Here is a 144,179-nt window from a genome sequence, read left to right on the forward strand (position 1 = left end):
GCAGCTGCTCTGGGGCCCCCCCAGGAGCAACTGGGCCCGGGGCAGCTGCCCCGTTTGCCCCGCGCTAAAGACGGCCCTGAGGCCAGGTACTAGTGAAAGTATTTAGAAAATTGGGCAGACTAGATGGGCCGAATGGTTTTTATCTGCTGTCACATTCTTTGTTTCTATGTTCCACAATGTGATACAAATCGCAAAGCAGTAATAGAGCAAAGCAGTCAAATATGTTAGATATATTGGAGGGGTAAAAGACAGCCAGCAAAATGTATTTGATAGACAATATAGCTAAAGTTAATTCTCTTAAACCACCCCCTATATATAGATCACACTGCTTGTCAGTCCCCCTAAATCTAGCCTCAAAATATTATCACAATCAGCATTCCATTGGTCTCAAAAGTAAAGGGTTCCTCCTAACAATATTAAAAATAAGCATCAGTTCAACGCACCTTTCAGCACAATATCACACCTTTATCAAGAGCAGCAAGTACCTCAGCTCATATTTTCAAATAGATCTAATTTACTAAACTTCTTATTGTGATAAGGACAGAAAGCAAAACTTTCCATCCTTTCAAGGAGCGATAAAGGAGCATGCAAGATACACTAAAAACAAGCTTGAAATGACAATCTCCCGACATCTGAAGGAATGCCACAATGGAAATTAAAAGGAACTAAGGGTTTGTGGTCTGGAACTGGTAAAACGGGACCCAAGACGGGGTGCCTACGATAGATTTTTAAGACAAAGGGAGTGCATGGGGATCTATAAACTTAAGACCCTGCACCCAAAAGGCTAAATGAGGGGTTTTCTTTCCCCCCCTTTATTTAATCTTGAGCGACAAATTATAGCTATGTTCCTGGTCAGTTTCACTTGATCTATATGGCAACGAATGACAATCACTTCATTCATCATAATCTTCATTTATGAGCACTCTGTGGAATAAGAACTTTTAATCAAGCAGGCATATTTTTCTATCAATAGATTTATTTTTCCTATAAATACTGGGAAGTATGCTACCTAGAAGATATGGTTTGAACTATATGAGTTCATTCTCCATGGAATATATGGAATGTCTTCTTTTCTTATAGCAAATGGTGAACCTATCACTAATTGCTTTCTGTCCTTATCACAATAAGAAGTTTAGTGAATAAGCCCCATTTGTAAAATATATGAAATATGGCAGATTGCATTTTGTTCCAGTTGTTTCCTCCCTGTTTCAAAGACTTTAATATCTTGAAGTATAATCACTAAGGGTTTACTTACATCAAATTATTGGATAATGTTCTCCATTTTATTTTAGCCTATTCAATTCATGGGTGACACTAGATAGCATTTAAGTAATAGCTTTGGTGCTGCATAATAGGATAAATAAATCCACATGGTGTAAGAATTGATTGTGTGACTGTATTGAAGGGCTTACCTTACAATATATATATATTGGTAAGACAAGACTTTATTGATTCATAACCTTGGCTCAAATGTCCTACTAAAGAAGGGAAGGGGGTAAAATTTAGTAACCCTGAAAGGGCTTCTCCTCTCTCCTGTTGGAGAGGAGGGGTTTTAAAACTATAGGTATAAATTATGTGTTTGCTGATTTGATTGAACCTGGTAAGACACGCCTTTGTCCTCCTTCCTTTATTTGGATGCAGTGTAAATTATCTAATTTGCTGCAGTGTTCAAGGAGGGAGGAGTCATAATCCAGCCAATCTTATGACAGTGCCTTTCCCGGATTGGCCAGTTACAGGAAGGCGGAGTTGAAATGATAGCTTCTTGCCCCTTCATAAAAAGCTGGACCTGAGCTGAGGTGCTCTTGATAAAGTTGTGATATTGTCTTGAAAGGTGCGTTGAACTGTTAATGATTTTTAATATTGTTAGGAGGAACTCTTTACTTTTGAGATCAATGAAATGCTGATTGTGATAATCTTTTGAGGCTAGATGTAGGGGGACTACCTTGAAGCAGTGTGTGATCTACATATAGGGGATGTTGAAGAGGATTAGCTTTAGCTATGTTGTCTATCAAATACATGTTGCTGGCTATCTTGAACCCCTCCAATATATCTAATATATTTGACTGCTTTTCTCTATTATGGTTGTTGATTTGTATCACATTGTGTAAGTGTGACTTGTTACTAGTGGCGAGGAATGAACTTTTTGCTCTAATTGAGATCTCATTAATAGCATAGAAATCTAAACGCTAATTAGAAACAATTGAACTATTTTATGGTATAGATAGCTTGAGCTGTTAGGTTTCCAATGAAGTAAAGTTGAATTGGTACTATAACCACTTTATTTTTCTTGTCAATATACCACAACTGAGGACCCCAGGTGCTGTTTAATCTTTTGCTTACTCATGAGACCCCCCTAGGGTGCTAATATAACTACAAACTTCTAAACCCAGAGAGCTCAATCTCTGTGTCTCCATATAAGGAGTTTCTTACCCTTAAAGGGACACTATAGTCACCTGAACAACTTTAGCTTAATGAAGCAGTTCTGGTGTATAGAACATGCCACTGGAGCCTCACTGCTCAATCCTCTGCCATTTAGGAGTTAAATTCCTTTGTTTATGAACCCTAGTCACACCTCCCTGCATGTGACTTGCACAGCCTTCCATAAACACTTCCTGTAAAGAGAGCCCTATTTAGGCTTTCTTTATTGCAAGTTCTGTTTAATTAAGATTTTCTTATCCCCTGCTATGTTAATAGCTTGCTAGACCCTGCAAGAGCCTCCTGTATGTGATTAAAGTTCAATTTAGAGATTGAGATACAAATATTTAAGGTAAATTACATCTGTTTTAAAGTGAAACCAGTTTTGTTTTTCATGCAGGCTCTGTCAATCATAGCCAGGGGAGGTGTGGCTAGGGCTGCATAAACAGAAACAAAGTGATTTAACTCCTAAATGACAGTGAATTGAGCAGTGAAATTGCAGGGGCATGATCTATACACCAAAACTGCTTTATTTAGCTCAAGTAATTTAGGTGACTATAGTGTTCCTTTAAAGACATATCCTCTGTTAAATTGTGATATACATTTATATACAGAGTAACTTGTCATATGTATGTTATGAAGCTTGGTACTCTGTATAGGGATTTCCTCCTATTTTAATTAACTTATTACATTTTTTTTTGTTTTATATATATATATATATATATATATATATATATATATATATATATTTTCCCTCATGATAGTGTATGTAGTAGTGGTGTCCAGTTATTAATAATCGCCTATAATCAAATTGAATTGTTAAAATAAGTGTTTATACTAGTGGTAATAGTGGTAATTTGACTCCATATCTTTGGGAGTTGGATCTCTATTTGGTTTGTTGAAATTTATCAGGGGTTATGCCCCTTAATTACCCACACAGTCCCCTATTCTTGCAATAGGGTTGTGTTTTTGTACCGAACACCTATAGCAATTTTGTAAAGGCATTGTGTTCGACATGTCTCGTCACAACGTTACCAGGATGCCACTCTAACTTCACAGGTTTCACTGTCTTTTCTGCAAACTCGGAGAACTCTTGCGGTTCGGTTGCTGTTTGTTGGTTATAGTTAGAGCGAGTTTCAGTCCTTTTCAGACACAGCAGGGAGGTTGTTTCCTCATTCTTGAACAAATTCGGGCAAGTCTCTGTTCGTTTCATATTCGGATTATTGTCTCTACAATTAATACTACAACATCGTAAGTAGCTTAACCCATGGTAAGACTCCCTCGGTTATAAAAAATGTGGATGCATTTTAATTTGTCATTCACTTAGTCACACATATTAAGACTAGACAATCTTAGTAATTTGTAGCATTATTGTTGCATTTTTAGGGTCAGGTATGATGTTTTCTATACAGGGCCAGTGCAAAACTAATTTGTACCACCCTAGCTAAGACCAACTAACTGCACCTCCCCACCTTTGACTGTCTTTCTCTCAACAACTCCTGTGTCTTTTTTCCCTTACCCAGACCCTGGTTTATGTGTGTCCTTTTTCCCTTACCCAGACGCTGGTTTGTGTGTGTCTTTTTTCCCTTACCCAGACGCTGGTTTGTGTGTGTCTTTTTTCCCTTACCCAGACGCTGGTTTGTGTGTGTCTTTTTTCCCTTACCCAGACGCTGGTTTGTGTGTGTCTTTTTTCCCTTACCCAGACGCTGGTTTGTGTGTGTCTTTTTTCCCTTACCCAGACGCTGGTTTGTGTGTGTCTTTTTTCCCTTACCCAGACGCTGGTTTGTGTGTGTCTTTTTTCCCCTTACCCAGACGCTGGTTTGTGTGTGTCTTTTTTCCCCTTACCCAGACGCTGGTTTGTGTGTGTCTTTTTTCCCCTTACCCAGACGCTGGTTTGTGTGTGTCTTTTTTCCCTTACCCAGACGCTGGTTTGTGTGTGTCTTTTTTCCCTTACCCAGACGCTGGTTTGTGTGTGTCTTTTTTCCCTTACCCAGACGCTGGTTTGTGTGTGTCTTTTTTCCCTTACCCAGACGCTGGTTTGTGTGTGTCTTTTTTCCCTTACCCAGACGCTGGTTTGTGTGTGTCTTTTTTCCCTTACCCAGACGCTGGTTTGTGTGTGTCTTTTTTCCCTTACCCAGACGCTGGTTTGTGTGTGTCTTTTTTCCCTTACCCAGACGCTGGTTTGTGTGTGTCTTTTTTCCCTTACCCAGACGCTGGTTTGTGTGTGTCTTTTTTCCCTTACCCAGACGCTGGTTTGTGTGTCTTTTTTCCCTTACCCAGACGCTGGTTTGTGTGTGTCTTTTTTCCCTTACCCAGACGCTGGTTTGTGTGTGTCTTTTTTCCCTTCCCTTTTTTTCCCATTGCGTTCATTTCGACTAAAACTGGTGCCTGGTTAATGGTGAATCTGTTAACCATTTAATGTAATCGACATGGGATCAAGTGGAGAGACGAGTTGTGTGGGTGTTTTTTTTTTTTTTTTTTTTAATATTATAGATTCCCTTTTGGCTTTTTGACATTTTCGCTGAAACACTGGACTGGTTCTTACTCAACTCATGTCAAACAGTCATCCATTTTTTGGATGATTACCTGACAATTGAAAATATAATTATGATGCCAACACAGCATTCAGAAAACCATTAATGTATTCACTGAACTTGGTCTCCCACTTTCAGATAAAACAGAAGGTCCCAGTACTAGAGTTAATTTTGTAGGTATCCACCTAGACACTGTGGCAGTGGAAACCAGCCTTCCTGAGCAAAAAAATAATTTGCAACCTGTTGTGTATTAATGTTTGTCTGTAGCAGGGTTTGCAGCAGCATTAAATTGCTATGAAGATTGTTCTTTCATTTTTAGACTGCTTAGTTTTATTTATTTATTTTTATTTTTTTAACAGATAATCACTTAGAGACTTACAGAAATGCATGTGGCAAAGGTTTCTAATTCGGTGGAATGGGAAGTCCATGTTTTTCCATCTGTCGGTTTTTTTTCCTCCTAATCTAGAATAGCTCTGCAGCCACAACAGATTGTGCAGTGGTGTATCCTGGTTTTGTGCTGCCCTAGGCAGGACAAAACTCAGGCGCCCCCCTCACCCAACCCTCCCCCCCCCCACCCGCGCCACCCCCACCGAACCCTTCCCCCGTCCCGCCTTCTAAATACACACACACACACATTCACTGACAAATACGCATACACTAGGTAACAGAAACACACTCACTAACAGACACACACACAGTCTAACAGACACACACACAGTCTAACAGACACACACACAGTCTAACAGACACACACACAGTCTAACAGACACACACACAGTCTAACAGACACACACACAGTCTAACAGACACACACACAGTCTAACAGACACACACACAGTCTAACAGACACACACACAGTCTAACAGACACACACACAGTCTAACAGACACACACACAGTCTAACAGACACACACACAGTCTAACAGACACACACACAGTCTAACAGACACACACACAGTCTAACAGACACACACACAGTCTAACAGACACACACACAGTCTAACAGACACACACACAGTCTAACAGACACACACACAGTCTAACAGACACACACACTTACAGACACACACACTTACAGACACACACACTTACAGACACACACACTTACAGACACACACACTGACATACACACACACTGACATACACACACACTGACATACACACACACAGACCCACACACATACAGACATACACACACACACATACAGACATACACACACACACATACAGACATACACACACACACACTAACAGACACACACACAGACACACTAACAGACATACACACACTAACAGACATACACACACTAACAGACATACACACACTAACAGACATACACACACTAACAGACATACACACACTAACAGACATACACACACTAACAGACATACACACACTAACAGACATACACACACTAACAGACATACACACACACAAACTAACAGACACACACAGACCCACTAACAGACATACACACACTTACAGACATACACACACACACACACACACACTAACAGACATACACACACACACTAACAGACATACACAGACATACAAACACACTCAATCACTCACATATTTAATACATTTTTTTTTTTTTTAATTTAACCCCCCCAGCCTCCTTACCTTTGGGAAAGCTGGGGGGGGGATATCTGTCTCCCTGGTGGTCCAGTGGCTGCTGGGAAGTGCGGGTAGGTGGGCGGCCGGCGAGGGAGCACTTCCTCTGAGCGGTCTGCTCAGCTCCCTCGCGCGCCGCAGAGTGATGCTGGGAGGCGGAGCCGGAATATGACGTCATATTCCGGCTCCCAGCCTCACTCTGCGGCGCGCGAGGGAGCTGAGCAGACCGCTCAGAGGAAGTGCTCCCTCGCCGGCCGCCCACCTACCCGCACTTCCCAGCAGCCCGCCGGCCGCCCAGCATGCCTTGTTAGCCGCAAGGCTAACAAGGCATTTGCCCTGGGCATTTGGGGGCGGCTTTTTTTGCCGCCCCCTGAAAAATGCCGCCCAAGGCAAATGCCTTGTTTGCCTCGCGGCAAATACACCCCTGAGATTGTGCTGCAATTTTTGGAGATAATTGGCTATGAACCCAATGGCCTCCAGAAATTGAGTGTCTAGTAGTTTTTCATTATTTGAGGTCTAAACTATTGTAGTTGCAGGTCAAGCCTGGGGCCATTTGTGGTCCGGTCCAATGGTTACATGTTTTTCTGACAATCTGGCTGATTCATAAAAAATAAAGGACATTCCCCTTCCTTGGCCATTATGAGGTTTATTAAAAGGTTGACCTGGTTAGCCACAACCTGCCAGTTTGCTTTTCTAGTGTATGGCTCAGGAGTCCAAAATGTAGAAGCTTAATTTACAGGATTTCTTAAAGGCACATCCAACTGCCTCCTGGAAAGCAACAAACTGTTTTCAAGATCTAATCATGGACTAAATAGCATCATGCCACACAGTAGGAAACTGGCACACTTGACACTTGAACTGCCTCTAGTGGCTATCAGGTAGACATCCACTAAAGGTGGAATTAAACTGCAATAATTACCTTGCAGAGTTATCTTACTGCAATAATTGCAGTTACAGGCTTAATGGGGACTGGGTGGCCTGAGTCCCTATTGCATCCCTTTAAGATGGTATCTACCTAGCCTTCAATGGTTTTATTAGAGAGTTAAATTACATCAGTGTTTAAAGACCTAAAGAAGCATCTAGACTACTACTCTCCTTTAGGGATGTGCATGGGAAAAATATTTGGTTCGGAACTTCATGTTAGGTGTAGGGTTTAGGTTAGGTTAGGGCTTGGAGCAGTGTTAGGAGCAGGGTAAGGGTAAGTAAAGAGGTCGGGTTGAGTTAGGTGTAGGGTTAGGGGTCAGGTTGAGTTAGGAGCAGGGTATGGGTAGGGTTAGGGGTCGGGTTGAGTTAGGAGCAGGGTATGGGTAGGGTTAGGGGTCGGGTTGAGTTAGGAGCAGGGTATGGGTAGGGTTAGGGGTCGGGTTGAGTTAGGAGCAGGGTATGGGTAGGGTTAGGGGTCGGGTTGAGTTAGGAGCAGGGTATGGGTAGGGTTAGGGGTCGGGTTGAGTTAGGAGCAGGGTATGGGTAGGGTTAGGGGTCGGGTTGAGTTAGGAGCAGGGTAAGGGTAGGGTTAGGGGTCGGGTTGAGTTAGGAGCAGGGTAAGGGTTATGGTAGGGGTAGGATTAGGGTTACCCTACCACTAACCCCAACCCCAATCCTCTCCTGTTTTGCCACTTTTCAGAAATCTGAAGCACTTCCGAAATTCTGCACTTCCGAAATTCTGCACTTCCGAAATTCTGCACTTCCGACATTCGGAAGCGTCCGAATTTCTGAAATTCGTCCTAATTTGCATTCGGAACAAATCGAATTGCACATGTTTACTCTCCCAGTCTCATACCAAAACCAGCCAAACTGGTAAATTGGCCAAAATAAGTTTTATTCCCTATGTCAAATAAGTGGTGCCCTGTCAGGGTATTGGAAAACTATACTAGATTAGTCATCACTCTCTCACCCTTTATTGACTCTACATGGTTCCCTTCTCACTACTGCTAAATTTATGTTCTATGTAAGGTTTCTACTTTTAGATTGGCCTGAATAAAGTATTTGATTAAGGTCACTCATTTAGGACAGGAGCAACGTTGGCTCCGTTCAGGAGGATTGAAGTCCATATGATCAAAAAAACAAGGTTGCTTGAAATCTGCAGCATATTTCTGGTACATTACCCAGGAAAATAACTTAAGCAGGCTTTTCAAGATGTATACGTTATGTAATGTATTTTGTGTTTGTAATAAACCAGTATTTGCATTGAAATTTTTCTGCCCTCTATTATTTCAGGCAAGTCGTTTTCAGCACACCACAAACGACTTGCATACTATTTCTAGGTTATGACTATTATCCCCAGACACAATTGTAAAGGGAGAAGCTTGGAGTTGTGGGAGGGAATTATATAAAGGACCCCTTCTCTCTAGCTGCTGTGTTGATAGATATATATATAATGATTTGTCTTTAACTTTTTTAGATGGCTGCTGAATTGTTCAAAAACAAGGAATTTTCAGAAGTATATAACAAACATATGATCCCCATGTCCTCAAAGGTGGTAGATTTGATTTTAACATATGTGGAAGATAAGGTAAGTGAATGAAGGTCTTAAATCTACCCAAGATGTAACGGATTGTTTAGTAACACTCATATCACAGAAGGTAGATCAACTGCTGTGAGTAAATGGTGTCAGTGCTGGATAATGGGTAAATTTCAGCTGTTTTGTTTGTAACTTTTTTTTTTCTTTTTTAAATGGGCCTTGAATCTAGAGAGAAAATGCACTCGTGTTGCAAACAAATGTATTTTTATTAATATTTAACATTAACGTACTACTTAAAAAAAAAAAAAAAAAATACCTATAGTTTCAGGTCTATATATATATATATATATATATATATATATATATATATATATATATATATATATATATATATATATATAGACCTGAAACTATAGGTACAATTCCCTACTCCCTTCCGGCCTCCCCACCTCCATGGTGCTGGAAGAGTTAAAACCCCTTCTGTCACCTGACTACTGCGCAGATGTCCCTACGTGCTGGGTGACACTCTGCCTCCGCTCCTCATTTACTGATACCAGCCAGAAGGGGCGCTGAGCACCACGCTCACAGTAAGATTACCCTGTAGGAAAGCATTGTTCAATGCATTCCTCTGAGGTTTTAGATGACGTTGGATGTCCTCATACAGAGCGTGAGGATGTCCAGCATCAGTTAGGTGACCAAAAGTCACCTAACCACCAGATGTTCCTCTAGTTGCTGTCTAAAAGACAGCCACTAGAGGTGGAGTTAACCCTGCATAGTAATTACTGCAGTTTATCAATAACTGCTATAACTAGAAAAGCTACAATTTCTAGGGAAATTGTGTGAAGTGTTCTTGCCTCCACCAGTAGTCTACAACTGGAGTGGGCGGAGTAACGGTTATTAGTTATTTATATAGCACATTTAATTGCAACGTTGTTGCCCAAAGTTCTTCAGTTACATTAAAACATAAATTTATAAAAACATTAGCAGGTGTACAAAAGGCCCTGTCTATGACATCAGGTCAGAGTATTTTGGCGGTTGCCATTTTCAAATGGTCGTATTTTAAAAACTATAAGTCCTACAGCGAAGAGCTTTATATTGTGAGAATCACAAGACCCAGACCTACATTCTGATGCATGTCTCTGAAGTATTAAAAATGAAGGCACAGTTGCAGTTTAGAAATTGCCCTTCAAGTTTGAGCTGGCTAGAGTGCAGTTTCAATGAATGTCAATAGACAGGGTGAGTTGCAAACAAATGGTCATAGTGTGAAAACTATCAGGACTATGGCTTAGCCGTGGACATTTGTAGTGGCAGCAGGGATAGCTGAACAATTTGATATAAGATTTGTGTAGGTGGGCCTGAAAATGAGGGAGTAGTGGCAGTTTAGAAATCATGTCCTGATTTTTCAGCTTTTGCCAGTTCCCACTCTAGCTTTGCCATTCATTCCTACGGGACAAATTTCGCCACAAGAACGACTATATTCCGAGAACCATTCGGCGAAACGTTCCACAAAGTAATAGCAATCCAATCGGAACAATCCGCACGTTTCGGTAAAAACTGTGGGAGGAGTTAGGGTGGTAAATTTGGCTATAATAAGAATATATATGTGAGATAACATTAAGTGGTCTTGCTATGCAAGAACACTTAATTACAATCGCAGGGTAAAGGGGACTGGAACAGTGCGCCCAGACCAGTTTAATAAGCTGAAGTGGCCTGGGTGCCATTAGTATCCCTTTTAACTAGTTATTTTCAATCGCTCAGAACAATCTGTATAATCCTTTAATATTGGCAGCAATGTCCAAACATTGTAATTATAATCCTCATAACAAACCATAACCCAGGTTTATATTGTAGAAGAGCAATTGGTGCCAATGAACTCAGAAATATCTCATTCAGTTTAACCCCTTAAGGACCAAACTTCTGGAAAAAAAGGGAATCATGACATGTCACACATGTCATGTGTCCTTAAGGGGTTAACCGCATTTTTAAATCCATATTTGTATATGCATATATGTATCTTGAATTGTTACCTGTAACGGAACTCCCCGTACTCCAACCGAGTACCCTCCGTTGATGGACGCTTCCTAGCTTGCGCCGAGGACCACGAGCACCGGACACCACAACCGCTGCAGACTCCGCAACCGCCATAGCTTGACTGGAGTCTCGCAGTCTTCCTTCCACCCTGGATCAGCTTCTGTCCTCCAGAACTGTGTGGGAAAGGCCTTTTCCTTCTTCCCTGTATGAACGTCCAGGACTGTGTGGGGAAGACCTCTCCTCCAAGGAGGCTGGCAATCAGTCTTCTCCAATGCCCAGTGGCGAGGCTGGTTCTGCCACATTTCTCCCCTTTCCCAAAAAGACTAACAAGGTATCTGGCCTCCTGTCGGTCAGTGCCTTGGTTAGTCCAGCAACCCACCCACAATGAAAAGTTACTGCACCTGGGGAAACGTGCAGCCAGTCTTTGTGCAGGGGCTCCATCACGGCTTTGTGTGGCACGGGTACTCTGGATCTGTGGGTTGCTGAGTGGACAGAGACCAGTGGTACTATGCCCTGATGCCAGCGCTTCAGCTGGAGTAGTCTGGTTGGAGCCTAGCTGTGAAGAGTGGGTAGTAGGCTCCTCTCCCTGGACCCGGTGCTGCTGCTGGAGGCGGAGACAGACTGTCTCCCCTTTTGATAAACAGTCCTGCTGCTGGGGATCTGGACCGACTACCCCGCACCCCTATAGACCGGGTGCAGAGACTGCGGTCCCATCTGCCCCATCTGGGAGAATAAGGTCTCCCCTTTGGGAAATAGGCTGCTGCTGGGGAGAGGTGGTAACCGGCTCCTCTCCCTGATACTCTCTCCAATGTTGGAGAGGGGGACCAACTGTCTCTCCTTCCTGTAATACACTCTGCCACTGGGGAGAGAGGGTGCTGTGCTCCTCTCCCTGAAACACAGGCTGCCGCTGGAGAGGGAGACCAACTGTCTCTGCTCCCTGTAGGACATGCTGCTGGGGGGGGAGGATGACACCTTCGGCCCCCTGGAACTCACACTGCCGCTGGGGAGGAAGGAAAGCACCTTCGGCTCTCTGGAACTCACACTGCCGCTGGGGAGGAAGGACGGCACCTTCGGCTCCCTGGAACTCACACTGCCGCTGGGGAGGAAGGACGGCACCTTCGGTTCCCTGGAACTCACACTGCCGCTGGGGAGGAAGGATGGCACCTTCGGCTCCCTGGAACTCACACTGCCGCTGGGGAGTAAATCCGGTTACCTTCACTCCCTGTAGGGAACACTGCCGCTGGGGAGAGAGGCCAGCTGCCTCCTCTCCCTGCAGGACACACTGCTGCTGGGGAGAGACTGTGGTCTCTTCTCCCTGGGGCTCACTCTGCTGCTGGGGAGTGAGGCCGGTTACCTCCACTCCCTGTAGGGGACACTGCCACTGGGGAGAGAGGCCGGCTGCCTCCTCTCCCTGCAGAACACACTGCTGCTGGGGAAAGACCGGTTGTCTCCTCTCCCTGAAGGATACGCTGTTGTTGGGGCGCAGGGACAGAATATTTTGCCATCTCTGCACGCCATTCTGCTTCTTTCTGCATCTCCTCAGCCACAACTCTCCTCAGTTTCTGTATACGTTGCTCTGTTGGGTTGGGTCCATAGAGAGCCAACCGCCCCTTCAGTAAAGGGTCAAACCATACGTGACTGTACCAATACTCCCAAGCTTGCTTGGTGTTCCCAGGATGCTGCTCCTCACACTAGGGAAGTCATCCCACCGCTGCCACCACTGTAACGGAACTCCATGTACTCCGACCGAGTACCCTCCATTGATGGACTCTTCTACCGAGGACCACAAGCACCGGACACCACAACCATTGCAGACTCCGCAATGACTGGAGTCTCGCCGTCTTCCTTTCACCCTGGATCAGCTTCTGTCCTCCAGGACCTTGTGGGAAAGACCTCTTCCTTCCACCCTGTATGAACCTCCAGCATCCAGGACTGTGTGGGGAAGACCTCTCCTCCAAGGAGAACTTAACAGGAACAAGCTCTTAAAAGAGCTAAGTGATTAAAACTCAAGGGAGTATGCAGAGCATAGCAATCCCCAGTGTGATTATAGCAGTTCCCTCCAATAACAAGATGAGGCTAAGTTTTGAAGGGTAAAGAAGAACTGTCTAAAACTTTATTTTACTTGGGACTAGCCCATATGGTCATTACATTAACATTGCTGTGAAAACTCAATAAAATTACAAACCGTCAAATCATAGCCGGCAACATACAGTGACTTATAACACAATGGCATATTTTTAAAGAGGTGGGGGAGACAATAATTAACAGAAAATATCCTGCGTGCCTGCAGAATTAGCAATATGCAAATCTACCCGATTATGCAAATGAACCAGTCTTGCTATTCAGGTAGTGTATATTGCTGTTGCTACCAACAGAGGGTACTAGACAAGCTCCATAGCCAAATCCACCTAGTTGGTAGCAAACCTCAGCAGTACAGGAGAGCAGGCAATATATCCCAGGGGCAATAGTCACATGGCAGGAGGCTGGCAATCAGTCTTCTCCAATGCCCAGTGGCGAGGCTGGTTCCGCCACATTACCTAATTACATCTGCAAGGAAAATACTTCGGTGAGAACCTGTATGTTTTACAATCCACTCTGGAGATAGCAGATAGACAATAGTTATCTCCCTAGGGGACGATTTTGTTTATTCACAAAAGAAATTGAAGTTGAGTGACATAAAAAACGAATTGCAAAATTCAGGTAATTATATCAAGCTCAAGTCTGGGCTGGAAAGTTGTTTTGTTTGTTTTTTTCTAAAATTTTAAGTTTACCACAGCTACTAATAACAAACTAAAGATGCTCTGACATAAAGGCATAAGACCACTAGTATAAAAAGTAACTTTAAATTCTTCATTTAAAATTGATATCATAATCTCCAGATATATTGATGTGATTGTGTGTGTGTGTGTGTGTGTGTGTGTGTGTGTGTGTGTGTGTGTGTGTATGTATATATATATATATATATATATATATATATATATATTTTCAAAAGCGAAAAATAGTGTACCTACACAGTCTGAAATAGAAATCAAAAATTCCTGACTGTCTGTCAAATCTCAGAGATAACGTACTAATTGCTACCAGAGCTAGTACTAAGTTAATTAAAATTGAAAAATAAATAAATTTTATTGAAATAACTTTAACAAAACTTAATGTGTGGTGAATGTGCTTGTGTGCAAACAGTGAACATATAAAAGGTATTAGAAATCTATACCCTGTTTAAAAATACCTACTAGTGTTACGAATTCATATCGCAATGTAGGCAATTATTCAGGACTGATTAGGACTGCACAGGAAGATTGGCAAGTGTGGAGTCCTAAAGTGAAATCAATCAGTAATAAGATAAGCTGCTGAATGGAAATAATAGCAAGATGGTACTTGATAATATCTAATCTGCCCAAAGATTCGATACCAATTCAGCAGGACTGATTAGGACCGCATAAGAAAATTAGCAAGTATGAAGTCCTAACCGTGAAATGAAACTAAATAACAGTCGGTGATTAGATAAGCTGCTGAATGGAGATAATAACGAGATAATGCTTAATGGTAATCAAAAGAGCTTGTATTTCAAAGGAGAGGTTATCTTTCAGTCGGAACCTAGATATAGTTTATAGAAGTCCTGTGGTAAAAATTGTCTATTAGTCACTAAATATATATATATATATCTATTAGTGTTCTCCTGATCACTTGCAGAATTCTTTATAAATATCACTCTTTAGCAGACAGAGAAGGCATCTAGATAGTTTGGCAGACAGAGAAGGCAGGAAGATAATAAAAACAGCAATATAAGCTGACACTTTAAAGATAAATGTCGGTATTATTCCAGATTGGTATAAAATATATACATGTGATTTAGCATGCATCATACTCCAACAGTGAAGAAAATCTCTCTTCTTACAGCTAAAATCACTGCTTAGGGAATGCTATACCAAAGTTGCCATAGATGGAACTTAAATTCAAAAAAGTGCAGATACACACAACCACCCGTGAACAAAGTGATCTGTGTAAACAACGTATCAAAAAAACTTAACTTATAGGTACACAGCTTCCCAAGGTTATTTCCCAGCTGATAACCATATAACAAAACTGTATAGATGATAGGAAATTTAGGGATTCTGCTAGTGTACCTGCAATAGAGGATAAAACAGTGCAAATATTGTTTTATACTTTAAAATAATATAATGATGTATATGCACTCACAAATTCCAAATTGGTAAAGCATTTTATGGGTGCCTCCCCACGATGTGGATGTTTTTTGTTTTTTTTTTAGGTATCCCTCCTCAAGTGATAGCCGATGGGGTATCAGGGTCAGCAAGATGATCCAACAGACTCCAACCAGATGAATACTTCAAAGGCAATTTATTCACTCATAAAATCAGGAGGTGTACAAATGGAACAATAAAAACAAATATAAGAAGGCCACATGTTTCATCCTTATACAAAAGGACTTCCTCAGGGACCTCTTTCAATAATACAACAATTAAATGTACAATAACTAACAAGGCATCCTCATCCTCAGATGGAACTTAGTCGGTCTATAGACTCATAAGGGGGGATTTTGAATGCTAATGGGTCCAATAGTTTGGATCCCTAAGTACTAAATCCCGAGAGTATAGGGTATCTGTTAGTGCTACTCCTTCAGATGGTCTGGATATAAACGGAGACCTTATCAAGATGATGACAGCTGCATAGTCAACTGGCTATACTTCAAATCCTAAAGCTAGCAATCCTCCTGTGTCTTCGAGGGCACCTGCCGCTATTCCCACTAAGCTAGTGCCGCTAAGGTGGTGGCGAAAATAAGAAAAAAAAGGTTAAATAATGAAGATAAGCAAATCAATTAAGTAGCTCGGTCGCAAGTTCAAGTGCTAGTTACTGGGTCATGAAAACAGCACGCTAGGAACCCCTGACGCCCGCGTTTCACCCGACCTGGCTCCTCAGAAGTCCCTTCATTTTTCGATTTTAATTAACCTAGTACTATCTCTGGTAGCAATTAGTCCGTTATTTCTGAGATTTGACAGTCAGTCAGGAATTTTTTATTTCTATTTCAGACTGTGTAGGTACACTATTTTTCGCTTTTGAAATTTTCTACTTGGGGGTCCCCCCCCCCCCACCGTTATATATATATATATTCAGTCAGGCCTCAGCAATAGAAGAATAAAATGTATATCAAAGTAAATGAGAAACTTGGATTAAGGGTTATATGTTAAAAAAAAAAAAGCCTATAGGTGAGAGAAGTTAGGATCTGGTGGTAAAATGGGGTAAAGGTTCTACTGAAATTGGAAATCATATTAGATCTATCACTAGTAATAGTATTCTGTGTTTGATAAAAATGGAGCAGCGTGCGGACAAAGTATCTTTCCTTAAAGGACAAAGGGGAATGTTCACTAAACATATAACCCCCAAATAATCAAGGGCTTTTAAATTTTACAGAAAGAGAGCAAAACAGGATAGCGAGAAACAAACTAAAGCACTGAATCCCAAAGGAAAAGTGCCTGTCTGTACTCACAGTCCTGTGTACCACCCTGGAGACTCCAGTGGTCTCCTGGGGCTTAACCCTAAATAGATAAAATACAAGAAAGAAAAAGATGCTGTAAAGGTTTTAACTTAGAGCAAAGCATGAGACCCTCTGCATCCCCTGGATATAAATGTAGCAATGTAGGAATAAACAGGAAAGTGTATATATATGTGTGTGCTACCTACACCCCAATAAAGTGTAAGGTCATGGGGACCAAAAAAAATATATACAAAAAGATAAAGTATATACAAAAGACTAATACCACTCACTCTCCAGATTGAGGATAGAAGAGGGAAAATAACTGCTAAATCATTAAAGGGAGGGATACTCTTAAAATAAAGCTTTATTAAGGTTAGGCTAAGCAGTGAGTATCAGTCCCAGCAGTGACCCCTAATATATCAACACAGGCTATGTCCAAAACACTAATAGGGATCATAGGGAGTAGGAACTCCAAATACAAATATACGAACTAAAGACACCCACTCTATATCCCTCAAAGTTTGTAATATATGTGAAGTGGGTTCCCTAGGTACAGAAAAATGCCATAGATCCCAATAGTAAATACCGGACATACAACAGATAAAAAGGGAGGGGGGGGGGGGGGAATTGGAGGAAAGATCAGTTCAAAATGAACTGATAATGTAGATTATCAAGCCTCTCTCCCTGTAAAACTAACTAGACAGATATAGTGGTGAAAGAAATAGAAAGTATAGGGTTATCAAATCATAATCAGGCTGCACAGTTCATGGAACAAAGTGTCCGAAAGCCATAATTTGAAACCAGAAACAAGAACGCCCGACGCGCGTTTCAGTTGCTTGGTATGTTGCGCCTTCGTCAGGGGCCAACTTAATGGTAATCAGACCTCACTTAAATATGTGTAGCGCCAAAAAGGGACTACCTCCCCTTCACCAATCGTATCCATGGATCGATTCGGCTCCAGGTGATGCTGCAATGTGGAGTCACGTGATCCAATGATGACGGACCCGTGTCCAGTAGCCCACATGGTCGCAACCACACAGAACCTGATTGGTTGCTAATACGAAATGGGCTATATGCAGATTTCCCTTAGAGGAGGGATAAATTGTCCTCAATGGATTCTATTGCAATGTCCCACCTCTAAGGGTGGAGTTATCCAACTAGTGTCTAGCGAGCTCCTAAAACGTAGAAACTCCTATCACATTCAGGCATCAACTCTGGAATGCCTAAACAGGATCCCTGTGGCATACAGATACTGGGGCCCTGAAGACTTTACACCTCAGGGTGATACCTAGAAAAAGGGGCGCTGATGAGTAGGATACAGATACATTCTCAGAGGGGGTTCTAAAGTGAACTCTATATAACAACTAGCCATATGTGACATATCCAATATAGTGAAAGATGGATGTTATATGTACAGCCACCAGGTGTCTTAAATGATATAAGGGTCAATGCCCAGATATTGATAAGCCAGCTAAACAACCTCCTACATGTATCACAGTCCTATTTTGAAAAAGGAAAATACAGAAAATAATTATAGATATAATTATAAATCATCAATCATATAGACAAATATATACAAATCATGAATCATATAGACAAATATATACAAATCATGAAACATATAACTACAGGCACTAAATAACAATATTCGGTGTACCAGGCATATATACATATTTACAAATTAACAAATTATTGAATGGTTCTTAGTCCAACTTCTATATGGATTAGGTCAAGTCAATCCTATATAAAGGACGTATATGAGAAACCCTCATTGAGACCAAGGGGTGATAGTGTTTTCAGTTTATAGATCCAGAAGCTCTCTCTTTTAAATTTTACTCTAACTATATAGCATGCTCTTCCAGCTGTTTGGAACCACAGCCAATTACCTCCTCATTCCCATCACATGCTATCAGCTGCTGCAGTTATTCTACTAACTCTCTCTGCCATCACATACAAGTCCCTTTGCTACCTCTTGTCTCATCTCCCCAGATTAACCTTTAGATTGGAAGCTCACGGGCAGGGCCCTCTACCTGTTCCGGTCTGTTCCTATTGTGTTGTCTTTCCCAATTGTACTGTGCTGCAGAATATGTTGGCGCTTTATAATTGCCAGTAATGAAAATAGAAAATAAATATAACCAAAAGTTAATTAAAATAGAATAGTAGAACATTCAAGGGCTCCCCACTAATACCTCACACCCACTATACAAAAGCGGTATGCTGAATAATAATTAAACCATAGTACACCATAGTCAAAAAGAGTAGCAAATTTAAAAGAAAAACAAACAGTCATTGTGTGCAATAGGTCAATTAATGACTCTTGGTAAATGCACATTACATCATCCCTCATTTCCACCTAAAACACTAAAAGTCCTGATGCGTGTTTCGACACAAAAACATTTGGCGTATCTCAGGGGGCCCTTGAAAGCGTGTCCAATTTATGCAAACAAGCCTTTCTGTGCCAGGCACAGGTGGAAATGTGTGAAAATAGGTGGAAATGTGCGAGAGCACAGAATGAGAGCGACTCAAATCAGGTCTAGTGAGGAGGCTGGGTTTGAGTCTTATAGTGACTTGGAGAATGATAATGGGGACTTGGGTCTTTACCTCTGCCGCTGCAAGGATGATGAGAGGCGACCCTGGGGGTGATTCTCCCGCGACCCGGATGACATCATTGGCGGTCGGCTGAATGGCTCCCTGTGGACCATTTGGCCTGCTACCTAGAGACCTGGGTGTGGCATCCCCTTAGCAAGGCAACACCTAATGAGTTCAGAACTGAGTGCCATTTTTTATTGAAGTTGGGTTGGAACCACTTAAGGACTTGGATTCGGCACTCAGGTCATGCCAGGACAAGCATCTAGATATTTTTGGACCCCTGGCCAAGCTTTGTGATCTGGCAGAGGATGCCAGGACCGATAACAGGCAGGTCGACCCGGAGGAACTCAGCGGTTGGGTCCAATGGGCCATATGTATTGCTGGCAGCGTCAATGCTTCACTCTATGGAACGAAGAAAGGCCATCCTTTATAAGATAGAACCGAAACTGGCTAACCTTGCCCTCACTGAGGCTGGCTAAGATGCCCAAGGCCTCCTCTTTGGTGACTACTTTATTAAGGACCTTGACCGTTTTTGTTGGGTCATTTATGGCCCTAGATAAAGCCCAGTCCTCCATGAGGAGGGTGTTTCAGGGGCGGGAGAACGAGGGGCCATCTGGCCGGCCACAGCTACTCCTATTCCCATGGTCCGGGAAGAGGCTCCTTCAATCAGCTCAATGCCCAACTGCCCAGTTTCTTCAGCTGGTGGCCAGATCCAGCTGCAGAGGCGGTGGATGCTTTTCTACAAGACTGGTACGGACCTCTGCTCTACGCTTTCACGCCGTTTGCCATGCTTCCCAGGGTGCTGCTGCAGGTTTGCCGCCAAGTTCATGACTTTTCGTCATGTAATAGCAAAATCAAGTAATTAGTAGTCCTTATCTCGGGCGTAAAATTATAAGAGTTGGTTCTGGAGAAAAGCCTACGCAATTAGCAAATGGCTTAAAGCTAGAGCCAATGGCGCAACTTGAAGCTGCTGAGTGTAGTGTGTATTTAGAATGGCAGAGCCATGCCTGTCAATACTCCTTCATGTGAAAGTCCATGTCAGTCTCCTCTGAATATCACCATGGGAAAATACCTCCCAGAAGTTGCAAGGAAATTGAGCTGTGAGCTCTGGTGGGACAAAAGATGGTAGGAAGAAGGAGGGTGTGAGGGGGGCAGGGTTATCCCACTAATGTCAGAACGAGCATACCATTTTAAAGCAGTCAATGAAAACGTAAAAAAATAACCGTAGAAATTAAACCTGGCCCTGGTCTTCTCTAGAAGTACACACATACCCACATTAACTTAACCCCTTACTGACCGCGGACGTATCAGGTACATCTGACAAAGGTCCTTGAGGACTGCGGATGTACCTGATACGTCGGCAGCTAATTAGAGCACTGGAAGCGATGCTGATCACTTCCAGCTGCTCTAGCGGTATTGCAGCGATGCCTCAATGTCGAGGCATAGTGCAATACCCCTCTGACTGCCGGGCTCCCGGGTTGCTCCACGTGGAGCCTGGCACTCAGTAAAATACATTTATAAAAATATATAATTTCACTCCCTCTCCCATGTAATTACCCAATCACAGCCGTTCCCCTGCCAGCAATCGGTCTTCACTGGGAGGACTGTTTGACAGCCCAGACAGTTCCCCCCCCCTCTGCAAAAAAGGACCCCCAGGGGCCATGTTAAACACTCTAAAAGAGCGGTCACGTGGCCGCAATAGGTGTTCATAGTGCTGCCAGCAGGGGGACTGCCTGAACTGATATATACATATATATATATATATATATATATATATATATATATATATATATATATATATATATATATATATATATATATATATATATATATATATATATATTCAAAAAAAGTTTGAGGGAGCCACTAGGTGTGAATACAGTGACAAAGGCTATTTATTGTATAATTCAAAAATACATGGGCTGTGTAGATGAAACAAAAATCAATGTTTTGACCCTCCTGGCACTTCAAAATAGTGACAATATATAAGAAAAGTAATAATTACCTTACCAATAGAGTGATCAGACACACTCAGACTGAAGAACCCGGAAGTGAGAAACCACATGTACGTGGTGTGAAGGTGAGTGGCATGGTTGCTAGGCAACCTGCCGACAAGGCAGTCTATGGTAGCTTGGCAACCAAAGTGTACAGCCATAAACATTACGGGTACTGAGCTAGGAGGAAGCCAGAAAGAGTGTAGTTAGACCGAGGGGGAAGCAAAAGTGAGGGGAACAACCAACAAAGTGATAGTGTGTACAAAAGTACTGTCAAAAGTGAGATAACAAACAGCAATGTGTTTCAAGTGAGCATGCCATGATGGAATTGCAACTCCCACTACTCGGTCTGTAACAACATGATATACAGTTAAAGTCGTATCCACCCAATACGGCTATCACCACTTCACAAGACAGAATAGACAGCTCAGGTGAGGACAGAAGGGTTACAAGAAATACTGTGACTACCGCAAAACCTCCCAGACAACAGATAACTTCAGTGTTTAACCTTTCCAATAAAATCCTTAATCATAACCACCTTTCTATTCTACAAAAAGGACTTTCTTTCATACCGGTTGCCAAACCATACAAATTCCAAACAGATATAGTTCTATAAACTACAAAACTCTAAATAGCCATGAAGCGAGAAAGGTACAGATTTCTTTTTTTTTTCTTTTTTTTTTTTTCTTCTTTATTTTTGTTGCGCAGGTGAGTACAAATATATCGATAAACGCCACAACAGCGTACATGTGGGTATAAACAAGGTCAACTGTGGCATAGACAATTGCGCATTATACATTTTGTGAGTAAAGGCTTAACAGAATAACGTTAGCAACATGAGAAATATATGGTACAGCTGAAGGTCGATGATCATACAATCTGTGTGATGTTTAGGTATTAGATACTAAAATTAAGATAAATGGAACCCGGCTTCTCGTGTTGAGCGGGCCTCTTTAGCCAAGATTCTCGTTGCTTCAGTAAAATATAGCATGTGATACGGATAATAAGTAGACTGACCTTGTGTGTCTAGCGTTTACACGTATATAAACAAGCTAAACAGGGGCAGTTTAGTGCTTGAGTCCTGGCCTAACAATATTATGTCTGCTACAGCAAACATGCAGTATGGTGCAGCTAGAGGTCGCTCATAAATTCTGGTTGTGTTGTGTGCATCATATAGTAAAATTAAAATAAAAGAGAAGTGGAGCCAGCATTCCCGTCATGCGTTTAGCGGTCTCCCTAAACAAATGCTTTCATTGCTTCAGAAAAGTAATACACACAGTAACAACGATAAAAGGCTAAAAACAGTATTAAAAGTAATATGTCAATCATTATCAGCACACTTTTAAAATAAGAGAAGTCAGGCTAGGCAGGACAAACAAAAGATAAGGACACCACAAGCACAATTCTGTCTTGTCGGGTATGTGGCACATTTTGCAATGGGGTGACGAGTTCCAGTGCACAATATTACATTTAAGTGTTTTTGCACTTTGTTTTGTTTATGTAGTTAGCATGCAAGAGTAACATGAGAAGTTCATACAATAGACTGTTAGTTCAGAACATCATACGTTTGAAAAAATTATAGTTATTCAAACAAATAACATAAGATGAACATTTTCCCCGATCGGGGTGATAACTCCTAGCCTAAGTTTCATACAGGCAATGTTTGAGGGTTAATGCCTGTACTGTGAGTAATACTTAGCTAGGTTGTTCCGACAGGTGTGATCCAGGCACTGTGAGTCCTGGGTGGTAGTAGGTAGTGGGACCTTGCAGGGGGATATCAAAGCTAGGGTAAATTCTGGTTAGTGTTTAATGGTATGGGATCATTGGACTCCGGGGCACCCCCCCAGTTTGTCAACAGACATCCCTTTACTTGTTTGGCAGGATAGAAAAAAAAATATGTGGGGAGAGTCAGGCTAATAATCGGGTTCCGTCTGCAATATTGAATGAATGAAGTCACCACTCTCGGGCTGTATCCAGGGACCGAGGGGTAGTAACTGTCGCGTAGGGTGCCGCTAGAGGGCAAAGTGTCACGAACTCTGGGGCTCCGGCTGCATCTCTGCTAAAGGAATGCCCGTGTCCGGACGTTGTCCCCGTTGCTGTAAGTGCGTTCACCGGGAGGTTGAGTTTGTCCAGGGCCTCCGCGGCCTCGTGTAGGTCACGAATAACGTGTGAAGTTTGCCCGGCGGTGACTTGTAAAGTGCGGCCTGGTCCCCACCGGTATTTAATTTGGTGTTGCCGCAGTACGGTGGTAAATTGACGTAGGGACCTTCTCCATGCTAGCGTCCCACTGGAAAGATCCGTGTAGAAGGACAGGGTCATGTCTTCGAAAGAGTAGGCGGTGTGGCCCCTGGTGGCTTCCAGCACCGCAGCTTTGTCTTTGAGTGTTTGAAAGCGGATTACCACATCTCTGGTGGTGTTAGGCGGTGCATTGACTGGCCGCGGTACCCGAAAGGTCCCATCTATCAGAATGGTTCTGGCTGTCTTCGGGTTCAACAGTGCAGTGAACAGTCTCCTGAGGAGGTGTGGGAGCTCCGCTTCTGGTACTGTGTCTGCCACACCTCTGATTTTCAGGTGAGTTTGGCGACGTCTGTCTTCCAGCGTGGATAGTTGGTGTTCATGGTGCAGGTTTTGTTGTTGCAGGTTATGCACGGCTGTCTGGAGCTCTGTGATCTGGCGGGTGTGTTTGGTGGATGTCTTCTCCACTGCTCCCAGCCGCGTTGCTATAGTTTTGAGATCTCCCCGGATCAGGGACACAACCGCGGCTATCTTACCGTGGTGTTCCGCCATGAGCGTACTCAAGGCGTCTATGGTCACCAGAGTAGGATTTGTTTCTACCGGCTGGGTCTGCGCCCGCATCGGCGGTGGTAGCGCCGGAGCCGGTATCAAGACATCGTCAGCGTCGTCGGAGTTCTCATCCGAGAAATCCGTGCAGCCTCCGTGTAGGGACGCCATCTTGGCGTCTGCTGCATCGTGGGCCTGCCGCCAGAGCTCCCCTATGTTCATGCCCAGCCGGGGCTTATCCGCTCTTTTTTTTTATTTTTTTGACCCATTGTGCCCTTGGGTGTGTAGGGATTACCCTGGGTTGAGGCTGGCTCTTGTGTGAGCGCGGGTAGTGGTCGTTTAGGGCGGCAAATGTCGGGAGCTCTGCGGCCATGCGACCTTCTTCTTCAGTAGCTTAGCTCCGCCCCATCGGGACAGATTTCTGAGAACACAAAATATTTCCCCACTCACGACAAAAAGGATATACATACATCGAATCCTTGGATAAAATCATTTATGCAAATTATACGCCACAAAACTGATCCTATTGCTCTAAAACCACCTTACCACAGGAATAACTTATCCAAAGAAGAACATGCAGCCCTTCGAGACCGTATACAGGATCCTACTATTGTAATTCGTCCGGCAGACAAGGGTGACGCTGTTGTCATACAATCATATGATAAATACAAGAATGAAATTCTAAGACAACTACAAGATAAGTCCACTTACCTTAAGCTTACTTTCGATCCAGTCCTGAAGTTCCCAAAAAGAATTAAAACTAATTGAAGAAGGGCTATCCTGTCGATATTTGGATGACACCGCAATTTTTTTTTTGTCAAATTTCCTAAACATCCTGTAATGTATTTTTAATATATATATATTAGAAATAAATAAAATGTAAAATATTGTTAAAAAAATTATATGTAATTTTATTCTATTTTGGTATTAACCCCTTCACGACCGATGACGGTTCAGGACAGTCATCGGAAAAATCCCCTTGAGGACCGGTGACTGTCCTGAACCGTCATAATGGTAAGATTACAGGCTGCTCACTGTTTAGTGGACATGCCCCTACTCGCGGTATAGCGAGTAGGGGCATTGGGGAGATTTTAATCTCCCTTATGCTATTATGGGGGTCATATTGACCCCCATAGAGTGAGGGGGGGACCTGGGGGGCTTATGAAGTGGTGGGGAGCACAGCTCCCTGCCGCTTCTGTCTTTACATATTACAAGGAGGGAGCTGCACGCCGGTAGCTCCCTCCTTGTAATAAACCGAACAAACAAACGAACACTGATATTCGGTGTTTGTTTGTTCGTTTGATTTTTTTCTATTCATTCATTCGTCTGTCTGATGAATGAATAGGTGAAATTCCCGTTTGCATGTCCAGGTGTTTCACTGGGCATGTGCGGGAATCTCAGTCTGTGTAGTGTGGGTAGATGACGTGTCCCACAGGGACTTCACCTACCCACACAAAGATGGCGGCGCCCTGAATAAAGATCGGGGCAGAAGATAAAGAATACAAAATAGGTCATGTGGGGGGCTTAGGGGCATTTGGGGGTGACTAGGGGGTCGACTGGATGTAGTGGAGGCGGGAGGGGGGTTAAAAAAAAAACGGGATTCGGCATGACAGTGCCGCTTTAAATGCAATTTGAGTGACCTGCCTGACAATCCAGGACGAAAGTCCAGAGAATTTAATTTGCTAGCACTGTATTTAACCGTGTAACTTTCTATGACACCCTAAAACCTGTACAGGGGGGTATTGTTTTACTCAGGAGCCTTCACTGAACACAAATATTAGTGATTCAAAACAGTAAAACATATCACAGCAATGATATTGTCAGTGAAAGTGACTTTTTTGCATTTTTCACACACAAACACCACTTTCACTGATGATATCATTGTTGTGATAAGTTTCACTGTTTTGAAACACTAATATTTGTGTTCAGCAAAGTCTCCCGAGTATAACAGTACCCCCCCCCCATGTACAGGTTTCATAGCATTTTTGAAAGTTACAGGGTCAAATATTTTGACATTGAAAACTGCCAGGTTGGTTATGTTGCCTTTGAGAGAGTATGGTAACCCAGGAATGAGAATTTCCCCCATGGTGGCATAACATTTGCAAAAGACAACCCAAGGTATTGCAAATGGGGTATGTCCAGTCTTTTTTAGTAGCCACTTAGTCACAAACACTGGCCAAAATTAGCGTTCAATTTAGTTTTTTACTTTTTTCACACACAAACAAATATGAACGCTAACTTTGGACAGTGGTTGTGACCAAGTTGCTACTAAAAAAGACTGGACATACCCCATATTGAATACCCTGGGTTGTCTACTTTAAAAAAAATGTGTACATGTGGGGTGTGATTCAGAGATTTATGACAGATACTACTGTTACAATGTCACTATTGATACATTTAAAAAAATATATATTTAAAACAGCAATTTCCTATTTGTACTTGTAGCCCAATAACTTGCAAAAAAAAGCACGTAAACACTGGGTGTTTTTAAACGCAGGACAACATTTTTGTTCTATTTAGCAGTTTTTGGCCAAAACAGGCCGGTCCTGAAGGGGTTAATATATTTATATCAAAACACACTTAAAATGAAAAAAAATATATATTACCATATACATAATTACATTAAATATTTCATAAATATGTATGTATATATATTTCAATTTTATATGCATATTTGTCATTTTTACATAATTAAGTAATTTTGATTGCAATTTAAGGTACCTGCCTGACAACCCAGGCTGAAAGTCCAGAGAATTTAATTTGCTAGCACTGTATTTAACCCTGTAACTTGCCATGACACCCTAAAACCTGTACATGGGGGGTACTGTTTTACTCGGTAGACTTCGCTGAACACAAATGAGTTTTTCAAAACCGTAAAAAACATCACAGCAATATTGTCAGTGAAAGTTAAGGTTTTTGCATTTTTCCCACACAAACGGCACCTTCACTAAGGATATCATTGTTGTGATACATTTTACTGTTTTGAAACATTAATATTTGTGTTCTGCAAAGTCTCTCGAGTATAACAGTACCCCCCATGTACAGATTTTATAGTGTTTTTGAAAGTTACAGGGTCACATATAAGGCCTTATTTTCCACATTGAAATTTGCCAGATTGTTTATGTTGCCTTTGAGAGCGTATGGTAGCCCAGGAATGAGAATTACCCTCACGATTGCATACCATTTGCAATAGTAGACAACCCAAGGTATTGCAAATGGGGTATGTTCAGTCTTTTTTAGTAGCCACTCACAAACACTGGCCAAAGTTGGCGTTCATAATTGTTTTTTGCATTTTAGCACACAAATATAAATGCTAACTTTATGACTGTGGCTACTAAAAAAAGACTGGGCACATGCCATATTGAATACCCTGGGTTGTCTACTTTTCAAAAATATATGGTTTGATGGGGGTAAATTACATTGGCCGGCTTTAATAATGTCCCAAATAGGACATGGGTATTGATGACAAGCTGTGAAAATTATTTTAGCCCCCAGAGAACCCGACACATGTACAGTTGCAAGAAAAAGTATGTGAACCCTTTGGAGTGATATGGATTTCTGCACAAATTGGTCATAAAATGTGATCTGATCATCTTCAAAGACACAACAATAGACAATCACAGTCTGCTTAAACTAATAACACACAAATAATGGAATGTTGCCATGTTTGTATTGAACACACCATGTAAACATTCACAGTGCAGATGGAAAAAGTATGTGAACCCCTAGACTAATGACATCTCCAAGAGCTAATTGGAGTGAGATGTCAGCCAACTGGAGTCCAAATCCAATCAATGAGATGAGATTGGAGGTGTTGGTTACAGCTGCCCTGCCCTATAAAAAACACACACCAGTTCTGGGTTTGCTTTTCACAAGAAGCATTGCCTGATGTGAATGATGCCTCACACAAAAGAGCTCTCAGAAGACCTACGATTAAGAGTTGTTGACTTGCATAAAGCTGGAAAGGGTTATAAAAGTATCTCCAAAAGCATTGCTGTGCATCAGTCCACAGTAAGACAAATTGTCTATAAATGGAGAAAGTTCAGCACTGCTGCTACTCTCCCTAGGAGTTTCCGTCCTGTAAAGATGACTGCAAGAGCACAGCACAGACTGCTCAATGAGGCGAAGAAGAATCCTAGAGTGTCAGCTAAAGACTTACAAAAGTCACTGGCAAATGCTAACATCCCTGTTAGCGAATCTACAATACGTAAAACACTAAACAAGAATGGATTTCATGGGAGGATACCACAGAGGAAGCCAGTGCTGTCCAAACAAAACATTGCTGCACGTTTACAGTTTGCACAAGAGCACCTGGATGTTCCACAGCAGTACTGGCAAAATGACAGATGAAACCAAAGTTGAGTTGTTTGGAAGAAACACACAACACTATGTGAGGCGAAAAAGAGGCACAGCACACCAACATCAAAACCTCATCCCAACTGTGAAGTATGGTGGTGTGGGCATCATGGTTTGGGGCTGCTTTGCTACGTCAGGGCATGGATGGATTGCTATCATCAAAGGAAAAATTAATTCCCAAGTTTATCAACTTTATCAACTCAGACATTTTGCAGGAGAACTTAAGGCCATCTGTCTACCAGCTGAAGCTCAACAGAAGATGGGTGTTGCAACAGGACAATGACCCAAAGCATAGAAGTAAATCAACAATTGAATGGCTTAAACAAAAGAAAATACGCCTTCTGAAGTGGCCCAGTCAGAGTCCTGACCTCAATCCGATTGAGATGCATGACCTCAAGAAAGTGATTCACACCAGATATCCCAAGAATATTGCTGAACTGAAACAGTTCTGTAAAGAGCAAAAAATGGGTCGCAAGAGAATACTGAGAATGGGCAGCAGCTGAAATAGCCTGCCCTTCGGTGGGTCCCCGCTCAGTTCTCAAGCTGGTTTTTGCTCATCTTGTGCCATTACAGAGAGAACATCTCTGAAACATATCAGACTGGTCCCACCCACACGGGCAGTCCAGATCCGAAATGCCAGCAAATTCCCTCTGCACGAGAGACACAGCAACCCCAGATGATCGTTTCAGCCTTGTTAGGCATCATCAGTGAGGCATAGCTGATATCTCCCTAGGCACCGTGAGCAAGGGGTCCACGTCTGGATTATCCCTTTAAACTTGTGGAGATGGTTTGGGGATGCTTTGCTGTGTCAGGGCCTGGACGGATTGCGATCATCGAAGGAAAAATGAATTCCCAAGTTTATCAAGACATTTTGCAGGAGAACTTAAGGCCATCTGTCTACCAGCTGAAGCTAAACAGAAGATGGGTGTTGCAACAGAACAATGACCCACAGCATAGAAGTAAATCAACAACTGAATGGCTTTAACAGAAGAAAATACGCCTTCTGAAGTGGCCCAGTCAGAGTCCTGACCTCAACCCGATTGAGATGCATGACCTCAAGAAAGCGATTCACACCAGATATCCCAAGAATATTGCTGAACTGAAACAGTTCTGTAAAGAGGAATGGTCAAGAATTACTCCTGACCATTGTGCACGTCTGATCTGCAACTACAGGAAACGTTTGGTTGAAGTTATTGCTGCCAAAGGAGACTTCATCCCCCCCTCCCCATAGACTTCATCCCCCCTCCCCATAGACTTCATCTCCCCCCCTCCCCATAGACTTCATCTCCCCCCCTCCCCATAGACTTCATCTCCCCCCTCCCCATAGACTTCATCTCCCCCCCTCCCCATAGACTTCATCTCCCCCCCTCCCCATAGACTTCATCTCCCCCCCTCCCCATAGACTTCATCTCCCCCCCTCCCCATAGACTTCATCTCCCCCCCTCCCCATAGACTTCATCTCCCCCCCTCCCCATAGACTTCATCTCCCCCCCTCCCCATAGACTTCATCTCCCCCCCTCCCCATAGACTTCATCTCCCCCCCTCCCCATAGACTTCATCTCCCCCCCTCCCCATAGACTTCATCTCCCCCCTCCCCATAGACTTCATCTCCCCCCCTCCCCATAGACTTCATCTCCCCCCCTCCCCATAGACTTCATCTCCCCCCCTCCCCATAGACTTCATCTCCCCCCCTCCCCATAGACTTCATCTCCCCCCCTCCCCATAGACTTCATCTCCCCCCCTCCCCATAGACTTCATCTCCCCCCCTCCCCATAGACTTCATCTCCCCCCCTCCCCATAGACTTCATCTCCCCCCCTCCCCATAGACTTCATCTCCCCCCCTCCCCATAGACTTCATCTCCCCCCCTCCCCATAGACTTCATCTCCCCCCCTCCCCATAGACTTCATCTCCCCCCCTCCCCATAGACTTCATCTCCCCCCTCCCCATAGACTTCATCTCCCCCCTCCCCATAGACTTCATCTCCCCCCCTCCCCATAGACTTCATCTCCCCCCCTCCCCATAGACTTCATCTCCCCCCCTCCCCATAGACTTCATCTCCCCCCCTCCCCATAGACTTCATCTCCCCCCCTCCCCATAGACTTCATCTCCCCCCTCCCCATAGACTTCATCTCCCCCCCTCCCCATAGACTTCATCTCCCCCCCTCCCCATAGACTTCATCTCCCCCCCTCCCCATAGACTTCATCTCCCCCCCTCCCCATAGACTTCATCTCCCCCCCTCCCCATAGACTTCATCTCCCCCCTCCCCATAGACTTCATCTCCCCCCTCCCCATAGACTTCATCTCCCCCCCTCCCCATAGACTTCATCTCCCCCCCTCCCCATAGACTTCATCTCCCCCCCTCCCCATAGACTTCATCTCCCCCCCTCCCCATAGACTTCATCTCCCCCCCTCCCCATAGACTTCATCTCCCCCCCTCCCCATAGACTTCATCTCCCCCCCTCCCCATAGACTTCATCTCCCCCCCTCCCCATAGACTTCATCTCCCCCCCTCCCCATAGACTTCATCTCCCCCCCTCCCCATAGACTTCATCTCCCCCCCATAGACTTCATCTCCCCCCCATAGACTTCATCTCCCCCCCCATAGACTTCATCTCCCCCCCCAAAGACTTCATCTCCCCCCCATAGACTTCATCTCCCCCCATAGACTTCATCTCCCCCCCATAGACTTCATCTCCCCCCCATAGACTTCATCTCCCCCCCATAGACTTCATCTCCCCCCCATAGACTTCATCTCCCCCCCATAGACTTCATCTCCCCCCCATAGACTTCATCTCCCCCCCATAGACTTCATCTCCCCCCCATAGACTTCATCTCCCCCCCATAGACTTCATCTCCCCCCCATAGACTTCATCTCCCCCCCATAGACTTCATCTCCCCCCCATAGACTTCATCTCCCCCCCATAGACTTCATCTCCCCCCCATAGACTTCATCTCCCCCCCATAGACTTCATCTCCCCCCCATAGACTTCATCTCCCCCCCATAGACTTCATCTCCCCCCCATAGACTTCATCTCCCCCCCATAGACTTCATCTCCCCCCCATAGACTTCATCTCCCCCCCATAGACTTCATCTCCCCCCCATAGACTTCATCTCCCCCCCATAGACTTCATCTCCCCCCCCTCCCCATAGACTTCATCTCCCCCCCCTCCCCATAGACTTCATCCTCCCCCCCCTCCCCATAGACTTCATCCTCCCCCCCCCCTCCCCATAGACTTCATCCTCCCCCCCCCTCCCCATAGACTTCATCCTCCCCCCCCCCCTCCCCATAGACTTCATCCTCCCCCCCCCCCTCCCCATAGACTTCATCCTCCCCCCCCCCCTCCCCATAGACTTCATCCTCCCCCCCCCTCCCCATAGACTTCATCCTCCCCCCCCCCCTCCCCATAGACTTCATCCTCCCCCCCCCCTCCCCATAGACTTCATCCTCCCCCCCCCCTCCCCATAGACTTCATCCCCCTCCCCATATTCTTCTCTCCCATACTGTCCCCCTCCCCTTGTCCCATAATTACTTTCCTGTCTTGCAGCGTTGGCCGGCAGCACAGGGCGCACCGCGGTAGTGGAACTTGAATTTCATGTTCCGGTTTCCGGCGGGACTGAAAGGAAGTGCGCACTCAGCTTGTGCACACTTCCTTTCAGTCCCGCCGGAAACCGGAACATGAAATTCAAGTTCCACTACCGCGGTGCGCCCTGTGCTGCCGGCCAACACTGCAAGACAGGTAAGTAAACTTCATATTCGCTCCATAAGACGCACAGACATTTCCCCTCACTTTTGAGGGGAAAAAAGTGCGTCTTATGGAGCGAAAAATACGGTAAATCCAAGGGTTCACATACTTTTTCCACCTGCACTGTGAATGTTTACATGGTGTGTTCAATAAAAACATGGCAACATTTCTTTCTTTGTGTGTTATTAGTTTAAGCAGACTGTGATTGTCTATTGTTGTGACTTAGAAGATGATCAGATCACATTTTATGACCAATTTGTGCAGAAATCCATATCATTCCAAAGGGTTCACATACCTTTTCTTGCAACTGTATATGGGTAGTATCACTCTACTCGGGAGATGTTGCTGAATACATATTGGGGTGTTCTTTGGGGTGTAACCCTTAAATGTATTAGTACATATATGCATAAATTGCGATGTGTGTAAAAAAAAAACGTCAATTATTTTTTATTTTTTTTAAATTTGGCACAGATTGGTGGTAAAATGGTTGCATGAAAAGGGTCAACATACCCCCAGTTTAATACCTTAGGTTGTCGTCTTAACAAAATATATTCATGTGAAGGGTTATTCAGGGATTCCTGACAGATATCAGTGTTACACTGTAACTTATGTGTTAATTTTGAAAAAAAAAAATGGTTTGGAAATAGCAAAGTGCTACTTATACTTGTAGCCCTATAACTTGCAAACAAAAGCTATTTCTAAACTCAGGCCAAAATTTAGAAACTATTTAGCACATGTGTTTTTTGTAGATCGTAAAAGATTTTGTGGGTCAAAGTTGGAAAATTCTGAAAATGTCCTCATACTTACCGTAATTTTATTTTCCTGCATATATCCATGGCAGCATCACGATAGGGTTAGCTGATCCCCCTTGGTTGTTTAGGACAGGGAACACTTTAGAAATAGACCCTCTTTACCTGGTATCATCAGTCTTGTAACATGCTCGAAGGATCTAAAAAAAAGAGGGAACAATTTTAGATGCTGCCATGGAAAATTCCAGGAAAAGAACATCACGGTAAGTTTGAGGAAATTTTTCATAATTCCTGGCTTAATCCATGGCAGCATCATGATAGGGTAATACCCACGATTCACTCAGGGGAGGGAAATCAAAACAAAGACAAAATTATAATGCACTAGAAAGATTCTCTATTGTCCGTAATCAAGAGGTTCACGAAACTGAAGAAAGTACATTCCTTCCAAACTCCGTGGCTTTTTGAGACCTTGCATCCAAGGCATAATGCTTAATAAAGGTGTAGGCTGTGGCCCATGTAGCTGCTCTACAAATGCTCTCTATAGGAGTGTTAGTTGCAGCTGCCCACAATGTAAAGATAACTTCATAGAGTGACCCCTCAAGCCCGAAGGGACCTGTCTCCTGAGCCTGATATGCAGAAGAGATAACCGCAATAAATGGCTTAAAGTAGGTTTTGATGCAGCAAAGCCTCTACGATGCCCAGAAAAGTTTAGAAAGAGTCTAGATGACCTTCTCCAACTATCTGTCTTATCCAGATAGACACCTGGAGACATCTAAGGTATGCCATCTCTCTTCCTCTGGATTCAAGAGGTACTGAAAAAAGGATAGAAGAACGCAAAACTAGTTGTTGGAATATCTTGGGATTCAACTGCCGTTCCTTGAGATTTAGATAATGCCTGCTGAGGAAGTCTGCTGTTATGGGCAAATGCAAATATTAAGTTTTAGAATGAAATGTTGTATTTCTTAAACTGTGTACTTTGCCTATAAGAGATTGCAAACTGACAAGGTGTTAGAATGGAACATATTGTTTTTCATACAATGTTTCCTTTATAAATGACCTCTTACCCATATTCAGTGAATAAGATGTTCAGACTTAAACCCCTTAAGGCCACATGACATGTGACTTGTCATGATTCCCTTTTATTCCAGAAGTTTGGTCCTTAAGGGGTTAAGACACCATCTTGTCCCAAATCTGGGAATTTCCCATGACGTGTGCACTTACGTTTTAGTTATGGCCTTGTATCTTTGCCAAGTTAAGGGAGGTCCTAAAATGAACATCCTAGATATAAATATGTGTACCTTTTTAATGTTAAGACAGAGGAGAGATTTGGAGACACAGTCGCTCCATATAATGACTGAGAGATGTTGACATGTTCAGGAGGGTATGTTGTTCTATTTAAAATGATATTTGCATGCATCTAGTTTCATTTTATAAACTCTGCTATAAATTATTGTAATGGATTTTATGTCTATATTTGCATTTTTATATAATAAATATCTAAAGACAAAACTTTATGGCTTCCAAGACAATCCTTATTTTATATTGTGTAACGGATCGCCTGGCACCACATCTGGGTACCTCCGTTGACGGATGCTCCTAGCGCTTCCCGAGTCCTCCAAGCACTCCACTAGACACCATAACCACCGCAGACTCCACAAACCACCGCAGCTTGGTTGGGGTCTCGCCGTCTTCCACCCACTCTAGACCCAAGACCAGGATCTAGCTTCCAGTGGCTATATCTCTTATAATCCAGAGAACAGGAACAGCTCTTACAAGAGCTTAGTGATTATACTCTGGGGAGTATAGTGATTATAGAAATCCCCAAAGTGTAGGTCTTCAATCCCCCAAACATGAGCCAAGACTTCATGAAGGGAAGAACAGGTCTAAGGCTTTATTGGTACAGGTTTCCTTATATACAATTCCTCAGGCCAGAGGCACACCCCTTTGACCTGATGGAACACAGGCACACACAAGACACAAACCAATCAGAACAATACAACACTGTCAGACACTCCCACGTACAGCACACAATCCCTCCACGCTGCCTGTGATATAATTAAAATGGCTAATACAATAACCTAATTATCCACAGGCAGAAAAACACATTTTCCCCAAAGTCCAGAAAACACCCCAAAACATAACATATCCACGGATAGTCCTGATCTGGTTGAGCAACATATCCCAAAATCACCCAGATCAGAGCAGGGGTTCAGGGAATTCCTGGAAGTCTCTGTTGACCAACTGCACACACATTTTCATGCCCAAAACAGTTACAGAGAATTAAGCTGTGCGGCTGGTCTATTTTCAATGTTAAAAGTGCACTATAGTACAAGGGAGGGTGGGGTCAGACAATAGCAAGGGCTGATAGGAGATTGAGGAGGGACAAAGCAGCAAGTTTAAACTAGTCTGGCAGTGCCCCTGGTACAATGCCCTGCTGGAGAGACAATAGGACAGGAAAAAGGGGGAGGGGAAGAGGCACATTTTCCCATGGAAGTCACTTTTTAACATGTCTTTTTGCTGGGCCCATAGTCTTTGGGCAAAAGTCTGGCCTTTAGTCCTCTCTAAAAACCAGTGGCGAAATTGCTTTTGTCACATATTGTATTCTCAATTATGTATATGTTTTAAATAGAGGATCTCTTACTAACTATATAATATTATGGCTATATCTGTATGGTTAGCCCTGCTAAGTTCTATATTTTAAGATGTTATGGAGGTAAATAGGGGAACCAGCTGCGGTTACAATTTAAAGGAGCTTTAAAGATCTCTTACTAATTATATCCTCTCCATTAAACTGTGGGCATTGTAGCACATTTCTTCTTTAAATTAGTAAACCAAAGTTCTCCAACAGTCTTTAAGTTTTTATGCTCCCAGTGTGTTTGATCATTGTTGTAATGGTAAAACATCATTAGCGTGATCTTTGTATGTAAAAGATGGTTGGTTAAAAATGAGCAAAGCTTTTGTCAGGGAAAGAATTAAAAAGAACATCAGGTTCTAGAGGAAGATATTCTTGTATGGATCCTGATAGGAATTGTAATCCAAAGTTCAAAGTAGTAATTGTATATGTAATCTAAAGTCTTTAAAGGCCTGTAGAAGTTTACATTCCATAGATACGTTGCTGGAGGTTGTGTGTGTGTAGAATACCTGGGTATTTGTTGTATAGTATTGGTTGTATAGTATTGGTTGTGGAGTCCAGCTATCCAAGTATTTGGCTAGAATTGGTTGCAGATATTCTATTAGCATCATTTGTTATCACCATGGCGATGGTGTTGGTATTTGTCTTTGTCTTTGATCTTTGCTTTTTTGTGTTTTTTTTCCATGAAACATTTTTACACAGTTTTATGTGTATAGATTGGATACTCTCCGATATTCTTTTACGGAATAATTTATTTGATAGCATTTCCAAAACATTGTCTTAAGTGAATTGGATCTCATTATAATACATGTAATGTTGATACAGTAATCGAAGTGATATCTCAAGAACGCCTCTTTTTGCTGTATTGGAATCTTGGTAACATATCTACATCTCAATGACATATAACAACATCAAGTGCTGTTGTGCTAATAATGTTAACAGGTAAAATCTGTGGAAAAATCTTTACATTTGTTATACTTGGTATAATAATGATAGATGCATTAGCAACATAGCTAATCTTTCTAGTTTTTATATAAGGATAATTTGAAGCAGCAAAGTATTTACCGCGTTTGTTTATAATGGTATGTAAGATTACATTCTCTTTAAATGTTAGAAATACCTTTTTTTTTATATATATATATTCAAAATCTCTCAATCTATTTAGAATATTTTATAATTGGAAACATAACATTATTCATATTTCTTTGTCCTGTTAGGGAGAAGACACCTTATTCCCCAAGTTATAATTGGTAAATATAATAACTACAGTTATAAGTGGCTTGAAATACCAGAAACACCCAAAATTGTCTTAAACATTTTTACCAAGATCTGACAGCCATTGTGGAAAGTCACGTTCGTGAGATTGGATGCTTAACAATGTGAATTTTATTTGTTTAAGTATATTTTCCAGTGGCTGTTGGGTGGCGCTTAAAGTGATTTGAATTTTTTATTATTAAAAGTAAGCTATGAAAGTACTCAGATACAATATTGAAGATATTTATATTTTAACTCTACCTTTGTATATGTGGTTTTAACACATTTTTGTTTTAATAATAGATATCAGAATCTGTAGTAACTAAAACTGGTTGAAGTGGGTGTATGTTACATTCAGAATATGAATTAATAATCATATGTATGATATATTGATTAAACAGATAAAGAAACAGATAAACAGATAAAGAAATGAAGGATATGATCACCCGATGGAGAAAACGGGCTGATCACAGTCAAGCCACCCCCAACAGCATCTCAAACAAAAAAATAAACAATTTTATTAGAAAAAAACTTAGTAAAACCAAAGAACAAACAAGGTTCTTAAAGTAAATGAATAGATAGGACCTGGTATTTCCAGAAATATAGAAATGCACACATGTATCAATCTCTAAACAAAGTAACAAACTCACTCATAACAAAGTGATAGGTAAGATATATGTGGCAATATCAAACACCAGAACCCACAGGGTTTTCACTCTAATATAGAAATCGAAAGGATAGAGGAGGTCATAATGGGAGAAGTGAAAATAAAGTGGAGATAGCTTATCAAAAGTAAATTAGAAGGCTAACTCCAACCACTAGTAGCTCGCTAAACCCAACCACCCTCATAAGTATCCAAGGCAGGAAAAATGCCCAAAGATTAGTGTAACACCCTGTAGCTAAGATAAATAGGATGGATCTAGATCAGCATACACAGCCCAACGCGCATTTCGGCGGTCTAACCGCCTTTGTCAAGGGCAAAAAAGTAAAGTAAACCACATACACTTCCCCCCAAAACCATTTAAATAGCTCCCCGTACCTCCCATCCAGTGTGATTGGTTGTAGCTTGCCCATACGCAAGTCCGTATAAATAGGGAGGGGTAGAGAGGAATGCGCATGTCAAAGAGCTTTGCGCATGCACGTACGGTGAGCCCCGAGCTCGTATAAGTGCGCATGTCAGAAGAATGGTTAGTTATTGCGCATGTCCGTACTTCGGCGGCCGCGCATGCGCGAGGACTTACTGCATATCTAAAAAGGAAGTGTCACTGCGCATGTCGGAAGGCGCTTTTGTAGTGCACATGTCCGCCGCTTAGTAGCCGCGCATGCGCAAGAACTTATAACTACGGTGGATATACAGTAGAGTGGATTAAATAGAATAAACATATCCCACCATTAGTTCTCAAAGACAAAAATGTTCCTCTTTACAGTTAATAAGCACTTAGGCAGTTAAGCACCATTTAATTGGCAAAAGGTCCTATTGGGGGAAGTAATGAATGGAGAAATTATAATAAAAGGGAAAATAAAAGAGTAAAGGAATAAATCCACATTGAAGGTAAGACTAAAGTCATTCTCTAACCAGACACACATGTATTTATTGATAAAGAGACTAAAAAAAGAGTGGTATAACAAAAAACATTCCAAAGGAAGGCTGGATAAATAAAACAAATAGAAAACATAAAGGTGAAGGTGACAGTATAGAAGGAATAGTACAAACAGAGATACAGTGATCAATATACCCCTATATATGGATCTATATGTACATATATAGTCATTATTTACACGTTAAATTGCAGAGAGCGAACATGAGAGCGATAGAGAAGTGGATCCCTATATGTGTAAAGCCAACAAAAGTCATGTTTATAAATCTCTATGTATTGGATACATTTATAGATTTCTTTACAAATTAATATATATATATATATATATATATATGTGTATGAGAGACCCATATGCATACGCAGACATATATAAGAATAGTTATAGAGGGGCGAAATCCAGAAAACGGCTATATGAACGGGGCAAAAGAGAACCCCTCATTCTAACCTAAGGGTTTCTGATTGGTGCAACAGGTATTAGCAGCTACTAGCACACATTTAAAAGGAGACCTGAGGTCAGTCTCCCTCCAGCCCCTGACGAAGGTGCATTACAGAAAGCACCGAAACACGCGTCGGGTTTCTCTTTCCTTTCACTTACTTTTTCACTAGGGCACTGTCACTGTGTAGGCAACCAACAATCTAAGTATGGTTCTACACATTAGATCACTCTAATTTTCACTTTCTTTATTTTTCACCTCATTACACTGGATATGTTGCCTGGGAGCAGCTAACTATATACTCTTAGACTTAGTACTACAGTCCTGCAAGCTGTTCCAATTCCCCCCCGTTTTTTTTCACATAATATGGGTAAGATATACTGAGAGCCTTAAATATTACAAGTAGGTCTCATTACAGTTATCTAGCCCTCATATGTGTGGGTATGTTTGCAGTGTGGTCCTGTTGATTATTTGCAAGACTACCTTCTAAATCCTGTTTGCTCCATTTAGATAACTCCACAGACGTTAGCTGTGGCTTATAGAGCTTTACAACTAAGTCTGCTCCCAGCCTAAAGACCAGTGTTTCTAGTCAATACTTTACTTAGCAACTTGGAGCTAAGCTTATCTGCTGTCTGTAGCTATCAGAGTTGACCTACCATGATTAAAGTCTAATATCTGTAGCTTTCTTAAGACAAATCTATAAAGTACCCCATTGATATTTTGAGGTGAGCCACTGTGGCTAGATTTTTTTACCCAATTCGGGTATTTGACCACCTATTTTGTTATTTTTGCTAAAAGACTCTTTACTGTCATATCCTCAATTAACTTGGTAATCCCATATTTCCTACTCCAGTACTTACTATAGACCTCTGGACTTGGTATCCAGATGGTCTAAGTAAATTCCTTTCCTTTTGCTTGCATCTTTGCATTTCTTTCTTACCGTATAAGATTTGTTATGGGACCTGGTGTTCTTTTCAATTCTTTCCCAGACAAAAGCTTTGCTCATTTTAATCAACCACCTTTACAGGCAAAGATCACACTACATATGTTTTACTGTTACAACAATGATCAAAGATGCTGGGAGCATAAAAACCTATAGACTGTTGGAGAACTTTTGTTTACTAATTTAAGGAAGAAATGCTCTACAATGCTCACAGTTTAATGGAGAGGGTGTTATGTGCAAATGCAAATATTACAAGTTTTAGAATGAAATGTTGTATTTCTTAAACTGTGTACTTTGTCTTTTAGAGATATTGCAAACTGACAAGGTGTTAGAAATGGAACATATTGTTTTTCATAACTGTTTCTTTAAGCAATAACCTCGTCTGGGACAAAATGGCGTAAACATATTATGCACTGAAGGTAGCTTCAGTGCATAATATGTTTACGCCATTTTGTCCCAGACGAACTACAATAACAATGCATAAACAAGCTTCAAGGCTATGCTACGACTCTTTCAGTAGACAATATACTGTGGTAACCCTAAGTAGATAAAGATGTTCAGACTGTAAGATGCCATCTTGAACTGTCAGGAAAATTTCCATAACTTAAACACCCTTTAGTTATGAACTTGTATTTTTTTTTGTAGTTAAGGGAGGTCCTAAAATGAATAAAGTAAAAAAAAAGTTACTTTTTCATATATGAACTAAGGTGACCCTAAAATGACGACACCTAAGGTATAAATAGGTGTACTTTTAAATGTTAAGGAACAGAGGAGAGACTTGCTTCATCTTAAAATGACAGAGAGGCTGACATTATGACATGTACAGAAGGTTATGTTAACATATTAATGATATTTGCAAGCATTTAGTTTTATCTTATAAACTCTGCTGTATTGGATTTTATATGTTTATATTTTTATATAATATCTAAAAGACAAAACTTTATTGCTTCCAAGATAATCCTTATTTTATATTGTATTATTATATGTTAGAGGATCTCTTACACTAACTATATAAAATTATGGCTAAGATATCTGTATGGTTAGCCCTACTAAGTTCTATGCTTTAAGACGTTATAGTGGTAAATAAGGGAACCAGCCGCAGTTACAAATTCAGGTACAGTCTGTTTTCTCCAGAGTCTTTCTGATAATGATGTTGATGATTTTTCATATATTCCATGTTTACGGTAAATGTATCACGCTAGTCTGTTCATCCTTCTCCTTCACATTTGCAGGTTCAGGTGTCAGATCATGATTCAGTCTGTTACATGGCTATGATTCTGGTGGCATTTCTGTCGTCCTCTGTTTTATCTTGCCTTCTTTAACAGCATCCATTGTGTCCATCAGTGGTTCTGTGAATGTTTTGGAAGTATTTAGCAGGTTTTAAAATATCAAAACCTACTTTTCTCTGCTGGCTCTGATTGTTCTCTGTAATAAAAGTTCTTGGAGTCACCCTCTCCAGGACAAACTGGACAACAGTAGGAAGTAGGTGGTGGTGCATGGTGTGGTGGGCTGAGAAAGAAAACAGTTTTCCTAAGTTTCTCTAATAGAACCATTGGTTCTAAGTTCTTCCAGGTGCAGAAATGAAATAGTCAGTGAAAAATGTTACAAGGTACATCATATAATGTTTCCTACGGTGTTTCACTATTTGTATTGTCAGGTATGTTGTTAACGCTCATCAGTACCATAGAAATAAGTGGATACCACTGTGTGGGGGCAAGCAACTAGTAACTTGGTTAATTGTCATTTAACCTCAGAATTTTTCCCATACCCGAACCCCACTACTTTGGGGGTGGTTTGGCGCACTGAAATCCCAAAGTAACGCAAATGTGGTTGCCCAGTTTGGGATTTTGTTTGCAGTAACTGCAGGACCACCATCAGAGTGGATGGTCCTGGGATTACCAAATGCATACTAAGGAAGTGAGACTAGCAATTGTGGTATTAGAGGTTGCACTTTACACAGGGTATAACCAAGTAAACCTGGTACATGCATCAACACATATTTATAATCATGAGATGGTGGCAAACTTCCAATATATAGTAATTCAACAAGTACGTTAGGTATTACTACTTCAATAAACAGCACATTAGTAGTGTGGCCTAGTTGTCAATAAGCAAATGCTTACAATTATTAATCACATGAATTACAGTATTTTCCGTATTGGCCCACCACTATTCCTTTTCAGGAGTTAGAAGTACATTACCTCCATCTATATGAGCTTGTCCTAGCCATGAATAGGCTTTTAGGGCAAAGTCTCTCCTTCCTTTACAGGAAGAACCAACTTATTATCTTCAATGGATATTATATAATTAACCCCTCTAAACAATAGGAGTATTAATTTGGATAACCAGGTGGATTAGGTCTGGTTATTCTTGCAAGCATAAACTCTGCATCATGATTGAGAGATGTGGTATGTTTTTGTGATCTAGTGACCACTTTAACAGAGTAGCGTTAGTAGACGCATCGTATTAAAGTGCCTGTTAATGACCAACTATATGAGGAGAGGGACCAAGCTTTGTTATAAGAATGTCCATACACGTATTACAATGCCAGGCTTTCAATCTGCAATATGCAGTTGTGGATATAAACTCACGACATATCGTAAGAAAAACTGTTTGAACACCAGACTGAGACTTGAGAGATCAGTGGACCAAGATAAATAAATGAAATTTTTTACAAAATAGACTTTCTGGAAATTACTTTATTCTTTGTATTAACTATGAAATATTAAAGTTAAAAGAATAACATTTAAAATCCAACTTCTAGTGCGCATAGGAATTACAAGACTGTTCATAATGTGAGATAAAGAACAGCTTTGTAAAACTGAATAGTCTGTGAACACAAAATGACCTTTTTGTAAATGTAGTTAGAACCTCCCTCAAAGTCCCGATGACTTTGCAAGAAACATTTCGTCCTTAAATACTGGTTAAGTCTATGAAACAGTGAAATAGCATTTTTACCCTGTATATTATTTTGTCACAGCTATAATGTGCAGTATAACAAACTATTTTACAAGTGTATAATCGGTAGATGGATCAGCGCTAAGTGACCACTTGGTGGTGATTAGTATCTAGAGAAAAGGCAGCAACCTAAAATGTGGTGTTCCCTCAAAACACAACAATAAGAAATACAAAATGTAAAAACAAAATATTAGGTCGCGCCAAATATGTAAACAATGCGTACTTACATAGAATGCATGAACTAAAATAAAGTCCTGATAAAATATATGAAGTAAAAGTAGTCCAAGTTTGATTGTAGGGATGAGAAAAGTATTGTGGGCTTTATGAAATCCGAGGTAATTCGATGTCCAGATCACGCAGAAACATGAAAATTAAAAAGAAAAGGTACTAATCGTGTAAAACTGTGGTGGAGAGATGGAGGTTTTCTTAATGGTATAACCAGCTCAGGAATAAATCTCTTTCAGAGGCGTTGATCCTCCACTGGTAGGATATAGGTGAAGGTTAATAGTACAGGTCCTCACGATGGGGAGAGAGAAAAACAGAAACAAATGGTGCTCTCTGTACACGTCAATAAAGATAAATATATTAAAAGGTATATTACTCACATGAGAGTGAGCAGAGAATGCTGCTCACTGTAGTAAAATTTTAAAAAAGCTATATGTAAAAAAAGGTACATGGCACAAGTACAAATTAAGGGGCCAATATTCCTTTAATAAAATGAGAAGATATATTAAAAAGCAACCAAACGCGTTTCACCAATATTTGGCTTCATCAAGTGGCAATAAAAGCAATACCTTTTTTTACATATAGCGTTATTTTTATTATTTTTATTACCTGGTCACTGAATACACTGGATTCCTGACTCACCCAAGAATCCCAGGTGGGGATTATACCACCTACGCTACTACAGTGAGCAGCATTCTCTGCTCACTCTCATGTGAGTAATATACCTTATTTTTATTTTTTTATTTTTTTTTAAGTCTGAGTTTGAAAATGTTTATTTCTACGCTGTTCCCTAATCTGTATTTATATACATAATTGCGGCAGGATATAGCTTTTATAGAAGCTATTGTAGATTATACTAGCTTTAGTGTAACTAATCTTAATTTTATTAATGACAGGAGGCAAATATTTGCTTAAGTCTCTCTTTACTAGAACTCTACAGCAGCACATTAACATAGAGAAAAACAATGAATCAGAAAAAAGTAATGAAACCATAAAAGGCCCCTCACAACCAACTACTTCCTCTTTCAAGCTGCGACAAAACAAAGAACATGAACAATATAACTCAATAGCAGTATACCAAGAACTCCAACGAAGTCAGCTGATGACAATCATCCAAACTCGAAATGAACGTGGAACAGTAGATAAATCCTTTAACTTTATCCTGAAGAAATTCTTGAACCTGGATCTGCAGACACACCATTAAACTGAAACGAGATAAGCAGAGTCGAAAACTGATAAGTGCATGAAATGTGCTGTGAAAAACATGAAGACCCATAATCAATTACAGACAGTACAACATCCATAAAATCTCACCCTGACTTCCCTCAGGAAGGCAAATAACCGACCTACCCAATTGTATCCCTGGAGAACAGACTGTCAACTAGAGGTGGTCAAACAAAACAAAGTACAAGGTTAGGATGAAACTGGGAGGGAAATATTTGCCTCCTGTCATTAATAAAATTAAGATTATAGTTACACTAAAGATAGCATAATCTACAATTTTATAACATGACAGGAGGCTTCATATTTGCTGTTTTAACGCTCACATAGCAAAGCAAAAGAAACACAATCCGCCGGTCTAATATAAAATTGGTGAAAGGTATCTTCTCGGAACCAGTAGCTGAACGCATGATGTCCCGGAGAGATGCGCCCTTCATGCAGGCGTCTGAGGCCGTCTCACCTCTAACCGAAAGCGTTTTGAAGGTCAAAAGCACCCCCACCAATGCCAACAACCACTAATCTATCGTGCCAAAGAAGGAGACGAGACTGGATTGTGTGCTCTGACATAAGAAATCAATAACTGACTGGAACGAGAAGGGTGAAGAGGGAAGGAATCGCTACATAACGAGACAGTCGCTACGCAGAGTTTAGGTGAGTCGCAGAAATATGGTAAGAATATAGCAGTCGAATCCAACTAGTTTGTATAGACACTCTGAAAGTGACCCCTTCCGGAGAGAAATAGGAGTCGACATCAAAGGCCCGGATGTCTGAAGGAAAAAAGGCATAGTAAGAGGGTAAATTAGCCAAAAGTCGGCGAAAGGAAGATCCTGATTATCAGGCCAATTTTGGAGGAATGACAAACGCGCGTACGTCCCAGAGAGAGGAATACCTAGGATTCGGAGGTCGTGACAGTGTCATACCTCTGAGAAATCCGCAAACCAGGGGGTCCTGACCAATGGGGAGACCTCTAAGCGGTACGAGGACTGCCGATCTAGCTACATAAACCAAACGATACGAGCGTCCCAGGTCAAACAGGTGTGTCAAAGTCTAGAACGCTGGGTACATGGCCCGTAAAGGGATCGGTATCCCATTCCAGGCACCAACTACACCAGGAGTACCAAGCTGATAAATAGCATCTCCTAGTCCCAGGGGCCCAGGAGTCCCAGGGGCGGTCCTTAGCAGACTGTGATAACGCCTTGACACTCCAGGCTCCCCTGAAAGAGTCCAGGCCACTAGATGGAGGTGGCCGGCCATCACGAAGGGATGAGAATTGCCCCGTGAGTCTGAAAGGAGCAGCAGTGGGGATGGCAGGAGCAGTGGGTCCTGATGGGACAGGTCCAGGAGGTCCGGAAATTAGGCTTGCCATAGAGGAGCCAGTAATACCAGAGATACACATTGACCTCAAACCTGCAGTAAGACCCTGGGTATCAAAGCAAACGGAGGTAACTCATCAGCTCCCCATGACAATCACTCTTGAAGGAAAGCGTCCACCGCTGAGCAAGCCGGATCCGTGAGCCAGCTGAAACAGGTTGGGACCTGATAGTTCATGTGGGAGGCAAAAAAGGCCACCGTGAATGGACTCATCCGGTCAGTGATCTCTGTCAGGGTACCTGTGGTCTCTACCTCCAAAAGAGGTAGAGACTTAGCTGTTCCACCATTCAGACGGTCTGATGACTCCCTTCCCTGCGGTATATCCGGTCATGCAAGGCCGGCCGCGAGGGAGTGACTGCCTTTTACACCATCTAGGCAGGAAGTCATCATCAGGACACTCCCCCGGATCGACCTGTCAGTCAATTGCTGCAGGACCAATCAGGACGTCTCGGAGGTGTGGTTACTGCTCTGAACAGGGTATTTAACAGAGCTTCCTTCATTAGCTCATTGCCCTGTCGTGGTTCTAGCTTGTTCTAGTCACTGAGTGCTTGTGTTTTCTATTATCCCTTTTGGTTTTGACCCGGTTTGTTTACCTTACTCTGCTTATCTCTGTTACCCTTGATTCGGCTTGTCTCTCGCTTACCTGTCTTCTGTTACCCTCGACCTCGGCTTGTCTTTGACCATTCTATACTGTACTACTTACGTTAGTCCGGCCATTCTAAGGTCCGGTATACGTATCTGGCTACTGTTCGTACTCTGCGTGTTGGATCCCTGTCCCGATCCTGACATTACGACAGGGCCAATGGATCCTGCAAGTACAAACAGTCAGCTGGCTGCTCCTGATCCTAGGTTTGAAATCATGGATCACAGAATGGATCAGATGGCGCTGGCGCTACAGGCTCTATTAGCTGGTGCCAATAACCCACCAGAGGAGATACGTAATACCCCTGTTTCTCCTGTCGGTTCAGGTCTAGAGGTAGCCACAGTGGGTGCTTCTTCTCACATTACCCCCCCAGTACGCTATGGTGGGGCTCCTGAGAAGTGTCGTGGTTTTTTAAACCAAATTAGTATCCACTTTGAATTGCAACCTCGCTCTTATCCTACAGATAGGGCAAAAGTAGGATTTATTATCACCCTACTCATTGAGAAAGCTCTGAGATGGGCCAACCCACTATGGGAGAACGATAATCCATTAGTTTATAACTATAACGCATTTGTAGCTGCTTTTAGAAGAACATTTGACCCTCCAGGTAGAAAGGTTAATGCAGCCAGATTACTGTTGCGCCTGAGACAGGAGAACCAAACACTGGTGGATTATGCACTAGAGTTCAGGTCTCTGGCGGCAGAAATCAAGTGGAATGAGCAGGCGTATATGGATGTATTTTTGAATGGCCTATCTGATGTAATCCTTGATGAGGTTGCTACCAGAGAACTCCCTGAGAATTTAGAGGATTTAATTTCATTCATCTCTCGTATAGATGAACGTCTAAGAGAGACAGAACACTCGAGAGAGGAACCAGAGACCTTCTTTTAGGTTAGCTCCCGCTGTTCCAAGTCCTGACTCCACGATATCTTTGCTTACTGAACCTATGCAGATAGGGTATACCCGCCTCTCTGAGGAGGAAAGACAGCACAGGAGAAGAGAAGGTTTGTGTATGTATTGTGGAGCCAAGGGTCATTTACTCTCGAACTGTTCTAACCGCCCGGGAAACGCTCGCACCTAAGTCTCTCTAGAGGACAGGCCTTGGGTGTTTCTATTTTGTCCTCTACTCCTGATTATAAAGATCACAGGCTTCTGCTACCAGTTTCCTTAACTTGGGGGAAGGAAGTAGTAAAGGCTATGGCATTGATAGATTCCGGTGCTGCTGAGAATTTTATCGACCAAGCCTTTGCTAGTAAGAACAATTTCCCATCCCAGCTAAGGGAGACACCTTTGGCCGTTGAGGCCATAGATGGTAGACCACTACTAGACCCTGTTATCTTTCGTGAGACCATACCCATTAATTTAAATGTTGGTATCCTCCACGTGGAGAATTTATCTCTTCTGCTCATTTCGTCTCCTTCCGTTCCCATAGTTCTGGGGTACCCATGGTTGAAAAAACATAACCCTATTATCGATTGGGAGTTAGGAGAGATACTCTCGTGGGGCCAGGGCTGCCAGGATCGGTGTTTGTGCAAGGTTTCTCCATTAGCTAATATTAACATACCGGAGAATCCTACTCAGTCCACAGAAAGACAAATACCAGACCTTTACCTAGACTTAAGGGCAGTGTTTGACAAGAAGAATGCCGATTCTTTGCCTCCACACAGGTCATTTGACTGTAAGATTAAGCTTCTACCCGGCACTATGCCTCCGAGGGGCCATGTATATCCTTTGTCTGTTCAGGAAAACTCGGTTCTAGAGGAGTATATTCGGGAGAATTTAGAAAAGGGATTCATCAGGAGGTCTTCTTCTCCGGCCGGCGCTGGGTTCTTTTTCATTAAGAAGAAGGATGGCACGCTGAGACCTTGTATCGATTACCGAGGCTTGAATAAAATAACTGTCAGAAATGCCTATCCTATCCCACTGATTACCGAGTTATTTGATCGTCTTAAGGGCTCCAAAATCTTCACCAAGTTAGATCTCAGAGGGGCTTATAATTTGGTGAGAATCCAGCAAGGTCACGAGTGGATGACGGCATTCAATACCCGGTATGGCCATTACGAATACACTGTGATGCCATTTGGACTATGCAATGCTCCTGCAGTATTTCAAGATTTGATTAATGAGGTACTTAGGGAGTTTCAGCATGATTGTGTTATCGTTTACCTGGACGACATACTAATACACTCTAAGGAGATTGAGACTCACCATAGACAGGTCAGAAAGGTATTACACAAGCTGCTGCAACATGGTCTATATTGCAAATTGGAGAAGTGCAGTTTTGATCAGTCTCAGGTAGACTTTCTTGGATACGTGATTTCTGGGGAAGGTTTTAAAATGGATCCTGTAAAACTTCAATCTATTTTAGACTGGCCCTTGCCCAAAGGACTCAAGGCTATCCAAAGGTTTATTGGTTTTTCCAACTACTATAGGCGCTTCATTAAAGGATACTCCTCTATCATTGCGCCTATTACCAATATGACCAAACAAGGGGCTGATACTAAGTTCTGGTCTAAGGAGGCTCTGGGTGCTTTCAAGACTCTCAAGGAACTTTTTGCCTCGGCTCCCATTCTAGTCCATCCTGATACGACTCTGCCTTTCTTGCTCGAGGTCGATGCCTCTGAGACAGCAGTTGGGGCTGTTCTGTCTCAAAGGTTAGGGGTGGATAAACCGTTACACCCTTGTGGTTTCTTCTCTAAGAAATTTTCTGGGCCTGAGAGCAGATATGACATCGGGGAAAGGGAACTGTTAGCAGTCATTAAAGCCTTAAAGGAGTGGAGACATTTGTTGGAGGGGACCCTACACCCTATTACGATTTTGACGGACCACAAAAACTTGTCCTATATTGGGGAGGCTAAGCGCTTATCCTCTAGACAAGCTCGTTGGTCCTTATTCCTGACTCACTTCAATTATGTACTGACTTACAGACCTGGTTCTAAAAACTCTAAAGCCGATGCATTATCTCGCCAATATGAACCTTCTACTGTACCTGAACCAGTTCTTTCTTCTATAGTTCCGAAATGCAATATCATTGCTAATACGAATCTCAGGATTCATTCTCCATTATTGGCCGAGATCATTAAGTTGCAACATCTAGCACCTAAACAGACTCCTGCGGGCCGTCATTTCGTTCCTCCTGCTCTTCAACTGGAACTTTTACAGTGTTTACATAATAGCAAGATGGCGGGACATCCTGGTATTCGCAAGACTTACGCGTTGATCTCTAAGGACTTCTGGTGGCCTGCTTTACGGAGGGATGTTGAGGAGTTCATCGCTGCATGTGAAGTTTGTACTAAAACCAAACAACCCCATACGCTTCCATGTGGACTCCTGCAACCCTTGGAGGTTCCAGAGAAACCATGGTCCTGTTTGGCCATGGACTTTATTGTCGATCTACCTATCTCTAAAAGACAGACTGTTATCCTCACCGTGGTTGACAGGTTTACTAGGATGGCACACTTCATTCCCCTGCCTAAACTTCCGTCTTCTCCCGAATTGGCAGAGATATTCGCCAAGGAGATTTTTCGCCTACATGGGATACCCTCTCAAATTGTATCGGACAGAGGCTCCCAATTTGTTTCCCGCTTTTGGAGGTCCTTCTGCTCTCAACTTGGTATTAAATTAAACTTTTCTTCTGCCTATCATCCTCAGTCTAACGGAGCTGCTGAACGTACCAACCAGAAAATTGAACAATATTTACGATGCTTTGTTTCTGAACACCAGGATGATTGGGTCGGTTTGATTCCTTGGGCGGAGTTTGCACACAACAATCTCGTTTGCGATTCTACTCATTCAAGCCCCTTCTTCATGAATTATGGTTTTCATCCGTCTATTCTTCCTTCGGATTCTCCTTCCCAGGGGGTGCCGTCGGTTGATGTTCATGTTGCCAATTTGAGGAAGTTGTGGGATCAAACTCGACAAATCCTTGTGCACAACTCTATGTTGGTCAAGAAACACGCTGATAAACGTAGAAGGGCTGCTCCGGTCTTTTTTCCCGGTGATAGGGTATGGCTGAGCACGAGGGACATCCGTTTAAAAGTGCCCTCCATGAAGTTCGCTCCTCGGTATATTGGACCCTACAGGGTGCTGACCCGTATCAATCCGGTTGCGTATCGTTTAGCTCTTCCTAATACCTTACGCATTCCGAACTCGTTTCACGTTTCATTGCTGAAACCACTCATATGTAACAGATTTTCCTCCACAATAGCCCCTCCTTGCTCCGTTCAGGTGGAGGGTCAGGAGGAGTATGAGGTCAACTCTATTATTGATTCTCGAATCTCCCGGGGGAGAGTACAATATCTGGTTGATTGGAAGGGATATGGTCCTGAGGAGAGGAGTTGGGTACCTCAGGAGGATGTTCATGCTCCCCGTCTCCGCAGGGCGTATCACTCTCGCTTCCCATCTCGTCCCGGTTCATTCCGCCCGGTGGGCGTATCTGAGAGGGGGGTACTGTCAGGGTACCTGTGGTCTCTACCTCCAAAAGAGGTAGAGACTTAGCTGTTCCACCATTCAGACGGTCTGATGACTCCCTTCCCTGCGGTATATCCGGTCATGCAAGGCCGGCCGCGAGGGAGTGACTGCCTTTTACACCATCTAGGCAGGAAGTCATCATCAGGACACTCCCCCGGATCGACCTGTCAGTCAATTGCTGCAGGACCAATCAGGACGTCTCGGAGGTGTGGTTACTGCTCTGAACAGGGTATTTAACAGAGCTTCCTTCATTAGCTCATTGCCCTGTCGTGGTTCTAGCTTGTTCTAGTCACTCAGTGCTTGTGTTTTCTATTATCCCTTTTGGTTTTGACCCGGCTTGTTTACCTTACTCTGCTTATCTCTGTTACCCTTGATTCGGCTTGTCTCTCGCTTACCTGTCTTCTGTTACCTTCGACCTCGGCTTGTCTTTGACCATTCTATACTGTACTACTTACGTTAGTCCGGCCATTCTAAGGTCCGGTATACGTATCTGGCTACTGTTCGTACTCTGCGTGTTGGATCCCTGTCCCGATCCTGACAATCTCGAGGAAGATGGGACGAAAGAGCCTTCAATCACTGGCGTCCCTCCAGTGTCTGGAGAACCAATCCGTACAACCATTGGAAGCAGAAGCAGGAAATCTCCTTCGTCACCTTCGAGAGAATCCAACAGCGGGCTCCTCCCAGGTGGTTGATGCATTGCACCGCTGAAGCATTGTTCATCCGTAGGACGGCGCAGCAATCGGAAAGGTGACTCGCCAGAATCTGAATTGCGAATGATCCCGCAAGCAGTTCCAGGAAGTTGATGTGGAACTCTGACTCCATCTCAGACCATGGTTCCCCCCCCCCCCCCATAAAACTGGTCGTGCAGGTGGCTCCCAAGACCTGCGTCTGAGTCGAGCACAACATCCAGAGTCTGACCAAAGATCGCCTTGCTGCACCAGGCCGACCTGAGAAAGAGCCACCAGCGCAATTCGGTCTTCACGTCCGTAGTGAGGGGAACCACTTGGGCGTAGGAGGGTCACTCGCATAGAAAACGAGCCTTCAGATGCTGCATGGCCAGTAATAGAAACATACATTCCCCCGCATGTAACAGGGAGAAGGAGAAATGGCAGCAGTTGCGCTCACCTGAAGATAGTCTTACACGTCCTCTGGCTCTACTTCCTCTACCTCTGTCCGACCTCTGGGAGTAGGACCGGGAATGGTAGGACAGAGAGAAGGATGGTGCCCGGGATCCTCGGTGACAAGAAAAAAAACAGAAATGGCAGGAGACCCCACCCCGCTGTCGTCCAGCCCTGCCAAGAAACCCGTGAATCCTGTGGGCGAAAGACCCTCTTCATGGATGTCTGGGCTTTGTCCAATGAAGTGAACAGGGTCACATGCTTATGAAGCTCCTTTATGAAGGGTTCACCAAAGAGAATACCCTTAGCGAGGAGGGCCCAATTCCTTCGACCCGAATACAGACAACTTGTTATCCATGTGAAGAAAGGCCGCCTTTCTGCGTTCCTTGCAGAGAGCAACAGTCTGGTATGGAAGCTGGGTCTAGGGCAGCACCCACAGAACAGGCCTCGTTGTGGGGGGCCTAAATACCAATAGGGGGGCCCCTAAAAACCAATAGTCCCCCCCGCCCCCACCCCTGAGCGGCGGGTGGGGGCCCTAAAAAAAATGTCCCCCCCTCCCCCAGGTGACTAGGGGTCCCTAAACCCCTAGTCACCCCCCCCCCCCCCCAAAAAAAAAATAAAATGATCCCCCTCACACTAAAAATAATGAGGGGGGACGTTTAACTAAGAACTTGTAAACAAACAAAAAACCTTACCAAAAAAACCTTACCATTCAATGTTTTCTTTCTTCTAAAATCTTCAGCCCCAAAAAAGGCCACATAAAAAACCATAATAACCGACGCAATTAAAAAAAAACTAGCACAAAAAAAAAAATATCAATCTTCACCCATGGAGGGTTCTACATTTACCTGTCACAGCACTCTGATTGGTTACTTAATCCACCAATCAGAGTGTTATGAGTCAAATAACACAGCGTGGGAAAATTCCAAAGAACTTTCCCACGCTGTGTAAAATGACACAGAGCACTCTGGTGGATTTCAAATCAACCAATCAGAGTGCTGTGACGGGTAAATGTAGAGACTTACCTGTCAGTCTCTTCATTTACCTGTCAGAGCACTCTGATTGGATGGCTTAAACCCACCAATCAGAGTGCTCTGAGCCTAATTGCAGGGCGGGGCAAGGCTTTATAAGCCTTGCCCCGCCCTGCAGAGCTCAGTCTGCGCGGAGCCCTCCATGGGTGAAGATGGATTTTTTTTTTTATAAAGTGCGTCAGTTATTATGGCTTTTTATTTGGCCTTTTTGGGGCTGAAAAAATAAGATTTTAGAAGAAAGAAAACATTGAATGGTAAGTTGTTTTTTTTTTTTATTATTTACAGGTACTTAGTTAATGTTCCCCCCCCCCATTATTTTTAGGGTGAGGGGGGTAGGTAGGGGGTTAATTTTTTGGGGGGGTGGAGGGGGTGACTAGGGGTTTGGGGACCCCTAGTCATCTGGGAGGGGGGTTAACATTTTTTTAGGGCCCCCCTTATTAGTATTTAGGGCCCCCACCCACCGCTCAGCGGTGGGGGCCAGTGGGGAGGACATTAGGTGTCCCCCCTTATTTTACTGTAGGGCCCCACCCACCGCTCAGGGGTGAGGGCAAGGGGGGAGGACATTAGGTTCCCCCCCTATTAGTATTTAGGGCCACAACCCACCGCTCAGGGGGGAGGAAATTAGGTCCCCCCTTATTAGTATTTAGGGCCCCCACCCACCGCTCAGGGGTGGGGGCCAGGGAGGAGGACATTAGGTCCCCCCTGTTCTGATTAAGGGCCCCCACCCACCGCTTAGGGGTGGGGGCCAGGAGGGAGGCTGCTCACTGTTTAATAGACATGCCCCTACTCGCAGTATAGCGAGTAGGGGCATTATTTACTAATACAAAGTAATCTTTTCTTAGTATTAGTAAATTTGGCTGAAAGACAAATTTAGGTCTTTCAGCCTTTTAGTAGATAGCTCCCTAATACCGTGGGAATTAGGGAGTTATCTACTTATTCATTCCTGTCATTACACTGACTGGCCAAGTAACTTACATTTTATATTAATGTATGTTACTTGATTGTTGTAAGTGTTGGAAATACTTACAGGTGAATCCTGGCTATGTTTGTATACTTTTTATTTAAAATTGTATACAATGTAACATTCTTCATCTTTCACTGGGTAAGTATATTAGTACTTAGGCAATACTGTGCTTTGGAACTTCGGCACTTTGACACTTCAGAACTTCAGCAACTTTGACACTTTGGAAATTCGGACATTCGGAAGTACCCGAATGTCCGAATTGCCCAAAATTCGTCCGAATTCATATTCGAACCGAAACTAATTGCACATGTCTAATTTTTAAACTCTTTCAGGGTTTCTCTCTTTTGGAAGGTTAAATTGTACTCATTTTTCCTAATAGGTTTAATTTGGTTAATATATTTCAGAACCATCTTCTCAAATGTTAACATTTCATTTGAGATACAAAAAGTTCAGTGTGTACAAATTCATCACTTATCTTATTAGAAACAATAGTGGATTCCTCTTAAAAAAATTTCTTTAGACACAGTTTCCTTTTAAACCTATTCTTTATAGGTATTACATTTATCTAATGTTCTGGTGGGAGCAAATTTTAGGCCTTTTTCAAGTAAAGGCAACTGGGGTATAGATAGTACTCTGTTTGTAAGGTTAAAAATACAATTTTGTTTCATTGTCTGTCCTTTTTTCCTCTTTTGTAAAGATAGTCCTCCTCTAGTACCCCTTCCTCTAGGTATCTTCTCCTTTTTCCTGGTGATCTCTGAAAGGATGGGATCCTTTGTATCTCTCCCTTTTCTGTAATTCCCAAAAATCCTCATGTCGGGGTGATTGGTCTATATGTGAAAATCTATTATATGTAAAAACGTTATCTTCCACTTTTCTCATTGTTCCATTGGTGTTTGGTTTACGTTTATCAAACTGTACATCCTGTTTTGTTGGGCCGTATGATTCTCTTTCTCTTGTTTTATATTCCTTTCTCCTCACTACTCTTTCTGGAGAAGTATAGTTACTTTCAGTATTATTACATCTTTCTTTTGGTTTGTAAGTTGGTCTCATCAATGTTTTTACATAGAGTATTTTGGGAGTGAAACTATTGCTGTTAGTACGTCCTCTCCATTCCGAAGACCTAGGTCCCGAATGGATCGAGGGTTGAACGGGTTCGACGGAGGCGTCCAGGAAGACGTCGTCTACTACACTCATCACCCCCGGTGTGGATGTGATGAAGACCTGGAGCCACTAGGGGTCGTCATCAAAGTCCTTGCGCCAATCGTCCTCTCCATCTGAGGGGGAATGGTCCGCCCACCATTCAGCGAGGGCGGCCATGCGTGGGAGGGGCAGTGGCGGGCTGGGGGGCAGGGAGGCAATTGCCCCCCAGGCCGACCTAAATAATTTTAAGACCAGCCGCTGCAGGGCCGGCCCTTTAAATGCTGCAGCCGCCTGAGCGCTCTGTAAAGAGCCTCAGGCGGCTGCAGCACAGCTTATTCCCTCCCCTCCACTGTAGCGTGGCCGAGCTGCTCTCCGGTCCGCAGTGCCCAGCCGGAGTGATAGGAAGGTGCACGCTCAGTGTGCACTTCCTGTCAGTCCGGCCGGTTACAGGAAACAGAAACTCCACGCGGAACAGGAGTTTCTGTTTCCTGTAACCAGCCTGACTGACAGGAAGTGCACACTGAGCGTGCATCTTCCCATCACTCCGGCCGGGCAACGCGGACCAGAGAGCAGCTCGGCCACGCTACAGGGGAGGAGAGGAGAGTAAGTGAAGGAGGGGGGAGGACTAAGTGAAGGAGGGGGGGAGGACTAAGTGAAGGAGGGGGGAAGGACTAAGTGAAGGAGGGGGGAAGGACTAAGTGAAGGAGGGGGGGAAGGACTAAGTGAAGGAGGGGGGAAGGACTAAGTGAAGGAGGGGGGGAGGACTAAGTGAAGGAGGGGGGGAAGGACTAAGTGAAGGAGGGGGGGGGAAGGACTAAGTGAAGGAGGGGGGGAGGACTAAGTGAAGGAGGGGGGGAAGGACTAAGTGAAGGAGGGGGGGAAGGACTAAGTGAAGGAGGGGGGGAAGGACTAAGTGAAGGAGGGGGGGAAGGACTAAGTGAAGGAGGGGGGGAAGGACTAAGTGAAGGAGGGGGGGAAGGACTAAGTGAAGGAGGGGGGGAAGGACTAAGTGAAGGAGGGGGGGAAGGACTAAGTGAAGGAGGGGGGGAAGGACTAAGTGAAGGAGGGGGGGGAAGGACTAAGTGAAGGGGGGGGGGAAGGACTAAGTGAAGGAGGGGGGAAGGACTAAGTGAAGGAGGGGGGGGAAGGACTAAGTGAAGGAGGGGGGGGAAGGACTAAGTGAAGGAGGGGGGGAAGGACTAAGTGAAGGAGGGGGGGAAGGACTAAGTGAAGGAGGGGGGAGGACTAAGTGAAGGAGGGGGGGAGTGAAGGAGGGGGGACTAAGTGAAGGAGGGGGGGGACTAAGTGAAGGAGGGGGGGACTAAGTGAAGGAGGGGGGGACTAAGTGAAGGAGGGGGGGGAAGGACTAAGTGAAGGAGGGGGGGGAAGGACTAAGTGAAGGAGGGGGGGAAGGACTAAGTGAAGGAGGGGGGGAAGGACTAAGTGAAGGAGGGGGGAAGGACTAAGTGAAGGAGGGGGGGAAGGACTAAGTGAAGGAGGGGGGGAAGGACTAAGTGAAGGAGGGGGGGAAGGACTAAGTGAAGGAGGGGGGGAAGGACTAAGTGAAGGAGGGGGGGAAGGACTAAGTGAAGGAGGGGGGGAAGGACTAAGTGAAGGAGGGGGGGAAGGACTAAGTGAAGGAGGGGGGGAAGGACTAAGTGAAGGAGGGGGGGAAGGACTAAGTGAAGGAGGGGGGGAAGGACTAAGTGAAGGAGGGGGGAAGGACTAAGTGAAGGAGGGGGGAAGGACTAAGTGAAGGAGGGGGGGAAGGACTAAGTGAAGGGGGGGATTAAGTGAAGGGGGGGATTAAGTGAAGGAGGGGGGGACTAAGTGAAGGAGGGGGGGGGACTAAGTGAAGGAGGGGGGGGACTAAGTGAAGGAGGGGGGGGGACTAAGTGAAGGAGGGGGGGACTAAGTGAAGGAGGGGGGGGACTAAGTGAAGGAGGGGGGGGACTAAGTGAAGGAGGGGGGGGACTAAGTGAAGGAGGGGGGACTAAGTGAAGGAGGGGGGGACACTAAGTGAAGGAGGGGAGGATACTAAGTGAAGGAGGGGAGGATACTAAGTGAAGGCGGGGAGGATACTAAGTGAAGGCGGGGAGGATACTAAGTGAAGGCGGGGAGGATACTAAGTGAAGGCGGGGAGGATACTAAGTGAAGGCGGGGGGAGGACTAAGTGAAGGCGGGGGGAGGACTAAGTGAAGGAGGGGGGAGGACTAAGTGAAGGAGGGGGGAGGACTAAGTGAAGGAGGGGGGAGGACTAAGTGAAGGAGGGGGGAGGACTAAGTGAAGGAGGGGGGAGGACTAAGTGAAGGAGGGGGGAGGACTAAGTGAAGGAGGGGGGAGGACTAAGTGAAGGAGGGGGGAGGACTAAGTGAAGGAGGGGGGAGGACTAAGTGAAGGAGGGGGGAGGACTAAGTGAAGGAGGGGGGAGGACTAAGTGAAGGAGGGGGGAGGACTAAGTGAAGGAGGGGGAGTAAGAAGAACAAGGGGGGGAGTAAGAAGAACACAGGGAGGGTGGGTGGTGAGAAGAACACAGGGAGGGTGGGTGGTGAGAAGAACACAGGGAGGGGGGAGGTGAGGAGGACACAGGGAGGAGAAGGGGTAAGAAGAACACAGGGAGGGGGGAGGTGAGGAGGACACAGGGAGGAGAAGGGGTAAGAAGAACACAGGGAGGGGGGAGGTGAGGAGGACACAGGGAGGAGAAGGGGTAAGAAGAACACAGGGAGGGGGGAGGTGAGGAGGACACAGGGAGGAGAAGGGGTAAGAAGAACACAGGGAGGAGAAGGGGTAAGAAGAACACAGGGAGGGGGAAGGTGAGGAGAACACAGGGAGGGGGAAGGTGAGGAGAACACAGGGAGGGGGAAGGTGAGGAGAACACAGGGAGGGGGAAGGTGAGGAGAACACAGGGAGGGGGAAGGTGAGGAGAACACAGGGAGGGGGAAGGTGAGGAGAACACAGGGAGGGGGAAGGTGAGGAGAACACAGGGAGGGGGAAGGTGAGGAGAACACAGGGAGGGGGCAGGTGAGGAGAACACAGGGAGGGGGCAGGTGAGGAGAACACAGGGAGGGGGCAGGTGAGGAGAACACAGGGAGGGGGCAGGTGAGGAGAACACAGGGAGGGGGCAGGTGAGGAGAACACAGGGAGGGGGCAGGTGAGGAGAACACAGGGAGGGGGGAGGTGAGGAGAACACAGGGAGGGGGGGTGAGAGTGAGAAGAGACCGCTAGGGGAGGGTGGGGGAGAGCTCTAAGGGACAGGGGGCAAGACACTACGTGCACACACACAATGCATCCCTACACACACAGAGAAACACACAGTGCATCCATTACACACATACACAGAAACACATAATGCAAACCCTTACACACACACATGGAAACACACACACTGCTTTTCTTACATACACACAGAAACACAATGCATCTCTTACACACACTCAATGCACACACTTACAGACACACACCTTGCATCCCTTAAGCATACAAACACAGATTCATGCAATGCATCCCTTACACACAACCAGAAACACGCAATGCATCCCTTATACACAAATACACACTGCTTCCACTACACACAAACACACTGCATCACCTGCACAAACTGGTATCCCTATACACTACATACCATAAGCACACATATTAGATCCTCTACAATAACACATAACACATCCCCTACACACTCCACTCCCTGTGAGCAAACTCATGGGTGGGTGGAACATATAAGTGGACTTATGAGTGGGCCTTGTGGGCATACTCACCGTCAGGCCCTGGGTCCCAGACCTTATGTTGTGTAAGGGGCCCCCCAAAAATGGGGCTGTTTCCAATTCTCCCAGAACATTGAATTTTGTGACCACAGTTGCAAACAGCCTCCAGAGATCCTGTTCTACACCAGACCAGTGGAGCCAAACTGCAGCCCATCATCATCCTCATCTGGTTGTTAGTAGGCAATCTAGTATATTATTAGTGACACTTATCTATAATTTACCTCACATTAAAGGGACACTATAGTCCCCAGAACGACTGCAGCTTAATGAAGTGGTTCTGGTGTCTATAGCCGGTCCCTGCAGGCTTTTTAATGTAAACACACACTGTGTGCAGCACTGGCGTTAGTTCATATGGCAGATCATATGGGTGGGGCATTGTGATGTCACATGGGGGGGCGGCAAATTCAGCTGTTCCCCATGCAGCCACAGGTGCCGCTGTGCTAGGAGATTGTGATTACTCTTCACTTCCTCCCAGCCTACAGAGCAGCGCTTGGGAGAGAGAGAGAGAGGAGGAGGCATGATTTAATCTTACAACAAATCCAGTAAGCAAATCTTTATAAATTTACTCTGTCTGTATTAATATTGAGGGATGTCTAAGTAGTAACATCAGTGTGTGTCAGCAGGGCCAGCCGTTGGGGTGTGCAAGCTGTGCAGTCACGCAGGGTGCCATGACAACAGAGGCGCCCTGCAGACAACACAGCTCACAAGTTGGGTACACCAGCATATTCAATTTAAACGATTCGCTGGTGGTCCACTGGTGCGCACCAGCAGTAGGTGCAGTCAGATTATATCCTCTCCCTCGTGGTTCCGGCGCTCAGTTAGTGAGTCGGAGCACAGGCTCAGAGATTCTCAGCCTGCGCTCTGACAACATTGAAAGTCATAGCCGTGAAGGAGTGGGTATGGCAAAGAGCTACTGATTAGCATAACATCAATATCCGTTATAAAACCAGGAAAAGGTGGGCACCATTGCACTGATTTGGTGGTGCAATGGGCCACTTGACTGGTTTTGCCCCCCAGGCCTAAGGCTGCGAGCCCTCCCCTGGGGAGGGGTATGGAGGCCTCCTCCCCTGCATCATATAGGCGGCGGCGTCTGGTCGGTGAGGCCGACAGCATCGGCCTCGATGCTTTGCCGGAGCCTTACCCCTCCGGGAACGTGATTCAGGGCCTTCACCCTTCCAGTAGCGCTTATGTGCACTTGCGTGCTCTCGTCCAGGAGAGTCTGACTCAGCCGAGTCGTCTGCCGTATGAGGGGTCCCTCTAGCACCCCACTCTGAGGGAGGGCCCTACCCAAAGCCACCGCCGCATTAATCATTGCCTGCAAATCTTGTTCCTGGTTAGAGGGCTCCATAGAAAGGTAGCCGTAGGCAATGAGACACCCAGGAGTATAGAGGAGTGTCACCATCAGAATAATCGGGGCAGCACCCCATATAGTGGCAGAGGCAAGTTGGGCAGTGCATGCCAGGCACAAGCGTGAGTATGTAGCAGTTAGGCTTGGCGTTCAGAGACAATGGGCACAGACAGTGCATGCCAAATCAATGGGCACAGACAAAGCAGGCCAATCAGTGCGGCACAGTCAAAGCAGGCTAATCAGGGTGTGAAGGCATCAGTGCTTGAGAATAGTCCTGTAGGCTTGCAGGAATAAGTCATATAATCCACAGTTAGAGCAGGACACACTGGTGGAATAGACTGGCAGGCCAGTGAAGGCCTAACTAGTATTGGGATGTGCACCCTTTAGATGGGTCTTCCACTAACTGCCATATAGGTACCCTAGACAAAGGAGGAAGACATGGGGCTTTAAGACCATCAGGTATGACATAACGTGTCCTCCAAATCTGGAGCAGCCACACAGGGAAAAACAGGAACATGTGTAGTGATAATAGCACCAATAAGAAAATTAAACCAAAGCATCAAAACCAGACAAATATAAATATATTTATTTGTGGGGGTTTTTTTTGCAGTGGCCCAATACCACAGACCACCCAACACCAAGTGCTTACTTTCCAGGACCAAATCGAGACTAAACAGTCAAAACTACAGAAGGAGATATGTCACCACATCTCACTGTTTAGTGGATAAACCCAATAGGAAAATATAGCTATAACGACTAAGAAAACCGGATATATATCCTAATCAAAAAGGCTTTGCATCAAAGATTGTCCACTGGAGTGATAATAGCACCCTTACCCGAGGATGCAGGAGGGTGAACGATAAGAGGCCGGGAGCTACCGCTCTCATGTGGCCGGCTCTCCCCTCCACCCACGCTGACCGCAAGTCGTGATAAATACGAGACTGCAGCCGGGAGCGTGGGAAGGAGTGAGGGAGGGATGGAGACAGCTCCCGCTCAGCAGAACAGTGCTGGCCGGTGGGAGCGCACACGTGGGGCCGCCGGAGTCATTCCCCCGGCAGTCGGACAACGGGAGACGGTTCACAGAACAGCGACCGCGAGGGGAAATAAACTGAACCAAACAAAAGAAAGAAGGGGGTAAAGGATAAGGCTGGGGACAAGAAGAGGGGAGGGAGATATAGACCCCCCATGCCCCAAAAGGAGTAGGATAGACCAGCCGAAGCACACACAGAAGAAAAGTTGAAACTAAAACCCCCATAACCACAACAGTACATCATAAAATACATAATCAAAGTATATAAAGGCCCACAGACACCCATATGAAACAGGAGGCAGTGGTACTCTGACCTGTGCTTGATGTGGAGCAGCAAAGAAAGAGGAAGTAGTTGTTTGGGAGGGGCCTTTTATGGTTTCATTACTTTTTTCTGATTGTTTTTCTCTGTTAATGTGCTGCTGTAGAGTTCTAGTAAAGAGAGACTTTACTAGATGAAGCCAAATATGAAGCCTCCTGTCATGTTATAAAATATCTTATCCATCATGTGTTGTTGACTGAGTTTTTTAAATATTAAATCCGTTCCTGGCTCTGATACAGTAGGCTGCTGAATGCATGTAAATGCTCCTATTGCCTAGTCTAAATCTATTTATAAACAGCATTGATATATTTATATATAAACAACATTAATATAGGTACAGTGGGATGGCACCACTAATTAAGGTAAGCTTTCCCTTTTAAAATTGGTGGACTTTAATCCTTCTGTCATTGCAGACTAAAGTCTGTACCTGAGTAAGCAAAGTCATTATGTGCAGGAATTTTGCACTTTAAATAGTAGAATACTTATGCTATTCTAGTGAATTGGGCTGGCTGCTAGTGATGTCCCGAACAGTTCGCCGGGAACACGCGCGATGTTCGGTCCGCCCCCTATTCATCATGGAGGTGGGAGGGTCTGGGAGGGAGGGTCTGCTGCTGATTGGCTGTAATGTGTCTGCTGACTGTGAGGTACAGGGTCAAAGTTTACTCAATGATGACGAATAGGGGGCGGACCGAACATCGCGCGTGTTCGCGACGCTATGTTCGCCGGCGAACGGTTCCTGGCAAACTGTTCGGAACATCACTACTGGCTGCTTAACACATCATTTAGTATCTTTTGGTCTTTTAGTTATGGGCTTGAATATGTTATTGCATTTAGTCTGGGACAAAATGGTGTAAGTTAGTATTACGAATGTGAATTCAGTCGAATTTCAGTCAATTCGGACATTCGGGTACTTCCGAATGTCCGATTAGATGAATTGTCGAAGTTCCGAAGCACAGTATTGCAATAGGTCCCCCCCCCCCCCCCCTCACTGTTTAATAGTCATGCTCCTACTCGCGGTATAGCGAGTAGGGGCAAAATTTACTAATACTAAGTAATTTTTACTTGGTATTAGTAAATTTGGCTGAAAGACCAATTTAGGTCTTTCAGCCTTTTGGTAGATAACTCCCTAATACCGTGGGAATTAGGGAGTTATCTACTAACCGGCTGCAAGAGAAGTCCCGAAGTCGCTTAATTGAACTGAAATTTCCCCATGCACATGCCTACTACGCAGTTTAGCCTTGAATTTGTTTACACATGAATTGTTATTGTATTAAGCGAAGACAAAATGGCATACGTTAGAACTATGCAGCATATTAACAGATTTTCTAGGTGGGAGTATAATTTTCAACTCTGTTTATGTAAAAATATTAGCTAGTTAACATATTGTATAAAATATATGTTGCAGTGTACTGCATTGTACTGCAATGAATGTTTTAAAAGGCAATGTCTTTTTCTTTATGGCTGTGTGTAATCAAGTTGTTTATAATTTGAAATATATAAAAAAAACGACTTCTCAATTCCTTGGAATTGAAGCATGTTTATCTGTCTTTATAACTCGCTGGGCATCAAGGCTGCTCCACAACCTTTGCTTAGAAATTCAAGACTCCAAAATAATATGTTATAATTCCTGATTTTTTTTTTTAATCAACAGCAAGTGTAACTGACAATATGGAAATTATCACTGTTTTATAAAACTTTTTATATATAGTGGATATTACAATCCAGAATGCAGTAATGCAATAAGTGAAAATCCTGACTGTTTCTTCTGTGGCATTAATGTTTTCATTGAGCCATAATGCAATTTTATTTGCTTTCTTGGAATTAGACTTCGAAATCTATTAGTAATATAACAGCAAGTGTTGCTTTCATTATGATCTTTATTTTGAAAGAAAAACCATTGATAATCTTGTGTTGAACCATGCTCCCAGAAAGCATATTCTCTGGGAAGGGGACAGATGGCTCTTTTGGTAGTTGATAATCCATCCAAATTCTTCCAATGTCCTTATTGTCTCGTCTCTTTGAACTATAAGGTTGTTTCTTGTTTCTCCTACTAGAAGGATGTTGTCCAGATAATGATAAATATTGAGGCCTTGCAGTGTTATCAGAGCTATCAGCGCTAAAAGAACCTTCGAAAAGGTCCTTGGCGCCGTACTTAGGCCGAAGGGAATAGCTTTGAACTGAAAATGTTCTCCTAGAATTGCGAACCATTTTTTTATGGTGATATGCTATCGGGATATGTAAATAGGCGTTGTGACAAAGTGCCCTTCGCCACTTGTGCCTGGAGAGGACTAATTGCCAGCCTCCTGCCCTGTGACTATGGCCCCTGGAAGATTTTGCCCATTAAAAATGTTATTTGGGCATATTGGATTTTATTGTACTCTGTCTGCCCCTTTAAATTATATTGGAGCAGTCTGCAGCTTTAAATTGTGGAGAAAACCCCTGTTTTATTCCCCCCTCCTAGAACACCAGTTAAACCATTATAACTGTCAAATATTCAAACTCTGTCTGACCTTTTAACTGTTATTTTGTTTTGCTGCATGAGTGCGGTTGCTTTTGTGTGCTCATTAAACAGACCTGCTTGACCCTTTCTTGAAGCCTTGGCTCATGCTTGGGGGATGGGATAAGTCTGCAGTGCTGATGGTGTCGGTTGGAGTGCTTGGAGTCCTCGGCAAGCACTGGGAGCATCGATTGGCGATTGGGGTGTTTTCCATTCAGTCTCAAACAATTCCTTAAGGACTTCATGGACTGGAAAGGAGGGTCTCTTTTTTACAAGCTCTGGAAAAATACTAGAAGAGGCTGGCTTAGACTGATCCGTATCTTCTAGCTTTAGAATATATCTAACAGCTTTGATCAGCCTCTCAATAGCCTTAATATCCATTTGATCCTCTACAGAATCTAATTCATCTGAGGAATATTCTCCTTCACCTTCTTCTGATTGTACCTCTCCAATCGAATCATCAGAATCTTCCCAGTCTATTTGAGAAGAGACTCTTGGGCGTTTGCGAGACTTTTGCTGCTCCATAGATTTATCTACTGCCATTCACTTGAATCCACTTTAACATATCTGGAGAAGGATCCTTAGGAGAACCAGCTGCTTCAGACAGGCAGTTACTACATAACTTCTTCCCTTCCAGAGCCTTTGCGTCACAGGCCATACATCTGTCAGATTTGTGTCTTTCTTTCCACCTCCCGATCTCTCAGATGTGCCAAATTCTTGGACACTGAAAAAAGCGAGAAGAAAGAGAACTTGAAACAAACCAAACTAATTGCACTCTTATTCTTGAAAAGCAAAAAAGTTTACCTTGCATGCCTAGAAAGAAGCTAAATGAAAAAGAAACCATAAGAAAAAAGAGGGGAAAAAAATTAACAATCTGCACTAACACTTATAGTTGCCAGCGAACGAGAACAAACTTCCACTCCAAATCAGTAATCATCAAAGGAGAGTGAAAACAGTACCTTTAAATAGGAAGCCTGACAAATAAGGACCTCCCACAGGGAAATTCGTGCAAATGCGCATGCCCAAACAGCTGAAATGGGCCGAAATGGGCCGTTCGTGCCACAAAAAGAATTAGTACTCGAACTGTAAAGTAAAATAAATGAACGGGAAATTCATGCAAACTAAACCATCCAAATCTCCCGAACAAGACCAGAGTACATAAAAGGGAACGCCAACCAAGATGGTGGAATGTCGCAAAAACAATCAAAAGAAGCCTATGATAAAAGGGAGTGCCTGCAAGAAACCGTAGGCAATGCCATAAGGCGGTCCACCATAGAAATTAATCCAAATACATGTACTCCATACTGCCCAGCTGGCCAGTGGCTTGTATGCTTCCATATAGGTGCAGGTACCATATAATTACCGCTACCATAAGGATCACAGCGGCATAAATCCAAATCTATATATGTGTACTATGCAGTTTACCGCTACCCAGAGGATCACAGCAGATTTATCTTCGTTGCAGAATGTGAAAACACCATGCACCACTACCCCTAGGATCACAGCTGGAAGAGGCAGAATATGTTGGGTCACACATAATAACCGCTACCCGTTGGATTACAGCGGATATAGTTTGCCACCGTAAATATACCACTTTAGTTCCGCTATTTAAAGGATCACTGCGGATATTTGTTCAATAGTAAGTATATAAATATAGTAAAGGTAATACAATTTACCTGAAACCATGTCCACAGCCAAGAGGACAGGAAAAAAAGACTAATACCAGGTAAGGAGGGTCTATTTCTAAAGTGTTTCCTGTCCTAAACAGCCAAGGGGGAGGAGCTAACCCTATCACGATACTGCCATGAAAGGTTTGTTTTTTTAAAAATTTTTTATCATATTTTATAATTTTCATTTTTTTAGTAAATTATATATGATGATGGTATCTTTAGAAAGACCGTTTACTGATGAGAAAAAGGTATATAATATGTGTGGGTACAGTAAATAAGTAAGGAAAATTACAGCTAAACACAAACACCGCCGAAATGTAAAAACAGCCCTGGTCCCAAACCGCGGTCTGGTCACGAAGGGGTTAAAGGAAAAAGATCTATGAAGGGGAGAGGCTTACTAAATGAGTATAATGTCGGTTTCCCAATCCTTAAATTCATTAATAAGTAATCAGTCCAATAGTAAATAAAACATTATTACATTGTCACAAGGAAGATCTGTCAGGATCGAGTAGGAAGGGAAATAAAAGTAAATGATTAGTAAAAATGCCTAGACATTTAAAGGGACACTATAGTCACCTGAACAACTTTAGCTTAATGAAGCAGTTTTGGTGTATAGAACATGCCCCTGCAGCCTCACTGCTCAATCCTCTGCCATTTAGGAGTTAAATCCCTTTGTTTATGAACCCTAGTCACACCTCCCTTCATGTGACTTGCACAGCCTTCCCTAAACACTTCCTGTAAAGAGAGCCCTATTTAGGCTTTCTTTATTTCAAGTTCTGTTTAATTAAGATTTTCTTATCCCCTGCTATGTTAATGGCTTGCTAGACCCTGCAAGTGCCTCCTGTATGTGATTAAAATTCAATTTAGAGATTGAGATACAATTATTTAAGGTAAATTACATCTGTTTGAAAGTGAAACCAGTTTTTTTTTCATGCAGGCTCTGTCAATCATAGCCAGGGGAGGTGTGACTAGGGCTGCATAAACAGAAACAAAGTGATTTAACTCCTAAATGACTGAATTGAGCAGTGAAATTGCAGGGAAATGATCTATACACTAAAACTGCTTTATTTAGCTAAAGTAATTTAGGTGACTATAGTGTTCCTTTAATGCCAGAAGGTTTTTTTGGCTTACCCTTCATGTATGAAAGTGGTAAAATTTTACTCTATATTCAGGCCTTTAGGAGTCATGGTCTGGAAGGAATAGACCCAGCGTGATACAACCCTGAGGATAAAATTAATATTTCCCCTGCGAGAAGTGATATGCAATTTCTGGATCATCTGAAACTTAAAAACCCTAGTGTTGTCTTGTGATTAAAGTGATCATGTTTAACTTTAGGTGGAACAACATTTTGATTTCTTATAGAAATATATTTTGCAGGATTCTCCTGTGAAATTGTTGAAAGGTTTTGAGTTTTTTTTCAATGTATTGCAACTTGCAGGAGCAAGTGATGAAATAGATTACATTCATTGAACTAAAATTAACAAAAGCATTTGTCTGGTATTCCCCAGATGTCTGATTACAAGTCACAAAAATGGAGGGATGACTAAATTGACATGTCTTACAGTGTACACACCTATAAGTGCCTTTGGTAAAGGTAAACAAGTGCTTGCTGACTGTTGGGGTCCCAAACGACTATGAACCAAGAGGTCTTTGAGGTTCCTAGATCTTCTGAATGTCATCAAAGGATACGACATATGGCTTTGCTCAAATTGGCATCATGTTGTAAAATAGGCAAATTTCTCTTTAAAATCTGTTTTGCACCTACTAATGTCAATCTAAAGTTCCAATGAACCTTATTGTTTTCAATGATCAGTTAGACATGGTTTCCTAGAGTGTTTGTGTAGGCTCTCTGTTCTATCCACTGTACTTACTCTTTGGTATGCCCTCTTTAGAACTTTATAAGAAATCTTGACCTCAAGCCTTCAGCCTCTTTCAAAACCAATCATATTGGAACAATTCCTCTTTGTTTGTAAATATTGTCCATATGGTATATTGGCTTGTAGACAGTGGTGGAACTAATAAAGAGGGCTCTTGTGCAAGAACATTTTTTTGGGGCCACCTAGTGCAATAGTGGCCAAAAGGTAGATCCCCATCTGTCATACAACTCCAATGATGATATGCCAGCTTTGTATTAACAATTTGCTCCTAGTTGCAGGGTTGTATTTGTGAGCAGTATTTCTGTATTTTTATAGAGCAGAGGATCGCAAAAGGAAGATCCCCCGATGTTATAGAATGACCACTCCCATGATGCTTTTTGTGCCTTTAGAATGAAAAGTATCATATATACAGTAGTTTTAAAATATCTACTTTTTGGGCACCTGTGGTATAGAACAGTGTTTCCCAACCCAGTCCTCAAGGCACACCTACCAGTCCAGGATTTAAGGATTACCCAGTTTTGTCTAAGGTGTTTTTTCTTTTTTTTCTAAAAACACCTTAGACAAAACTGGGTAATCCTTAAATCCTGGACTGGTAGGTGTGCCTTGAGGACTGGGTTGGGAAACACTGGTATAGAGTATATGTCTGTATATAGGGGTGCATTTGTATATACGGTTACCGAATGCATTTGGTGTACTTGTGTGGGGTGTGTTTGGATGTAATGTTGGATTTTAAATCCAAATGTACAATCGGGTGCAGTATTTGCGTTTGAGTGAGTGGGTTTGCTTGTATGTAAATTTGTGTTAGATTGCAGGAATGTATTTGCATGTTCTGTTGGTGTTTGCTTGGATATTGTCATGTCTTAACTGCCGGTATTGCCGTTACATTGTCTCTTCCGGGTTGACGGAGCTTAGCCACACCCCCTTCTCTGACGCGGTTTCCCCACGCTACATAATGAGACCGCGCCAGATTCAAGACGCTGGATTATTGAAAAGCGTTACCGCGAAATCAAACCGGCTAGCAAGATTCCTCTAACCTTTTTGTGTACCGAACCCGGACTGGAAAACTATTTGACCCACCTTCTCCTCACCTCAACCGCGGCTTGTAACTGGATCTTCTTCTTCATGCTTAACCTCTTCCCTCCCCGGAGGAGAACTTAGGGAAACCTGGACTTCCACCATTGAAAGCTAAGTCATATTTGAATCCGTAAAAAGAGACTGCCTGCTCTCAAGTCTGCTTACCTCTAACCCCCAAACTAATCATTCCTGCTGCAACTTTCATTTCTTATTTTGCTCCGTTTCCATGGACTGGCAAACTCCGATCTGCTATACTGCATGTATACCAGAAGCTGCTTACTCCGTTTAACAAACATCCACTTAATTAAAGCTACAGTACCTGTGTTATTCTCTATTATCCTAGTCATCAATCTAAATCCTAAGAGATCTGCAGTTGTTTTCCATTTAAATTCATGTAAGCATTACAGATATATGCACAAACACTGCCACATACATACATGCATATACACTGACACATGCACACACCTTGAGACATGGACATATCCTGATACATACACAGATACATCCTGAAACATACACACAAGTTGACACACGCACATTCCCTGACACAAAGATACATGCACTACCATATACACACAGATTTGCACACCCTGACCTATACACAACTTGACACACAGATGCACATCAAGACCCAGATACACATAAATGTCATAATTTTTATATTTGCAGCCACCCTCCTGTTGGCGTACCTTTTTGTGTCCAGGAGGGTGTTTGGGGTCCTGCTGCTGCTGCTGGCTAAGGCTGATGAGTGAATGTGAGGGTCTGCTTTGGCTCCCTCAAGCCTCTCCCTCTTGCTGCATGTGCCTCCTCCCTATCACACTGGGTGCTCTGTGTGAAGATGGGAGGAACTGATTGTCTGTCACTTCCTCCCAGCCGGCCGATACTACTTTTAAAGGACCATGGTGTTTGACCGGTCCCCTGTTCAGCAATAGAGCAATAATACCTACCCAAGCATGCGGGCCACACTGGCAGTTCCTGAACTGTCTTTAAACTCTGGGGATGGTGACTGTCGCAGTGTGATAAACTGTTCATAGAAGTAGGTTTTCAAAATAAGGTTATTTCCACCCTGTCATCTTCCAGAATCTTAACTTTGAAGTCCAAAAACACAAGTTCGCTTTCATCAATGACATAGGTCAGCTTTAAATCAATGTCATTGCTATTTAGGACAGTCACCATGTCCTCAAACAGAGCTATTAGACCAGTCAAAAATATAAAAATATAAAAATATTACCAATATAGCTATGCCAACTCAATATATGCATTGAGTTTCTTCCCACCAACCTAGAAATAGGTTGGCATAGCTCGGTGCACAGTGCGACCCCATAGCTGTGCATTTCAGTTGGAGAAAGTATATCCCATTAAAAGTAAATGAATTGTGTGTTCGTACACATTTCAATAATGCTAGAATCATTTTTTTTCTGTTGTATTGAAAAGGTTTGATTTCTCAATAAAATAGGCACACACTTTTTAGGCCCTTGCCATGATATTCAGATGTCATGACTGTGACATTTGAAATACTCATGCACATGAATACCCCACTCAGTAACATCGTGTTTGCCTGGTTGTGGCAAAACATGCATTAGTATAGTGGATGTGGGGTATTAGTGGGTTGCCCTTTAAAGGCACTTTATTAGAATATTATGAGGGCTCGGTCACCACTGATCTTATCCATTCTAGATGGACAATCACATTAGTACGAATATATCTGTAGAGAGAGTGATATAATCAATTTTAAATTATGAATTTAAAATTACTTTTTATACTAGTGGGCCGGTGCCTTTCATGTCTCTTCTTCTTTAGTTAATTTAGTTAATTATATCATTAAGGGATTATCCCCCAAGAGCCTTCTCCAGCCTGACACACCATTCCGGTTTTCCACATTCATTCTGTTGAAGTTCTTAACTTCAACAACAGAATTTGTTGAAATTATTTACACTCCCTACCTAAACTAGAGAAATCTCCTATAGACTAGAAACTTATGGCCCAAGTCACGTATTAGCTCTTTTTACACAGTAATAAAGTGTAAGCCCATAGTTCAAGGTCTTCCTCTTGCACAGCTACATCACTTTATATATGGTACCGCCTTTACTTGTTTATAAATGCTAATCTTTTTGTAATTCACCCTGGGTAAGGGTGCTATATAAAAAAATAAATGTTAAATATACAATTGCAGCAAATCATAAGAACTTAAAGTGTATCTGTCACTTTCAGTGATATTTGCATATTTTGGAGGTAAAATCTCTGGCTACGGTCCAGTGACCATGAGTTGCAGTGGAATTTAGTTTTACATACCTGAAGATGTCCCTCATGACCACTGTCATCTTCTTGCTGGAGATCTTTATTAGTTCCTGGTGCTTCATTTGCCAGGAAATGTCAAAATACACATGTGCATGAGTACAAAACTATGGAGGATCCCGCAAGACTACAAGAACCTTCTTAGATGACCTCCCACAATGAGTGAGACCATGTCTGTATCCCACAGCCCTCACTTGGCTAATGGGATAGGACAAAAGTTGACCTCAGAGTCAGGCTTTACCATAAGAGAAATCTAGTCCATAAATTGTCTTATGGTAACATTAGATTGTATGTTTTTTTTAATTCCAATGCAGAAGTGACAGAACTGTTTTAAACAATCTTTTACAATATGAATTGAATTGTTGAAGCGTGATGCAATGTATGACTTAATATGAAACTTTGCCATTTCTGATAAATGTAAATGTTTACTTTTTTTTATGAAAATATGCCTCTAGTTGCAATACCTTCTTAAGACCTTCAAATGTAAAAAAAAAATCTTTACATTCACTGTCATCATCCACTGGATGATGATATATTTTTTTCATTGCAGATGGGAAAGCCATTTAAATTGGCAGTGGACGTTGGCTGCGGGACAGGAAATTCCACTCGGAAACTTGCTGCTCATTTCCAGGAAGTGATTGGAGCAGACACTAGTGAGAGTCAGTTAAATGTAGCCCGATCATGCACTTCCGAGAATAATATTACTTATATGTAGGTATTCTTTTGATTTAAGAGATGCATCTCAAGATTGTATATCGGGCTTATATTTTGTCTAAGCGGTTTTGTGCCATGGACTTGTGGTAAATGCCTGCTCTAAATGTGAGGCCTAGTCCATTATACGTGGCTGTCAGATTTCTGGACTAATATTGAGAGATGTATTGGCTATCTGTTAGGGACCAGGAACCAGACAGAACATTGATGCAGAACACCTTTATTAATAAATAGCAACCAAAGCGGGTAGTCAGACGAGCCAGAATCAGGAGAACGGAGAGCAGCAAACCAGGAATACACAGGAAGTGTGACACCCACCTTTCAGGTGAGTTTGCCACGAGTTCCTGGAGGAGCCTACTTGCCAGCCTCCTTCCCACAGACTATGGACCTTGTAAAATGTGATATAAATGTGATATAAAAGTCTTCGTTCGTGTATTTGGACTAGATGGTTCGGGAACCAAACAGCCGCATGAACTGGAGACCACCCTAGAGCTTGTTAAGCCTAATTGCTGCTTTGTAACAACTTCTACCTTAGTGTTATAAGTGTTCGTCTGGGTGACCGCAATCCCTATGGACGACCACGAGGTGGCGGCCATCTTGTTCGCATGAACGCAGGCAGCGGTGTTTGGTCGTCAAGTTCATGGAACTATTTTAGGATACTGTAACTCCCAAACACCACTGGACTTCCATGATCGCCTGCGTCCGTTCCAACAACACTTAGAAAGACACTGTTCGGGGGAAGCGCTCTCATGAACAAGGGGAACAAGCTCCAGGATAAGACTATTGACTATGTTCGGTAGTTTGTTCGTTTTTAAACTACCAAACTAGACCAACTGCAAGCCCTGATTCTCTGGAACGGTTTTGGGCATGGGATCATGCGTGTAGTCAAACAAATGACTTCCAGGAAATTCCTGACCCCCAGAACTGATCTGGGTGATTTTTGGATATGTTGGTCACCCAGATCAGGGCTATCAGTGGATGTGACTTTTGTGGGAGGGGTTTAGGTATTTTTAGGGCACTTTTGGGGTGTTTGGGGGAAAAGTGTTTTTTCTGTGCTTGGAGATTATTGGATTAGATTAGTACGGTTCCTGATCTAATTATCTCCCAGGCACAGAGGAGGGATTATCTGATTTTTGTATGGGAGTGTCCTGGACCTGAGTGCCAATGTAATTGTGTATTTGTTTCTACTGTGGTTTACGCTCAGGTCCAGGTGGGAGTACCCCTTGCATGTGGACATGCATATAAGGCCAGTTGTGGCTGCCATTAAAGAATTCCTGCCATAGGCGTGCGCAGCCTATTGCATTAGGGTGTGCACCCTAAAGCACAAACACACGCTGGTGTATGTGTGTGTGTGTATATGTGTGTGTATATATATATTTATATAATGTGTGTATATATATACATACACACACTGGTAAAGGTGCGGTGTGTTAGTGTTCTATTAGTGTGATGTGAAGGTGTGTGTTTGTGAGGGTGCTGTTAGTGTGCTGTGTGGGGGAGGGGGGCAGGGCGGTAAGGCAGCATTGTGGGGGATACCCTATGACATCATGTATGCCATATTTTACATTTACTAGCAAGCCCTTTGTCTCTTCTAGATTATCACCATCTGAGAGTTTGCCTCTAGAAGACAACTCGGTAGACATAATAAATGCAAGTCTTGCAGTTCATTGGTTTGATGTGGAGAAGTTCATGCAAGAAGCCGCTCGAGTTCTCAAACCTGGTGGCTGTCTGGCCTTAAGCTCCTGGTTGTTAAAGACTGAGATTTATTATAAAGACCACTCTGAGACTCTTACAAACATATTTAATGAGGTAAGGGAATGTTCCCTGTGCTCTTTTTTTCCACAACTGTCAGTTTCTCGTATGGTTTCTCACATAGCTCCCTAGCCTTCTTCCATGCTCTCTCTTCCCTTTGTTCCATTATTGTCTTCTGTTCTAAATTCCCTTTTTTTGTTATCTCTATACCCCTTGTTTTTATACTCTTACTCAATTAAAATAAATTTTCTAAATACAGTTCATGCATACACTCTCTGTACAATCATAGACACACGCTTTATCTACATCAGTCATAAACACAACACTCCATTGTATGGAACCTTGTGTACAGTCAGCATTTGTACTCTCTGATCATTTTTACAATCCGTGAGGATATTTCTGGGGTAATTAAAAAATATATTTCAACACATTTTTATTAATATCAAAAGTTTATTTTTTTGCCACGGTTTCCGCTTGATTGCTTTAACCCCTTAAGGACCAAACTTCTGGAATAAAAGGGAATCATGACATGTCACACATGTCATGTGTCCTTAAGGGGTTAAAGCGAAGTTACCCACTATTTTAATTCTTATAGACCTTGAAGAACGTTTATTAAAGAATTTGTATTTCACACATTAATCACGACCAGTTATAGAAAATATGTAATATATTGTGATAAATAATATGTAATATGCATGACTATAAACTATAACAATAGGTATAAATATGGCAACAGTTAAGGCAACAATAACCACAATAAAGATAATTTCTAAATCACTTAAGGATGATGAGATTGTTAGTCTACATAGAAATTATCCACTAGTAGTATTAGCAAGTGTTAGTACAAGTTTTCCAGAGACTTAATCTCAAATAGTTTATTAGCAACAGTATTCAGCAACATAAAGTTAGATTTATTTCCAAAGGAGTTTCATGCAAAAATTGCATATAAATCCTAGAATTGAATTAAGTTATTTTAACATAGATGCACATTTCAACAATGAAACTTTTAAGTTAGAATCAGTACACAGAGTATTAACTCACTGCTGGCTACAATTATCACAGAGTAAACACTTACACGTTGCAAAAAAAACCAAAACATGTATTTTACAAATAGTCAACTTAACTATTTTCTATCATCCAGTAACCAAAAAATGAATCCTAATTAAGCCTTCAATAGCCTTGCTGCAAATATTTTCTATTAAATATTACCTAATTCAGATATGTCAATATCTCTAGATAATAGCTTGATATGGTAAACTTACAATTTACCTGCAATTTTATATAAAATTCTCATAAGCTGCAGAATGAATTTTAAATGATATATAATTCCTTCAGCTAAATATGATTTCAAAAGTTTAAAGTCTGATCAGCATTATCCAGGTATATATCTTCTTTTAGTAAAAAACAATTAATTTAACTTAAACCAGTATATTTACCAGTGTACATAGAAGAATATTTTAGGTATCCTGGAGATATAACAACAATGGATGGTGAATGCAAGTAAGAGTGTTTAAAAATAGATACATTTAGTAGAAAGTTAGCAAGAGCCGTGTTCTGGCTAGCAAAGAATATCTAAGGTCGCAGCTCAGATGGGAAGAGCAGAGTGTTAGTGGTCTTCGTTTGGTCTGATCTGATGCTAATTTTGATTACCTGAATCCTGAATTATCCTAAAAGTGTTGTGTTCTCACTTTTTAAATTATTTCTTATCTTGAATCTCTTAACGTCAGCAATTTAAAGTGACCGTATTAGATGGGTACTTCTAATTGTCTTTATAGGCATTGATCAGTAGATGGCATCATTGCATCACAATAATTTTCATTACTAATTCCAATTACCACTTTGTCTAAGTGTTTAATTGAAATCCATAATGAAAATGACAGTAACATTTTTTTTTATCTTTATGGTTACTAAGTCATGAATGGCTGTCATACTTCAAAGGGCTAGTGGTCTGGCTTGGTAGACTACCAGTCTACTTTTCATGCCATAAAGTATATTTTGAAGCGTCTGGACTTTGGTTTAATTCACTCTTACAATGGGGTCTTATAGAAGTCCCATTGAATTTCAAAAGTAAAATGTGTTACTGGTAGGGAGTATCTCCTCTTGGTAATTCAAATATGTGTCTGGACTTCCTGTCACGGCAAGGGTGTATAATTTATTATTACACCCTTGGAATATTATCCTTTTATGTAATTTGTGTAGTAAATGGCACAAATTACAGAGATGTTATTGCTGAGGTCAACAGGGGTTACATCTTTTGAAGCTGGGACCCCCACAGAGGTCAGTTGATAGTTGACAGTTGGCTCCCAGACTTGGTGTCGTGTAGTCCTTGGGGAAGAGGGATTATTATTACTCTGCCTGCGTTTTACCTGTTTTTATCCTGACTACCAGCAGAGATACTGTGTTTATACTGCGACTCCGCTACAGTGAGTAATTAGGACTTCTGTATTTTATCCTTTTTTTTAAATCTGTTGTTGGTGTAAATAACTTGATTATCATATATTGTTATATGCACCGTGACTATTCTTTGTTCATAATAAACATTCATGTATTAAGTTCTGCCTTTGTCTGGTTAAGAATCACGTTACCTGAAGAGACTAGTTAGTATTTTTGTAATTCCTTAAATATTTTACGAAGTAATATTTGGTGGGTTTTATTGCTGATTTACCCGGGGGACCAAGGCACCCCATTTATAAATTGTCTTGGTGGTTGCAGCGTTAAAATAGTAATAGTTATATTTTTATGTTTAAGTGTGGGTGGTGTTAAAAAGGGGGATTTTGTCATTATTTCCGGTCTAGTGAAGACAAATAGTGTACTTTAACCCTTTCACCACCACAACTACGTCACGCACACTCTTGGAGTAGGGTACATTCGTGACACTTCCCAGTTACTGTCCTATTGTATAGAGCTAAGTGTGTCTGTATTAGTTATTTGTGAGATAGGTGTGTGTGTGTGTATACACACACACATACTGTCATGTTACATGATATCGTTTTATTATAATGTACTGTTTCTTTAATGTTCATCTTAATGTTGTCTCTTGTGCCACTGCGTAGTTTGCATGCTGCTTCAGGTACACCCCTCCCCCTATCCTGTATTCGTCCCTTTTATGCTGTACATTCAATGTGACTTGTTATCTCTCCTAACCTGTATGGAAGAATCGTTCTTTTACCTGTCGTAACTGCACATTATACAGATCATACGACGAATAAACATCGCCAGATCTTCTTTCATGTGAGTTGTGACTGAGTAAACTATCTGGGAAGGTGATTTGGTATGGATAATCTCATCAGGGCAATGAGCGTCATGTGCTCCTGAAAACCACATTCATAGCCTTTGAAGCCGTACCAGAATAGTAAAAGAACGTATCCAGCAGCTTGTACAGAGATTGCTGCGTCACAGAATAGATCATAGTGAAGTGTAACTGTGTGTATTATATGAGAAATCTGCATACAACCCCAGCACAGCTTGTTACAGCCCCACACAGTATACAGACACTCTTCACTGCTACAGCCAAGCCTGTGTACTTCAGGCCATCATGAGTGGAAAAGGCTCCGTATGTGATGAAACACCACAGCATGCACCATATGGAGAAAGCCAGGATGAGGACCCAGTACATTGGCTAAACGCTCTGTGAAACCCACTTGGAAGGTTAAAGAGAACTATGAATCCATGAGAACTGAATTATTAACCAGTTTGAAGCAGATTTGGGATAAAATCTTTACCCACGTTGATGTGATTTCATGTCCCAGCCATGAGGTACTGCAACTAGAGGGCGCCATAAAGCATCTCTCTGGTTCATATGAACTGTACCAGACTACAAGCAATAAATATAAAACTATTCTGCAAAACATTAACACTGAGGAATCATTAGAGCAACTTAACAATGTCCAGCTTCTTAACGTGGAAAGAGAAAGCTTTATCCTGCTAACTAAAGCAAATGCAGAAGCAAAATTAACGCAGCCACAGGACACTGTATCTCACAGATCCGTATCCACCAGACATTCTAAAAGTTCCTCTAGATCCCGAAGTTCAAGGCACTCAACGCTTGGCGAACAGCTTATAAATGTCCATGCTGAAGCAGAGGCTATCAAAGTACAGGCTGCATTTGCTAAAAAGAGAGCAGACATGGAGGCTGAAGCTGCAGCAATGCAAGCCGAAGGAACAGCATTGAAAGCTGAGGCAGCATCTCAAGCAGCACGTCAAAGGGCAGCAATGGAAGCTTTAAAGGTACAGAACAACTACGAGGCAGCTGCAGCAAAACTAAAGATTTTGGAACAAGCTATCGGTGCAGATGAAAACGCTAGTGAAAGGGTCAGCATCAAGGCAGATACGGAAGATCCTTTTCGAACGCACTAAGAACTATGTTCTAAACCACAGCAGTGAACACTCAATTGCCTCCATTCTTCACGACAACGCAAGGCAAAAGCTGTTCCAACAACTTCCTAGATGCAAAACCACCCCAGTGCATCTCCCGACTGTCACGCTGATTCTGCATATGTCACAGAACGGCACACCAATCTGCAAGCAAGTCACCAACCTCCTGCTAACAGTACCGTTCCAGACTTTAACTCAACAACTCAGCTGAACGCCCTTGCTGCACCATATCTTCCCACGTCTTTTTACAACAATACCATAAACAACGCAATCCGCAACATTCAACCAGCGATCTCCTATATGCTTATATACTTCGAGAGCTCACCAAGTCAGACCTAGTAAGCTTCGATGACCATCCTGAAAATTACAGAAGCTGGAAAGCTGCCTTCAAAACTACTATAGGTGATCTTGGTATTACTGCTGCTGAGGAGCTGGATCTGCTGATCAGGTGGCTTGGCCCACAATCTACAGAACGTGTCAAGAGCCTCAGGTCAGTCTACATCGACAATCCAACTGCAGGTCTCACCGCTGCATGGGAACATCTAGAACAGAGTTATGGTAGTCCTGAAGCCATAGAGAATACATTGCTCAAACGATTGGAAAATGTCCCAAAGATATCTGGTAAGGACAATAAAGAGTTCCAGAGACTGTGACCTTCTTCTCGAAGTCCAGCTTGCCAAACCGACCCTAAACTACCTGGCCTCAGTTAACTGGACACTGCTCAAGGAGTTAACCATATCATTTACAAGCTTCCGTATAGCCTACGAGAAAAGTGGATCCAAATTGGGTCATCATACAAACGGGAAAACAAGATTTCCTTTCCCCCGTTCTCCTACTTCTGCGATTTTGTCAGGAACATCGCTAACACCAAGAACGATCCTAGTTTTGCATTTGGTGAGTTCAGTACTCCCTCACTTAAAGGTGACAACCTACACATCAGCTACAGGAACCATAGAGGTCCCGTGTCTGTTAAGAAGACACATTATTCCCACTCCCACCTCAGCTCCCGCCCAAACCGATCATGTCCTATCCACAAGAAGCCACATCCCCTCAAAAAATGTATCGGCTTTAGGAAGAAGCCCCTACAAGAACGAAAGGAACTCCTAAAGACCTTTGGGGTATGTTATAGATGCTGTGCTTCCACTGATCACTTTGCCAAGGAATGTAAAATCCCTATCAAGTGCATAGAGTGCGGTTCCGAGGACCACGTGCAAGTTCTCCATCCACTTGAGTCCAATCCTTCACTACCTGCAAACCTTTCTCCCAGGCCAAATCACGACGGGAAAAATACAGATCAGGTGCCTAATTCCACCATGATATTTTGTTCATGCACGGAAGTCTGTGGGGAAGACCACTGTGACAAGTCTTGTGCTAAAATATGCCTAGTGAATGTTCACCACAAGGATCAACCAGTAAAGACTTTAAAGGTGTATGCTATCTTAGATGATCAAAGCAATCGATCACTTGCCCGATCCGAACTGTTCGATATATTTTGCATAAGAGGAGAGGTTCACCCTTACACCTTAGGCACTTGTAGTGGCACTACAGAGATCATTGGAAGAAGGGCCCATGGACTTGTTGTGTCCTCCTTAGGAGATAACTTACAATTACCCTTACCTACGCTCGTAGAGTGCAACCAGATACCAGACAACAAAGAAGAAATACCTACACCAGAAGTTGCCTTCTACCACCCTCACCTAAAGTCAATAGCAAGTGAAATCCCACCGCTTGACAAAGATGCTAAAATCCTTCTGCTGGGAAGAGATATTCTAAGGGTCCACAAGGTACACAGGCAGGTCAGTGGACCCCCAGATGCTCCATTTGCCCAGTACCTGGACTTAGGCTGGGTCATCATAGGTAATCTCTGTATAGGCAAAATGAAAAGGCCTACTAACATTTCTTCATTAAAGACAAATTAATTGCCAAATGGTCATAATACTCACTTTGAGCCATGCCCACATCACTAAAGGAGAAGGTAACTAGCTGCAAGTTGCAACATGGCAACACAAACCTTTCCTGCACATACGATGGCAGTTTTGGCTCTACAGTTTTCAGTGCAAGCAGTGAAGACAACATGTTAGCTCCTTCAGTGGAAGACAAAGAATTCCTTAAAGTAATGGACGAGTTCTTTTAGGAAGATTCCAATAGTTGGGTAGCACCCCTACCTTTTCACCTCCCGAGAGAGAAGCTACCGAGCAATCTACATCAAGCCATTAAAAGATTCTTCTCCTTAAAGCGTACCTTAAGCAGGAAACCAGAGATGGAAATACATTTTGTATACTTTATCCAGAATATCTTTGATAGAGGTCATGCCGAACCCGCACCTCCACTGAAAGAAGAAGAATGCTGGTACCTCCCTTCCTTCGGTGTGTATCACCCACGAACACCGGACCAAATCAGAGTTGTCTTTGACTCCAGTGCCCAACATGAAGGCATCTTACTTAACAACATGCTCCTCACAGGGCCCAACTTGAACAACAGCCTGATTGGAGTCCTAATTCGCTTTAGACAAGAACCTGTAGCAGTGATGGCTGACATTCAACAAATGTTACACTGCTTCATCGCCAAGGAAGACAACAGGAACTACCTCAGGGTTCTATAGCACAAAGACAATGACCTCAACAAAGAGGTAATTGATTACCGAATGAGGGTGCATGTGTTTGGGAACAGCCCTTCCCCAGCTGTAGCAATAGCAATCTATGGACTAAGAAAGACAGCCCAGCTTGGAGAAGCGGAGTATGGATCCGACGCTCGTCAATTTGTCGAAAGGAACTTTTTAAGGAGACTGGCTCAAATCCTTTCCTACTGCTACAGAAGCAATTGATCTTCTCACCAGAACAAAGGAGAGCTATCCGTAGCAAACTTGAGACTCCACAAGATTATATCCAAGAGCTAATGAATGCATTTCAGGCTGAGAACTATGCTGCCAGTGTGAAAGACCTTGACCTTGGGTCAGACACGACTCCTATGCAGCGCAGTCTAGGTCTGCTGTGGAACATCAAAGAAGACACATACACTTTTCAAGTGTCAACCTGTGACAAACCTTTTACCAAGAGAGGAGTCTTGTCCATAGTGAATAGCATCTTCCACCCACTTGGTTTTATAGCCCCAGTCACCACCCAAGGTAAGACTCTTTTAAGAAAGCATACTACCGATAACATAGATTGGGACACTCCATTAGCTATTGAGAAAAAACAAAGATGGGAGAAATGGAAAGGTTCTCTGAAGCCACTAGAACAGCTCCAAATTCCACGTTGCTATGCCCCAGTCTCCATTTCAGCCGCTAACCAGAGGGAAATCCATATTTTATCAGAGGCATCAGTTGAAGCTATAGCTGCAGTGGCCTATTTGAAGACCTCAGGGATCAATGGAGACATACATTGCAATTTTGTTCTAGGCAAGGCAAAGCTAACACCAAAACCTGCACATACCATTGCCAGACTTGAACTTTGTGCAGCTGTGCTAGCAGTGGAAATAGCTGAAGTTATAAAGAGTGAAATGGATATTAAAATCGATTCCTTCACATTTTACACAGACAGAAAGATAGTGCTTGGCTACATTTACAACCAAACTAAACAATTGTATGTGTACGTCAGTAATCGAGTAGAACGTATCAGAAGGTTCTCTCTGCCAAAGCAATGGCATTATATTCCCACTGACCTTAATCCTGCTGATTATGGGACAAGAGCTATACCCTCAGCAGCTCTCCAGTGCTGCCTGTGGCGGTCACCTTCAAGATTTCTTTGCAAAAACTCCTACTCCACTTCCACTGACGCTACCTATGAACTGGTACATCCTGATGATGATAAAGAAATCGGGTCTATGAACACCACACTGCATACCTCTGCGAGTTCAGAACCAAAACTCAAGTCACCTCGTTTTGAACGTTTTTCAACCTGGCCATCAGCTGTTAGGGCCGTTGCTTATTTGATTAACGTTGCTCATTGTTTTAAAAGGAGCTGAACATCAGAGTGTCATGGCTGGCATATCTGTCCCAACCATCCTACTGCAACGGAAATTGAGCGTGCGGAAAAGGTTATCCTCCGCTGTGTACAACAAGAAGTGTACAGGGAAGAATTCCACAGATTCAAAAGTGGAATACCTTTATCAAAGGGTAGTTCACTATTTAATCTAAACCCTGTGGTCGATGACAATCAGTTGCTGCGAGTTGGAGGTCGAATAGAGAAATCTGACCTGTGCAGCAAGGAACAAAACCCTATCATCATACCAGGTCTGCACCACATTGCCACTCTTCTAATCCGGCACCATCACGAACTAATAAAACACCAAGGTCGACAATTTACAGAAGGCACTATCAGGTCAGCTGGCTTGTGGATTGTTGGAATGAAGAGATGTTTCTTCCCTGCCCTTTTTAAATGTGTCAAGTGTCACAAGTTAAGGGGTAGACACCAACTACAACAAATGGCAAGCCTGCCAGCTGATCATTTAAGTACAGATCCACCCTTCACCTACGTTGGAGTTGATGTTTTCGGTCTGTGTACCATGGTAACTCGAAAGACTCGAGGTGGAGCAACCAATAGCAAGAGGTGGGCTGTGTTGTTTACTTGTCTCAGCATACAAGCTGTACATATTGAAATGATCGATTCAATGGCTTCTTCTTGTTTCATCAACGCTTTACAAAGATTCTTCTCCATCCGAGGACCCGTCAAGCAGCTAAGATCCGACTGTGGTACCAACTTTGTTGGAGCCTGTAAAGAACTCCAACTAGACAATTTTTGAGCAAACAATGGATGTACTTGGCTGTTTAATTCACCACATTCTTCACATATGGGGAGGATCCTGGGATCAAATGATTGGAATCGCTCGAAGAATTCTCGATTCCATGTTACAGGACCACAAGTCTCCACTATTGACTCATGAGACTTTGGGTACCCTTCTCTCGGAAGTGTCCGCCATCATTAATGCAAGGCCTCTAGTACCAGTATCTTCTGATCCTGATTCTCCAGTGATTCTTACCCCAGCCACACTCCTTACTCAGAAGGTTGGGACTACTGTGATATCTTCTGCTGAGATCGACCCGAAGGATATCTATAGGAGTCAATGGAAACCGATGCAACACCTAGCCAACGTGTTTTGGCACCACTGGAGAAAGGAGTACCTGCATACCCTTCAAAGCCGTTCCAAATGGCAAACACCCAACCTCAAGGTAGGCGACTCAGACTTTCTCACGACCAATCACAGAATTGGTACTTCTTCTCCCAAGTGAGTGATTTATGCAAGAGTACCAGGCGGTACGGTGCTATGGCGGGGAGAATGCCACTATAACTGTTAACTATGCCACTGTTGAAGCTCCACGGCTATAAACTGTAGATTACAGGATTCTAGCCATCTGCTGTTGGACTTCATGTTTTATTGCTCATTTACTGGATACCTTCTTTGTTTTGCAGGTATCTCGTATTTATGGTTTACACTCCAGTATTATTTTCCGATGTTTTCTTCACTTACAGGTTCAAGTTGGACTTAGACATTTGGAGATATATATATATATATATATATATATATATATATATATATATATATATATATATATATATATATATATATATATATATATATATATATATATATATATATATTACACACACACACACAGAATCTGGCACTCTACCTTAAAATTATTGTCCATCAAAAACAAAAAAATCTAAAGATTTCAGGCGGGGAGTGTCATGTTACATGATATTGTTTTATTATAATGTACTGTTTCTTTAATGTTCATCTTAAGGTTGTCTCTTGTGCCACTCAGAAGTTTGCATGCTGCTTCAGGTACACCCCTCCCCCTTTCCTGTATTAGTCCCTTTTATGCTGTACATTCAATGTGACTTGTTATCTCTCCTAAGCTGTATGGAAGAATCGTTCTTTTACCTGTCGTAACTGCACATTATACAGATCTATGCCCCAAATGTATATTCTATGCCCCAAATGTATATTCTCAAATACTCTCAAAATACAAAAAGTGAGATTATTAATAGCGGGAGACATGAATGTGGCCCCAGATGATAAAATTGACAGAACCAAAAAACAGATAATAAACAAGAATAACCGAGGGGAAAGGAAGAAAATTAAAAAATTTTAAGCTCTTTTGTCTGAATTTAATTATGACATATGGAGGGTTCAACATCCTAGAGAAAGAGATTATTCTTTTTTTTCTAAGGTTCATAAAGTCTACTCGAAAATTGATTTATTTATTACAGATGCCTATAATTTAGAAATGTTCGTAAATTCTAAGATAGAGGTTATCACCTGGTCAGATCACGCTCCATTAACCCTGGAGATAAATGAGGAAAATAAAGGAGGAAATATACCTCAATGGAGATTAGACGAAGCTATATTGAAATCAGAAGAGAATCTTACATTTTTGCAAATCAAAAGAGACGAATTTATTAAAAATAATGATAATGGGGAAGTAAATATAGGTATTTTATGGTGTACATTTAAATGTTATATAAGAGGAGTTCTAATCAAAATGGGGATTTGACAAAAGAGAAAGCTGGGTAAACCATTACAGGATTTATATATCTCCTTAGCACTGTTGGAAAAAGAGAACAAACAGAAGGTAACAGTATATAACATGCAAAAAATAAATGATCTCCAAAAGGAAATAAAAAAGAGATTAGAACTTAAAACATCAAATGCTATTTTGAAATTAAATCAATTATGGTATTATGCAGATAACAGAGTGGGGAAATCATTCTCAAATAAATTAAAATCTAAGAAAAACCTTTCTCTAATTAAGAAAATAGTTGCTGGAAATAAGATATGTTTATCCCCTGAATCAATTAGTAACGCTTTTGAAGAATACTAAATCTTTATATAATTTGATTACTCCTAAGGTATCAATATCAGGTATCAGAGATTTTTTGAAGAAAATTAAACTCCCAAAGGTGGATAGTACAACATTATCAGAATTAAATGCTCCCATAACCAATGAAGAGAGAGAGGAATATTAAAGAACTAAAAACAGGAAAAGCTCCAGGCCCAGATGGGTATACATTATTGTTTTTTAAGAGATTTGGGGTCTCGGTTCTTCCAATACTAAATAAACTATTTAATGGAATTGGCAATCAGATGGAATTTCCTAGAGAAATGTTGCAAACAAATATAATTCCAATTCTTAAGCCAGGTAAAGACCCGAATTACGTTAGTAATTATCGTCCAATTTCTCTTATAAATATTGACATTAAGCTATATTCTAAGATCATAGCGGAAAGAATGAAAAACATAATAGCCAGCCTAATTCATCAAGATCAAACAGGTTTTGTGGGTAATAGGAGTGGAAGTGACAATATACGAGAAATTTTGAATTTGATACAAAAAATAAATAGAGATAATGACCCTGTAGTTTTTGCCGCTTTAGATGCCGAAAAGGCCTTTGATAGGGTTAGTTGGGTATTCATGTCGGAGGTCTTAACAACTTTTGGGATACAAGATATTTTTTATGATCGAATAATGAGTTTATGTAAATTACCATCGGCAAAAGTATGTGGTGGGGGATTGAATTCTAAAGGATTTATGATAAACAATGGGACGAGACAAGGATGTCCATTGGCTCCAATGCTTTATATTCTTACCATAGAACCATTGGCCGCATTGATCAGACAAAACAAAAGAGATACAGGGAATTAATATAGCAGCCCTGCAATATAAGATTTCACTATATGCTGACGACGTAATCCTTACAATATCTTCACCTAATACATATATTCCAGCAGTAATATCGAGCATTGAACAATTTAGCTTATTTTCAAACTATAAAATCAATATGTCAAAATCTCTTGTTCTGTATTATAACTTCTTAGAATCGGATCTCAATATTTTAAAAGAGAAGTATAAATTTAAATGGACACTTGAATGTATTGAATATTTGGGAGTTAGATTGGGATTTAGTTGGAACAAAATTATTGAGATAAATGATCTACCTCTTCTTCAGGATATAAAAAATACATTATCTATATGGAAACCTTTATATATTTCATGGATGAGGAGAATAAGCGTTATTAAAGATTACGTATTACCCAAACTTGAATATTTAATGATCAATCCCAATGAGGATACCAAAAAAAACATTGCTCGAGTTTCATGAAACCTTCCTGAAATTTGTTTGGGGATATAAAAAGCCAAGAACATCATACCAAATATTAAGCCGAAGACAAAATGAAGGAGGAGTATGTTTTCCTGATTTGATAATGAAACACGATGCAATTATGATTAGGCACTTAATGAATTCAAAGTTTAAAGATTCAGAACAAACTTCTTGGGTAAATATAGAACGACTATCGAATAATTTAGACTCAATTGCCTTAATTTGGCTGGATAAAATAGCTTTAAAAAAATTAAAAGTACAAAATAATATCTTGATAGAACTATATAATTATATGAATTATCTAAAAAAAAATATATAAAATTTAAAATAATATTTCAGTATCCGCTCCAGTAGAGGTACTGAAGGGATATCTAATTGATATAAATCTGAGCAAATGGAAACAGGACGGATATAAAGTCATGGGAGATTTTTATATAGATAAAAACAGTCTTTTCAAGAAATATATGAATTAAATACCCCTTTAAAATCTGAGTTCTTAACTTACCAAAAAATAAGAAACATTCTGAAAACTAAGTGTATTGAAGAAGATCTTTGATAAAATTATATCGATTAAGGGGAAAGATAAGATAATTTCAAAAATAAATCGAATATTATATGATTATACTCCTAGGAACAAACTAAATAAAATCAGTAGTTGGGAACAAAAAATAAAAATAGTTTTTTTCTGAAGAAGATTGGGCAAAGGCATTTAAATTAACAAAAAAAAAACAATACATAATATTATTATTTATGAGAATTACATCAAGATTCTACATCGGTGGTACGTGGTACCAGTAAAACTTTTTAAATTTCAAACAGGTTCTAGTGATATTTGTTGGCGATGTAATCTGTTTATGGGCACACATATACATATATGGTGGGACTGCCCAAGGCTTCAATTAGTGAAAAATAAATTGGAATTGGTAATAGGTGGAATTTATGGAATGAATATCCGATTAACCTCTTATACATTCTTATTTCATTTAGATTTACCAGATAGCAATATTTATTTTCATAGACTGACGATACAGATTATAATGGCATCAAAAATCTGTCTGGCTAGGCGATGGAAAACTAGTATAATCCCGTCGTGGTCGGAGATACAAGCTCAGATAAATTTTCAAAAAACGATGGAAAAAGCAGTGTATGTCAATATGGGAAAAAAGAGGAATACTATAGAATATGGAATCCCTGGGAGAATGTGGACGTTTCAGAGGTGGCCTAGAAGGCTGATCCCCTCTCCTCCCGACAGTGCTCAAGAATGTATGAGATTAGTGTGAATGGTTGTGTAATTGAGGTAGACTGTAGCTACGTCACTTTGTTTAAATATAAATATTTAAAAAAGTATAAAATTATAAAATAATTGTTTTAACAAATAAGGTGTCTGATATTAAAACATATTATAAAGATATTATGAATCAAATACCATTATCTGATGTTTAAAAAAAAATTAAATTAAAATATAAAAATATATCTTTGCCAGAAGCTCAAGGAAGCAAGGTGAAAGGTCAGTGTAGGACCTGCCTGGGGAGTCTGCCTTGATGTTAAATGACCTCCATTTGTTTAAATATACATAGGGATTTAGGAGAGAGCGCAGGTAACTTTTTCTTTGCTCTACAGAAAGATTGCCTAGGCTATAAGAAGATTGCCATGACCCTGAAACTGAGCTTCAGCATGGTGGGCAAGACCATACAGCGGTTTCACAGGACAGGTTCCACTGAGAACAGGCCTCACCATGGTCGAGCAAAGAAGAGAGTGCACAAGCTCAGCGTCCTATCCAGAGGTTGTCTGTGGGAAATAGATGTATGAGTGCTGCCAGCATTGCTGCAGGGGTTGAAGGGGTGGGGGACGTCAGCCTGTCAGTGTTCAGACCATACGCCGCACACTGCATCAAATTGGTCTGCATGGGTCTCGTCCCAGAAGGAAGCCTCTTCTAAAGATGATGCACAAGAAAGCCCGCACACAGTTTGCTGAAGACAAGCAGACTAAGAACATGGATTACTGGAACCATGTACTGTGGTCCGATGAGACCAAAATAAACTTTTTGGGTTTAGATGGTGTCAAGCGTGTTTGGCGGCAACCAGGTGAGGAATACAAAGACAAGTGTGTCCTGCCTACAGTCAAATATGGTCGTGAGAGTCATGGTCTGGGCCTGCATGAGTGCTGACGGCACTAGGGAGCTACAGTTCATTGAAGGAACCATGAATGCCAACATGTACTGTGACGTCCTGAAGCAGAGCATGATCCCCTCCCTTTGGAGACTGGGCCGCAGGGCAGTATTCCAACATGATAACGACCCCAAACACACCTCCAAGACTACCACTGCCTTGCTAAAGAAGCTGAAGGTAAAGGCGATGGACTGGCCAAGCATGTCTCTAGACCTAAACCCTATTGAGCATCTGTGGGACATCTTAAAATGGAAGGTTGAGGAGTGAAAGGTCTCTAACATCCACCAGCTCCGTGATGTCGTCATGGAGGAGTGGAAGAGGACTCCAGTGGCAACCTGTGAAGCTCTGGTGAACTCCATGCCCATGAGGGTTAAGGCAGTGCTGTAAAATATTGACACTTTGGGCCAAATTTGGACATTTCCAGTTAGGGGTGTACTCTTTTGTTGCCAACGGTTTAGACATTTATGGCTGTGTATTGAGTTAATTTGAGGGGACAACACATTTACACTGTTATACAGGCTGTACACTTACTACTTTACATTGCAGCAGAGTGTCATTTCATCAGTGTTGTCACATGAAAACATATAATAATAATATTTACAACAAATGTGAGGGATGTACTCACTTTTGTGAGACACTGTGTGTGTGTGTATGTGTGTGTATGTGTCTGTGAATGTATGTGTGTGTGTCTGTAAGTGTGTCTGTCTGTCTGTGTGTCTGTCTGTCTGTCTGTGAATGTGTGTGTGTCTGTGAGTGTATGTGTGTGTCTGTGTATGTGTGTCAGTATATATATATATATATATATATATATATATATATATATATATATATATATATATATATATATATATATATATATATATATATATTCACATGTTTAACCTCCCTTCCAAATACTTTGATTTCTATGTGTAAGAGATGTTGTATCGAAAATCAGTGTTTGCGTAGTCACATTCCACAGTTTGGTCTGGCAGTGAATAGAATGTAGAAAATAAATCTGTTAATTTTTTTGCATTCTGTTACAAAATGGTGCCACATCTCTAAGTAGTGACTTACAGTATCATTTAAGTTCAATTCCACAATACCTCTGACACAAATCTTTTGAACACAGTAAACCTTCATATGGTATGCTCCCACATGTCCTGTTGGGGAAGTTTCACTACTTCCCTTGCTCTCCAATAACTTGAGCAGACAAGACTGGATAAAAGTTATAAACTGAGGCAGTGTTCTTTCCCAAATATGGCCAATAGGTAGAGAAACCCTACATTAGCATACAAGGGGAGATTTAGAGAGCAATGAGAGGACAGAACTCCACAAAGTATGGCCCTAATGATAGCCACTAGAGGAGGACTTTTTATAAAAACTGCAATAATACTTGGAGGGTTAAGGGCATAGGCGTGCGCACGGGGTGTGCCGGGTGTGCCTGGGCACACCCTAATCCCCATGGCACGCACTATGTATTGATTCCTGCAGGAACAGCGTTCCTGCACTTTTATTTGAGCAGGAACGCTGTTCCTGCAGGCACTCAAATGCCCCCTTCTGGACCCATGTTCCCCCTGTCATGGGGGGGGGGGGGCGCAAGAGGTGATCAACCCCCCCCCCCCCCGGTCGGGTGCCTGTCTTCATCTCAGCCACGGCGAGGGAGCTGTGTGCTCTCTGCTTCCTCTCGCCGCGCACCGTTTGCTGATGCTGGGAGCCGGAATATGACGTCATATTCCGGCTCCCAGCTACAGCAGACAGCCCGCGCGGTGAGAGGGAGCAGAGAGCACACAGCTCCCTCGCCGCGGCTGAAATGAAGACAGGCACCCGACCCACTGGACCCCAGGGACAAGTCCACGCCAGCACTCCAGGTAGGGAGGCTGGGTGGACATTTTTTTATTAAAAGAAAAATAATTTGTATGTGTGTGTCTGTAAGTGTGCCTGTGTCTGTAAGTGTGTCTGTCTGTCTGAGTGTGTGTGTATGTGTCTGTGAATGTATGTGTGTGTGTGTCTGTAAGTATGTCTGTCTGTCTGAGTGTGTGTGTATGTGTCTGTGAATGTATGTGTGTGTGTATGTGTCTGTGTATGTGTGTGTGTGTGTGTGTGTCTGTAAGTATGTCTGTCTGTCTGAGTGTGTGTGTATGTGTCTGTGAATGTATGTGTGTGTGTGTGTCTGTAAGTGTGTCTGTCTGTCTGAGTGTGTCTGTCTGTCTGAGTGTGTGTGTGTCTGTGAATGTATGTGTGTGTCTGTAAGTGTGTCTGTCTGTCTGAGTGTGTATGTGTGTCTGTGAATGTGTGTGTGTCTGTGAATGTATGTGTGTGTGTGTGTCTGAATGTGTGTGTGTGTGTCTGAATGTGTGTGTGTGTGTCTGAATGTATGTGTGTGTCTGTCTGTCTGTCTGTCTGAGTGTGTGTGTGTCTGTGAATGTGTGTGTCTGTGAGTGTATGTGTGTGTCTGTGAGTGTATGTGTGTGTCTGTGTGTGTCTGTGAGTGTATGTGTGTGTCTGTGAGTGTATGTGTGTGTCTGTGAGTGTATGTGTGTGTCTGTGTATGTGTGTCAGTATATATGTATATATATATATATATATATATATATATATATACACATACACACACACACACACACACACATGTGTATATTATTTTTTTGGGGGTGGGAAAAGAGTTCCCACACTTTATTCCCCAGGACTTCTCCGGAGATCTCTGGATCTCCCCTGTCGGCTCACGCAGAGACGGCACTATCTGAGTGCCGGCTCTGCTCTTAGCCTCCATGGGCTGGCGGGGAGATCAAAGATCTACCTCACCAACCCACAGCAACATGGAGGGAGGCAGGAGAGGACCCGGGGAGCTCTAGACAGCAGCTCTGCCAGGTTCCTCTCACAAGATCTGAGCATTGCCACGGCAACACTCAGATCTCGCGAGAGTTAACTCTAGCTCTGCGGGCTAGAGTTCACTCTCCACTGGACCACAAGGGATGGCGCATGGCAGCAAGGATCCCCCCTCCCTACATAAGGTAGGGAGGGGGGATATTTACTAATCTGCCCCCACCTCCACAATCCCTCCAAACATACAGCCCACACACACACAGCACCTAGACACATACAGCACGCTCACACACACAGCACACTAACAGCACCCTCACAAACACCCCAACACACACACACAAACAGCACCCTCACAAATACACGACACCCACACACATCACACTAACAGCACCCTCAGACACACACTAACAGCACCCTCACGCCACCCTCACACAGCACACTAGCAGCACACACACACACAGCAGTGTATGTGTGTGTGTATATATATATATATATATATTACACATGCGGCGTGTGTTTGTGCTTTAGGGTGCACACCCTAATGCAATAGGCTGCGCACGCCTATGGTTAAGGGTGATGGGAGTTTGCACCCAGACCACTTCAATGAGCTAAAGTGGTCTGGGTGTCACGTATTCATCCGCTTATAGAAATGTGGTTAATGACATTTACTGTCCACACAGGAAAAGTTGTGCCGAGCAGCAACCTAATCCACAGAAGGGTTAATGCTGAGCAGCAATTATGCAAATGAAGCCTGGTAACTGACTTTGGGGTCAAAGGCCGGTTACAGCCTATCAGAACTAAAAGAGGGGTATTTAGGCCCAATTCTCATCCTGCTCAGTGCCCTGTCGTGGTTTCCCTTGTGGTTGTCAGAGAGAGTGTTCCTGTTTATAATTTTCTACCTGGTTTTATTTCCTCATCGATGCGTCCCTTTCTGTGTTCCCTGACCTCGGCTAGTGTTTTGACTATTCTATGTACGTTAAATCCGGCCATTCTAAGGACCGGTAATACGTTACTTATTTGTCATCCGTGCTATACAGTTCTACGTGCTGGATCAAACCGTAATCTTGACACTGGGTGCCTATGGTTTCCCTTTAGGCACTTGTTTTCAGATACACATTTTCGTCAGAATTTTAGCTATTCGTCCAAAAGACGAATGCCCAAATATAAATTACAACAAATTAAATGAAAAATGAATTGCTGGTTGGACAACATTTTGTTGGTGCAATTAGTTTTTTTCATTTGCTTGTGATTTATTACAAGGAGGTGACTACCGACTCGCGGCTCCCTCAATGCAATATAAAAAAAAAAAAAAAAAAAGCTCCCTACTACTTCCTAAATGCTTTCCCTCACCATTTGCCTGAGGGGGTCAGTATGATCCCTATATTAGTATAAGGGATGTTAAATAAGGTCATCTGTAAACAATAAACCGCCAGTGGCTGTTATAAAAAAAAATGACAAACAACTGGGCAGCTATTGCTAATCCAATAAAGAGGGACGTGGCACAAGGTTTTTAACCCTTTCTGCACTGTGGGGGAGGCTGCAATATCATGCTAGGAATAAAACTTTGTATTCCTAGCACTGATAGTTTACCTTTAAGCTGTAGTGATTCTGGTGTCTAGTGTCCATTTAGGTTATGTGGGTGCCCAGTTTGTTCATTTAATGTTCAATTCAAGAAGGCCCATGAAGACAAAATGTATCATTCCACCAAATCACTCCATTGCTCATTTGTATTGGAAGAAATAGGCCTGTGCACAATGACCATATGTCCATATTTAAGTGTTTACACCTATTACTACTCCTATTCCAACAGATGTGATTATAGTGTAATTTTGCATAAATCATGCCACTGACATAATAGTCTTATTTCTGTTTAAGAAAATATATTTTCAAAGAAATATTGAATAAAGTATTAATTCTCGCTCCTGTAACACTAATATTCACTTTTAGGCTGTCAGACATATTTCTAAGTATTCAGTAAAGATACTGGAGCACCTGAAGTCTGAATACGAAACTATATTTGAAGCCGTACCCTTCTCTGATAAAGAGAGGTAAGACAATTCTATAGTGTGTTTTTTTGCTGTACACATTGTATCCAGGTATTAACATAAACTACCAGCATGTTTACATCATCATGGGTATTTCTGGCATATTCTGTCAGGAAGCTCACAGAATATTAATTTCTGAGTGAGAACGGTTTGTAAACGAGGTGCAAGATATTTGATGTAGCATCCCTGTTGCCCTTAAACAGTATTTCTTCCTCAGATGAAAAATGTGCACAGCAAGGTTCAATGACATACAGCAGTATACACAGGGTCAGATTTGCTGCTAAGCAGAGAAGGACCTGTCTACAGGTGCATGTACTCTAGTGTGTGCCTATTACAGCACTTACGATGTGCCATTTTTGGAGCTTAGGTGGGCTGGTGGGTGAATACTTAGCATGTAGAATCTTAAGATTTATTTGCAAACAAAAATGTATTTTCCATAACTCTAAACTTAAACAAACCAATTCCTTAATCCAAAATGTAAACCCTCAAACACTAAATTTGGAGAATTTTTTTTTACTTTAATCCCATGTTCACCTCCTCTTAAAGAAAACCAAATGTAACAAAATAAGTACATTTAAACTCTTTAATATGTTTCTTCAGACTGTTTTTATCTGTAATGTCCAGTTAATTAATTTTACAACATGACAGAAGGCTCCATATTTCGTATTTAACTTTCTTTACCAACTCCATAGCTTCAAAGTAAACTAAGAACAAGCATATTAAGAAGGTAATAAGGGGCACATATGACTGAAACATCCCCTTTTTTGCTGCTTCTTTACAAGGATAAGGTCAGAGTTTTGATTTATCCCTCTTATAGTGTTGGCTGTATTTTAACAGTGTTCACCTTCACTTCTTGCATGATTTCTCCTCTTGACATATATTATTCTTAAATTATTTGGGGTGGTTTAGGGCCTTCTGTGTCTTGGTCCCTTCCGCGTCCTAATTTTTTCCCCCTTGTGGTATTTAGTGGGGCTTCTGGACTAGTTCCATGTTTCACCCTAGACATCTCTGGGGCATCCCCACCCTCTCTGAGCCCATGACACTGGTCTCCTGGTTAATACTGGGCCTTCCCTTAGCCAGGTCTGTGTATTCGCAGCGTTTGCCACTCGTGGTCACTAATTTGCCAAACTTCAAATAAGTGTACGGCGCCAGCCACACTTACTCTGTGGTGTGTTTAATTCGGTCACAGTTGGCCAAACGTTTACTTTGTGTAGTTTGAGGCAACACACATTCCTTACCCACTTGTTGCTCTTCTTTTAGCTGAGAATGGCTGAATGTCTCTATTCGCGGCTACATTTAGCCCACGCCAAACACTGTTCATTCGTCGCTGGCAAAATTTCATCTGTGAATCTCATCCGTAGGATAGCGGTAGGCATCTTGGATCTCTGATATTGCGAGATTCTGAGCAGCCATTTTCTTATGTGTTGGTTCAAACAGCGGAACGGAGCCTCTCACACTGACTTGGAAATTTGCCTTGCCACTTTGAGTCACATCTTTGCTACTTGGGACCAGGTTCAGGTGCATATTGCTCCAAGGGAAATTTTGAATTCCAGTTACCCTGATATACTGGCTTGGGATGAGACCCATTTGTGTCACATTTTATACTAGTGCTGCTGAGTGGGGGGCCTGTGCATGCAGGCTCTTTGTTTCCTGGGTGTGCCCCAGTAAATTAGAACTTTATTTGGTTATACTGACCGTGGTTGCCATTGTTACAGGCTGCTCTCAACCTGTTGACTCCTCATTCCTAGGCCTCTCCTGCCCTATGTGCCTGCCTTATTTTATTGCCATTTGACAGTCTGTACGACCATTCTCTATTTTTACCACAGTCTGTGAGCCTCCAATTTAACAGTACACTTGACAAACCCTATGGGCCTGCAGGCCATGATCAACGCTGTTGTGGCTGCTGCAGTTGAGAAGGTGCTTTAAAAAGCATTCCAAGCGAGCCCTGAACCCTCTAAGTATGTTCACTATAGGGTCAACTTTGATTCCTACTCCTCATGCCTGGCAAAACACCATTGGAAAGGCGTTGGTGCCAAAACCAAGCTGACAAAGGGTAAGGCGCCCCTCAGGCACAGAACAGCCCTGTGCAATCAGCCATGTAGCCCACACATGATCCCTCTTCTGACGAGGAGCATGAATTGCTCATTCACACTTGATCCTAGGGAAGTGGCAGGCCAATGCATTGCATTTGGATCGTTGATCTTGGGGCTCTACATCAAAGTTAGGCTCTTCCTTCGTTAAGGACACTTAACTCTGAGGAACGAAAGTGCAGAGTGTAGAGACACCTTCCTAGGCCAAAGCAGAGGTTTTCCTGTATGCTACTCGTTAACTGTTTACCCCCGCTCTGGGAATTGGATGCCACCGGACCACATCACAAAGTTTATGCATTTCTAGATCCGAAAGTCCCTGGACAAGGTCCACAAGCATTTGCAGTTGGAATGCCCACACCCATCGCTATTGGATAAAGTGGCATATACTCCAGAATTCAACCATCTGATGCTGACTTTACTGGTCTGCAGGGGCAAAGAGCCACGCAAAGGGATCAAAATGGGATTTAAAGATGCACAAAACAAACTCCTGGATGCTATTGGGCCACTGGCCCATGTCATGTACCTGACAGATGATGCCTATTCCAGAACTGAGGCCTTTGAAGCAGACATGGTGCATAAGTAGATGCACGACATTAGGGAGTGGGCACAATGATGCTTCTGCTTCCTGGGAAATACCAATGTGGCCCTCTCTTCAAGGAGACGCCAAGCAGCACTGTATTATATTGATGAGAAACTAGCAGTTTTAGGGGCCAAAGACCTCATCCCACAGGTGCAAGGGAAGTTATTTGGGGAGGCGTTCATGAAGGAACTCAATTAATGTTAATTTGTTCATGTCCTTACACAAGTCATAGTCATCTATGAGGAAGGTTTTCCCTGGTAATACCTTGAAAGGGTTTTACAATCAGAAAATAGATCAAAGCACAAAACCCTTAACAGTCCCCTCCCTCATCCTCTGTCTTGCTGATGATGAAACAGGAGTCAGTGTAGCAAATGCCATCTGTTAAAAAGCGGATAAAAAATTGTTTGAACATTTTATATAACTTCAGTAGGAAATAGCTGTGTGGGAAGTCTTCACACAAGGAGAAAAAGAATAGAATCTGTAAACGTTATTGGAAATCGTCACAAGCAGCTTCATGTTATAAACAATTCCGTCAACAAGGTGAAAATGTAGAATATAAAGACCTAAACAATATATACCAAAATAAATGAACAATTAGAGATGATCGAAAACACATCATGAAAAGAGAATATCAGGAAAAAAAGGTAGAATCTAATGAAAGGGAGGGTATATATTAACATTTTGTTTATTCAGTCTGTACTGTCACCAAGGCAAGGGTAATCTCTCATTTTTATACAAGACAGGAGGCTTCATATTTGCATTTTTAATTGCGATAGATGAATGCTACCAGGGATGGAAATAAAAGGTGCAGAAAGTAGATTCCTGTGACTACTCAGAAGCTGCTGCGCCACAAACGGAACTGAAGGAACAATCAACCCTAACAAGAGAGAGAATCAAATATATCCAAGCCCCCAAAGAAGAAGAAACCAGTTTATGGAGTTTCACATTAGAAATCAATAACAGACGTGTGGAAGAGGAGTGAAACGGTAGCTAGAATATAAGAGCAGACACAATGTGCCACACAAACGTTGGGTCAAAGTGTAAAAGAAGGATAAACCCCCCCCAAAAAAACAAGGAATGAAATTTAGTACAGTCAGCCAAAAATAAAGATGCCTTCAGATGTTAAAGAAATAGAGTTGATAAGAAACATGAACCATTGGATTTCTGTGCATGAAACTTAGGCCCTTAAGGAACTGGAAAACGCTTGTCTGGACTTGAAGTTGATGATCCTGGGCCATCAGAAAGAAATTGTCCAGATATGATAGAGTGAATCCCATGTTCTTGAATTAAGGCCATGATCGGTTTCATTAGTTTGGTGAAACACCAGGATGCGGAGAGGCCAAACGGTAGGCAATTAATTAGCAAGGGCTGGTCTCTCCAAAGGAATTGGAGACATTTCCTGTAGTCCGGATGGATGAAAATTTCAAGTTATGCTTCTTTAAGGTAGAGCTGGTGGAAACCAATGTGCCTCGCTGAGTAAGTTTATTGTATGTGTAGAAGCCCTATAAAGGGTTAAATGTGAAAGGGTTTATAAAATACCCCTTCCTGTCTTACTGGAGATTCTTGGCTGATATCAGCATATCTAATGGCTAGTGTAGGAACTCACCTATTGAGGCTTGCCTTGACGTGGCTGGTGAGCTTGTATATTCAAATGGCCATTGGAATAAAACTAAAGAGCCTCCATTTTGTTTAAATGTACATGGGGATTTAGGCCAGAGCGCAGGTAACTTTCTCTTTGTTTTTACTATGTATTTTAAGCTGTTGGATACTAAGCTACTGCTGCTGTAAGCGCGATGCTTTATCTTTGTGTTTGGGCACAATATATAGCAAGCTTTCCTGAATGTCTAACGAAACTGCTAATGTCTACTTACGCTAATCATCGTATAAGAAACAAAAAATATATAAAATTGTTCAATATTTGATAAAAGTGTTACCTCGGTATAAGTAATAATATATTAAACTATATTCTGATCTAGTATGATACTAATACCAATATTCTAAACCGCAAAAATAAACTATGTATTCCAAAATTGTCTAATCATTTTGCAGAGGAGGACTCAAGGCTAAAAACCTAAAAATAACCAACTTTTTTAATGATTGCTTAAAGGACCACTCTAGGCACCCAGACCACTTCAGCTTAATGAAGTGGTCTGGGTGCCAGGTCCCTCTAGGATTAACCCTTTTTTTTTTATAAACATAGCAGTTTCAGAGAAACTGCTATGTTTATACTGAGGGTTAATCCAGCCTCCAAAACCTCTAGTGGCTTTCTCATTGACAGCCGCTAGAGGCGCTTGCGTACTTCTCACTGTGAAAATCACAGTGAGAGCACGCAAGCGTCCATAGGAAAGCATTGTAAATGCTTTCCTATGCGACCGGCTGAATGCGAGCGCGGCTCCTGCCGCGCATGCGCATTCAGACGATGACGTCGCAAGGAAGGAGAGGAGGAGGAAAACTCCCCGCCCGGCGCTGGAGAAAGAGGTAAGTTTAACCCCTTCCTCCCCCCAGAGCCCGGCGGGAGTGGGTCCCTGAGGGTGGGGGCACCCTCAGGGCACTCTAGTGCCAGGAAAACGAGTATGTTTTCCTGGCACTAGAGTGGTCCTTTAAGAATGAATTACAGGAAATATATTCGTTTAGTCCTTTGGGTTGCACCGTATCCAAAGTCCTGATCCAAAAAGTTTCTCTCTGTAGTAGAAATCAGGATCTGTCTCCGCCTCTATTCATAGGTGGGATGTGTCAGGATTACTTGTAGATCCAGCACGCAGAATTATATCACACCTAGGAATAAAGGTAACGTCTTGGAATGGTCGGACTTAACGTACCAAACAATAGTCAGAATACTTGCCAAGGTCAGGTACACAGAAGGAGACACAACGATGAGGGAAAGCCAAATGTCAAGGATACTAGAATACAGGGAAGTCAAAACGAAGCCAAAGTCAGAAGCCAGAAATAAATGCTCAGAAACACACTCTCGGACAACCTACTAAGGGAAACAATGACAGGGCAATGAGAAGTAAACATTTATTTAAATAAGCCTTCTATGGATCCGATTGGCCGTAACAGGCCTTTGATCCCAGAACGTGTGTGTGCGTCGTCACACGCACATTGACGTCGTCCTTGCCATGGGCGGACGTGGGGCTGTAAAATGGCGTGGCTATAAAACGCCGTGGATGCAGCGGCCAGCATCCAACATGTTGAGGAGTCAGGTATACTGGCGCATAGCTGCTGAGCAGCACAAGGTGATACGTTATGTTACATTACCCCCCACCTGAAGACCGCTCACTGGGCGGGCAGGACCAGGCTTGAGAGGAAACTTGGTGTGGAAAGAACGAATCTGACAGCCAGCACGAATGTCAGAAGCCGGAACCCAAAAACTCTCGGCAGGCCCATACCCCCTCCAATCAACCAAATACTGCAAAGAACAATGAGAAAACCTGGAATCGATTATGGAGGAGACGTCATACTCCCCCTGTCATGAAACAACCAATGGAGGACGGGGCACACTTGGGATAGTATACTTATTTCAAATAAGCAGTTTGAGTAACAAAACAGGAAATGTTTTATGAATACGTAAGGAGGCAGGAAGTGCCAGAGAATAGTAGACAGGATTAATTCTCCTAATGATACGAAATGCACCAAGGAATCTGGGGGCAAACTTCATGCTAGGAACTTTTAGTTTGATGTTGTGCGATGATAACCACACCATCTCACCCACCTGGTAAACAGGGTTGGCACCCCACCGTTTATCAGCATGAAACTTAAAATGAGCAGTCGCAGTCTTGAGAGCAGAGTGAACTTTGTTTCAAATCTCACGAATAGAAGCGAGGCGATCATCTAGAGCTGGGATAGCTGTGTCAGAAAAAACAACTGCTAAGACAGTAGGATGACGACCGTTATGGACAAAGAATGGACTAAAGAATGAACTATGGAAGAGTCATGGTTGGCATTGTTCCTGGCAAACTCGGCCCAGGGCAATTATTTGGACCAGTTACCTTGTGTGCTATTCACAAAACAACGTAAATACAATTCCAACGATAGCCCTTTCAGCCGTGCCATTGGTTTGGGGATGGTAGGAGGAAGAGAATGACAATTCAATACCCAACTGTTTATTGAAAGCCCTACAAAAACAAGATACAAACAGAGAACCTCTGTCAGACACAATATTTTGAGGAATACCATGTAGTCTGACAATGTCTCGTAAAAGATAAGAACCAGGTTTTAAAAGGAAGGCAATTGTTTGAGAGGAACAAACTAAGCCATATTGGAAAAGTATTCAAGGATTGTGGTATAACCATTAGAAGTAGGAAGTTCCACTATGAAATCCATAGATAAATGAGACCATGGAACACTAGGTACAGGAAGCGGATGTAATAATCCACAAGGAAGTTTATGAGGAACCTTAGAAACTGCACATACTGAACAGGCCTGCACCTATTCTTTGACCTCTTTCCTGAGTGAATCCCATCAAAATGATCTCAGGATAGTGGATGTGGACTTATTAATGCCTGGATGCCCAGCAGTCCCATTTTTGTGGAATACCCTTATTACCTTCTCTCTTTCGATCAATGGAACAAACAATTTATCTGGAGGTTTATTGCAAGGTGCCTGGGATTGAACCTCTATAATGACACCAAGCAGAGGTGATAAGGAGAGAACAGTGGAAGCAATGATACACTCAGGTGCAACAATAGGAAATGTCTCTTGTTCTGATTCAATGTCAAACTGTCTAGATAAGGCATCAACTTTAAAGTTTTTGGGACCAGGTCTGTTCGTTATAAGAAAGTTAAAGCGAGATAAGACCAAAGACGATCTCACCCATCTAGAAGACAGTGGTTTAGCATCACCGATTATATGCCAATTTTTTGTGATCAGTGATGATCAAAAGGGGGTCCTTGGAACCCTCTTTAAGCGCTAGTATAATGGCCAACAATTCTGATACCAATATCCTAATTATGCTCTGCTGGAGACCACTTTCTAGAGAAAAACCCACACGGATGCAAAGGGGTATCCTGACCCTCCGAGAAAGAACAGCCCTACCCCGGTTTTGGAGGCATCAACCTCCAGTATGAAGGTTTTGCTAGTGTCAGGATGTACTAAAATGTAATCTGAAGCAAACATTTTTTTTAACAAGTTCAAAAGCTTCTCTAGCTTCCTTAGACCATATAGTACAACTAGCCCCCTTCCGTGCCATATTGGTGATGGGGGCTATCACAGAAGAGAACCCTTTGATAAATCTCCTGTAGTAATTAGCGAAACTAATAAACCTTTGAATGGCTTTTAGCCCATTAGGCAATGGCCAATGAAGAACAGCCTCTAGTTTCTGAGGATCTATTTGAAAACCAGAAGCGGAAATATTATACCCCAAAAACTGTACCTCAGTCAGGGCAGCACGAAACCAGGATACACCACTGGTGTGTGGGGAGTCTGAAGGTCAGGGGAATAAATAAAGATATCATCCAGGTATATTAGAACAAATGAATAAATATAGTCTCTGAGCACATCATTTATAAAGTCCTGCAATACGGCCGGAGCATTGCATAACACAAAGGGCATGACAAGATACTCTTAGTGCCCACTTCTAGTGTTAAATGCAGTTTTCCACTCATGATCATCCTTAATTCTTACCAAATAGTATGCACTCCTATGTCAAGTTTAGTAAATACTTTAGCACCCTGGAGTCTGTCAAACAATTCGGAGATGAGGGGAATGGGATAGGCATTTTTTATGGTGATCTTGTTTAATGCCCTGTAATCCATGCATGTGCGTAATTCACTATCTTTTTTTAGATACAAAAAAGAACCCAGCACCAGCAGGCAAGGATGATTTACGTATGTGAACCTTATTTAGGGAATCTTTGATGTGCTCATCCATGATTCTACTCTCCTGTGGATATAAGGCATACACTGCCTCTTTGGGGGGCATAGCGCTGGGTAGCAGACTTATGGAGCAATCATATGATCTGTGCGGAGGTAGAATATCAGTCTGACTCTTACTGAATACCTCCTTAACCTCCCAGTAAGGTATGGGAATTTTGGAGGCTGCCCACTCTTTTGGTAATGGGTAACACACATCTCTCTGTACAGTCTTTACCCCAATCCAGTATTCCCCCCTTTGCACAGTCAATATGAGCATTGTGCTTAATGAGCCAAAGAAATCCTAATATGATGGGACAAGAAGGAGAAGCAATTATCTGGAATGGTTTTCCTTGTGTAAAGCTACTTTGGAAATGTTAATAGGCAAGTTTTTGTGGGTAATCAAGGGTTGAGAGAGACGTCTCCTGTCAATAGCCTCAACAGCCAGAGGTGGTGATCTCTCCTTGATAGGTATTAAATGTTTTTTAACAAAATGTATGTCAATGAAGTTTCCTGCCACACCTGAGTCAATCAGGGCTTTGCATGAAAAGTTTTTCTTGTTGCGAAGGGCAGTGATATGAAGAAGAAATCTATTTTGGTTATTACCAGAGGACATATCCATCACACCGAAGACCTGTCCCCTTAAGGGAAGGTTTCCGAACGTATGCGACAAGCACTTCTCATATGTCCTTTTTTACCGCAGTATAAACACAGACCCTCCTTTCTCCTATACTGTCTCTCTGTAAGTTTTGGTGGATTAGGCGCTCACTATATATTTTAGGATGATATGGCAGCAGTAACCAATACAAGGAACCCCAACCTTGTAGTGAATGAATGTGAAAAAAGAAAAAGAAGGAAACCGCGCCCTTAGTATAGATACGTAAAAAATATATAAATATACGTACACAATGGTAATATCAAGTAGTCTTCTTATACAATTGACCTCAAAGAAAACATAAAACATAGAAACAATAATAGTGTGGTATATCAGGTATAGTGGGTGGATAAATAGTGGTAAGTGATCCACACTCACATGGCCCAGAGCTAACTCAGAGCTCAGCTGTTAACACGCCTGGACGGAACAATCCCCGTCTAAGGATATGTGACTTTCTTTCACGATCTCAGATGGGCGATATATGAAAAAATAAGAGAACTCCAAATAGTGCAGTGTGTATAAATAAAATATGTGAATAAGTAATAAAATATCGCACTCACATTTGCTAGAGCAGAACTTGCTCTAGTCTTAAGGGCATAGGTGGTACAATCCCCACCAAGGAACAGGTCGATGATCAATTGACCTCAAAAAACCATAAAACATAAAAACAGTAATAGTGTAGTATATTAAATATAGTGGGTGGATAATTGGTAATAAGTAATCCACACTCACATGGCCCAGAGCTAACTTAGAGCTCAGCTGTTAATACGCCTGGACGGAACAATCCCCGCCTAAGGATATGTAGTTGTCCTCACAGTCTCAGATGTGCGATATATGGGAAAATAAAATAACTCCAAATAGTGCAATATGTATAGATAAAAAATATGTGAATAATTAATAAAGTATTATACTCACATTTGCTAGAGCAGAACTTGCTCTAGTCTTAATAGCTTGGGTGGTATGGTCCCCACCAAGGAACAAGTTGGTAGCCAGGAATAAAAAATAATAAAAAATCCCAGTATAATAAAAAGGATAATTTATTAACAAAAATAAGTAATAAAAGTAAGTAAAAAATAAGTATATAGTCTCTATTAGTCCACTTGACGCGTTTCACCTGTAAAAGGCTTCCTCAGAAGTGTGCTTGTGACAGTATACTTTCTCTCTGCCTCTGAAAGTCTAGTGACCCCTAACTGCATAGGTCCAGGTTTGGACTGTACAGAGAGGTGACATAGCCAAAAGGTCTGGTTCTATTTCTGGTAATTTCCCTGGTCCTAAGACTGTTATCAATCTGCATAACATATGTACTGAACTCATTTAACCTTTTAGGTAGATCTTTGGCAGCATCTTTTTCCAGAAATGTCATCACCAATTGAATTGGATAATCCCTCTTTAAATGCAGAGATTAAACCGCTATTAGTCCAGTCTACCTCAGAAGCCAAGGTGCCAAATTATATGGTATAATCTAAGATAGACTGGTTCCCTTGTTTGATACGCATTAGGGCAGTCGAAGCATCATCCTCCCTGCCCAATGGTTCAAATGTTAATTTGAATTCCGCAAAGAAATCCTGGAAGTTATACGCTATACTCCTATTACTCTCCCATAAAGTATTGGCCCAGGATAAGACTTTACCTTTAAGTTGGTTCATTAGGTAACCAATCTTGGCTCTATCCGTGGTAAAATATCCTGGTGAGGCGTCAAAGTGGTACTCAATTTGATTCAGAAATCCTCGGCATTCTTGAATGTTACCATCAAAATGTGGGGGAGAAGATAGGGAGATAGTAGGTGCCTTATGTACTATAGGTGGAGGTACTTTAGGCAGAGGTGACATATAGTGATGTTGCGAACACAAAATTTTCGGTTCGCGAACTCGAACTTCCGCAAACGTTCGCGAACCAGGCGAACCGCCATAGACTTTAATGGGCAGGCAAATTTTAAAACCCACAGGGACTCTTTCTGGCCACAATAGTGATGGAAAAGTTGTTTTAAGGGGACTAACACCTGGACTGTGGCAGGCCGGAGGGGGATCCATGGCAAAACTCCCATGGAAAATTACACAGTTGATGCAGAGTCTGGTTTTAATCCATAACGGGCAGAAATCACCTAACATTCCTAAATCACAATGGATATGGATTGACACCTGACATATGACATATTGACACCTTGACATATGGATTGACACCTGTCCTCAGAGACCCTGATACACACTGACACAGAGCAGAATAGGGACTGTTCCCCCTACATAGGGTCACTTGGCAGATATGGATTGACACCTATCCTAAGGATCCCTGATACACACTGACACAGAACAGAATAGAGACTGTTCCCCCTACATAGGGTCACTTGGCAGATATGGATTGACACCTATCCTAAGGATCCCTGATGCACACTGACACAGAGCAGAATAGGGACTGTTCCCCCTACATAAGGTCACTTGGCAGATATGGATTGACACCTGTCCTCAGGGACCCAGATACACACTGGGGTGGGGGATCTACTGTCCTCCCCCCCCCCCCGCCCCCACCCCTGCGCGGTGGGTGGGGGCCATAAAAATAATGAGGGGGGGACCTACTGTCATCCCCCCTGGCCCCCACCCGTGCGCGGTGGGTGGGGGCCATAAAAATGAGGGGGGGGGACCTACTGTCCCCCCCAGACCCCACCCCTGAGTGGTGGGTGGGGCCCTAAATAAAACTCCCCCCCCTATCAAAGGTGACTAGGAGTCCCGAAGCCTCTAGTCACCCACCCCCCCACCCCAAATTTAGTTACCCCCCCCTACCTGCCCCCCTCACCCTAAAAAATAGCGAGGGGGAATAAAATAACTAACCTGTAAAGAAAAATTCAACTTACGCGGGCGGGGCCGGGCCGCCGAGCTGAGCGGCAGCCATCCATGCCAGCTCCGGCTCTGGGGTGCTTAAACACGCCAAAATACACCAAAATAAAGCACCAAAAGCCCAACTGGAGCAGGGGAGAGGCACAGAAGCAAAACGCAGAGACACCTGCTAAACCACCGCCGCGCAACCCGCACAACCGGAGCAAGATGAGCCCATGAGGCCTACACGCACACGGCGACGGCAGGAGCCACGAGACCAGATGGCTGAGAGAGAGAGGGGGAACCGGACCCGGACCCGCTCCTCCCCCCCCCCCCCCTTGGGCCGGCGGGCGTGATCCCGGCCCACGAGTCAAATCTCCGGAGACTAGAGGCAGAAGGGCCGCACATTGGGGAGCCCTTTCCCACGTGGAGCCAAGATGGCTGCTATACGCGCACTAAAAGTCATGCGGGGTCACTCTGGCCCTCCAGGAAGACGGATTCCACAGATGAACCCCTCCGGGCAGCAGAATGGTCGGCGTGGAGCCGGCTCTAACCCCTGGATTTGGTGGTGGTCCGGGGTGGCCTGCCCCCAGCTCTGTGAGCCCTGTGTGGCCGGGGAGGCGAACACCGGCGACATGTATGTGACCGGAGAAGGGTGAGTCATAATGGGGCTGGAGCTCCAACGGGGTACTGCAAATGTTGGGGAGGTGCAGGGGGCAAGGGGTCCGGGGACTTTTCAGGGGTGGGAGTCTGACGGACTGCTGATGTCCTTGAGTGCCCACAGCACTGTAGAACTCACGGCCGACCGGCCAGAGCAGGCCTGGAGTGGAACACTGAGGAGGTTGGTCACACCGGGGGAGCTGGAGGGACCCTGCACTGAAAAACCAGCTTGGCAAAAATCTGCAACCCGGGCACAAGCCTGCAAGAGGCTACAGCAAAGAGGAGCCCGCACAGCTATACCAGAGGGGGCCATCAACCCCACACTGGACAATGCTCCCCACCAGGCACAACAAAGCCACATACAGTGGAGAGGCTCACCAGTTATCGTCCCACAGAACTAGATCAGGATACACTCTATTGATCTAGCAATTGGACACTACACTAATCATCAGCTGCTTAAAGAAGGGACTAATATTTTTTTTTTTTTGTCTCCTGTATTTTGAAAATGTCGTTTTTATTGCTTCGTACTCAGACAGGAAAACAAAAGTATCTGCCAACTTAAAATATACCTGTAGCATACTCTGCATATGTAGATGCTCTTTTATGCTGCTGTATTTAAAGATTGACCGCCTAGACCTGTACTTAAGGACCAGGGGCCTTACCCAGCAAAGAAGAAGAAAAAAAAAAAACAGAAAAAGTGAGAAACAAGGGAAGAGAAAAAGAAAAAAGAATAAGCTTTAATTTAGCAGTTTAGTCAGAAACACACTGTTTCCTTGTTATTTAGTTGCACGCGTAGTTAGACATAGGTACCGCACAGATGACTAACAAGCCTGTAAAATGCGTTAATATACCTGTCAAATGCCCTTGATGTACCACAAGTCGCAAAGTCAATGTTTATTATCAATACTATTGCTGGTTTTTTTTTAGGATTTATTTAAAGCAAAAACAAACCTCGCAAAGTTTATGTACGCTTAATTTACTTAACTGCATGTATATTTCATTAAGTATAAGACTACTCATACGGAAAGCGCCATCGCACGCATAGTTAGACATAGGTATGGCTCGGATGACTAAACAGCCAGTATAATGCGTTAATATGCCTGATGAATGCCCTTGCTATATCAAATCTCGCAAAGTCTATGTACATCCAATTTACTTTATTGCTTGTTTCTTCTGACTGATATGCCTCTGCGCAGGCAACCATATGTTATTTCTAGCAATTCATAAAATGTCTGCCTACGCTTTTATGCGACACAAATATATTAAAAAAAAAAAAAAAAAAAATTCAACTTACCATTTGACGTCTTCTTTTTTCTAAAATCTTCTTTTTTCAGCCCCAAAAAAGGCCAAATAAAAAGCCATAAGAACCGACGCAATTAAAAAAAAAAAAAAAAGAGCGCAAAAAAAGAAAACAGTAGGTCCCCCCCCTCATTATTTTTATGGCCCCCACCCACCGCGCAGGGGTGGGGGCCAGGGCGGGAGGACAATAGGTCCCCCCCTCATTATTTTTTGTCCCCCACCCACTGCGCAGGGGTGGAGGCCGGGGGGAGGACAGTAGGTCCCCCCTCATTATTTGTATGGCCCCCACCCACCGCGCAGGGGTGGGGGTGGGGGGGGAGGACAGTAGGTTCCCCCCCCAGTGTGTATCAGGGTCCCTGAGGACAGGTGTCAATCCATATCTGCCAAGTGACCCTATGTAAGGGGAACAGTCCCTATTCTGCTCTGTGTCAGTGTGTATCAGGGATCCTTAGGATAGGTGTCAGTCCATATCTGCCAAGTGACCCTATGTAGGGGGAACAGTCCCTATTCTGCTCTGTGTCAGTGTGTATCAGGGATCATTAGGATAGGTGTCAATCCATATCTGCCAAGTGACCCTATGTTGGAGGAACAGTCCCTATTCTGCTCTGTGTCAGTGTCTGGGGGGAGTATCTGCAGTAATACAGAGTGTCTGGGGGGAGTATCTGCAGTAATACAGAGTGTCTGGGGGGAGTATCTGCAGTAATACAGAGTGTCTGGGGGGAGTATCTGCTTGTAACATTTATATGCACTGAAAAAAAAAAATGAATGCAGCTTCCGAATGAATCTTAAATGGATGCTGTCCAGGAGGTCGGAGGGTCTGGAAGCAGAGGCGGCTCTCTAATTAGGCGGTTTAGGCGGCCGCCTAAGGCCTCGCGCTGGCGGGGGCCTCGCGGCCGCCTAAACCGCCTGTTGGCAGAGTGTGTCAGGTCCTCGGTCAGTGACCGAGGATCTGACACCAGGAGGGGGCCCGGCGGCTTGCCCGGTATGCCGCCGGGTGCGAGGCCCCTCCTGGCTGCCAGGCCGGCCACCGCAGACACTGGTCTGCAGCTCCGCAGTGTTCAGAGCTGCAGACCATGTGATTCGCGAGAATTGGCCAATCAGAGCGTTGCCGCGGGTTACCACGGCAACGCTCTGAAATCTCGCGAGATTACACAGTCTGCAGCTCTGAGGAGCTGCAGACCGTGAGCAGTGGCCACCGGACCACCAGGGAGCCCACTGGACCACCAGGGAAAGGTAGGCTCTCCCTCCCCATCACCCCCACCCCCCTCAGGCTCACCCCCACCACCCTCAGCCTCACTACCACCATCACCCCCCACCACCATCACCACCCTCAGCCTCACCACCATCACCCCCCACCACCATCACCCCTCCCCACCCTCAGCCTCACCCCCACCACCCTCACCATTACCCCTTCACCCTCACCCCCGCCACCCTCAGCCTCACCTCCCACCACCCTCAGCATCACCCCTCACCACCCTCAGCTTCACCAACCACCACCACCCTCAACATCACCCCCCTCACCCCCCTCAGCCTCACCTCCCACCACCCTCAGCATCACCCCTCACCACCCTCAGCTTCACCAACCACCACCACCCTCAACATCACCCCCCTCACCCCCCTCAGCCTCACCCCCCACCACCCTCAGCATCACCACCCTCAGCATCGCCCCTCACCACCCTCAGCATTACCCCCCACCACCCTCATCATCACCACCCTCAGCATAACCCTCCGTCACCACCCTCAGCCTCCCCCACTCACATTACCCCCCACTCACATTACCCCCCACTCTCACATTACCCCCCCACTCTCACATTACCCCCCCACTCTCACATTACCCCCCACTCTCACATTACCACCCCACTCTCACATTACCCCCCACTCTCACATTACCCCCCACTCTCACATTACCCCCCACTCTCACATTACCCCCCACTCTCACATTACCCCCCCCCACTCTCACATTAGCCCCCCCACTCTCACATTAGCCCCCCCACTCTCACATTAGCCCCCCCACTCTCACATTAGCCCCCCACTCTCACATTAGCCCCCCCACTCTCACATTAGCCCCCCCACTCTCACATTAGCCCCCCCCTCTCACATTAGCCCCCCACTCTCACATTAGCCCCCCACTCTCGCATTACCCCCTCTCACTCTCGCATTACCCCCTCTCACTCTCGCATTACCCCCTCTCACTCTCGCATTACCCCCTCTCACTCTCGCATTACCCCCTCTCACTCTCGCATTACCCCCTCTCACTCTCGCATTACCCCCTCTCACTCTCGCATTACCCCCTCTCACTCTCGCATTACCCCCTCTCACTCTTGCATTACTCCCTCTCACATTACCATCACCCCCCGCTCCCTCTCACATTACCATCACCCCCCTGCTCCCTTTCACCATCACCCCCGCTCCCTCTCACCATCACACCCCCCGCTCCCTCTCACCATCACACCCCCCGCTCCCTCTCACCATCAGCTACCCCATACACATAGGGTCTCAGACAAAAACGCAAACATGCTCACAGAGACATACATTCGCACACACAAGGATACTCTCTGTCAGACACACTCTCAGGCACATACACAGGTAGACAGTGCATCAATGTGTATATGTGACACTTTTTTGTTAGTGGGGCCTCATGTTTGTGTTTCGCCTAAGGCCTCATAAAGTCTAGAGCCGCCTCTGTCTGGAAGGGAGGGACTGCTGCTGATTGGCTGGAATGTGTCTGCTGAATTTGAGGTACAGGGTCAAAGTTTACTCAATGATGACGAATAGGGGGCGGACCGAACATTGCATATGTTCGCCCGCCGCGAACGCGAACACGCTATGTGTGCCGGGAACTATTCGCCAGCGAACCGTCCGGGACATCACTAGTGACATAGTCAGAGAAGCCTCGGGCTGTAGATGCGCTGCCCGAGTAAGAAGCATACTGAAAGCCTGGCCAAATTGATTCATACAGTGATCATTCTCCTCTAGCTTTCTCTCGCAAGCTTCTATGTGCTGACACAATTCTGCAGGATCTATGGCCATGTCGTAATGTCAGGATTACTAGTAGATCCAGCACACAGAATTATATCACCCCTTGGACTAAAGAACTGAAAATTGTCATTTGTTGAGTTTGCAGCATATTTACTGAAATCAAAAACTATTTCAATCAAACTTATAACAACATTTTAACTTTTTAAACATTTTAACAGGTCACGTTACATTTTAACATAGGACCCATTATTTGATAGCAGCTTCACAAGTCTTGCATCCATTGAACTTGTGAGTTTTTGGACAGTTTCTGCTTAAATTTGTTTGCAAGAGGTCAGGATAGCCTCCCAGAGCTGCTGTTTGGATGTAAACTGCCTCCCACCCTCATAGATCTTTTGCTTGAGGGTGCTCCAAAGGTACTCAATAGGATTGAGGTCAGGGGAGGTTGGAGTCCACACCATGACTTTTTTTTTCTCCTTTTATCCCCATAGCAACCATTGATGCAGAGGTATTCTTTGTCATGCATGAAGATGATTTTATTACGGAAAGCATAGTTCTTCCTTCTGTACCAGGGAAGCAAGTGGTCAGTCAGAAACTCCACATACTTTGCAGAGGTCATCTTTACACCTTCGGGGGCCCCTAAAGGGGCCGACCAGCTCTCTTCCCATGATTCCGTCCCAAAACATGACTCCACCACCGCCCTGCTGACGTTGCAGCCTTGTTGGAACAGGGTGGCCGTCCACCAACCATCCACTACTCCATCCATCTGGACCATCCAGGGTTGCATGGCACTCATCAGTGAACAGGACTGTTTGAAAATTAGTCTTCATGTATTTTTCTGCGCAATGCAGCCATTTCTGCTTGTGAGCATTGGTTAGTGGTGGCCTAATAGAAGGTTTATGCACAGTTGCAAGACTCTGGAGGACTCTACACCTTGATGTCCGTGGGACTCCAGAGGCACCAGCAGCTTCAAATATCTGTTTGCTGCTATGTAATGGTATTTTAGCAGCTGTTCTCTTGATCCGAAGCATGGATCTGGCAAAAATCTTCCTCAATGTGCACGAACCCATCTGTGCTCTGAATCAGTCACAAATCTCTTAATAGTGCGATGATCACGCTTACGTTTTCGTGAAATATCTAATTTTCATACCTCGTCCAAGGCATTGAACTATTTCACTCTTCGGCAGCAGAGAGATCCTTTTTCTTCCCCATATTGCATGAAAATGGTGCTCTGCTTAATAATGTGGAACACCCTCCTTTAGTAGTTTTTCCTTAAATTGGCCTCATCTGGCAATCTAATTATCACAGGTGTCCGAGATTTTCAGTCATCAAAAGAGCCCTGAGACACATTGCCATCCATGAGTTAAACTGAAAAACAAAATATTTAATTTTTGTGACACTTAAATAGAATTTGCATAATAATTTGGAACAGGGTGTAGTCAGAATACTTGCCGAGGTCAGGGACACAGAAGGAGAAACAACGATAAAGGAAAGCCAAAATTCAAGGATACCAGAATACAGGGAAGTCAAAATGCAGCCAAAGTCAGGAACCAGAAATAAACGCTCAGGAATACATTTTCGGAAACCTACTAGGGGAAACCACGACAGGGCAATGAGAAGAAGTAAAATGTGTTTAAATAAGCCTCCTATGGATCCGATTGGCCGCAACCGGCCTTTGACCACAGAATGTGTGTGTGCGTCTTTTGCGTGACGTCACACGCACGTTGACGTAGTCATTGCCGTGGGCGGACGTGGGGCTATAAAATGGTGTGGATCCACAGCTGCCGGCGTCCACCAAAATGTTGCAGGAGTCAGGTGTACTGGCGCATAGCTGCTGAGCAGCACAAGGTGAAGATGAATATGTTACAGGATGTTGTCAATAGCAATAAACTTCGGTTTAAGAGTCGGTAATCTGTGCTGAAATTCAAGAAAATGTTAAGCAACAGGCTTATCCGTCTTGCCATCTCAAAATGCCATGAAGCTGTTGGCATACGTGGGTGCTATCGCCGATCCCATTGCAGTCGCAGTTTCTTGTTTATAAAAGAATCTTTTAAAACGAAAATAGTTATTAGAAAGTGTCAACTGTAAACATTCCAACATTCCATTATAAAATTCTGATTCCACTAAAAGATTGCGCATGGCTTCCATGCCCATTGTATGTGGTATTACAGTATACAATTTTTTTACATGTGTTGTAGCAAAAATTATGGTTTAATCAGGTAATTTACAATCTTTAATCAGAGTTAAAAAATCCAGTGTCTCTCAGGCATGTAGGTATTCGTGTTACTGATGGTTTGCAGTGAAAAGTAACAAATTTTGCTAGAGGTTACAATACACCTCCCCTAGCCGAGACTAGTCGAGACTTTAGTGTGTGTGTGTGTGTGTGTGTATATATATATATATATATATATATATATATATATATATATATATATATATATGTTCCACAGGAAAATCACTGAATTAATTTATTTGATAACAATTTAACTCTAGTATATACTTTTTTTTTCAGAATCAATGACATTCTTGAAATATATCCGGTAACTGTAACAGATCTCTTGGGTCTGATCCAGGCATTATATATATATCAGGAATTTCTGGAAGAAGACCGAAAAGAAGCCCTGATGTTTTTGCAAAATGTAGATAAAAGGTGAGAAACTATTATTGCAGTAAGATATGTTAGCAAATTAAGTTCCAGAAGTATAAACCTACAACCAATAGATGAGAAAAACAATGTTGTATTTAAAAATCTCTTTCCAAAGAAAGTTGAGCAATGCACTTTCTTCACTCCATACCAAATTTTAGAGAATTAAATGTATCATGAGCAATGCTTTAATAATTGTTCGCTTGTCAATACTCATACTGTATAAGCTGGTACCCATAACTTGTATATACTTGCTGTGGCTATCTCAACTCATGTGGCTGTTGTCTCTATCGCACACACAACATAAGAACTACAGAATATTCTTCTATGGACTCAATGCCCCTGCCTCGGGTACTTGGTTATTACAGTCACTGTGTCCTTCAATCTTACCTATGAACCTGTTCCTCTTGCCATGCCGGAGTCTCCAGTTCCTATGGAAGTTGTCGGGCCACATGTCCATGGGACTGGGAAATCTCCACTAAAGAGCTATAAATACTGTATAAGTTGTCTTTAGTTAGATATCTGGGCACAGGTTAAGACAGTTTCCTCACCTTCCTACAGTTGGATAGGGTCATATTGAGCCCTGTTGGCCTTTTTTGTCAATTTTCCAGATTTTACACTTTCTACAGGATTTTGACGCAAAAAGCACTGATTTCAAACCAAACATTGCTTCCAGCCAAATGGCAGATTGTATCGGATTTGGCTTGAGTAAATAGGACAATTGGCATTCCCATCAGGGTGGGGTAGGAGGGGGGGGGGTGGGGGGGGGAGGGGGTAGGAGGGTTAGTCGTCTATTTGAAATTGTTATGAAAAATACTTGCCTTCATTGTCTCATCTATGATCGCTGTATCTGTTTTTTTCTACCTCACGCTGAACACGGTACACTGAACAGGATAATCACTGAACAGGATAATGCTGCATGTAGACATGTGTTCAACATACTTCATGTAGACATTATGGAAAAAAAAAGCAAAACAGGTTTGGTTCAAAAAGGAAAAAATTGTACTGAACTAATGAGCTAAACTTATTTTAGGTGACCATTGTCTTTTAAGGGCACTCAAGTGTAATAGGTAATTTATCATTTAATAAAAACAATGGACTAATGATACGTAAATAAGTTCCATTTTTTTTTTTTTTTTTTTTTAAATCTGAGGTTACCACCTATTTTTTGTGAATTTATTATTCTCTCCCATTTCCCTAGGTTCTTGGATGTTTTGGGAGAAAACGATTTTCACGCCACTATGGAGGTGCATTTGAAGCATGCATGTGTTCTAGCATGCAAACCAAAACTCCATGCATAAGAAGGCAGACATGTGCATGATTATACTTTCATATGTAATGTCAGTATTTAGTGAAAAAAGTGTACTATGAATACATTTAGTTATTAAAGTATCACTTGGTACATCTGACTCGTCTACAATGAGTAAATCTAATTGGGCAGATCTGAATTAAAGGGGAACCATTCAGCACACCGGGATACCGGGGAATTTTCCAGTGGGCCGCAGCACCTGTAGCTGGCAGGAAGCCCAGATGTGTAATTTAAATAATTTTCCCTTGGACTGTAACAGCCTGTGTTAGTCCGAGGGAAATAAGGGAGGGGCTGGGGTTGGAGGGAGGTGCTGGTGCGGCCCATTTAGGCTGCAAGCGGGCCGGAGGGAGTTCTGAGTTCATTCCTGAATCTTCAGCAATTGGTGCCTCTCTTCTCTGCCCCTGGACTAAAGACCCACCTCCCATGATCAAGCCCCGCCCCCACAAACGCTGCTGACCTGGAAGGAAGAGGTTAGAAAATGGAGACCTCACCTCCCAGTGCTCCTTGTCTACCACCACAGCCTTCTGTGACAGGTAGGTTTGTGTGTGTGCGCACACAGGGCCAGATTAAGAGCCCAGTGGGCCTGGTGCTGAAAATTATGATGGGCCTAATTACAGAATCTTATCAAACAAAAACACTAAAACAATTATACCTCCCAAGCATGTACCTGATGGAGATGGTGTTGGAGGGAAACTCAAAAGATGCAGCTATAAGAAAACACATACTCTATGCTAATCTCTCTAATTTATGCTTTCATTTTTCAAGTAAATCCATACACCCTAACAGCAGTATTCAGTGAAGCAGGAAGTCAATAGGCAGGGTAAAAGGGTGTGCCACGGACGCAACTCACGTGACCAGAACTGCCAAAATGGGTGAACATGCCCAAAAAGGGGGCTTGTCTGTACAAAGAATTGGAAGGCCAGCCTGGCATGAATGCATGTAAGGCTGCCTGCCAATCATGCAGGCTGTCCAACTAAGGGCATACTATGCAGGCAGCACCTTGAGCTGACATAAATGCATCAAATGATGCGCCTACTCCACGTTTTCCATGCACAGTCCCCTGGTGTCCCAGTGTCCCCATTTCTCCCAGTATCCCCATGTCTCAGTGTGTCACTAGGATACAAAGGGATACTGTGAGACATGGGGACACAGAGACCCGGGGACACTGAGACACTGGGAGACATAGGGGCACTGAGACAGTTGGGGACACTGGGAGACATGGGGGCACTTGTGGATACAGACATGGGGATACTGAGACATTTGGGAACACTTGGCAAAATGGGGACACTGAGACACTAGGGACACAAACATGGGGACACAGACATTTGGGACACTAAGACACTAGGGACACTGAGAAATGGGATCACAGATACTGGGATACTAGGGAACACTGGGAGACATGTAGGGCCCTTGTGGACATGGGGACACAGACATTTGGGGACACGGAGAGACATGGGGACACAGACACTATGAGACCTGGGGACACTGGGAGACATGGGGACAATGAGACACTAGGGACACTGGCTGGGAGACATAGGGGCACTGGGAGACATGGGGACACTGAGACACTATGGATACTGGCTGGGAGACATGGAAAACTGGGAAACATGCATGGGGACACTGAGACACTAGGGACACTGTGAGACATGGGGACACAGACATTGGGAGACTAGGGGAAACGGGGAGCCATGGGGACACTGAGACACTAGGGACACTGGCTGGGAGACATGGGGACACTGAAACACTAGGGACACTGGCTGGGAGACATGGGGACACTGGCTGGGAGACATGGGGACACTGTGTCCCTAGTGTCTCCATGTCCCAATGTGTGTCTTAATGTCCCCATATCTCTCAGTGTCCCCTAGTGACCTCCCTGTTGCCTTTCCCCCAATCCCTCACTTACCTAAGCTGTTGTCTGTCTCTGCAGGCTGGGAGCTGCTGTCTGTACTCTCTGTGTTGTGTAGCTGCTCCCCTGCGAATCAGTGAGTAGAGAGAGGCAGGGATATGCTGTAACTTCCTATCCCTGCCTCTCTTCACACCTGGCTGGTGCTGGTATTGCAGAGTAAACTCAATTTAGACATTGAAAAATATCTGCATTTGTATTGCAGGTATTACTGCAATACTGTCATGGCCAGGCAGCCTCAAATAAGGGTAAAATACCAGTCAGGTGGCAAACCTAAGAGTTGTGTGTAAAAAACAAAAATGGGCCTATTCCATGGGCATGGGCCTGGAGCTGCAGCTCCATCAGCCCCTATGTTAATCCGGCCCTGTGTGTGTGTGTGTGTGTGTGTCTGCTAGTGTGAGGATTACTAGTTGATCCAGCACGCAGGACTGTATCACACCTAGGATTAAAGGTAACTGTAACGGAGCTTCCTGTACCCCGGTTGGGTACCTCCGCCAACTGATTCTCCTAGTGCTCACCGAGGAATCCGAGCACTCCTCCAGACACCATAAGCACTGCCGACCCCACGACTGCCACAGCTTGGGTTCAGCAATTTTATGGATGTCATAGTTTTGCCCAGGCGCAGGCATGGTCCCATGCCCAAAACCGTTTCATAGAATCACGGCTAAGTGCCGTTGGAGGACCGACTGGGAACCGTGAGGTTTTCAGGCCGAAAATAGTTTGCGGCTAAGTCCCCCTGAAGTCTATTTGCAGTTTTGGTCCATGCGAACAAGATGGCCGCCACCACATGGTCGAATGGCGGCCACTTTGACTGTTTAAGAGTTTGAAGTGCCACTTCGAAAGTTCGAACTCCCATAAAAATCCAAAAAGGCACGAACAGTGATTTAAGCAAAGTTTTATCACAGGGGCCATAGTTACAGGGTAGGAGGCAGGCAAGCAGGCCCCTCCAAAACCCAGTAACAAAGTTGCTTTTGTCACAGTAACGTCTTACCGGGCCTTAGAATGTTTGGACTTAACGTACCAAAGAATAGTCAGAATACTTGCCGAGGTCAGGACACAGAATGAGACACGATGAGAACGATGAGGGAAAGTCAAAAGTCAAGGATGCCAGAATTCAAGGAAGTCAAAACGAAGCCAAAGTCAATATTCCGAAATAAACGCTCAGGAACACACTCTCGGACAACCACTAAGGGACACCACGATAGGGCAATGAGGAAAAGGAAAAAGGAGTTTAAATAAGTCTCCTTCAGATCCGATTGGCCGTACCCGACATTTGACCCCAGAACGCTCGTGCGCGTCCTTTACGTGACGCCACATGTACTCCACTTTAGTCAATACCGTGGGCGGACGTGGGGTTACAAATTGGTGTGGATCCGCAATGGCCTGCGTCCACCAACATGCTGCTGGAGACAGATACATTGCCACATGGCCGCTGAATGGCACTTCCGCGTTTGTCAGGAAGGCAGTTACTGCAGATACCACAAAGTCAGGATGAATGTTACCTTACCACCCACCTGAAGACTGCCCACAGGGTTGGGCAGGACCAGGTTTGAGAGGAAACTTGGTGTGGAAAGAGCGAAGCTTGCGGCCAGCATGAATGTCAGAAGCCGGAACCCAAGAATGCTCGGCAGGCACATACCCACTCCAATCAACCAAATATTGCAAGGATCGACAAGAAAACCTGGAATCAATTATGGAAGAGACCTCATACTCCTCCTGTCCAGAAACAACCAATGGGGGAGGGGGAATACTGGGGACAGTATACCTATTGCAAATAAGTGGTTTGAGCAAGGAAATATGAAAGCTATTGGGAATGCGTAAGGAGGCAGGAAGTGCCAGAGAATAGGAGACAGGATTAATTCTCTGAATGATACGAAATGGACCAAGGAATCTGGGAGCAATCTTCATGCTAGGAACTTTCAGTTTAACGTTGCGCGATGATAACCACACCCTCTCACCCACTTGGTAAACAGGGTTGGCAATGTAAAGCTCTGCGGAATTTGTTGGCGCTATATAAATAACATAATAAAATTAATCAGCATTAAATTTGAAACGAGCGGCCGCAGATTCGAGAGTGGACTGAACTTTGGTCCAGGTCTCACGAATAGCAACGAGGTGATCATCCAGGGCAGGGATAGCAATGTCAGAGAAAACAGCCGGCAGCACAGTAGGATGATGACCGTAATTTTAAAAAATTAAAAATGTCCGGAAGAGTCAAGGGTAGCATTGTTCCTAGCAAACTCTGCCCAGGGTAGCAGTTCGGACAAGTTATCTTGTGTGCTATTAACAAAACGCAAATAGAATTCCAATGACTGGTTAGCCCTCTCAGCCGTGCCATTGGTTTGGGGATGGTAAACAGAAGAAAATGACAATTCAATGCCCAACTGTTTATTGAAAGCCCTCCAAAACCGAGACACAAACCGAGAACCTCTGTCAGAAACAATACTTTGAGAAATGCCATGTAGTCTGACAATTTCTCGTATAAAAATAAGAACCAGGTCTTGTAAGGAGGGCAATTGTTTTAGTGGAACAAAGTGAGCCATCTTGGAAAAACGGTCAACGATCATAAGGATGGTGGTGTAGCCATTAGAACTTGGAAGTTCCATGATGAAATCCATGGATAAGTGGGACGGTGGAACACTAGGTACAGGAAGTGGCTGTAACAATCCACACGGAAGTTTATGAGGAACCTTAGAGACTGCACACACAGAACAGCCTCCTCATATTCCTTTATCTCTCCTGTGTGAATTCTACCAAAATAATCTAGAGACAACGGCAATGGTCTTATTAATACCCAGATGCCCCACGGTCACATTGTCATGGAATACCCTCATTACTTCCTTTCTGTCAGACAATGGAAAAAACAATTTAGCCAGAGGTTTATTGCAAGGTGCCTGGGATTGAGCCATCATAATAGCACAAAGCAAAGGGGATGACAAGGAGAGAACAGTGAAAGCAATGATACACTCAGGTTGAACAATAGGCAATGTCTCTTGTTCTCGTTCTGATTCAATATCAAACTGTCTAGAGAGGGCATCAGCTTTAACGTTTTTGGGACCAGGTCTATAAGTGATATTAAAGTTAAAGCGGGACAAGATCAAATACCATCTGGCCTGTCTAGGAGACAGTTGTTTAGCATCACCAATATATGCCAAATTTTTGTGATCCGTGATGATAAAAAGGGGATCCTTGGAACCCTCTAAAAGGTGTCGCCATTCTTTCAGCGCTAGAATAATGACCAATAATTTCTTGTTGCCAATATCAGAATTACGCTCAGCCGGAGACAACTTTCTAGAAAAGTACCCACATGGATGCAAAGGAGTATCCTGACTCTCCCTCTGTCAGGGTTCTCACATGTGAGACAGACGGCCAGACGTGGTCGCTCCTGGAATTCCCAACAGGGGACTTGAACCGGGGAACTTATCAATCCTAGTTCTGCTTTCTGCCTCTGAGCCACAGCAGCTTTACACAGAGACTACTGATTCCGGTCTTGTTCATCCTGGCATGGCTACTACACCGGGGGCTGCACCTTGACTTGTCTGTGTCTCACCTGACTCTGATCGATCATCAGCAGGGTATTTAAACCCAGCCTCGCCCTGTGCTCAGTGTCAAGTCTTTGATCTTGTGATCCTGTTTCGTACCAGTGTTCCTGCTTCATCTACTTCGTGTTATTGACCCCGGCTTCTGACTCGTTTATTCTGACCTCTGGCATCCCTTGACTTCGGCTACTCCTCGTTGTTTCTGACCTCTGGCATCCCTTGACTTCGGCTACTCCTCGTTGTTCCTGACCTCTGGCATCCTTTGACCTTGGCTATCCCTCGACTATCCTGCTGCTTCAGTCCTTGCCTGTCCTGCGTATTTGGTACTGCATCCTGCACAGCCCCCGTGCACAGACCCACAGGCCAGGTGAATTCTTACCTGACCACCTCGGCCTGTGGCTATCTGCAAGGGTGAGCAACATATCTGCGCTACAGACTCCCAACTCAGGTAAGACCCTGACACCCTCTGAGATAGGACTGCCCCCACCCTTGTTTCAGAGGCATCAACCTCAAGTATTAAAGATTTGCTGTATCAATATGCAGCAGAAGCAAACCTTTGTTTAAGAAGTTAAAAAGCTTTTCTAGCTTCCTCAGACCATATCGTACAACTAGCCCCCTTGCGTGTCATATTGGTGATGGGGGCTATTACAGATGAGAACCCTTTGATAAATCTCCTGTAATAATTGGCAAACCCAATAAATCTTTGGATGGCTTTTAGTCCATTGGGTAATGGTCAATGTAGAACAGCCTCTAGTTTATTAGTATCCATCTGAAATTCAGAGGCGGAAATATATCCCAAGAACTGTACCTCAGTCTGATCAAAAATGCATTTTTCAAGTTTGCAATAAAGTTTATTTTCAAGCAAGGTTTGCAGCACTTGTTTGACATGTTTGTGGTGAGTCTGAAGGTCAGGGGAATAAACAAGTATATCATCCAGGTATACTAGGATAAATGAATAAATATAGTCTCTGAGAACATCGTTAATAAAATCCTAAAAAACGAACGGAGCATTGTATAACCCAAATGGCATGACAAGGTACTCATAATGCCCACTTCTAGTGTTAAATGCCGTTTTCCACTCCTGATTCTCCTTAATCCTTAACAAATTGTATGCACTCTGAGGTCGAGTTTAGTAAAGACTTTAGCACCCTGGAGTCTGTCAAACAATTCGGAGATGAGGGGAATGGGATAGGCATTCTTTATGGTGATCTTGTTTAATGCTCTGTAATCAATGCATGGGCGTAATTCACCATCTTTTTTAGATACAAAAAAGAACCCTGCACCAGCAGGCAAGGATGATTTACGTATGTGGCCCTTACTTAGGGAATCTGTGACCCTTCCATTATTCTACTCTCCTGCGGAGATGAGGCATACACTGCCCCCTTCGGTGGCTTAACGCCGGGTAGCATATTTATGGAGTCATATGATCTGTGAGGAGGTAGAATATCGGTCTGACTCTTACTGAATACCAAAAGAAATAAGTAGGAATGCAAAGCAGGTGAAATGAACACTTCTAAGGTGTAAATAAAAATTATATATACAACCTTATAATGGCGTGGTGGACGATATCTACAGAAAAATATATAAATCGCACATAGTGTGATAAAAGTATGAATGTACTTCTTCAGGGATTATGGTTTCACTGTTCCAGGAGTCTTCATTTAAATATGCCGCCAGAAGAACGGAATATGATCCACCTGTGTTGAAATTCCATCGTGTGCGTGTCAAGCTGGAATGCAATACGGACGTCCGGCGTCACTTCCGGTTCCGGTTTGGCAGTAAAATATTCTATGCGTTCCATACTGGAACGCAAAAGCAAAAGAGGCTCCCGAAAAAAATCCAGACCACTACAGAATTACATCGAGATGTCCCATAGTGAAGGGGCATAAAACTACTATCCAGCAATGCAGATTAAATGTAGAAAAAATATAAACAAATATATATGTATAAAAAATAAAAACATCTATAGTAATATAAAAATATATACATAGAACTGAAAAGGAAAAAAATTAAGAGAATAATAAAAAAATGTAAATATAAAAATACAAATAAATATAAAAATATATAAACCCCAATCATCATGGGACACCTCTTCCACAGATGTTACATATGAATATAATCTCTAACAATATTCTAAATGCCTTAATCAATGATCTTACAATATTATTTAACAGACAGGTATAAAAATAAGAAATGTGTATAATGTACATAATAATATAATATACTTATTATACTCCAGCAATTGTAAAAAATTGTAATGATTCTTGCTCCAAAAATTTCTGAAACTTAAAAACAAAAATTAAAATCAAGAATAAACACAATATCATAAAGATTCATGAAGAAAAAGGAAACAACTCTAAAGAATGGAGGGGGTGAAAAAGAGCCTATTTGTATCTACCTGCCTGAAAAATCAAATTAGTCCTGTGAGATCTATGTCCATATTTAGGCCCTGTTTAAGGGTACCTAAGTTATAGATCCACTGTGCTTCTTTTTTATTCAGTAGTGTAGATCTATTTCCTCCTCTCCAATTTCTATCCGCTCTATCTATCCCGATCGCCATAAAAGTATCCCACGAAAAAGACGGACATGTGTTACACTGTGTTCCATTTTGTTGGTTCGGATGTTATAAAAATGCTCTGCCAGCCTAGTGTGTAATTTTCGTGTTGTTCGCCCCACATATTGGGCGCCACAACCACATTGTAATAATATGCTCAATTGGTGTAGTTACCACCCCAATCCACTTAAAAGGGGATTCCCAGTGGGACAGTATTTGCGACTTAAAAGAAACTGTGGAGGACTTTATAGAGAAAGCAGCCTTATTAAAGGCCAGATTTAAAGCTAAAGGTTACTCAAACAGATGCCTGAAACAGGCATACCAAAGAGCACTTCTAAGTGAACGCGAGGTCCTTCTTGACAATAGTCCCAAACCATGCCCCCCTAAAGTAATCAGATGTGTGGCAAATTTTGACGCAGGGTGGGACACAGCGAAAAAGATCTTGGCTAGATTCTGGCCATTACTTACACAAGATCGACATCTCAAAGATGTGATCCCCCCCACATGTCTCAATAACAGCCAAAAGGGGCAAAAATCTCAAAGAGATGTTAGTACCTAGTCACCTTTCCAAACGTAATGCAAGTAAAAAAAGTTGGCTTAATGTGTACGGTACTCATCAGTGTGGACGTTGTGTAGCTTGTCGCTACATAGATAAAGACTCTAAGTCCATAACAGACTCCTCAGGCACACAAAAAATTCCTATCAAACTATTTTTCAACTGCAATTCTACGGGATTAGTCTACCTTCTCACATGTAAATGCGGTAAAAAATACATAGGAAAAACAATACGTCCCTTCAAGAGACGAATGATGGAACATATTCATTTAGTTTCATCTGACAGGGATACCCCCGTGGCTAGACATGCTAGAGTACACCATAGCGAGGCATTTAGATGCTTTAGATTTGCAGGGGTTGAAAAGGTTAATGTGGGGAAAAGAGGAGGTGATCTGGATCTGATCCTAAAGAGGAGAGAATGATTTTGGATTCAGACACTTAATACCCTATCCCCTAATGGCCTTAATGAAGGCTTCACATTCACCCCTTTTATTGCATCATAATAATCCTTCTTATGGTATATATTAGTTGCTTGTCACTAAGTATATTTATTATTTGTATCATTATGTTAATATGTCATTTTCATGAACCTTTGAGGAATGCATAGCGGTCACTATATACTATAGCCACCTAGTGGTAAGTTGTGCAATGTTTTCAGCACCATTTCATTCTAAATCCTAATCCCTGCGTTATGTTCCTAATGGGAATCATTTCTGCACACTAGTGCTTTCATCTGAGTCAGGTTGGGAATACCCTTACAAATGTGTGTTGCCATTTATTTTCATGACAATGCATAAATAGGCTTGCTATCCCCCCTGAGCTCCAGTGATTCCCACTTGTTAACATCACGTCGTTTGGATATATTTGTGTGCTAGAGATCGAGCTTGTGTACGAGCAGGTGTCCATGGCAGCGCAATACACATGCGTTCCAGGATCGGCACTTAGCTCCGCCCCATATCCTCCCCTGTCTCCGATTGGTGCTTAATCACAAGATTGCCGGATCGGTGAACCAATCATAACGGCTATTGCGTCTAACAGAACGCCGCCCACACTTACCACTGATTGGCTCAAATTTTACCGCGTAACATATTTAACACGAGCCCGTGTTCAATTCCTTGTTGATAGCCTTTGAGAAAGGCGCTTTTCATAGCGCCGAAACGCGTTAGGCATAATATGATTTTTTAACCACGGCACTTTATTTTCTTTAACACTGTTTGGGGTGTATAGTTAGGGAAAGAGGGTTTGCAGCCTGTATGGAGCAGTACTTAGGGATGGTACGAGCTTACTCTTTAGATATGGCATAACTTCACTGAGGATTCATTTGATCACAGTTGCCATTGGGAGTTACTTTGTAACACTGGTCTAAGATATATCCTTTAGTGTAGCCATTCACTGGGGCTGGAAGGTCACTCTACTTCTAGTTGCCATTGTTTCCACTAAGAACCCATCTTATCTCAATAGTCAGTGTGAGTCACTATATATCACACTGGTCTAAATAGTGTCCTTTAGTGTAACCTTTATTGGGGCTGGAGTGTTTCTTATAGTTGTCACTATAGCTTATGTCCATTTCTCTAGAGAGCTGTTTATTTAATTAATCTCTCTCATTTACATACCCTTTCTCTTGGGTGGACTCCAATATAGCTATATACAACTTTTACCTCCTATTACCCCTTGCCTAAGCTCCTCCCTGAGCTCCCTGAGCTACTTATTTACCCTCTCTCCCTTTCTGAGTGTGTTTATTTATTTATTTACTTTTTATTTTTCATTTTCTTTAGTTCATGGTCTTGTATACCAATTAAATGATTTTTTATTTTAAAGTGACAGGCCACTCAGATCAATATCTCATTAGTGTCTCCTGGACATTTTGTCCTAGGTTTACACTTCATTCCTTCTTTTGACTTATCTAAATAAAGAAAGAAGTTGGTTACCGTATTACGTCTTATGGTATTTTATTTTTGCCCACTTTTTAGGCCTACTGCTTTGTCGGTTCCGGCACACCACAACCGACTGGTTCCAACACATTGATGTTATGGTTATTATATGCTAAAATTCTGTATACGGCTATATTGCCCCGACTACAAATTTGAAGGCTTGGCCTGTAGTTGTGGGAGGGACTTGAATTCCCTTTAAAAGGGCTGCCAATCCACCTTACCATTGCTGATCTGGCGAGTCACCCCACCCACCACTCCCTCTATTCATAAACACCCTCTAAAGTAGGCCCACTTTTATTACAGGCCTACTGCTTTGTTGGTTCCGGCACACCACAACCGACTGGTTCCAACTCATTGATGTTATGGTTATTATATGCTAGATTTCTGTATACGGCTATATTGCCCCGACTACAAATATATTTTTTATATATATATATATATATATATATATATATATATATATATATATATATATATATATATATATATATACACTGCTCAAAAAAATAAAGGGAACACAAAAATAACACATCCTAGATCTGAATGAATTAAATATTCTTCTGAAATACTTTGTTCTTTACATAGTTGAATGTGCTGACAACAAAATCACACAAAAATAAAAAAATGGAAATCAAATTTTTCAACCCATGGAGGTCTGGATTTGGAGTCACACTCAAAATTAAAGTGGAAAAACACACTACAGGCTGATCCAATGTTGATGGAATGTCCTTAAAACAAGTCAAAATGAGGCTCAGTAGTGTGTGTGTGGCCTCCACGTGCCTGTATGACCTCCCTACAATGCATGTGCATTCTCCTGATGAGGTGGCGGATGGTCTCCTGAGGAATCTCCTCCCAGACCTGGACTAAAGCATCTGCCAACTCCTGGACAGTCTGGGGTGCAACGTGACGGTGGATGGAGCGAGACATGATGTCCCAATTGGATTCAGGTCTGGGAAACGGGCAGGCCAGTCCATAGCATCAATGCCTTCATCTTGCAGGAACTTTAGCCACATGAGGTCTAGCATTGTCTTGCATTAGGAGGAACCCAGGGCCAACCGCACCTGCATTTGGTCTCACAAGGGGTCTGAGGATCTAATCTCGGTACCTAATGGCAGTCAGGCTACCTCTGGGGAGCACATGGAGGGCTGTGCAACCCCCCCACAGAAATGCCACCCCACACCTTTTCTGACCCACTACCAAACCGGTCATGCTGCAGGCAGCATTACTGACCCACTACCAAACCGGTCATGCTGCAGGCAGCATGTTGCAGGCAGCAGAACGTTCTCCACGGAGTCTCCAGACTCAGTCACATCTGTCACATGTGCTCAGTGTGAAGAGCACAGAGAGCCAGTGGAGAATTTGCCAATCTTGGTGTTCTCTGGCAAATGCCAAACGTCCTGCTCGGTGTTGGGCTGTAAGCAAAACCCCACCTGTGGACGTCGGGCCCTCATACCATCCTCACGGAGTCTATTTCTGACCATTTTAGCAGACACATGCACATTTGTGACCTGCTGGAGGTCATTTTGCAGGGCTCTGGCAGTGCTCCTCCTGTTCCTTATTGCACAAAGGCCGAGGTAGCGGTCCTGCTGCTGGGTTGTTGCCCTCCTACGGCCTCCTCCACGTCTCCTGATGTACTGGCCTGTCTCCTGGTAGCCATAGGTGTGTGCTGTGTGAGAGTGCTGTTAGTGTGATGTGTGTGTGAGGGTGCTGGTAGTGTGCTATGTGGGTGAGGGTGTTTGTGTGTGCGCGCTTGTGAGGGTGCTGGTAGTGTACTGTGTGTGTATTTGTTAGGGTCCTGTTTGTGTTTGTGAGGGTACTGATAGTGTGCTGTGTCTGTGTGAGAGTGCTGTTTGTGTGCTGTGTGTGAGTGTGCTGTGTGTAAGGGTGCTGTGTGTGTGTTTGTGCTGTATGTCTGTGGGTGCTGTATGTGTGTAGGTGCTATGTATGTCTGTGGGTGCTGTATGTGTGTAGGTGCTGTGTATGTCTGTGGGTGCTGTATGTGTGTTGGTGCTTTGTATGTGTGTAGGTGCTGTGTATGTCTGTGGGTGCTGTATGTGTGTGGGTGATTGTGGGGGGGGGGGGGGGGTGGAGGTGGAGTACATTACTTAATATCCCCCCTCCCTTCTTATTTTATGTAGGGAGGGGGGATTCTTGTTCCTTGCTGCCTTCCCTGGTGGTCCAGTGGAGGTTGGGGCAGATTACTTAATATCCCCTCTCCCTTCCTTATGTAGGGAGCAGGGATCCTTTCTGCTGCTGCCTTCCCTGGTGGTCTAGTGGTGAGTGAACTCTAGCCTGCCCGCTAGAGTTCACTCTCGCGAGATCTGAGCGTTGCCATGGCAACACTCAGATCTCGAGAGAGGAACCCGGCGGAGCTGCTGGCAAGAGCTCCCCGGGTCCTCTCCTGCCTCCCTCCCTACATGTGGGTTGGTGGGGAGAGGCTGAGAGCAGAGCCGGCGCTCGGATAGCGCCGGCTCTGCATGAACCGACAGGGGGCATCCTGAGATCTCCCCTGCCGGTCTCACTCCATAGCGCTTGCCGCGGGGATTAGGGTGTACCCAGGCACACCCAGCACACCCCGTGTGCACGCCTATGCTGGTAGCCCCTCCATGCTCTGGACACTACGCTGACAGACACAGCAAACCTTCTTGCCACAGCTCGCATTGATGTGCCATCCTGGATGAGCTGCACTACCTGAGTCACTTGTGTGGGTTGTAGACTCCGTCTCATGCTACCACTAGAGTGAAAGCACCGCCAGCATTCAAAAGTGACCAAAAAATCAGCCAGGAAGCATAGGAACTGAGAAGTGGTCTGTGGTCACCACCTGCAGAACCACTCCTTTATTGGGGGTGTCTTGCTAATTGCCTATAATTTCCACCTGTTGACTATCCTATTTGCACAACAGCATGTGAAATTGATTGTCACTCAGTGTTGCTTCCTAAGTGGACAGTTTGATTTCACAGAAGTGTGATTGACTTGGAGTTACATTGTGTTGTTTAAGTGTTCCCTTTATTTTTTTGAGCAGTGTATATATATATATATATATATATATATATATATATATATATATACACACACATTACAGCACCCCTCACAAACATACTGCACCCCTAAACATGTTACATTCCAGACACACACTAGATCGCTTAACCAACTCTGGATCATCTACACACATACACACTAGATCCCTCTATACACTCTGAATCTGCTATATACACACACACATTCACTAGATCTCATATACACATTCTGGGTCCTTCAAACACACTCTAGACCCCTATTACACACACTAGATTCTTTGTAAGCAAACACATACTACATTCCCTAAACACACACTCTCTACAACCCCTACAAACTACATCACCTATACAAACACACTATAGCCCGTATTCATACACTTGCTACATTCCTTATACACACACTCTCTACAGCTGCACATGCATTACATTAAACCGCAAACACAACATGACTAAAATCGACCTTATTGCACAATACCACACCACAATCAGCTCACTCTACCCACACAAAATCCCACAAACAGGCTCCAAACACATGCACAATACTCTTTCCTGGCCCTTTTGTCTCCTGGTATCCCATTTATAGAGACACCAGAGACAAGTTGCAAGCAAACACAGCTCAAGCATGTTATTAAATTTGCTTGCACTGCGGGGGCGTGTCCAACTTCCGGCACGGACGGTCGCATGGAGTAGGAGCTCCGTACTAACCTGGGCCGAACGAGCAACCAAGTATTCCTTTACCTACACAAATAGACCCAAAACCGAGTGGGACAGTCTGGAGGAGTGCTATGTCGCCCTCTAAGCAGACGAAACTAACGGACGCGGTCCGTCAGCACAGAAAGGAACGGCAGAAGCAGGCCCAAGATGGCGCCGTTAGCAGAGCCCATTCTCCTGTGACAGACAACAACTCAGAGGCGTTTTCACAAAACGCAACAGACGAAAGCCAGGTAACTAAAGGCTACCTGAAACTTATGCTCATGGACTTAAGAGCAACGATCAAAGACAACCATTGTGTCTGGCATCCACCAAGAATTAGAAGAATTGGGGGACCGCACAGATCAAGTCGAAAGGAAAACTGATGATCTCTGCACAGCTCATAATACCTTATCTGATAAGGTTCAGAAGCTGGAGGAGGAAAATGTGAAGCTTTGGCAAAAAATGGCGGATATGGAGGACCGTTCCCGCCGGAACAATGTGAGATTCCGTGGGGTCCCAGAAACCGTTACAACTGACCAGCTTCCCACCTACATTAAAACCCTAAGCTCCACACTGGTGCCCGGCCTACAAGACGTTAATTGGGAGCTAGACAGAGCCCACCGCATCCCAAAACCATCCAGGTTGGCAGCAGAAGTGCCACGCGATATCATTGCTCGCTTCCATTATTTTAAAGCCAAAGAAGCACTCCTTAAGGCGGCCAGATCAACTCCGTCGCTGCCGGAGCCCTTCAACGCAATCTCGATATATGCTGACCTTTCAGCATTAACAATGGCAAGAAGGAAGGAATTCTCCACCATCACCAAAACCCTGCGGAACCACGAGCAAGCTTATAGATGGGGTTTCCCCACCAAACTCCTGGTGTGGAGAAACAACAAACTCCATGTTATAGAAGATCCGATGGAAGGATTGACCACGCTCACTAAATGGGGCTTATGGAATGTACAAGACCAGGCCTCTACATCGGTAGCTGTCACACCTCCGCCGAAGAAGATCAGGCCAGACTGGCAGATGGCGGGCCTCCCACCCCGCTAAACGGAAGTTGAAGATGGCGGCTTTCTCTCCTATCACCTTAGGACAAACTAACAGTGCTACGAGGAACCTACCCAACTGACTGTGACCTGATCGGATCGCCAAAAGAACTATCGCTTATTTGCCACCCGATGGTCCTAAGCTCTTTCAGCATACTTACTTTATCATAATGGACTTGGCTGATATCACCGGACGACGAGACTGGTATTTATGTGGGGACTTAACTTAGTACAGTAGACCACGTTAAACAAAACAAAAACAAAAAAAAAACACACAAAAAAAGGGATAAATACAAAATACAAAAAAAAAAAAAAAAAAACGAAGGAAAAATGGTACCCATAATTCTTATCAGTCCCCATCATGCTTTAGTCCAGTGCCCGTATTTAATATAACACCTTACTGCGCCATCTGTTTAGTAGATTTACACTTACTCTGGCGCTAGTTTTTAAGAAACTATAACACATGCATTGGGTATGGAGGCCCTTACACATTTGGTTAGTCCACGTTCAGCTTGGGCTGTATCCTTCTCTGCACACTGTTGTTGTAATGGGTCTTAGCCTATCATTGTAAGCCTAGGTTACTGTGATCTACCAATATTTGTCACATTCACTCACGATATCATAAATCCCAACCCAGATAGCTGCCACAATATGACCCTACGCATGTCAACTAACTACATTTTCAAGAGACTTCAACTCACTTGTTGGTTACAGAGGTTTCTATCCAATGGTTACTTCAAGTTTAACTGGAGTTGTACTTTTTTGCACACTGATATTTGTTATGTGGTTAGTATATGACTGTATGCTTATTTTATTGTGATATCGCTAACTATACCTGCCACTGATTTCTCATGCTACTCCAAATCCCATCCCAGATCCCTACCGCTGTATATCCTTAGGTAAAACATAGCCTTTCTGAAGTAGTAGAACTGATGGTGGCTAAATCAGGCCTCTCAAACCGTATAATATATACAAACAAATGAAAAAAAAAAAAAAGGCGAGCAAAATGGTTTACTACATTTCACAACTGATAATCAATGGTCCCTCGGAGTGGCACTATATCGGTTCCCAACTTATAGTCATATTTCCTTGGGAAATCGTTGTTAGAGAAGCTGCTGCCATCTAAGACAAGCCCCTCGGTAATCACAATCACTACCAACAATGCGGCTCAACGACAACTATTTGGCCCGGGTGCGGATCCGCTCCGCACGACCCCCAAACGGGACTCTCAATGGATAAGGAGCGAGTAGTCTCCCCATTGTATCCCTTGTCATTCTCTCTGGTTCGAGAGACGTTGTATATACCTAATTTTTTTTACTCTCTGTTCTACCCTGGTTAATCTTTCCCCCCCTATCCAGTCAGCGCTGATCTCCTATATCTTCGTAAAGCCTTGCCATGTGCCCAGCCATCTTCAAATGTCTATTGACTGGCTGGCTCTCCCAATGATCACACCCCTGTATGGATATAGACTCACCTTTATTAAGCCACCCAGAATATTTTTAACCCACTAATGGCTTGTCAGTTTAAATGTCTATCTATGAACGTGAATGGCCTGAATAGCCCATACAAAAGGAGTGTAGCGATCAAAGATATGCTCAAATCTAAGGCAGCAATAATATGTCTCCAGGAGACACATATGTGCACTAAGAACCCTCCTCCTTTCCTACCCTCCAGGTATCCTCAAGTATACCACGCTCTATCGCCAAATAAAACTAGAGGTGTGGCCATTTTGTTCCATATGGACTGGGTTTTCCAATTAAATAACTCTTACGTGGATGTACAAGGCAGACTCCTCATAGTGGTGGGCACACTGAACGGAATGCAACTTACGATTGCATCCATCTATGCACCCAATAACCTCCAAACTTCCTTCATAAAAAAATCATTAAACAAAATAAGCAAAATACGGGTGGGCCATACCATAATCTGCGGGGACCTGAACTGCACCCTAGACCCAAAATTAGACATTAAAAGAATTGAAGGCAAGAATCCACTCCAACAAGCCAACACTATGAGCTATCACCTTAATACCCTATTGCACAGACATGATCTCTATGATACGTGGCGCACCCTATACCCAGAGGAGGAAAACTACACCTATTACTCACGGGTCCACCACACATATTCCCGCATAGATATGTGCTGGGTAGACAAGGGCACCCTTACGAACCTTGTGGAGGTGCAGATAGGAGACAGAACTTGGTCGGACCATGCCCCAGTAATTGTTACGTTCAGGGCCATGTACCCGGCCCGTGGGCGGAGTGCGTGGCGCCTGAACGAGTCTCTTATCAAGGACGAGACCACTGCCTCCACACTGAGTAAATGCATTGAATCGTTCTATGAAATCCATGAAAATGACCCCTCGCGCACTGACACTAAATGGCTAGCACTCAAAGCAGTATTGAGGGGGCGATTAATCCAAGCCGGTTCGATACACAAGCGAAAGGTACAGAATGAAAATGACAAACTACTCACACACCTCAAGACATTAGATAAAGACAACAAAGTAAGGCCAACCAAAAAACTCTCCCAACAAATTGAAAAGACAAGAGAAAAGTTACACGCGTTGTCTCTAATAACATTAGAAAGACAGCTACGCAAGCTGAAACTTTCCCATTATATGCACGGTAATAAGGCGGGTAAAATGCTTGCTAGACGCCTAAAATCCCAATATGTACAATCCAAACTCCCCTTCATGACATCAGCCACGGGGGCAAAACTATTCAACCCACAAGATATAGTGAATGAACTAGCTAAATTTTACAATAAGCTTTACAACCTTACACAAGACACTAGCCTCCACCAGCCGCTAGAGGCGGAGATTGACATCTTCTTGGAAGAGGCGAACTTACCTTGCCTGTCTGCACACCATAGCGCTAAACTGTCGGCCAGCTTCACTGAAGATGAAGTGCGATCCGCAATTCTCAAACTTCCCAAACACAAGGCTCCTGGCCCTGATGGGTTCCCCAATTGCTTTTACACCACATTCGAATCTCTTCTAACTCCGCACCTTACGAACCTCTTTAATTTTTTTAGGGAATCAGGGTCCATTCCGGAGGAGATGCTGCTAGCCCATATTGTTACGCTCCCCAAACCTGGTAAACCTCCCACCGAATGTGCCAACCTGAGGCCGATTTCGCTGCTCAATGCGGACGTCAAATTGTATGCCAAATTACTAGCCACGCGTTTACAACCCATCCTGAAAGACTTAGTCTCCCCAGAACAGGCAGGTTTCGTTCCAAACAGGCAACCGGGGGACAACACTCGCCACTTCCTAAACTTAATCACTTGGGCCAAAGCCACCAACCAAATAGGCATGCTTTTAGCGTTAGACGCGGAAAAAGCGTTTGACCGCTTAAATTGGACGTATATGCAGGCGGTATTGTCACACATGGGTATCCCCCCAGTCTTCCTGAAATGTATTATGGCCTTATACTCTAATCCTGCTGCCAAAATATTCAACTCTGGCTTTCTGTCACAGCCTTTCCGAATTACCAACGGCTCTAGACAAGGGTGCCCCCTGTCCCCCTTAATATTTATCCTATGCATGGAACCCCTGATCAGACATATTAAGAATATCCATGCAATTAGAGGACTAGACACGCCGCTGGGGGTCCAAAAGATAGCCCTCTTTGCGGATGATGTTCTTCTTTTTTTAACATACCCGGAGACAACGTTGCCAGTCCTGCTAACACTGCTGGAGAGGTATGGGAGGATGTCCTACTACAAGAACAATGCCAAAAAGACGCAGGCGTTAGCGATAGGGCTCCCACATGCCACCATAACACAGCTGAAATCAGAATATCCCTTTGATTGGCGATCAACTTCCATTTCGTATTTGGGCATTAAACTACCCATATCACACGCAGCGATAATAAAGGAAAACCATTTACCACTTATTAACAGACTAGACCAACAACTTAAAAAATGGGAAGACAAGGAGATCTCGTGGCTGGGGCGAATCCACACTATTAAAATGATGATATTACCTCACATACTATATCTTTTTCGCACCCTCCCTATCACAATCCCTAACCCCATTTTACATAAATTTCAGGCCACAATTAACGCACACATTTGGAAGCGAAAACCGCCGAGGATAGCACAAAACTCATTGTGGCGATCTTTTACTAAAGGCGGATTAGGCATTCCCAACATAAAACTTTACTACAAAGCATCAATATTGGCACAGGGTCTCACGATCCTCGAGTGTGCATCTCCTCCGTTATGGCTAGCGCTGGAAAACGCATGTATGCCCATGAACACGATCCCTCTTACCCTTTGGGCGGGCACTAAGCTCACTAAGCTCCCCACCTCAAAATCCTTATTACCAGTCACGAAAACCCTGCTCCATACATGGAAGCAGACTACCCCACTGTTTCTCAGGGAAAACGACTTACTTATGGCCGCGCCGTTACAGGCTCTGACGGCCCGGACTTCGAACCTCCAGGTTGACCCGTGGCTGAGGCATGGGGTCCAATATGTTCGCTCCCTCCTGACGCCCCAAGGCATCAAACCATTTCCGGAATTAGCTAGAGAATACCAACTACCATCCCGAGAATTGTTCCCTTACCTAAGGATTAGAAATATCACACTGGAGTGCGGACTCCGACTCGAACAGCCAGCCTCCCTACCGCCGTTTATTCAAAAATGTATGGGGAAACTACCGAAGGTTAAAGCATTATCTATGTGTTATCATGCACTGCTATCCCAAAACATACAAACAAAACCCTCATACATGACAAAGTGGGAAATAGATATAGGGAACTGCTTCCCGATAGACACATGGTACCATGCCCAAAAGAAAACAAAACAGGCCTCCCGTAGCCTCTCCCATTGGGAATCATATTGCAAATTGACTATGCGCTGGTATTTGGTTCCATCCAAGCTAGCTCACATATACCCAGGGTCGGATAACATGTGTTGGCGGTGTCAGAACCAGGTGGGTACCCTTTACCATATTTTCTGGTCTTGCCCAAAGATCTCCACACTATGGGGTGACGTGGCGTCATTCCTACGCAATCACTTAGGGATTGAGGAGCCTATGAGGCCTGAAAGCTTTCTGTTACACATCCTCCCGAACACCATCCCTGCAGACGAACTCTATCTGATGATCCACTGCTTGTTGGCAACTAAGACTGCTATAGCCCATAAATGGAAGTCCACACAGACGCCTACCCTGTCAGAGATCCTGAGTAGACTAGATTCCACCTACACGTACGAATGTATGGCTAGTCGTCTGACCAGTAACCAAGCCAAACACATGACACGCTGGCACAGATGGGTGGAATACCAGCAGGGTGAAACATGTAAATGATTAAAACATGAAAAAATAAATAAATAATAAAATATAGATTAAAACATAAAATAAAAAATAAAACTATATATATATTTAAATAAGTAAATAACAAGCGCCCAACAGCCAAACGACACATAATACTTAATTTAGGGCCAGTGAACTCCTAGCGTAACGAAGATGGTAAGCGATCACAGGTTAGCGCGCGCTGCTGCCTCCCTCCCTCCTCCCCCACTACCCAGTTAGGACAAGATGCGTATAGGCCATCCTACACATCGCTATCAGGGATTCCTGTACTGATTGGTTATATGCTTAGCGACTAAACTGTAAATCTGTCAACTGTACCAATTTTTGTTTTTACACTATGTTCAAACTGGATGAAACCTTGTATGTATACAACTGCTGTGTATTCAAAACAGATGTGGTATATGCTGTTGTCCTCTCCTTCCCCCTCCCTTTTTCTTTTCTGTACCCCCCTCACCAATGTGGTTTTTCATGTTATTATTATTTCTGACAAACGAAAAATAAAATACATTGAAAAAAAAAAAAAAAATTTGCTTGCACTGTGCAGAACAAATGCAGGGCCCTTTTCTCATGCTAGAGCTCTTCAGCAGAGCTCTGCGCATGGTCTGCCCTGGAGGAGCATTGAACCAACATACTCACTTTGAGAGGGGGCGTGCTTGTCAATGGTCATGACATAGCACACCCTCTCTTTCTCGACCCCTTCTTAGTGGGCCACTTTGATTGAAAAATGCCCAGTCCGATTTTTATTTTTTTTTCCAGTCCGGCTCTTCTCTAAATGCCCATTGCTTGAGCTGTACCCAGGCCAAAATGTCAGTCAAGTTGGATGATGAAAAGAACTGGAAGACACCGGCTACTGTAATAGGGCATTCCCCCAGGCCAAGGTCCTCTGTGGTCCACACAGAAGGGGGGACTGTTGCCCGCTGTAATAGAAGGCACCTTCAGCCAGTCACAGAGGAATAAGGTGCTGAGAAATTGGGACCATAGCTGGTGGAATCCACGGTCATTAGAAGTGTGCCTCCCTTAAGTCAAGAGTCCAGTGTTGATACAGCGCTGCCTTCAGTGGAGTCACAACCACTCTTACAAAGAATTGGGGAAAGTTTGTCTAAAATGAGTTCAAGTGATAAAGTTGTGAAGCTTCCAGCGGTCTACCGAGATTAGCACTGTCCAAGATAGTATAGTTATTATAGAATAGTTATTTCCTCTTCTGTTTATTTGTTTTGTTTGTCTGTTTAAAAAAAAAAAGGGTGGGGGAAGGGAGATGTGATGAGAATATATAATTATAAGAAAAGCTCAACCGAAAGTGGGTGAGAATTAATGTGGTATAAAAAGTACTGGGTGCTTTTTAAGGGAAAAAATCTGTTCCCACACCGGGTATATATACACAATAAATATAGTAATGAACCCAAGGCACACCAAGGTTTGCACATAAAAAACGTTTATTCATGCATTGTAGAAATACATCAAGTAACTGTGACAGAAAAAAAGTACATAGAATAGTGCATACCAAATCAATAGTACCAATACCACAATAGTAATAAAGTGCTAATTGCATACACCCATAAAAAAGGTATACCGACCAAGAGCTGAAGAAATTAAAACCCCAACGTTTCGGCTCTTAAGCCTTCCTCTGGAGGACCTCTCACTGACTGATCTCCGATCCCAATTTTCTACCCTGTTAGCTCAAACAAATAAACCTAAGTGTGGTCAGCTAGATATGGGGAGGTACTTTCCGTTAATGTAATGATGTATAGGATCTTCTGTATAATGCCGGATGATATTTCCGGGTGTCAGTGATATCACGGCGCACATGCGTCAAATTACGTCATTACGTGCCGACGTGATCATGTGTTCCGGCATCACAGAGCAACTAAAGGAAAACGTAGTCGCCAAACTTGATATGAGTCAAAGGAAATTGGTTCTAATGCATAACGGCTAATTGTATATACTATTAATTGGCCAGTATATCCTAAATCTCCTGTAGTACATCACAATATTATGTGCATGCAAATATATGGGATATATTCAGGACCGGTGCTAGGATTTTTAGTTACACAGGCGAAGATGCATTTTGGTGCCCCCCACCCTCGTTTAAAATAAGGTTCATACAAACACAGAAATAATCATACAGAAACATACAGACAGAGACATACATGCAGGCATATAGACATACATACAGAGGCATACCGTCATACAGACACATACATACATACATACATAGACAGACATACAGAAACATACATACAGAGACATCCAGGCATACAGACACATACACGCATACAGAGACATACCGTCATACAGACACATACATACATACAGGTATACAGAGACATACAGGCATACAGACACATACGTACAAAGACATACAGGCATACAGACACATACATTTGTACATACAGAGACATACAGGCATACGGACACATACATTTGTACATACAGAGACATACAGGTATACAGAAACATACAGACACATACATGCATACAGAAACATACATACAAAGACATACAGGCATACAGAGACCTACATACATACATACATACAGAGACATACACACATACAGAGACCTACACAATTACATACTTACATCAGTTCAATCTTGTCCCCTGGATGCATGCTGTCTGGCTCCTTGGAGTCCTGTCCTGCAGCCCAGCCCCATCACAGGGCGCCAGCCGCGCTGTGTGGTACACAGGGAGCAGGGATATGATGTCATTCATATCCTCGCCCCCTCCAACACATGGCGGCGGGCACCTGGTCGCAGGGGTTGCAGGGCTGTGACCCCTGCGACCGCGGTATGTACGCCAGTGCATGCAGATGCACACACAATTAACCCCTTAAGGACCAAACTTCTGGAATAAAAGGGAATCATGACGTGTCACACACGTCATGTGTCCTTAAGGGGTTAAAGGACCACTACAGACACCCAGATCACATCAGCTCAATGAAGTGGTCTGGGTGTCAGGTCCCTCTAGTTTTAACCCTGCAGCTGAAAACATAGCAGTTTCAGAGAAACTGCTATGTTTCACCGAGGGTTAATCCAGCCTCTAGTGGATGTCTCACTGACAGCCGCTAGAGGAGCTTCCGCTATTCTAAAACACTGAACGTCCATAGGAAAGCATTGAGTAATGCTTTCCTATGGGCGGTTTGAATGTGTGCGCGGCAAGTGCATTCGGAGCTGAGAGGCGGAGGGATCCCCAGCGCCAAGGGAGTCCGGCGCTAGAGAAAGGTAAGTGCTGAAGACACACACACACTCTCATGAACAGATGCATACACACCAGCTAACAGACACACACATTTACTGACAGACACACTCAGCGACAGACATACATACAAACTCACTTACAAAACATACACTCTCACTGACAAACACACACTCACTAACAGACATCAAACAGACTCACTAATACACACACAAACACACTCAGTAAGAGACACACAGTAACGCACTTACTGACATTCACTAGCAGACACACTCACTGACATTCACTAGCAGACACACTCACTGACACTCACTAGCAGACACACTCACTGACACTCACTAGCAGACACTCACTGACACTCACTAGCAGACACACTCACTGACACTAGCAGACACACTCACTGACACTCACTAGCAGACACACTCACTGACACTCACTAGCAGACACACTCACTGACACTCACTAGCAGACACACTCACTGACACTCACTAGCAGACACACTCACTGACACTCACTAGCAGACACACTCACTGACACTCACTAGCAGACACACTCACTGACACTCACTAGCAGACACACACACTGACACTCACTAGCAGACACACACACTGACACTCACTAGCAGACACACACACACACTGACACTCACACTAACACATGTTTTTTTTTTTAATTTAATCCCTCAGCCTCCTTACCTTTTTGGAGTGCTGAAGGGATTCCCTGGGGTCCAGTGGTGCTGCTGGGCTCCTGGGCTGGCTGGCTCCCTCCCTGGCTGGCTAGCTGGCTGGCTGGCTGACTTGCTGACTGGCTCCCGGGCGGGCGCGAGGGAGCACTCTCCCATGTGTGCTTCCTCTTCAGCTCCCCCGCGCACCGCGTATGGATGCCGGCGGCGGAAGATGACGTCATCTTCCGGCTCCGGTATCAGTATGCGGCGCGCGAGGGAGCTGAAGAGGAAGCACACATGGGAGAGTGCTCCCTCGCGCGCCCGCAGAACCGGGCGCTCAGCCACGCTACAACAGGTCGTCGGTTGGAGGGGAGCGCAGTCCGCTTCCCTCCTTCCGGTCAGCCTGATTTTGCGCCCCCAGGGCCGGTGCGCCCTAAGGCGGCCGCCTGGGCCGCCTTATGGTAGCGCCGGCCCTGGATATATTCTTACATGAATCAAGAAGTACTGTGGTGGAATCTCGGTAAAAATAAATTTAGTAGGCCGAGATTACCACGTGGCATGTGTACGTGCATATGCTGACGTATCGATCAGTTGGTTGCACGAGGCAAGATACGATCAGTAGTGTACGGAGCATGTGCAAGAATACAGGATGTAGTATTCCCCCTCCTCCATTGTGCTGGACAAGCCATGCGGTCAAACAGGAAGTTAATTCTTATTTGTATTGATTGGTCAAGAGAATGTGCGGGTGGAGCTTAATATGGGAGGAGTTATGTGCCTATATAAGGAGCCTGCACTATTGTCCGGGGCTCAGAACTTGCTGTATTTTGGTGACATTAGTCCCTCTGAGTCCCGATCGGTGATCCAATAAAGAATCTCTTCCTTCCTGAAGAAACCTGTGTCCATCTCTCTGTGCTTGGCTTCCGTCAGTTTCTCCGGTATCATTTGGTGCATTGGCCGGGAAGCTCATCGTTCAACGGTAGCTGAGAGGCAGAGGCGTGAGGCGGTCTATCTTTGCCCACGTTCTCTACGGCTGCACCCCTGAACTTCTGCGTGGACCTCCCTTCGTCTCGGCGCCACTGGTCTGTTGTCCAGGAGATCATCGGCCTCTACGTGAGAAGTGCTGGGGTGTCCCCGTCGATGAGTGTGAACTCAGGTTCAGGAACGAGGAGGTAAGACAACTGCTGTTTTAGACGGCAGAACCCACTAGGGGTATACCGATTGTGCGGTAGGCCCAAAGGGGTTTAAATCTGTGTATCTGCCCCCTCTGTCGGAGGGAAGGAGCGAAGGCGCACCGCTCGATCGAACGCTCTTTAGTCAGACCGTTTGATTTTGTTAGTCAGGCGGGGTCCTGGTGTAAATAGCCCTAGCCGGACACCGGTGTCTTGTCTAGACTAGCGTTCTAGGGTGTATATTACGTTCGCTAGGTCGGAGGGACCGGGAGACTAAGCGGCGCCTGTGTAAATTCGGTTCGCTAGCTCTCAACCTATCTGGGCTAAGTGGGAAGGCGTGTAAATTTGGAACCCACTAGACTTTTGATAGTGCGACTAAGAGGCGCCTGTGTAAATTCGGTTCTCTAGTTCGCTATATGTGGTGATTGGGCAGTGTGGCTAACCAAAACGGGTGTATATAGTTTTAGGTAGTCCATCAAGGTACTGGCCAATAGTTTAGTTGGGAATTGTAAATGTGTTAACGATTGTTTAGTAAAGTGTATATCTTGTTAGATAGCGCGAGCTCAGCCGTCTAGCGAGAGTGTTAATAGTGTGTTGCTGTATTATAGTGCACGGTACCATAACCCTGTATATTTACTGACACTGTATATAAGTACTAATCATTGTCGTCCATTGCATGTTTAACACCATAACCACTAATAATTGTATTGTGACCTTAACTTGTGCTTTGACCTATGCTAACCGTACTGTAACCGCTATTTGTAAAAGACGATGTTACTGGGGTGTGTTATAGACGGGTAATTCGTATATAGAGAATTATAGCGTGGGTGACTGTATAGTTACGCCAAAGGGCATAATATTGATTATCTAGTGACTGGTGTAACAGCTGTGTGTGTACGGGAATTCCTTGAGTGTTTATTGTGTTATTGTGTACGTTTCACTTGGTAACCGTACCACGTGGTGCTGTTGCCAGAGGAAACGGGTGTGACTGTTGAATAGTACGCGTGTATAGTATTCGTTGTCAACGACGTTCCATTGATAAGTATGGGCGCGTCGCAGTCAACGATTCCGGATCCCTTAGGTTGTATGGTGAAGAATTTTAAAAAGGGATTCAAGACATGTGATTTTGGGGTTAAAATGTCTCCTGTACGTTTGGTCACTTTGTGTACTAGGGAGTGGCCTACTTTGGTTGCGGCATGGCCGCCACGTGGCAGTTTGGATCCAACTCTGGTACAGCGCTTACACGTGGCTGTATCGGGTAGGCCTGAACTTTACGGCCAGTTTCCTTATGTTGATTGTTGGAGACAGGCCGTAAATGACTCGCCAAAATGGCTCCAGACATGCCACGAGGAGCAATGTCGCCTCATGGTAGCTAGGACTTGTTTGTCCACTAGGACTGGTGTTAGGCCCATTTTGGACACGCCCCCTGAGTCCGAGATCCCTTTGCCGCCCCCTTACTTTCCGTTAAGAGGAAGTGACGCAAATGCAGGAAGTCCTGCAACCCTCCCCTCATTACCCTCATCCACTTCCGCTTCCTCCTCCAGTACAGGATCCACCCCCCCTCGTACTAAATCTCCCCTTCCGGAATCAGAACCAACCCCCATTAAATCCGAATATCCTGATTTGGCGCCACTTCAGACTTCCGGTCAAGCTTCATCTAGCTCGGCTCGAAGTGTTTTATTTACCACCTTTTCCCAAAACCAAGCTCCCACATCCCCATACCCTATTTCTCCCCGACTGGAACCTCTAACTGACGCCCCTCCACGTAGCCCCATACAGACCCGACAGTTGACCGGTGCCCAACAATTAAGACACTATCAGATGCCTCTTCGTCTGAATCCTGGGTCAGCCTATATCGATGCCGCAGGCCAAATGGCACATGCTGACCCAGTCTTTGTATATGTCCCATTCACGACAACCGATCTTTTAAATTGGAAGACCCACAATTCCTCGTATACTGAGAAACCACAAGCTATGACTGATCTGTTCACCTCAATAGTACAGACACATAACCCGACATGGGCTGATTGCCAGCAGTTATTAATGACTTTATTTAACAATGAGGAAAGGACAAGAATAAATCAAGCAGCCATTAAAGCACTAGAGGATAAAGCCCGTACTTTAAACCAAGCCAATCCATCAGCATGGGCCGCAACACATTATCCCAACACCGATCCCGATTGGAATGTAAATGGTGCTGATATGGTTCAACTCAGAGCCTATAGAGACGCTATAATTGCTGGCATGAAAGCCGGAGGAAAGAAAGCTATTAATATGTCGAAGACAGTTGAGGTGATTCAGAAAAGTGATGAAGCGCCCAGTGTCTTTTATGACCGATTATTGGAGGCGTACCGTTTGTATACCCCCTTTAATCCGGAAGACGCAGACAATTCCCGAATGGTGAACTCCGCCTTTGTCAGCCAAGCTTACGGAGATATTAAGCGCAAGCTACAAAAGTTAGAAGGGTTTGCAGGTATGTCTATCACCCAACTAATGGAGGTAGCGAATAAGGTATACATGAATAGGGAAACAGAAAGTAAGAGAGGAAGAGCGCAAGATGCGTAGAAAGGCAGACATGCTAGCGGTAGCGATCGCAGGCGTAGATAGACGGGGCCCAGATAGAGGCGATAGTAAGTGGAATGAGGAACCTCTAAGTAGAAATCAGTGCGCATACTGTAGGGAAGAAGGGCATTGGAGAAATGAGTGTCCTCGAAGAGAACAGTGTGAGAGAGACAGACCTAGGACAGGTTATGGAAACTTTAGAGGCAGAGCGAGAGGTAGAGGAGGCCCCGGAGGGAGTAATGGTTATAGAGGGAGTAATGGGAACAGAGGAAGTGTTAGGGAAGACAGGTATATTCCAGCAGCGCAAAGGTCCCGCGATAGAGAAGGTAGGGACTTTGTAGGATTGGCTGACACGGTCATGGAGGACTATTGATACCGACCGGGCTCCATCCCCCTTGGTCGTGCGGAGCCTATGGTCGATGTATCAATAGGGGGAAAAAGGAGTGCGTTCATGATCGACACTGGTGCTGAACATTCAGTGGTGACTAATCTAGTTGCTCCTCCATCTGGAAGGACTATTACTGTGATAGGAGCAACTGGAAGAAGTGCTGAAAAACCGGTTCTTAAAAGTCGACTCTGTACATTGGGAGGCCACGTAATAAAACATCAATTCCTTTATATGCCTGAATGTCCAGTCCAATTGCTGGGACGTGATATGCTATCAAAATTACAAGCGCAGATTACGTTCCTACCAAATGGAACAACATCTTTAAAGTTTAATGGACCTTCAGGTATCATGACATTATCCGTACCAAAGGAAGAAGAGTGGCGACTTTATACAGTGTTGACTAGCCAAAACCCTAGGAGTGATGAGTCATTATTCAACATACCAGGAGTTTGGGCAGAGAACAACCCACCAGGACTGGCCCGCAATATTCCACCTATAAAAATTGAACTAAAACTTGGGGTTTATCCAGTGAGCCTAAGACAATACCACATCCCGCAGAAGGCTAAGAAGAACATCCAATCTTATCTGGATAAGTTCATACGGTATGGTATCCTAAAATTCTGTACTTCCCCCTGGAACACCCCATTGCTGCCTGTTCAAAAGCCCGGTACAGATGAGTATCGACCTGTGCAGGACTTGAGAGCAGTCAATGATGCGGTTGTTAGTATACATCCAGTTGTACCCAATCCATATAACCTGCTTGCTTTAATTCCGGGCGGGGCTACTTACTTTACAGTCTTAGACCTCAAAGATGCCTTCTTTTGCCTCCGAATTGCCGCAGAAAGTCAATGTATTTTCGCTTTCCAATGGGAGAACGCTGTAACGGGCTCAAAACGCCAAATGACTTGGACAAGACTGCCCCAAGGGTTTAAAAATTCACCTACCCTATTTGGTTCAGCTCTAAGTCAAGATCTACTGGATTTCGAGTCCATCCCAGGAGAGTGTGTATTGTTACAATATGTAGATGACTTGTTGATAGCAGCAGTTACAAAAGAAATCTGTCAGCAAGCAACGCACGATCTACTGCACATTCTCTTGAAGGCAGGATACAAGGTGTCTAGAAAGAAGGCTCAGTTGTGTTTGCCAACTGTCAAATATCTGGGATTCCATATCTCTGAAGGTCAAAGAATTATGGGGCCAGAGAGAAAAGAGGCTGTCTGCCAAATACCAATACCCAAGAATAGAAGACAAGTGCGAGAATTCTTGGGGGCAGCAGGCTTCTGTAGGATATGGATTCCCAGCTATGCGATACTGGCAAAACCTCTGTATGCAGCTATCAAAGGTACAGAGCACGACCCCTTCTTATGGACTCAAGAACAGCAAACGGCATTTGAAGATGTGAAGAAGGCTTTGATGAGTGCCCCAGCATTAGGTCTACCTGATCACACACGACCATTCTACCTGTATGTACATGAGCAAAGAAGAATGGCTGTGGGAGTATTGACACAGTACTTGGGATCATGGCAAAGACCTGTTGCCTACATGTCTAAGCAATTGGATGCAGTGGCCAGCGGACTTCCACCTTGTCTAAGAGCTGTAGCTGCAGCCGCCCTGCTAGTAGCTGAAGCCGATAAACTCACTCTAGGTCAAGAACTTTATGTACGAGTCCCACATGCAGTACAGACGTTGTTGGATTACAAAGGAAATCATTGGTTTAGTAACAGCCGTATGACCAAGTATCAAGCAATGTTGTGTGAAAACCCAAGAGTGCATTTAGAGACTGTAAATACCTTAAATCCAGCTACCCTTTTGCCACAACCTACTGAAAGTCAACATGATTGTTTGGAAGTAATGGATGAAGTATTCTCAAGTAGACCAGATCTTCGTGATTTTCCCATCCAGAACCCCGATGTTCAATATTATACCGACGGCAGTAGTTATGTGAAAGAAGGGATCCGCTATGCAGGATATGCAGTAACAACAATAGACAAGGTGATAGAAGCTCGGCCACTGGCGAAAGGAACATCAGCACAAAAGGCAGAATTGATAGCACTGACACGAGCGTTACAATTGGCTGAAGGTTTAAGAGTGAACATCTACACGGACTCCAAGTATGCGTTTTTAACCACTCATGCCCACGGAGCTTTGTATAAAGAAAGAGGATTACTGAATTC

The 144,179-nt window shown here is 43.5% G+C and overlaps 1 protein-coding gene across 1 annotated transcript; it reads left to right on the forward strand.

The window, feature by feature from the left end:
* Window positions 1–1,783: 1,783 nt before the first annotated feature.
* Window positions 1,784–113,541, forward strand: LOC134570761 (putative methyltransferase DDB_G0268948). Its single transcript, XM_063428728.1, has 7 exons — window positions 1,784–1,831; window positions 8,969–9,079; window positions 71,192–71,352; window positions 72,948–73,161; window positions 92,500–92,600; window positions 112,026–112,163; window positions 113,359–113,541. The coding sequence occupies exons 2-7, from the start codon at window positions 8,969–8,971 to the stop codon at window positions 113,456–113,458; spliced, it is 825 nt and encodes a 274-aa protein (XP_063284798.1). The 5' UTR covers window positions 1,784–1,831; the 3' UTR covers window positions 113,459–113,541.
* The last annotated feature ends 30,638 nt before the right edge of the window (window positions 113,542–144,179 follow it).

Source organism: Pelobates fuscus, chromosome 8 (genome assembly GCF_036172605.1).
Source record: "Pelobates fuscus isolate aPelFus1 chromosome 8, aPelFus1.pri, whole genome shotgun sequence".
Taxonomy (NCBI): Eukaryota; Metazoa; Chordata; class Amphibia; order Anura; family Pelobatidae; genus Pelobates; species Pelobates fuscus.

What these genes read in the sequence shown, in the direction of transcription:
- LOC134570761 (XM_063428728.1), top strand. Translation starts at nt 8,969, where the DNA reads ATGGCTGCTGAATTGTTCAAAAACAAGGAATTTTCAGAAGTATATAAC. An exon ending in TAACATATGTGGAAGATAAG is followed by an intron (nt 9,080 to 71,191) that starts GTAAGTGAATGA and finishes TTTTCATTGCAG; the next exon opens with ATGGGAAAGCCATTTAAATT. An exon ending in GAGAATAATATTACTTATAT is followed by an intron (nt 71,353 to 72,947) that starts GTAGGTATTCTT and finishes TGTCTCTTCTAG; the next exon opens with ATTATCACCATCTGAGAGTT.